At 48.6% G+C, this 114008-nt stretch overlaps 4 protein-coding genes across 7 annotated transcripts; 1 reads left to right on the forward strand and 3 right to left on the reverse strand.

The window, feature by feature from the left end:
• Positions 1-6987: 6987 nt before the first annotated feature.
• PROX2 (prospero homeobox 2) lies at positions 6988-26330 on the reverse strand. Its single transcript, XM_026008607.2, is given in 5 exon segments — positions 6988-7641; positions 9084-9278; positions 10555-10683; positions 14565-16082; positions 26207-26330. Coding segments are annotated over 4 exon segments (1830 nt in total). The 5' UTR covers positions 15885-16082; positions 26207-26330; the 3' UTR covers positions 6988-7455.
• Positions 26331-32985: 6655 nt separating this feature from the next.
• On the forward strand, positions 32986-54753 carry DLST (dihydrolipoamide S-succinyltransferase). Its single transcript, XM_026008608.2, has 15 exons — positions 32986-33241; positions 33770-33803; positions 36414-36462; positions 40007-40062; positions 40197-40271; positions 40501-40556; positions 41044-41155; positions 43964-44119; positions 44601-44677; positions 45553-45650; positions 49129-49259; positions 50764-50837; positions 51330-51413; positions 51809-51976; positions 53277-54753. Exons 1-15 carry the CDS (start codon positions 33179-33181, stop codon positions 53409-53411), a joined length of 1368 nt encoding a protein of 455 aa, XP_025864393.1. The 5' UTR covers positions 32986-33178; the 3' UTR covers positions 53412-54753.
• A 1269-nt stretch (positions 54754-56022) lies between these two features.
• On the reverse strand, positions 56023-71731 carry RPS6KL1 (ribosomal protein S6 kinase like 1). Its single transcript, XM_072762045.1, has 11 exons — positions 71605-71731; positions 69862-70149; positions 68473-68597; positions 67518-67610; positions 61794-61841; positions 61293-61425; positions 59882-60490; positions 59362-59451; positions 59102-59184; positions 57748-57843; positions 56023-57440 (listed from the first exon to the last, which is right to left on the reverse strand). Exons 2-11 carry the CDS (start codon positions 70124-70126, stop codon positions 57345-57347), a joined length of 1638 nt encoding a protein of 545 aa, XP_072618146.1. The 5' UTR covers positions 70127-70149; positions 71605-71731; the 3' UTR covers positions 56023-57344.
• A 16288-nt stretch (positions 71732-88019) lies between these two features.
• On the reverse strand, positions 88020-100936 carry PGF (placental growth factor). 4 transcript variants are annotated; one of them, XM_026008611.2, is made up of 7 exons: positions 100472-100936; positions 99220-99262; positions 94552-94748; positions 93727-93803; positions 91583-91612; positions 91414-91476; positions 88020-88768 (listed from the first exon to the last, which is right to left on the reverse strand). In XM_026008611.2, the coding sequence occupies exons 1-7, from the start codon at positions 100544-100546 to the stop codon at positions 88741-88743; spliced, it is 513 nt and encodes a 170-aa protein (XP_025864396.1). In that variant the 5' UTR covers positions 100547-100936; the 3' UTR covers positions 88020-88740. The 4 variants fall into 4 exon arrangements, with proteins under 4 accessions (XP_025864396.1, XP_072618149.1, XP_025864397.1 ...); XM_072762048.1 differs by lacking the exon at positions 100472-100936 and adding an exon at positions 100275-100462; XM_026008612.2 differs by lacking the exon at positions 100472-100936 and adding an exon at positions 99703-99857.
• Between the last annotated feature and the right edge of the window lie 13072 nt (positions 100937-114008).

The following is a 114008-nucleotide window of genomic DNA, read 5'->3' on the forward strand; positions in this document are numbered from 1 at the left end:
TTATCTGTGTACACAGAACAAAACCAAGTAAACCGTAGCAAAATGAAAAATTGATATTTAATTAAGAAGCTAAAATATACCTTATTAAATTAGCCTGCTTTGGTATTTAAAATAATTAGTTATTTGTGGTTTTAAATGTCCTTATAAAAGCACTCTTATTTATGGTGGTGTGGACTTTTATTTGCTTCTTACTTAAGGGACATTAGTCCTTAAGTAGACCTCTACCAAAGATTCTGATTCTACATGGTGTGTGTGTGGCAGGGGGGAGGGGGGGTTAACTTTGTATTTTGAAATAATTATAGATCCATAGAAAGTGCAAAAAATGTGCAGAGAAATCATCATGCATCCTTCACCAAGTCCACCCATATGGTAACATTTTATATGAATCAGAGATGTCTCAAAACCAAGAAATTGACATTGGAATACTCCACAGAGCTTATTCAGATTTTTAATTTTAAAAGCAGTGTGTGTGTGTGTGTGTGTGTGTGTGTGTGTGTGTGTGTGTGGTTCTGTGCAATGCTATCATGTGTAACTTCATGTAACACCTCTGTATTCCAGATACTGTGCTCCACATGGGACTTGAAGAACCGTTAAGGGGTATGGAATGAGTTGTTTTGCTTGTGGTCCCATCACCAGCTTGAGTTCAGGACTTTGTATTTTGGGGGACTGCTGCTTTGTGGGGATAGGTAGCTTAGCTTTTGCAACAGAAAGTGACTTTTCTTCTTTTATTTGATCATCATTAAAGGTGTTTTTATCAAGGACTATGTTTTGAGGAGGTAAATCATGGTCACTTTATATGAAGGAAGTGAAATGATAAATTTATACCCCAAAATGTAAAAATCTGTTATTGGTCTTTCTTTTGGGGGCAGATCCAACAATTCTGGCACAACAGCAATAGACTACTAGAAAGTTCCTTCTCTGCCAAGTTTTAGAACATTGGAGACTTGCTCAATAAATGATGCATCTTTGTGGTTCCTGAAACAGAAGACTGCCCCTCACCCAGAGAAATGCCCTGATGTGTTTGAAGTGACTAGATATAATTTTGTAATAAAGAAATGGAAGCAGTCACTTAGTAAAATCTTCTAAGCATTGTCAACATAATTAAACTCTGCCTCACATATGTTTTTTAGGTAATTGCTGTCTCCAGAGCTTAAGGATACATAATCCTATCTACCATTTACAGGGCATAAGGATCTTAATTGCCTTTGCACCTAATATATCAAAAGGTGTTTAGGAATATAAACTCAGTGCCATTAAACCTTTTGTTCCTAGTATTTGCTGATAAATCTACAATCTAACAAAACTGCTTATATGTGTGTTGTTCTAATACCGGCACCCTAGTCTTTCTTGGAAACTCTTATTTCTGATTCTATTTTTAGCAAGAATCCTATAGGAGAGAAGAGTTCTGGGGCTGGTTGGTTGGTTGGTTGGTTGGAAAATTCTGGTTGGCCCAGTAAGCTCAGCTGTGACGAAGTAATGGGATATGTGATGAGAAATGAGTGTCAAAACATCAAGATAGTAATCTTGGGCAAAAGCATCTTTGGGGTATTTATAAAGAATACATGCCACCAGGTGTAATTATGGAGGTTTTATTTTTTTAGGGATTTAATATAGTAAGAACTCAGCAAAGCATCAAGTTGATAATCTCACTGCCTCATAACACTGGGTTTGAAAAAGTCCATTTATTTTGGAACAGAGTAGCCAAAAAACCTTAAAGTCTTAAATATTCTGAAAAAGATAATCAACCCACATTCATGAAAAAAGCAGAAGAGGAAGATTATCAACATTAATGACTATAAAATGAAGAGAACCAGATAAGGGGCCAGTTTATCTGCAATAAAAAAGCAAGCTTAAAAAAAATAAAAATAAAAAAAGCAAGCTTATCTATGTGGAAATGTGATCTTGAACATACATTTTATTTTATTTTATTTTATTTTATTTTAGATTTATTTATTTATTCACTCATTCAGAGAGAGAGAGAGAGAGAGGCAGAGACACAGGCAGAGGGAGAAGCAGGCTCCATGCAGGAAGCCTGACATGGGACTCAATCCCAGGTCTCCAGGATCACACCCCGGGCTGCAGGCGGCGCTAAACCGCTGTGCCACCGGGGCTGCCCTTGAACATATATTTTAAATGTTAGAAAAGCATGGTTGTGTCAGTGTATTTCCCCCTATACATGCACCCAATCTTTTAGGGAGTAGAACAGCTGCAAAGATGTTTTGAACGACTGTACAGGAGTTAAGAAAAGATCCAAGCCAAACAGTCTCTTCGGTGGACACTGATACAGCCCCCAAAAAACAGTTGTTGTCAAGTTAAGGGATGCGTGGGTGGCTCAGTGATTGAGTGTCTGCCTTCAGCTCAGGGCCTGATCCTCATTCTAGGGATGGAGTCTTGCATCAGGCTTCCTGCAGGAAGCCTGCTTCTCCCTCTGCCTATGTCTCTGCCTCTCTCTCTCTCTGTCATGATAAATAAATCTTTAAAAAAATATGTGGCATGTTGAATAATTTTAGAAATACTACATTTAGTCACTAAGTTTAAAGTTAAGAGTGTCAGACTATGTATTGGCCTGTAAACGACAAGCCTTTAGTAACCAACTGGCAAATAGCAATAGTAGTTATGTCATGTGCCAAATAGACAGGTCAACATAGGATTGTTATGGAGAGTAAATGAGGGAATGCATATAGACTTTATAGCACAAGGTTTTTTTTTAGCTGGATTTTCTTTCCCTCTCAGAAAATATTAACATCTCGGTTTAAAGTTAAGTTTTATGATGTCACCACAGCTCTTAGTGCACTTTACTGCACGGTTATAGTAAAAATATTCAGAATATGTCTTGGGCCTATAACGTCACACATCAGAGCTGTTTTTTTAAGGTTTGCATTATTTTTTTAAAGATTTTATTTATTAAAAAAAAAACAAAAAGATTTTATTTATTTATTCATAAAAGACACATAGAGAGGCAGAGACATTGGCAGAGGGAGAAGCAGGCTCCTCACAGGGAGCTTGATTCGGGACTCGATCCTGGGACTCCAGTATCACGCCTTGGGCCCAAGGCAGGCACTAAACCACTGAGCCACCCAGGGATCCCCAGGGCCATTCTTAAGCTAAGAAATATTTTTCCACTGTAAAGCAATCCAAATTCCTGGCTTTGCTAACAGTTCAGGACTGCTAAGTAATAATATAGCGAAGATCATACTGGGCAGTTGGAATGGGCTGAGAATTTCACATGTATTATTTTACCTAAACATTCAAACATTACTGTGAGGTAGATACTATTTTGTTATCTCCATTTTGCAGATGGGAAAGCTGAGGCCAAGAGAGTAACTTGCAGAGATCCATAGCCAGTAAGTGCTTGAGCCCAGATGAAACAAGCTTCTGGGGCTCTTGCACTTAACTGCAGTACTCTTCCTAAGAAAGGTACTGGGTGAGAGGAAGGGCGGCAGATCAGATGCTGAGGATAAAGTGGGGAAAATGTTAAGGTAGAGACAGCATTCTTGCTCAAAGCTAAATGTCCAGGCCAGAAGTGGTTATCAAGGAATAGGAGCTTGAGCCACATAAGTCAGTAAATGAAGAGGAGGGTGGTTCAAAGAGAAGACTATGACCTGATATATATTTGAGGGGTGATTGGAGAATTTGGAAATAGCAAAACAAGTCTATGTGCATGAAGGGGTGAGATTTGAGAAACCAAACCCAGAAGACTGTTGGTGAAGGAGGAAGCCAATTCCTCAGAGTGGGTAGATGTGTGAACTGGTGAGGCTCAGGATGGATGTTCTTACTGTTTTCATTGTGTTTACCTCTCAACGTCATTCCCTTCTTCCTCTGGAGGCTAACATCTGGGGTTTGTTTTAGCATTCAACTCCTGCATACTTTAGATTTGTGTAGTCTGAAAGAATTTTTTCTTGTCAATAGGAATTGTGTCCCCCTGAAAAATACTCTTCATGAATTATCTTTTTCCACAGGTGAGCACTTAATACATATATTTAAATTGTAGGTACCATGATCTACCTCAGAGATACAGCATGTATTATCAATACTCAAATAGGTCATCAGAGCTCATTCTTTACAGTGTGTTATATATACCTAAATCTGACCAAGAATATTTTTATACTTTCATAAGAAGTATTATATTTGCTATATTTTCACAAGTTTATGTTCTCTTCCAAAGTATCAAGCCCTGAAGCAATTGTTAAGAATTGTAGAGCACTCCTCAAATTCAAATGTGCATATTTTAATCATCAGCCTGACAGAACTGTAACTTATTTTAGCCAACATGTTCTTTAGTGATGTCACAGCCATCACTCTTTCATTATTGGTTTTTTTTCTCAGTCCTGAGAAAATTATCTTGCCTTATGTGAATCTATGCAAATGCCTAATGGAGTTTGTATAAAAACTCCAAACATCAAAAGGTTTTTAAATTTTCTATTTTGTTTTGAAAGCACATATAATGAAACTTTTGACCTACTTTACAGAGTCAAAACTATAAAGAAAAAGAGCTAGAGTCAAAGATTTTGAAAATCTAGAATATATAGGATTTTATCCAGGAAACTGGTTACCATAATTTAAGGTAATTTTAAAAGGATTTTTAAAAGAAATATTTTCTAAAAGTACATGTAAAGTTATGCTGTAGAAGTCTTGTCTTAAATTATTTTTTTCTGTATTCTGTATTTTGTTACTAAAAACGAAGACAGGCTATTTTTTAAAGTGGACCCGTGAACCTCCCGAAAGTGAGGTGCAGAACCTTATTCGAGAGCTTTGTTCCCTCTGCCCTGTAGGCTTAGCCCTTTCTTGGATGGGAAGGAAACAGTTCAGGCATCATCCATCTCCCCAGGAGGTGTGCAAACCTGGTTTGGAGCTATGTGTACTATGTGAAGCCATGTTTGAAATAGGGTTTCTAGTGAACCTTTTCCTGCATGCAATGCCAACTAACTGCCTGCTTTTAATTGGGCATTAACTCCCTAATAGATAGTGCCATCATCATTAACCAGGGTCCAGGTCCTACTCTCTACCATTGAAGAATTAGACAATTATGCAGTGTTTGACCAGACTTTGAAAATGCCTGATTTGGAACAGAATAGTGCCCACAAATACCTTAATGGAAAGAATGGCCAGCCCTCTGGCAATGTTATGACAGCTAAAAGAACTTAATAACCAGCTCAAAGTGTGTTCCCAACAGAGAAAGAGATATACTTGGTAGAAACAAAAATATAAAAGATGAGAATTCTATTGGCAGAGCATGTATATTTATACATTCTTCTGTGTTTAGGTCAGTGGTTGGAGAACACTTCCTGGAAGGACCGGGGTACACAAATGTTTTCAATTTGAGCTTGTACATTTCATCTAATTGGTCCCTGGGACAAGGTTCACTGCCCTGGAGGTGACTTGGCTTCATCTTTCAAACACACGCTAATGAATTTCAGGTCTGGGACAGAAAATGGCTGCTCCGTATCAGACAATCATGTGAACTTGGAATTGTTTCCCATGAATGTCTTCAAGGACTATGTAATACCACTCTGGATAGTGGGTTTTTCTGCCATCTCCAACCACAGATAACTTCCCTTGCTCAAGATACTCCGTGCTTGCCTACTTTTAAAACTTAGATTTGGCAGATTGCTTCATTTTTGAAGGGAACATTGTGGGAGAAAATATGGCAAAGATCATCTAAGTGGAGCCCGATGTATTAAAGGACATTTAGAAATAATCTTAAAGCAACCTGAAAAGATTGGTTTGGGCTGAATACATCTGCTTTGGTTTTCCTCTGAGCTGTTAGAAGTAAGAGAATATTCAAAAGGAAGACATTTTGCATATCTTTTTATATTGATACATCTACAGGGATTTTATCTCCTCTGATCCAGCTCACCCAAAAAGTCAAGGAAGTGGGGTAGTTGAATATAGAAACGTGTTTTGTGTAGATGGAGAAGTAGGCTAATGAAGTCACAGACATCCTTTCATCAGAATGACTGGCCCAAAATAAAATAAAATAAAATAAAATAAAATAAAATAAAATAAAATAAAATAAAATAAAATAAAAAGAATGACTGGCCCTGAGCTCTGTGTGGCCCCCACCCCAATCCAGCCTGCACACCTTTGCAGTGCTTATTATAGAGACTTGGCTCTGACTAGTGTAGAAGACAAATGCAGTTAGTTACTCAGCTTTGCGCATGTCTTGCCTATATGCTCAGAGTGAGTCACAATTTGTGTTGGGCCAATAGGTGAAAAAAATGTTGATTTCATGAATTTCTGTAATTTCCTTATAGAGTGGGAGAATTTCTGTTTCTGCATGTGCTGCTGTATTTCTCCCAGTTATGCCGTTCATCATCTGTGAGACTGTGCACAGGCTGTGCATGTCTCCTGTCTGGACCTCAGTTCCCTCCTTCCTCTCTTAAGCAAGGTGTGCCAGGTGATCTCCTAAGGCCCCTTCCAGCTTCCAAGTCTGAAGTTCAGTTTCTTCTGTACATAAGAGGTCAGGGCATCAGTTGCATTAGCCATCTAGAGCCTTACTTGGGTTTTCTCATTGATAAACTCCCAGCAGATGAGTGAATGAACAGCAACACTCAAGTTCAGCAGAGAATTTGCCTTGGGCATGCTGGAATGATCAGTGAAAATCCTGGGTGATGAAGCATTCCTGAGGTTCGGGCAGGGCTTGTCAATTGACAGTGCCCCATCAGTGCTGGATGCTTCCTGGGCATGGTGGCCTGTTTTGAGATCACAAAAAAGCAGCATGAGGTAGTCCTGCATAGAGTCTGGCATCAGAAGGGCTTGGGTACCTCCATACCCCTGGCCATCCCCACTGACCCAAATACCCTAGCCTTATTACCTTGGCAAGTTACTTCACAGCTCTAACAACTTGGGTTTGGTTATTTTTCAAATGAAGATAATATCTATTTTTCTGAGTGAAAAGCATAAAGATAATGTGTTTGAAAGTGTCTAGCAAAGAGGTGGACCTCCATAAATAGGTAACTAAACCCAGAAATGTGTAAAAATAAAACACAAAAGATAATTTTATCTGAAAGCCAAGGGGGGCAGAAAACTAACATTTGTGTAGTGAGTAACATTTCATAGAGGGCTTTAAGACAGAACATCTTTTAATCATCCCAACCTGGTTTTACAGATGCAGAGATCCTGGCAAAGTTCTCAGGGTCACAACACCTGGAAAACAGTGGAGTCAAGATTTAAGTTCTGATTACAAACTGTTGTGCCCTTTTCACAATATGCTACAAACTGTTGCGCCCTTTTCACAATATGCTACAAACATACCATTGCATTTGGTTGATATATTTTATAGTTAAGATTATGCCTGTAATGATTCTGAAAAAGGAAATAAAGGACCAGAAATGGTAATGGTACCTATGTGGGGGGTTTCTCCTTATGCCCTTTTTATATGCCTACAGCTATACTGACTGCCATTTAAGACAAACCCAGGAAACCCTGGCCAGTTGCTCCTCACTTTATGGGGTCTTAGTTCTGAAACAGCTCCTGAGGATAGTTGGAAGATTTGAATAGCTCTGGGATGTCACTGTCCAGTTTCGAAATAATTTTATAAATGGGTTTCTTCCAGGAAGGATCTGAGTCTTTCCCCGCGGAGACAGCCCTGAAGAACTCCTGTAACGTCAAGCTGGCAATTTCCAAGAAGCAATCTGGTACCTGCATTCCCAGAGAGACCCACAAGAAAGAAAAGACATGAGGCTATGGAGCCCTAATGCTGTGCAGACCTCAATGCTGCCTGTTCCTTGGGTGACGGGCTGAGAAGAGCATCTCTACTCTCCTGGCCCTCGATTTCTGCAGCCCTAAGAATTTCCCCTGCTCTCTCATCAAGTACAAACCTTAAAATGATGGTCCCTGTGAGACAGCCCTGGGAAAAAAAGCATATCAGGGGCACTCTACTTTGTAGGAAAAGCTGCTTCTACTAATGGTGATGTTTTTAGTAAGTGGGAAGCTCTGACTCTGACTGAAATTAAATTTGTGGTTCAAAGGAGGTTTTTAGTATTCTTTTCCTTAGTGCCTGATGTTGAAAGGCATGCCCTCAAATTTACAACTGTTGTATCTTTTGGAGTTGGATCCAAAAGACTTGGAATCATTCCTGCTTCCAAAGCCAAGTATGAGGTTGAGGGGACTCAATAATATGTTCCAGGACCTCACACAGACTGGCACCATAAATGATGGGGGAGTCCCACAGGTCCTCTAAATCCAGCCTGGCCCAGGGCTGGCCAGGACTGCATGCCAAATGACCACCCCATGTGGAAACATAGGCAGCACTGCTCCCCCTCCACACCCCCTGACCCCAGAAGCCTCAGAAAGGAGGCTTAAGTTTCCAAACATATCATGACTGAACATCTGGTAGATGCCAATAGTTCTTCCCTTTTTGGAGGTATCAGAATCAAGTGAGAAGGGCAAGGAGAGGGGAGTGTAGTCAGTGACCTACAGAGCAGGATGACAGTCCAGCAGAGCTGTCAGCTGCACACAAGGAAATGCGTGCCTAGATTAGGAGTTGTCATGGATAACATTTAGGCCATGTGCTCCCCCTTTACTGATGCTTTACCTCTAAGGTGCCACCAGTGTGCCTTCATAGAGATTCCCAAAGGACCAAGAAGCTTGAGTCCTGTTTATTCAGTATTTACAGAAAGAAAGGATTTGAGGTGACTTGCCATGAAAGGCCCACAAATAAAACTGTTCAAATGAGAAAAAAGGAACCAAATGATGAAATGAACAGAAATTGTAAAGAAAATGGAGGCCAAGTCTAGGTGCTACCATCATTTAGTGGTGTGCCTCCTGGATAGAAGGGGGGAAAGGTCAACAAGCTCTGGAACTTTTCAGTACAGAGTATTAAATCTAAAATGGCACAACACCTGGTCAACTTCTGCTTTAGTTTCAGAATGAAGACTGGCTCTATATTCACCTTGTGACATCCAACTGTTGCCTAAGAGAAGATGTTGAGTCTTATCTTTGTGGGCAATACAGACATTGGCCCCAAGCTGCCTTGGCTCTCACTGACTTAAGGACAGACACAGAAGGGGATCTTTTCTAAAACTCAATCACAAAGGGAAGGCAATCATCAGACCTCATGGGACCCAAGTATATGGTCTTACCTCAAAGTCATTTCCCTTGTTATAGTGCATATTGAGAGTTCGATAAAGTTCTGAGTTGCGGAGTACCACCAGCATTTTGGGATTTGTGACACCATCTGAAATCGCTTGCCGGGCAAATTTCTCCATTTGGATGTAATAAAACTCACGGAAGTTGCTGAACCATTTGATCATCTGGGAGGTTATGCAGCGGTTGAACTGTACAAACAATAGGCTCCATCAGGTCAGATGTTTACCATGAGGTGCTCAGCTTCCAGTTCAGCATAGGGCTTAATAAGGAGGGCTTCAACCACCATTAAAAAGGGCTTTCGTTTTTTAGAGAGGAAGGGTGGGGGGGCAGAGAGAATCTTGAGCAGTCCCCAACCCAGGGGTTGATCTCACAACCCTGAGATCATGACCTGAGCTGAAATCAAGAGTTGGATGGTTAACTAACTGAGCCACCCAGGCACTCCAAAAAGGGCTTTATTTTAAAAAGAAGCCACAGCTGTTTTCCTAGCCTATTCACTTATACACAGAAAAATCTCAATTAGCTACAATGTCTATTAGAAAATATTGTTTTCGTTATACTATATGTTGGCAAATTAAATTTTAATTTTAAAAAAGAAGGAAAAAAATGTTTTTGATATACTGGATTTATGACTTAAAAAAATTTTTTTTAAATTTTTTTACCCATGAAAAGCTTTCCATGGTGTCTAGTATAACATTGGGAGGACCTGGGGTCAAGGCCAGATGTTTCTGCTGTGCATGGCAGCCCCAGAGCCTTCTGTCGGGTCAAGTGCAAAAAGAAGGGATAAAGGTGTAGACTGGAGAGCAGTTCGTAGCAACCATACAGTTGCAGAATGAATTGAAATTAGAGCTTGATGCAGGAGCCACTTGAGCAACTGAATATGAGGGAAAGATCTGAAAAAAATGCAAAGATGTAGATACAAAATATTAGCAGCCCAATCCCAACACCCAGGGTAGAGGAGGCCCTCAGAAGCTTTTCAGGAACAGGCAAAGTCTGGTTCCAACCACCAGAGGTTGATTCTCCTGTCACACTCGATCTCTCTGCGCCTTCAATCAGGTTTGAAAGGTAGCACTTTGAATAGAAACAAGACAGGGAAAAAAAAAAAAAAAGAAAGAAACAAGACAGCGTACAACCCTTTATATATTCTTTCTTTTTCATGGTCTCCACAGTAGAGACAAAACAATAGGCTGAGATGCCATTTACTAAGGTTTCCCTCTCCCTGCCACCTTCCCTCACCCCCCTCTACCCATTTGTTTCTGGGAATATCTACAGCTCAAAAGTTTAAAATTCAGATACCTAATCTTTGTGGCCCGAAGTTATTCATGCAGAGTCTCAACCCAGAACTGGAAATCCTACTGATGCCATCAGCAACATGAAGGGGACCTGAAGTGCTTGCCTACCACTGGCCAGAACCCAGTGCCTCTTGGGAGTTTTGCAGAGGCTTTCAGAGGTGATAAATGACTCTACCTGGACATCAGGGAAGTAAGTCTTCAGGACGTTGGAGCTGGGGTAGCGTGTGAAGAAAAACATCAGTTTGGCCTTCTTCAAGTGACCGGGATTTAGGCCCTCCTGGATTTATCTCAGCGTCAAGGAAAACTAACACCAGTTTGTCAGATAATTTTATCAATTTATCCAAATAATGAATTGTCCTGCTCCTTATGGTTTCTATTTTATTTCATTTTATTTTTTTCTGGTTGAATGGTGTATTAGTTCCATTTTTTTTTGTCTCTATGAAGTCAGTCTGATCAGATACACTTTTTCTTAGGGTGCCTGGCTGGCTCAGTCGGTAGAGCACATGATTCTTGATCCTGGGGTCTTGAGTTCAAGACCCCCCCCCCCCCCACTGGGCTTGAGCTTACTGAAAAAAACTAAAAAAAAAAAAAAAAAAAAGCTTTTTCCAGATGTTGAATACCATATATGTACGGTAGATTTGCAGAATTTAAAAAACATTTTGATGTGTAAAAGTTCTGTGGCACATAGGATCTCAGCTTGTCGTACTTTGTATGTACTTTGTGTGTGTGTGCTTTCAGAATAGAATGGGAAGAGATGGCAAGTCTGTGCCAGATCTCAAAACCCCACATAGAGATTTCCTTCCCTTTCTCTGCCTCAGTTTCCCTGTCTGTAAAATGAGGTGAACTGACTGGTCCCTGTTCTACTCTCACAGCTCCCTTTGCAGTGTTCAAGCCAACAAACGCCTAACCAGCCTGAGTACCAGATCCCAGTTTGCTTCGGCTCAGGAAGCTTGAATTTCTTGGCTGTGCATGCTCCCAGTATGGCTGGCAGAGCTCTCCCTCACCCCTTCCCTGTGAAATATTTCCTTGCTGAATCAGGCCTTCCTTACCCTGGGCTGTTGAGGCTTTTTGTACAAATCTCTGTTGTAGCAGTGACCTTCTTGGAAGTTTTATCACACGTTGTTGTGTCCCCATTTAGAATGTGAGCTCCTTGAGGGCAAGGACCTTATCTTTTCATCTTTGTATTCCACATGCCTAGCCCAGTGCTAGGAATGTAGTAGGTGCTCAATAAATGATTGTTGGCTGAAGGAACGAGTGAGTGATTGGATGATCAACCTTAATCTATACCAAAATATGGAAATTATGTTCCAACCCCATACCTCACCCTGAGAACAGATCACTTGTCTGCTAACAAGAGCAGGGGGCTGTGGTGTGACTGTCTTGCACCAGCATGGGAAGGAAATAAAGATTCCCACATAAGAACACATAGCATTCCCAGGGAGAGTCCTGGGGCTGGGTGCAAAGCGTGACACAGAGTAAGCTTGGAGTTCAGGTCAGAGAGCTATACCTTTAGGACAGTTAAGACTTCCCATAGGACATACCAGTTTAGCCAAAGGAGACCAAACCAACTGATCACAGTTACCACTGGCCATGGCACCCAGGATGCTGCCCTTGCCTCATTTGACCTACTACTTATCCTTCTCGAAGGTTCACAAATGCTGGGGAAAGAAGGCTGGACTTAGGAGTCCAAAGACCCAGTTTCAGATACTGATTTTGCCACCAATTTTATGCAAGCCACTTACCTTCTCTGGGCCTCATTTCTTTTTTTTGGGGGGGGGGGTCCTCATTTCTAAAACCTAAGCATGGTAGTTAAAGCTTGTGCTTGGCAGTCAGATCCTGGGTTTGAATCCTGTCTCTTCCGTGTGTCTGTCTCATGACTTTAGGCAGATTAGTTTTCTTCTCTGTCCCTGCCTCTCAGACACCTGATCTAGGGTGGATGCTTGAGGATGAAGAAGTTACACAGGCCCACAGCCCCTTATCTGAAACTCTGGGCCAAATGGGGTTCAGATTTCAGAATTTGTTATTTTATTATGGTCACATGGTGCATGTGCCATATGTTAGTTAATGGCCAGAGCAGGGGCTGTGGCAGCAGTCCATAAACCAACACATTCCTATTTCCACAGCAAAGTGGATGGCTATTTACACTAAGTGAATAGTCTATAAAGAGCCTCCAATCAGTGCAGGTCAGGTTTTGGCACCAAAAATGTTTCCATCAACCTTAGAGGGAAGAAATGACAGGGATTTTCAGAGCTCTTGAGTTCCAGAATTGTGGCTAAGTGGCGGTGGACACGTACATGGGAACGGCTGCTGGCACTGCCTGCCGCAGGGAAGGTGCGCAGCAGATGCTGCCCCCTAGTGGCTGTCTCGTCACTCCTGCTCTGCCTGTTGCAGAAGTTTGTGATAGTTTTTTTACACTTCAAAGTAGCTTGCTCTCTGTAGCTTCCCTGGGCCAGGAACACATCTCTAACGGAGGGTAGGCAACAGGAACGAGGGAATGGTCGGGAACCAGGATGCTGCCCAGGGGCCTCAAATCACTCCTGGCAGCCAGGCCCTGTGCATGGGCTCCCAAAGCTCTCGGAATTCCAGTCCTTATTTTCCGGAGCAGGGCTAGGCACCTTGGGTAGGTGCCCAAGAAATATCAGCATGCCCCTCCCAAGGGAAGTATAGCAGAGAACTTTTGGGGACTGAGTCCTTTAGGTTTTTTCCACCATGGTCCAACTTTAACCACTAGCCTCTTACCGAAGGCCCAGACAGGCAGCCTTTGTCTTACAAGGCGATGTCCTAACAATCTATCTCTACACCTCCAAGATTTCCTACTGCCCGAGAAGCAGTAGTGGCCTGTGAGGTGTTCTCAGTGTTGGTTTCATGGTTGCTCGTGGCCTGCCTGCCTGCCTGCCTGGACAGCTCTCCGCAGTGCCTGAGCTTTAAGGGTGTTTCCAACACCTATGACCAGAAGAGGGCGCTCATGGCATTTAGGACACCAGAGCCCACACCGGTGTGGCCAGTTAAGTGGGTCCCACCCCACGTTTCTGCCGCTAAATACAGCTTCCCAGGAGAAGGACATGACTGTTCACACCTGGATATGCAGCTCCACAGACGCATCAACCTCTGGAGACTCAAGTCTAGGCTTCCCATGAAAACCAGCAGTGGAGCTCCACCCTCTTAAAAAACAACATCCAAACTAATGTGGTCGGGAACTTTAGCCCTACCAGGATGGTTGTTGGAAGAGGATCTTTGGTCATGTGAGTTTGAGGTTGCAGACCTCCTCTTAGAGCTTCACATACAACCGGCATGTTAAAGGTTCTGAGAAGTCCCGCAAACTACCCAGTGGCCGAAATAACCAGTATTTAAACAACCAGTAGAAATCATCTAGTAGTTACCCAAGCTGTTTTTTTTTTCCCTAATTTACCAACTATTAATATCCTGAGGGAGGATTACTCTGGGCAACACTATTTGGAAGAGCGGAGTCTGCCTATGGGTTACAATAAGATTCAGATCCCTACAGACCTGGCCCATGGGGCACCCCCTCCCTCCAAAGGCCTAGCCCCCAACCTCTGGTCATCCTCTCAGCTGCCACTTAGAAGCTGTTCCTTAAACTAAAGGCCTCTTATCCCTTCCAGCTGCCTCTTGGGTCCAGTCCCTCAGGAAAGCATCCCCTTTTCCATCTTCCTCAGAAATGTCTTGTCCTTCATAGCTTCCCTGCATTACCTGGACAATGCATGCTTTTTTGCCTGTGGAGCCAAGAGATTGGGGAAGCCATACTTCAGATGAGGTCCTTCCTCGGACCCTCTCTGCCTAGGTGTACAGGTCACTGACAACCAAATAATGGGGGTTTTCTTCCCATAGGGCATTTGTCATATTTTGGAAGCCCATTTGAGTTTAAAAGCAAACAAAACTCTTTCAGACCCAAAGGAAAGAGTCAGTAGTGGTGGAATCCAGTGTGTCATTGAAGAAGGTAAATGAACCTCCCCAGCAGCCTCAAATCCCAGAATGTGGCCACCACCTTCTCAGAACCTAGTAACTACAAACCACAGGGAAGGAGAGCCTGGAAGCAACATTAAGGCCATCAGGAGAGCAAAGCCATGTCATGCCATGGGGTTATCTGTCCCCAACTGTGCTCATCTTCCAGACTTCCCGTTTCTCTGGGCCGTGGCACCAAGCACTTCAGTTACTAGTAAAGGATACATGGACTGAAGGTAAAGGCAGCACATCCGGGGCAGCTTGCAGGCCACCCTGTTCCAGCTTCACTGAGGGAAGGAGGGCCAGTCTTTCCAAAGGTGGGGAAGCGAAGGGCAAGGGGTACTGCTGCTGCCTCAGAACCGATGGCCGCAGTCTGGCTGCTCCCCAAGGTCGCAGGGCGGACTCTGAGGAGGGATGGCTTTGGAAAGATGAGTCCTGGGGCAGACTGCTGCTCCAGTGACTGCTGGGTCCACACCCCAGTAGCTGGCGGAGAATCTGATTTTCCTGGACTTGGGAAGGTGTGGTCAAAGGGCAGTTTGCTGGGGGACCCTGACAGGGTCTGGAGATCATCCTCAGGGAGACAGGGTACCTAGGAGGATCCAAGGACTTGGCCAGGGATAAGTTTCTCAGTGGGACCCCGGTCAGTGGCTGGGCCCTCCTGGGCAAGGTGGCCAAAGGAAAGAGATCTTTACAGGCACTTCTCTCAGGAGGGGAGGGCTCGCTTCTCCCCTCTGACACAAGCCCCTGGAAGCTTCTGCCCAGCTGAGTCAGGTGGCCTGGGGGATCCAACAGTACCTTTTGTAATACTGAGTCCACAGCTTGGGACACTGCCTCGGTCAACTCTTTCCTCAGAATCTCCAGCAAAGCCCGTGCTCCACACGGAAGGAACCTGGGCTCCTCAGACTCGTATTCCACATCGGATGCCCTGTGTTTTTCCTCTCCAGAGAGGTCCCCACGGGAGCCCTGGTAGTGGTCACTGCCCACCACCCAGGGCCTAGATCCATAGCCCTTCCTCTGCTTCACACTCAGAGGGCCCTTGTCTGTCTCGGAGCCTCCTGGGTCCTGAGCCGCATCCCTGGGCTCAGCAGCCTGCAGGATGTGCTTCTGTAAATGTCTTAGCTGTTGCTTCAGCTGATGGAGCTGTTCTCTCACCCGAGGGCCCCCTTTCCTGCTGTCATGGTTCCCAGCAGGGCCTGGCTTCAGGGGGCCTTGCTGCACGGGAAGGCTCTGCTTCCTCTTCCGCTCCCGCGCCCTCTCTGGGCAACATGTGGCCTCCCTGGCTCGGGCACCGTCTGGCAGCAGAGCGTTGGGAGAGAGGCACATGCCTTGGACGATGGTCTCTACTCTGGCCCTCTTTGCCTGGATATTCTCATCCCAGAACCAGTCAGGGTCGGCAAAGCTAGAGCTGGGGACTGGGCTCCAGGCAAAGGGGGAGCCTCCGGCCTTCTCTCGGGGGACTGGGCTTCTCTCGCCTTCCATACAGGGCTGTGCCAGGTGGGAGCAAGCCCGGGACAGAGGAGGAAGCAAGCCAGAGTTTGGATCCATCCCCTGGCTCCACGGGCACCTGCTCAGAGGGTTGGTTGCAGCTCCGCAAGGGAATCCCTTCTCCTAAGGTCCTCAGGTGGAGGGGTACCCAGAGTGAGCCAGGGGTTCCTCCTCTGCACTCAGAAGGATGAGAAGCAGCCGTCAAGGATTCAAACTCTGTGGTGCCAGGGCTTATAAACCTGAGCAGACTCTGCAGAACTAAGAGACAGGAAGAAAACAATAGCGTATGTGACTTTGAGCTGTGCAAACAAATAACCTAGAGATGTTATTAAAATGCAGATTTGGATTCAGCAGGTCTGGGGTGGGACAGAGATTCTGTATCTCTAACCAGCTCCCAGGCGATGCTGTGCTTGCTGGTTGGGATCCTACTTTAAGAAGATTCCTAAGAGAGATCCTTCAGAGAGAAATTCTCTAGCTAGGGCATGACAATAGAATAATAATAATGAATGTAATAGCAGTAGCTAACTGCACAACTGGCATCATGCCAAGAGCTTTACATCCATTACCCAATATAATTCTCATAACAACTCCCTGAGAATGTTGTCATTCTCATTTAAGAGATAAGGAAACAAAACAAGGTTTAACTGATTCAGAGTATTTTCTTAGCATCTACCACCACAGAATCCACACCCCCAACCCCGGCCCTCACCAGCCCCCCCACCCCAGGCACTTGTTAAAAATAACAAATTCAGTAGCCCCAACCAGTCCTGCAAAATCAGAACCCCTTCATACTGGGGCCGGGAACCTGAATTTGAAAACAGCAAACCAGAGTTTGAGAACCAGCTGTTTGACCACTACACTGTCCTGCTCCTGGAAGAATCTGATTACACATTCATTGTTCACATTCAATAACTATTTAGTAAGCACCTCCAAAAAAAAAAAAAAAAAGCACCTCCGAGGCATCGGGCCTTTGTCTGAGCACCTGGAGAGACAGTGGTGAACAAGACCAGCTGAGTCCTGCTCTCATGGAGCTGGCTGTCTACTGGGGGAAGAGAGAATGAACAAATCTATTTTCAGGTCGTAATACCTGCTATGAATGAAAAGTGCAAAAAGGGACTGGAAATCAGGCTGAGGGTGTGGGAAGAAGGAGGAAGCTATTTCAGGAAAGCTTGCCTAAAGCTATTTTTCCCCCACAAAATACCACCATACTTTAACCAAGAGGCTTCAGATCACACGTGTAAGGCACTTGGAGTTCACAAAACGTTTGTACATGCCACCTCCTTGCACCTCTCACCAAGCTGGAGAATCAGTATGATGCTCCCATTTTACAGATGAGGAAAACCGAGGCTCAGTGAGGCTGAGAGTGGCCCCCAGTTACTAAGATACTACGACTCCAAATCCTTTGACACAACCACACTTTAGCTGCCTCCCTGGAGAAAGAAAGACCTGTATAAGAGATTGATTTCAGGGTGCTTGGGTGGCACGGTCGGTTAATTGTCTGCCTCTTGGTTTTAGCTCAGATCCTGATCTAAGGGTTGTGAGATTGAGCCCCAAGTTGAGTTCTACTTGAGATTCTGTATGGAGTTCTGCTTGAGATTTTCTCTCCCTCCATCCTCTCTCTCTCTCTCTCTAAAATGAATATAGATCTTAAAAAAAAAAAGAAAAAGAGACTGACTTCTCTGTCAGATGGATGCTTCCTTTCCTACAAGAGGTAAATTAACTTCTTTCCTCTACAAGTTTCCACTCTCCTTTGCTTCTCTTGCACAAATGCTGGCAGGAGAGAGTCCGCTTGCTCTCTTCCTACTTCCCATCTAAAGCTTACTTGGAGTTCTCTACCTCCAGCAGAGCTTAGCTTTTCAGCAGCCACTGGGTTCTTGTATGGACGTGGCCACTGCCTCCACCTGGAGCTTCCGGACAACCAGCAGAGACACCCAACACAAGCTCCCGGTGAGCAATGTGCCCCCCAAGTGCCAGGGCAGAGGCAGGGAAGTGGCGGCAGCTGGAGAGCCATCACACAGAAAATGAAAGCGATGTTCATGGGTCAGAATAATTAGAAGGTTTTTGCTTTGAGTCAGACATTTGTTAATTACTAAGATAAAATAGATGCTTTGCCAAATTAACATACACTTGAAAACTTATCACCAAACTTATCCCAACAGTTTGGATGCTTTACCACCTCTTGAAGAGAGACATGTTTCTTAACTTCCTGTGATCATTTGACAATGATTATATTTTATTTGTATAATATGAAAAAGTTATCTTTACATCAACTCTTACCATCTGCTAGGCATATCTGGGTCATTCATTAAGCATGCATTGGCTGGGTTCTAACTAATAACAATCACTGAACTAGCGGAATTGATATTTTAACAATGAGAGACTCACAATAATATAAACTCTACATATTTTCAGTTAGGTACTTTCCAAAATGAAGAGGGGATTGGTTATGCTTATTTTAACTGCTGAGTGAACATCTGCTTAAATTCAACACTTTTATTTTTTATTTGTTTATTTTTTTAAAGATTTTATTTATTTATTCATGAGAGGCACACAGAGAGAGACAGAGAGAGAGAGGCAGAGACACAGGCAGAGGAAGGAGCATGACGTGGGACTCAATCCCGGGTTTCTAGGGTCATGCCTTGGGCCGAAGGTGGCTCTAAACTGCTGAGCCACCCGAGCTGCCCAAATTCAACACTTTTAAACCTAAACTCTATAGCTGCCTCTCTGCCTCATGGCTCATGCTGCCTCATGCCTCTACCTATCTTGTTTAAGCTGGAAGCTGGGGAGTCTCTTTGACTCCTCCCCGACTCCTCATCCTCAACACTGATTTGGTTACCACGTCTGGTAATTTATGGCAAAAAATTGCTCTGGACTGCATTCCACCATCCCTTTCCCATTACACTTTCTCGATTCGGCATCTCAACTTTTTATCCAGATAATTCCAGTACTTCATGACTGGTTCTCCTGTCCTTTAGCATCTCCTCACTCTGGTCCTTTTACATTCATTCATTCATTCATTCATTCACTCAACAACATGCATCAAGTGCTCACAACAGACAAAATCCTTTGCCCATGTGGAGCTAACATTCATGCAAAGGGAGCCAGATGTCATAACACAGTAGGTAAGTATGGAAGGTCATTGTATAGGGTCATGTTGGCCACGGTGAAGACCTTGGCCTTTACTTGGAGATAAATGAGGATCCACCAGAGGTTAGAAGTAATATGACCAGACTCAGTTTTTCGAAAGGATCATTCTTTACTAGATGGAAAATAGACTGGGGATGGGGAACAAGTATCGAAACAGCCTTAGGAGGCTCTAGGCATCTAGGCAGTGACCTAGAGGGTAATAATGTAGATGAGGTGTCTGGGACCAGGATGGTAGCAATGCAAGTGGTAGTTACATCAGTCAGATCCTGGATACATTTTGAATGTGGAGCTCATTCAATTTGCTAACAGATTGGATATGGAGCACAAAGAGAAATAAAGTATCACTGATGATGACTCGAAAGTGTCTGGCCTGAGCTGAGCGACTGGAAGGACGAAATTGCACAAGCTGAGTCAGAAGGATTATAGGGGAGTGGGTTTGGGGAGGAATATCAAGAGCTCAGTTTTTCATGTGTTGAAGTTGAGATAAGTATGAGACATCTAAATGAAGATGTTGAGAAAGCAGTTGGATAAATAAGCCTAGGACTTAGTGAAAAAATCTGGGCTAAAAGTATAAAGTTGGTGGTTGTCACTATATAGATGGATGAGCTCACCAAGGAATGAATGTACACAGAGAGGAGGAAGTATAAAGTATAAAAGTATAAAGTATAAAAGTATAAAGTTGGTGGTTGTCACTATATAGATGGATGAGCTCACCAAGGAATGAATGTACACAGAGAGGAGGAAGGGGCTAAGGTCCGAGTCCTGGGACGTAGCAACAAGAAGAGGCTGGAGTAAGAGGGGAATCAGTCAAGGATGAGAAGTGATCAGCAAGGTGGGAAGAAACCTAAGGGAGTATAGTTCCTGAGAGCCAAGTGAAGACAGTGTTTCTAGAAGCAGGGAGATGTCCAGTCACATAAGGATTGTTAGTAACATAGAGGTGTTCCAGAGCTTGATCAGGGAAGTTTTGGTGGAGTGCAGGGAGAAAAAGCCTGGTTGGAGTGGATTTAAGGCAAAGGACAAGAGCAGGAATTGGTGTAACTATGAGAACCCCTTCAAGGAGTTTTGCAAGAGGAGAAATGGGGACAAGTGGCTAGAAGGAGAAATGGGGTCAAGGAGGGTATCTCAAGATAGAAGAAATAACAGCATGGACAGCCCGGGTGGCTTAGTGGGTTAGCGCTGTCATCAGCCCAGGGCCTGATCCTGGAGACCCAGGATGGAGTCCCACGTCGGGCTCCCTGCATGGAACCTGCTTCTCCCTCTGCCTGTGTCTCTGCCTCCCTCTCCCGCTCTGTGTCTCTCATGAATAAATAAATAAAATCTTAAAAAAAAAAAAAGAGGGGATCCCTGGGTGGCTCAGCGGTTTAACGCCTGCCTTTGGCCCAGGGCGCGATCCTGGAGTCCCGGGATCGAGTCCCACGTCAGGCTCCCAGCATGGAGCCTGCTTCTCCCTCCTCCTGTGTCTCTGCCTCTCTATCTCTCTCTCTATGTCTATCATAAATAAATAAATAAACCTATCTTAAAAAAAGAAGAAAAAAAAAAGAAAAAAGAAGAAGAAGAAGAAGAAATAACAGCATATTTGTGGGCAAATGGTGATGTTGTAGAAAGATAGTTTGCTAAAGAAAAAAAAAAGGATAGTTTGCTAATGTAGGCCAGAGGGGGAGAATTTCTGGAGCCTGTCCTGTCCTTGGGTAGGAAGGTGGGGGTGAAATGTCATACATGGGGAGAGATGGACTTTAGAGAGAAGAACCCTTGGTTCGTCCATGATAGAGGGGGGAAGGCAGTGTATTTGGACAGGAGCTACCAAGCGGTAGCTGCAGTGATGGAAGCTGGTAGAAATTCCCTTCTTATTGTCTCCATTTTGTCAGCCACACTGGCATCAGCATTAATTTTCTAAAACACAGGCCTGCTTATGCCCTTGCACGGAATGAGTCTTTGCTAGCTCCCTGTTAAATATAAGGTACAGATGTCTCAGCTCCTCTGGAGCCACTGTCCTCAAAACTTGCCTCATTTTAAGGTTGCCACTGAGCTGTCCTGGGCTCTGTTCCCTGAGCACGTCAGACTCCTTCAGGACTCTGGGTCTTTGCACTTGCCATTCCGTCTGCCTGCAAGGCCCTGCTCTGACTTTTCACCTGACAAACCCCTACTCCTTTTCCAAAATCCTACTGAAATGTCACCTCCTCTCCAAAGTGATCACTGTCTCTTCTTTAGACTGTGAGTTAAAAAAAAAAAAGACTGTGAGTTCTCTTTGTGTCCCCAAGTAGCGCCTGATTGCCAATTGTCACCAAATAGATGTTTGCTGACTCCGTTGCATAAAGTGTTTTGTATGCACTTCACAGAGACTGATTTTCATCTCTTCATCAGAGGTACATTACTTCAGATCTTTCTAGCATCTAAGTGGAACAAAATCAATATAGAGTCAGATAGACACCTAGGGCATGGAACCACCGACTTTGCCAAACCTCCCTTGCAGGTTTTGTTTTTTGAGGTTCCATGCAGTCTGTGTGCTCCAGAAGACAGAACTCCCAGGGGAAGAGACGGAGCTCAGTGTGCCTAACGAAGCAACAATCAGCGGGAATGTCCTGAGGCCAGAAATGAGAAATCCAGCCAGACTCCACTGTGGTTGGATGCCCAGAGACGTTTACGCCCATCTCTGTAGGACAATCACGGAAAGTCTGCATCTGGCAGCTAAGAAACAGGAAACCTCTGAGCTGGGCCAGCAGGCCACCTAGAGCCGGTTAGCTGGGTGTGGCACAGAGCAGCAATGCTTTCTGTTTAAAAATTAACTGGCAGCTTGCATTCACGTTGACAGAATAGCAATTGGCATGACCCTTTAAAAATAGCTTTACTGCTTTTCTTAGATGATGAAAGCCCTAGAAGGTCATTTTACTTCCCAAATAGAGAGTCATATTGAGAGGAAAAGAAAGACACCTATAATGCTGCCTTCTAGGGAAAAAAATCACAATTAACATTTTGGTGTTTGCCATTTTTTTTCCATACTTTTTTCTCTGTGTACAGATAAACTTACATGATTTCTCCTAATTATATAAAAATTTAAAAATTGAATTATAAATAAAGCTAAAGTCCTCTAGCTTCCTTTTCTTTCTTTCTTTCTTTCTTTCTTTCTTTTTTTTTTTTTTTTTTTTTTTGGTCTTTCATGTCAGTAATTACCAATCTACAACATTGTAAAAGCTGATGATATTCCGTTGTACGTATAAGTCATAATTTATTTAATAAAGTCCCTTTTGATTAGAAAGGCAGGGGTTTTTTTCTTATGTTGTCACTAGTATAGCAATACTAACAATAGAGCTTGGAGGTAGAGAGCATGGACCAGAGAGTCAGAATGTTTCGATTTAAGTCCCTAGAGCCAAAAATCAATCAGTCAACCAACCAACCAATCAATCAATCAATCAATCCCTAGAGCCACTTACTAGCTTTGTGACCTCTCTGTATCTCAGCTTTCTCATCAATTACATGGAAAAAGCCAAAACACCTACTGTTACCATAGGGTTGTTTTAAGGATCCAGTTTTTAGAATGGTTCCTGGCATCTAGTAAATTACTGATAAGTGTTAGCTAGTGTTCTTATGAATAATATTGGGATGAAAAGTATTGTCTATATCTCCGGGAACTTACACTATTCTTTGCTTGGAATATATTTCTAGAAGTGGAAATTCTGGGTCAAAGACTAGGCATGTGTGATACTTTTATACTTATTGCTCAACTGCCCTCCAGAATTGTACCAACTGATCGGTGGTAGAGATGAGGGACTGAAAGAGAACTTTCCATGGTTACTCTGTATATTTCTATATTAACTGAATTTTTATAAGGATATATACAAACATTGCATTGTTTGTATATATTTTTTAAATAGCCAATTTTCCTTCTTACCAACATATCAATAAAACAACATGTGTCCCCACAGCCCCTCATCCTCATCAACACTGGGCATCGCCTGTCCTTTAAATCTTTGCTAACATGCTGGGTGAAAATATCACCTTACCCTTTGTGTCTCTGATCCTCAGCAAACTGGCTCCTTTTTCTCATATTTGGGGAGAAAATATTTATGGACTATATATTACAAAACTTAAACATGTTTATACTATTTGAGTCAACGATTCTAGGTCTAAGAAGTAAAATCAAGAAAATGATGCCATACCCACAGATTTATGTCAAAAATGATTATCCCACAATTAAAGAGTAGGCATGGGTTAGATATAAATATGGTATTATCAATGTGATGCATACTATGTAACCATTTTTTAAAAATCACGTTTAGGAAGAGTTTATTATTATTTTATAATAAGTAGGGAAAGAGAAGATCGCTTATTAAAACTACAAAGGAAAAAATAAATAAAAAATAAAAATACAAAGGAGAAAAGATGAAAAAGAAATACATTAAAATGTCAGCAATGTTGTTTACAGGTGATAGAACCATGGATAGTTCTTTCTATTTCTTCTTTTTGCTTTTCTGTATTTTCCATATTTTCAATGTGCACATTTTCACATTGTAATTTTAAAAAAGCAAACAGTGCCCTTGATAATAAAAAAATTCACATTTGTGGGGAAGGCTATGCATGTATGGGGACAGGGGAATCTATGGGAAATCTCTCTACCTTCTGCTCCGTTTGGCTGTGAACCTAAAACTGTTCTAAAAATTAAAGTCTACTAAACAAACAAACAGACAAACAAAGCTTGAATTCTCTCATTGACTCTTTCCTAGATATACATTTCTGGGCACCAGAATAAAAAGCTCCACTAGTGAAGCAAATTTAGCTACAAACATGAGCACAGAACACAGGGCTCATGAGATAAGTGCAAAGTTATGTAGGATTTTACAGATAGAAAGTGTAAAATGAGAATAAGGTGGAATTTCAAGGGAATAATAGGCCTAAGAAAGAAACTGTGTGCCTGAAGTGTTAGAGGCCGTGGGCATGAGCTGAAAAGACAGCCAAGGTCCATGGAATTTTCAACTGCACAGATCACCTCCTAGCAGAGGAGCCCTTCTCCCTGTGAGTCTATGCCCTTGCAAAAAATCTTCCTTGATATGTGTCCAAGGGGACAAAGGGAAAGGAAAGCTCATGGGGTTGGTTGAGGTGAGACCAGCAGCTCACAGGCTGTGTCTCCCCTTCTGTGCGGTGCCCACGTTTAGGGAACAGCAAACACCCCTGATACACTCCAGCAGGGCCACCAGAGAATGAATCAGTGAAGCAAGGTGGGCTGTGGGGCATCACGTGAAGCCCCAGAGATACATTCTTATTGCTGCCATTGATGCTGGATCCAGATTTAGGCAGGACGGTTGGATTCAGTGGGACCAGTCTTGCACCTGCCACCCACAATACGGTTGGACAAATAGGGAGGAAGATGCCTTAGCTGAAATAGCCTCTCACAAGCAGATGTCACAAGATCTAAGGGTCCACCACAGAGAACCCTTGTTAGTGATCACACGTCATGTACAAATACAGTATTCTTGAGCAGCCTCACATCTAGGTACTTACAAGGCTTAACAAACTTTAGCTGCCAATGTAAACCTGTTCAGGGTGGCACATCTCAAGGTCATATGGCATGTTTATACTACTTACTAAGATGTTTTCGTATACAGCCTCATCTCTTGCATTCTCTGGGGGCCCCCCTGCATCATCCCTATGTGGCTATAGGTTGGGGATGGATGACCCCAGCCATCTCTGGCCCAACTCTGGGTAACTCTCCCTGCATTGGCTGGTGGTGGAAATGGGTAGAGGAAGTCAGTTTGACAGCCTAGTCCATAGATAAATACAACCAAGTCAGAAGCCCTGCTGGTCTGCATCATTGGTGTCTGTGAGGGTGATCTCCTGGGTGTTGGACCTGGGTCAGAGCTCTTCTGTGATCTTACGTAAGTTAATTTTGCCTCTTTCCCTTCTCAGATTCTTCATCTACAGGAGGGGATTGGGTTGGTAACAGTGCTATTTCCCAGGGTTGTAGTGTCTGTTCTCTCCAGCACCAACAATAGGCACTCCTTAATTGGCAATTTCCTTTTCCTCCAGGGTGGGCCTGGGAGGCCCCACAGCCCTGGAACTTTATTTAGCTCTGGAGGGGATTTGGGGATCATCTGGTACTGTGCATAGTTTCCAGATTTTTAGATTTCAACCATTAATAAAATGAAAAAAACAAAAAATTGGACCAGCCTGAGTGGTCTTGACATTTTATTTGTAGATAAGAGCCCCCCAAAAATAAATCTGCAAAAGACTACAATCTGCTATCATTTTTATCTCATAAAAGAATCTTAACTACCCAGATTTTTAAAAAGAAAAAAAAAAAAGAGAGGGAAGGAGGAAGGGCATAATATTCAAATTTATTTAGATTTGTAAAAAAACCTCTTTACATTGTCTTTTCTGAAAACCAATGAAAACATCACAGACCAGTGTTAGGGAACCTTGGATCTTCATGCCCTGCCCTTGCTGTATGGATGAGACAACCAAAGCCTGGTGACATACCCAAGGTCACAAAGTGGCTGCAGTTTATCGTTGCTATCTAGCAAAACTCTTGCGGATGTGAGATCCTTTCATGTGGTCAAGACCGGGACCCTGGGCTGGGAGTTAGGAGGTCTGGGCTATTCTACAGCCATTTGCCCTCAAGCCAGTTTCTTCTGCTCTTCTAAAATGGGGATGAAATCGTCCCCTCACTCAAGACTGGTGTGAGAGAAAAAAAAAAAAAAAGACTGGTGTGAGAACCTGATGAAAGAAGAGTTTTAAAAGTGCTCTGGAGGGGGTCCTGGGTGGTTCAGGGGTTGAGTGTCTACCTTCTGCTCAGCTCTTGATCCTGGGGTCCTGGGATGGAGTCCCACATCGGGCTCCCCACAGGGAGCCTGTTTCTCCCTCTGCCTGTGTCTCTGCCTCTCTCTCTGTGTCTCTCATGAATTAATTAATAAAATCTTCAAAAAAAAAGTTTAACAAAAAAATATTAAAAAGTGCTCTGGAAAAAAAAAAAAGTGCTCTGGAGATGTGTATCAGGGTATTACAGACTGAAGCACTAGGAGCGAAAAGTCCTGCTGTCTGTGATTTGCTCGAAAATATTTCAGCCAACAAAACCAGATGAAGCAAATATGGCACCATATTAACCCTGATTAAATCTAGGTGGTGGGGATGGCTATACTGGGCTCTCCACTTTTCTGCATACTTGAAAATTTTTATAATAACTATTCCATCATTTAAAAAGAAAAAAGTGTTCTGGCAAGGTAAATGGAAGAGATGATGTTACTCACAGATAAGATGCCCTCAGGGAGATCCAAGTGGTGGGCTCTGCAGCCAGGTGGGGCCTACTACCCCAGAAGATGGAGCAGCCTACTCTTCACCAGCCTTGGGCAAGAAGAACCATGGTGAGGAAGTGATTTTGGCTTCCTCCTCAGGCAGGCCTGGTGCCTGTGGCTGAGCGAGGGAAGCCTCCTGCCCGCCCCTTCTCAGTGCAAGGCACCGTCTGACAGAACCAGCCCTGAGGCAGCACGGAGGACAGTGGGGGCTGCCTAGCGCAGCCAACCGGTGTGGGGGGCTTATGAATATGCAGATAGAGGCCAGAGCTGGTTGGCTACCCCCCCTGCCATCTCCCACCCCCGCCCCAACTCAGATGCCCAGAAAAGCCAGCTGAGAGAAGACCTTCCAGAAATGCCATCTCTTCTTGCTTAAAAACCCATGAAGTCCCTTAAAAATGTGGGGGACTGAATTACCCGGCTTCTCCCAGTACACTGGCCTCCGGGGGAGCTCCTGACCTCTGCTTCCAAATTCCCCAGTGAGGCTGCTCCAAACTGAACATCTTTCTCCCTGTGCCTCAAGCATCTGAGGATACTAAAACCAGCTCAACACCAAAATATGGGATATCAGCTGTGCAGGAAGGAGTGGCCGCATGGCTTTTCCTTCCAGCAGAGGTCTAAACACTGTTGGGGAGGCTGTTTGCTGGGCCTAAAGCCTCTGTGTCTGGCAGAGCTGGGGAGAACTCACTGGCCAAATCCACCTAACCTCAAACATCACTTGAATTTTGCCATCTTCTCCTCCTTCAGTTTGGGAAGTGGAGTGTATGTTGTGTTATCCAGCAATGAAAATCAGTGAACTACAGCTCAACTCAACATGGGTAAATCCTCAAAACATAATGCTAACTGAAAGAAGTCACAGAATGATAGAGGCACTGGGATTCCATTTATATTACATTTAAAAATAGGCCCAACAATGTCTAGATTTTCATTGAGTATATTCATTCATCCATTATCTTTAATTACAACTGAATGGAGAGATGGGTAGATAAATGGAACCTAGGTATCATGAGTAATATACAAAGTGAATATAGGATATAGTCTCTATATCCAGAGATGGAAACAGGAGTCCAGAGGGAAACAGGCTGTCATCCAGCCATTGATCATTACCTGATCAATAATATTCAAAAAATATAAACAATGATATGAGCGTATAGTTCAGACCATACACATATGAATACTGGGGGATTTCAGGTAAAAGAATGTTGTGTGTATTACCTAAGGTGAGCTGCCCACTCTGTTGTGTTTTTCATTAACTAAGCCATTTATCCTTTCTAGAAACAAAATTTTTTCTTGCATAATTTGAGAGTAAATACATCTTTTCTTCACTTTAAAAAATAGGCCAAACAAGTCTATAGTTTAGACACACATGTGTAGAAGCTGTAGTGAAAGGGAGGGACTGGGTAATATATAGTTGAACCCAGCAGTGGTTAACTCTGGGAGTACCTGCAAGAAGGGCCACATAGGGCTTTTCCATTCTAAGCTGGATGGTGGATATGAGTATTCCTTTTACTGTTTTTCTTTAAATCATACACATATATTTATATACCCTTTAGAATATATATATACATATATATATATATATTTAAAGATTTTATTTATTTACTTGAGAGAGAGCAAGAGAAAGAGCACAGAGGGAGAGGGAGAAGCAGATTCCCCCCTGAGCGGGGAGCCCAACCCAGGGGCTCCATCCCAGGACCCTGAGGTCATGACCTAAGCCAGAGGCAGATGCTTAATGGACTGAGCCACCCAGGCACCCTTGAGTATATATTTTATAACAAAAAAAATTTTTTAATTCCTTTTTGATGAGGCACCGGAGTGGCTCAGTCTGTTAAGTATCTGCCTTCAGCTTGGGTCATGATCCTGGGGGCCCCATGTCTGGGTCCCTACTCAGCAGAGAGTCTGCTTCTTCCTCCACCCCTCCCCCCCACTTGTGCACTCTCTTTCAAATAAATAAAGAAGTAAAAAAAATTTTAATAAAATCTTTAAAATAAAATTCCCTTTTGAAGTTAAAAATAAGACATATGATACCATAATCACACTACTGGGTATTTATCCAAAGAATACAAAAACACGAATTCAAAAAAAATACATGCGCCCTATGTTCATTGCAGCATTATTTACAGTGGCCAAATTATGGAAGCAGCCCAAGTGTCACTGATAGATGAATGAATAAAGAAGATGTCGGATATGGATGCCTGGGTGGCTCAGTGGTTGAGCGTCTGTCTTTGGCTCAGGGCGTGATCCTGGGTCCTGGGATCGAGTCCCATACTGGGCTCCCTGCGAGGAGCCTGCTTCTCCTTCTGCCTGTGTCTCTGCCTCTCTGTGTGTGTGTCTTGTGAATAAATAAATAAAAATCTTTAAAAAAAAAGATATCGTATAGATAGATATAGCTACACACACTGGAATATTACTCAGCCATAAAAAAGATTGAAATAAAAAAAAAAAAGATTGAAATCTTGCCATTTGCAACAATATGGGTGGAGCTAGAGAATATAATGCTAAGTAAAATAAGCCAAAGAAAGATAAATACTATATGATTTCACTCATATGTGGAATGGAAGAAATAAAACAAAGGGTGGAAAGTGACAAATCAAAAAACAGACTCTTAGCTATAGAGAACACATGTGGTTACCTGAGGGGAAGTGGGGGCCTGGGTGAAATAAGGTGAAGGAGATACTTATCTTGATGAGCCCTGAGTAATATATGGAATTGTTGAATCACTGTATTGTACCTGAAACTAATATAACACTGAAATGTTAGCTATATTGGAATTGAATTTTTAAAATGTGAAATAAATAAATTCCCTTTAGAGCCATAAACACAAATTTACGAACTGTTATTCATAACCTCTGTCCTAATAGATGACACTGTGTCCTAGAAGGCTCTAAATACAGAAGAGGGTAAGAGAGAGCTCATTGGGTTGCACCTTGGACTCCATGGAAACTCATTAGGAGTCTCAAGGAAGTCAATTTCAACCTTTATCCTCTGAAAGAGACTTTGCATGCTACTGTGCATGTATGTGTATCTAAAATCATAATATCTAAGATTAATTTGGTTAATATAAGATCATGGAAACTCCAGAAGGAATGCTTTGCCACGTGATCCAGGCCTGAGCTTCTAAACTTTAGATAAGAATCTCTAAAATTAAGGCATCTGGGGGGTTCAGTCTGTGTCTCCAGCTCAGGTGCTGATCCCTGGTCCTGGGATCAAGCCCTGACATCAGGTTCCCTGCAGGGAGCCTGCTTCTCCCTCTCCCTCTGCCACTTCCCCCACTCATGCTCTCTCTCACTCGCTCTCGCTCTCAAATATATAAAATCTTTTTTAAAAAAGAATCTCTAAAATTAATTTCTTAAAGCAGAAAAAATTAAGTGGCTGTGTAAGAAATATTAACAGTAAGCCTTTCAAGGGATTCCTATTTGGGGGCTCGTTAGCTGCATCTAGCAGCCTTGTAAGTACAATGGTCTTTAGTCATCCCACTTGTATTTATTGAGTACTTATGGAGTACCAGGCACTGTGTTCTGTGCAGGTGTTCAGGGAAATAGAGTAATCATCTCTTTCCTCCTGCTCTGCCCAGGAGAGAAGACAGACAAGCAAAAAGGACATTAAAATGCAAAGAAGATGGGATCCCTGGGTGGCGCAGCTGTTTAGCGCCTGCCTTTAGCCCAGGGCGCGATCCTGGAGACCCGGGATCGAATCCCACGTCGGGCTCCCGGTGCATGGATCCTGCTTCTCCCTCTGCCTCATTCTCTCTCTCTCTATCATAAATAAATAAAAAAATTAAAAAAAAAATAAAATGCAAAGAAGAGATACAGGTGCAATGCTTTGGAAGCACAGAAAAGGTCTTTGTTAACTCTGACAGAGGGCCTTAGGAAGGGGTTCAAAAGAGACTTGGAGAATGATTAGGAGTCCCTAGGCAACTAGGAGGTGGGATGGGCCCACCAAAGATGGGAAGGAGTGAAATAGCCCTCAGGGGCCACTGCCAATAGTGTGGTAGGACTAAAACTCAGCACCTGTGAAAATCAAGGGGTGGATCACAACAGAGCCCAAGGCCACGTTATCAGGTGCCTGTTCACATTGAGGAGTTTGGACTTCATCCTACTGATAGGAAGAAGCAATTGAAAAACTTTAAGCATGAGAGTGACAGGATTAGATCTGTGTTTCAATTCTTTTTTTTTTTTTAAGATTTTATTTATTTATTCATGAGAGACACACACACACACACAGAGAGAGAGAGAGAGAGAGAGAGAGAGAGGCAGAGACACAAGCAGAGGGAGAAGCAGGCTCCATGCAGGGAGCCCGACGTGGGACTCGATCTCGGGTCTCCAGGATCAGGCCCTGGGCTGAAGGTGGCACCAAACCGCTGAGTCACCAGGGCTGCCCTAGATCTGTGTTTCAAAGGATCTTTGACACAGATATGGAGGATGGTTGGAGACAGTGATCCTGGAGGCCCAGGTTTCTTTAGAACTATTTTAAAATAGTCCAGGTGATGGAACTAGATGGTATCATGCTAAGTGAAATACGTCAATCAGAGAAAGACAGTTATCATATGATCTCACTCACATGTGGAATTTAAGAAACAAAACAGGGGGAAAGAGGAAAAAAATAAAACAAAACAGGGGAAAAGGGGAAAAAAATAAAACGGGAAAAGAGGAAAAAAATAAAACGAGATGAAATTAGGGGAGGGAGACAACCATAGAGACTCTTAATCATAGGAAACAAGCTGAGGATTGCTGGAGGGTCAGGGGGTGAGGAGATGGGGTAACTGGGTGATGGGCATTAAGGCATGCTAAGTGAAATACGTCAATCAGAGAAAGACAATTATCATATGATCTCACTCACATGTGGAATTTAAGAAACGGGAAAAGAGGAAAAAAATAAAACAAAACAGGAGAAAAGAGGAAAAAAATAAAACAAGATGAAATTAGGGGAGGGAGACAACTATAAGAGACTCTTAATCATAGGAAACAAACTGAGGGTTGCTGGAGGGTGGGGGGTGAGGAGATGGGGTAACTGGGTGATGGGCATTAAGGCATGCTAAGTGAAATACGTCAATCAGAGAAAGAGAGTTATCATATGATCTCACTCACGTGTGGAATTTAAGAAACAAAACAGGGGAAAAGAGGAAAAAAATAAAACAAAACAGGGGAAAAGAGGAAAAAAATAAAACAAGATGAAATTAGGGGAGGGAGACAACCATAAGAGACTCTTAATCATAGGAAACAAACTGAGGGTTGCTGGAGGGTCAGGGGGTGAGGAGATGGGGTAACTGGGTGATGGGCATTAAGGAGGGCACATGATGTAATGAGCACTGGGTGCTATATAAGATTGATGAATCACTGACCTCTACCTCTGAAACCAATAATACGCTATATGTTAATTAACTGAATTTAAATAAAATTTTAAAAGTAGTCCAGGTGAAGGATGCTAAGTATATGATGGGGGCAGCAGCTGGGCAAGAAAGTTTTCTCCATTTCTAGTTAGGGCTTCTGCCCCTCCCTCCAGAATTCCAGTGGAAGTGCTTTCAGAGTTTGGATGAGTGAAGGCACCATAAAGGTGCCTGAGGACCAGGCAAGATGATGATGACTCAGCTGAAGAAAACAATATGAGCAGGCACCAGTGGCTCATTCATTCATTCATTCATTCATTCATTCATTCATTCATTCTCAATTCCACCAAAGTTTATAGAAAGCCTTTTCTATTAGGAAGGTGAGCTATAGGGACAGCTGGCTCAGTTGGTAGTGTTTGCAACTCTCAATCTTGGGGTTGTGAGTTCCAGTCCCACCTTGGGCATAGTGATTACTTAAAATCTTAAGGGACGCCTTGGTGGCTCAGCGGTTGAGCGTCTGTCTTTGGGCTTCAGGGCGTGATCCTGGGATGGAATCCCACATCAGGCTCCCTGCATGGAGCCTGCTTCTCCTTCCGCCTGTGTGTGTGTGTCTCATGAATAAATAAAATCTTTAAAAAATAATAATAAAATCTTAAAGAAAAGGAAGGTGAGCTATAAAGGTGAATGTTCAGGGTCCTGGCCTTTTAAGGGGAGGGAAAACTAAAAGCGGGGAGTGGAAGCTATGTGTTTGCACTTGGAAGGCAGAATGGTTGTTACACACCTACCTGCCTATGCCAGTTTCTGTTCCAAATGCTGTGAATATAGCAGTGAACAAGACAGACAAGGTCCCTAATTTAGTGGTTTATATTCTAGGGATATAGGGTGACTAATAAACCACCTCCAAAATGCACAGGATGTATGGGGAACATTTAGCTTGGCTGGACCGAGTGTGAGTAGGACTAGAGAAGATCAGAAGCAAGGCTGCTTGGTGATCCTCTGGTAGAAGGGCAATGGGAACCCTTCAGAGGTTCCTTTGGGCTGTTTCTTTGTTCTGGGGTTAGGGAGGCAGGGAAGTGACTCTTGCTTTTTAATTATATTTAAGGAACCTGAGGCTCAGGGAAGCAACGTCACTAGCCCAAGGCCACCCAAGTACAAGATCGGGCAGGCGTGTCTGGCAAGGCCCGGGGTTCAAAACCCCTGCCCGCTTCCCGCGCTTTTCCGGCCCTGCAGAGGTAGAAAGGCGCGGGGTCCCGGGGTCCTCGGAGAGACTGGCGCCAAGCTCAGAGCCGACTCCGCGGAGAGGCCCGGGAGGGCGGCCTGGTCTCCGGGGGGTCTCTGGCACCCCCGGGAGGAGCGGCCCAGGCCGCCAGGCAGCGCAGCGGACTCCGAGAGGGCGCCGCGGCGCAGGGCTCCCGGGCGTAGACCCGCGAGCGGAGGCTGGGGCCGCGTGGTGCTGCCCCTCGCCCCCCCCCCCACGCCCGCCCGCCAGTGGTTCGCTCCGAACACCCCTCCCCGCGCGGCGGGTACCGCGGCCCGCCCCGCTTCCGGTCGCTGCCGGGCCTTATATCCGGTGTCCGCCCGCCCTCGGCTCCGCCGCCGCCGCGATGCTGTCCCGGACCCGCTGCGTGTCCCGGGCGTTCAGCCGTTCGCTCTCTGCCTTCCAGAAGGTACGGCCCGGCCGGGCCGGGGCACCGGCGGGTGAGAACCCCGCCGGCGGGCAGCGGGGCGGCCTGGGGAGCAGGGGCGCGGCGCGCCGGTCGAGCCGGCACCAAGGGCACCGGGACGCGGAGGCCGCGCGCTGGGCGGCCCCGGGGGCGCCTTCCCGAGGCAGCCGGCGCCCCGTCCCCTGCGGCGCCCACCGTCCGCGCCGGGGCGGAGGAGCAGCCCAGAGCCGCGCCCGTCCGGACGCGGGACTCGGAGTTGGGAGGAGGCGCGGCGGAGCCCCGGGGCTGCATCCAGGGCCCGCCCTCTCCCTCCGGTAGTCAGCGGGTGCCAGCGCTGTGGGAAGTTGGGAGAGCTCGGCGGGTTCGGGGTGCCGGCTGGGAAGGAGCGCCCCCCGGCCGTCGCGCTTGCCCCCTGGAGGCACGGGGTTCACCTGTCACTGGCACCTGGACAGCTTCGAGGCTGTACTTAGAAAGCGGTTTCTTCCCTCCTCTCATCATGGGTGACGTCGATAATGTCTTCTTTCTCAACAGGGGAACTGCCCTCTAGGGAGACGTTCCCTGCCTGGTAAGTTGTGCCCTTGCCTGCCGTCACCTGCCATGCTCCCCTGGGCAGAGCGGTGCGTGAGGAAGCCGCGGTGCCGAGGTTTCAACACACGCCGTGGACTGAAACAAAGTGCTATTTAATAACAGCCATTTATTCGTTTGGCCACGGAGTCCACTGAATTTCTACTGCCTGTCAGGCACTGTGCTAGGCACTCCCCGGGGATGCAGCAGTTACCAGTTCTTCCCTTCCTGGAGCTTTACGGTCTAGGGGGGAAAAAAACACAAAGTATAAATGGCTAAGCAAGTGAGGGATCATTAATTTTGGTTAAGTGCTGAGGTGGAAACAGATGAAGGTTGGGGGAAAGGGCCCTCTTTAGTAGGAGCAGTTAAAGCTGCAGCCCCCCGGGGGGATGTGACATTGGGCGAGTTCAGTGTAGAGCAGGAAAGGGGAATAGCACGGACAGAGTCCCTGCAGAAGGGAAGAGCTTGGCGATGTTTTGGAACTGGAAAAAAAAAAAGTGACCTAACCAGAGAATTTTGGTTAAAGGAAGAAATGGCACGCGACAGAAGATGGTGTAGAGGCAAGTGGAAGGAATTTAGATTTCATCCCAATAATTTTTTTAAACATCCGGCATAAATATTTGTTGGATGAGTTGAGTTTTTTTGTGTGCCAAGCATGGTTCTGGGTGCTTTTTGTGCATTTTGCAATTAATCATCAAGAGACAATAAGGGGGGTATTCTGTTTTACGAACACATGATCCAAGGGTAAGTAACTGCCTTGGCCAAGGTCATTCAGCCACCTATTGATTGGTCAAGCCATGTCTACCTGACTCCTCAGCCTAAACTCTTAACCCACCGTGATGTCGTTTACTCGTGCTCAGCGGATCGTTTGAGTTCTTAGTACGTGCCAGGCCCTGCGCTGGGTGACAGGGGTACAGATGGTCTCTACCCTCACGGATCTTATGGGTTAGCTGGAGAGACAGCAAATACACATTTATGCACACAGAAGGACACATTTACCTTGTGAGGATTATAAGCAAGAAGTGCAGGGTGTAATGAAAGGGTGGGATATAGCCCAGCTTGGGAAGGGTGGAGAGTGTGGTGAGAATATCAGTGAGAGACTTCCCTGAAAAAGTGACATTTAAGTCAAGTCTCTAAGAATATGTCGCAGTCGGCGAAGAGAACAGTATTCCAAGCAAAGGGAATTGCTTGTACAAAGGTTGTCAGGCAGGAAGGAAAAGAAATGGAAAGGAAGCCTGTCTGGCTAGAAAGATAGGGAGGGCTGGACAGTACAGGAATGGGTAAAGTTTTTGGACTTTATTCTGAGAGTCATGAGATCATAGGCACCTAGCAGGGTGTAGGCTCATAGTGGACTCTCAATAATAAATATTCTTTTAAACTAGGAATCCTAAAAGTAAACGATTTCTCCACTTATAGACTGGCAGGACAAAGGAAAGAACCTTGTACTTGGGGTTTGCATTGGGGCTCAGGACTTCACCTTGGGCTAGTCCCTGAGACCTCCAGAAGCCCTGCTTATATATAAAGTGGGAATAATAGCAGATGGTCGTTCTACTTTAGGGAGTTGTGAGACATGAAAATCAAAATGAGGTCATTATGTGAAAGTTTTTTATAAACCCAAAAGCAAAAAAAAAAAAAAAAAAAAAAACCCAAAAGCACTATATAAATGAGACTTGCTGCAGGATGAACTCTAATTTGGACTCAGGGTTCCACAACTCAGTATGGGCTGCTGGCAGTTCTAGCTCAAAGATACATTATACTTGGGATTTCTACTGCAGAGGCATTGACAGCTGGACACGGACGTGATTTACTTGACTCCGAAACACTGGAGATTTTGGGGAGGAGGGAGCACAAGGGAGAGCTCTTTCTCCTCTGGTGCTTCCTGAACCCATGGTTTAAAAAGAGTTGTTAATAGATCTGAAAAAAATAAGACCTCTGGAAAAATATGTCCATGGGAGGCGACAGCTGTTAGTAGCTGTAATTAGTTGTCAGTTGGGGAAATGCAGTTTTCTGTGATAAGGACATTTGGGGGGCTGAAAGAGTCTCCCACCTTGCTGAGTTTGACCAGAGGGGAAGACCTCAGAGAGATCATGGGAAGGAGGTAAACTGAAAGATTTGCTCTTGGTAGCCCAGTCTTTGCTACTAAGGTAAGACTTCCAGCTCAGTGCATTTTAGGTAACCAGGGAAACAGACCCAGACCAAACATGCCCACTGCTTCTCACATTAGGCTCTGTGGAGTCACAGGATAAGCCATCATGGGTCTTTCTGAAGCTTCAATTATATTTGAACACTTGAGGGAGTAGGGAGGTTTTATTATGAAAACATATAGGGATAATGACAGTTTATGAATTTTAAGGTAAATAAGATTATAAAAGTACTTCAGGCCTTGCCCTTAGCATTCTCCCCTTTCTTCAAACACAAACCCACTCTCCCCGCCCCACATACTTGTTGCTCTGGCCATTGAGAAGCAGGACTCTGCATGATAAAGATTATATTGTTGCCTACATTTGATCTTGCTCTTTGTCAGAGTTAGGGGGTGAACAGACTTCTTTTCCAATTCCAGCAGGTATCCTGTATAAGAGTTATTGGTTAAGAGTTGTTTCGTTTCTTACAGGGGTCTCCGTATGTCAGGGACCAGGTTACCCTGACAGCAGGAAGATTGTGTAAGTATTTCTGGGGAGCACAGATGTGTGGCCATGGGGTATTTAAGACACCGGTTCTAAATTTGACCATCTGCTTTCTTCACTGGCTTCCAGGCCTAGATAATCAAGGTGCTTATTTGAGTCTTTAGATCTGACCTTGATGTTGGTTTATGATGTGTGATGCACCTTAAGCTTCAGCCCCATGTCAGGTGCTGGCCCTGGAGTGTGCTTGTCCTCAGATGTTTAGATTGTAATGAAAGTGAGGTTGGAACCCTCTCTTTATGGGAAAATATAGAAGGTTACTCATAAGTATTTTGGTTGATGGGCAGCCCTGGTGGCTCAGCGGTTTAGCGCCGTCTTCAGCCCAGGGTGTGATCCTGGGGACCCGGAATTGAGTCCCATGTCAGGCGTCAGGCTCCCTGCGTGGAGCCTGCTTCTCCCTCTGCCTGTGTCTCTGCCCGCCCCCATGAATAAATAAATAATAAAATCTTAAAAAAAAAAAAAAAAAAGTATTCTGGCTGGATACAAGTGCAGCCAAAAGAAGTTAACATTTATTGTGGAGATTTATTTATTTTTTTTAAAGATTTTATTTATTTATTCATGAGAGACAACGAGAGAGAGAGAGAGAGAGAGAGGCAGAGACACAGGCAGAGGGAGAAGCAGGCTCCATGAAGGGAGCCTGACGTAGGACCGGGTCTCCAGGATCAGGCCCTAGGCCAAAGGCGGTGCTAAACCACTGAGCCACCCAGGCTGCTGTATTGTGGAGATTTAGAGCATTCTCTTGGTAGCATAGTTATTTCAGAAATAGTGAAAGCAAAAGATGAGTCAGTTGAGTCCTGGGACTTCGACTACTTCAGAATGCTACTATTGCGTAAGACAGTTTGGAGAAAGGCCACTCGTGTGTTCCAGATTAATTTCTGCTTATGAGTATTGCTTAATGCCGCTTTGCATTCCAAGTATTTTCAGAGTAGTGGTAAGAGGATGCTCTCTAGTTATCTGTTAAACCACTGTCCAGCTATGTTTTGGCTAGGGAGCCTCTTCAAAATGAAGGGTCACCAATTAGTTCCTTCATTGTGCATCACAATGGGATTTTTTTCAATTGAGAAAATGATGTACTTAGTACTAGAAGTATGAATTTCTATGTTATATTTGGAGGGCAGTTAGCATTCATGAAGTCTTTGAACTGTGATTTTATTTATTCATGAGGGAGAGAGAGAAGCAGGCTCCTCACAGGGGGCTGATACGGGACTCATTCCCAGGACCAGGATCACACCTGGGGCCGAAGGCAGACTTTCAACCGCTGAGTCACTCGGGCATCCCTGAACTGTGTATGTTTTTTGATGAGACAATTCCATTTCTAATAATCTATGCTGAAGAATTCCTGGTATACCCAGATTTCTCTCAAAATGGCCAAACAACAGGGAATTGGTTAAGATGTGTCCTGTTAACATGTTCATGCTATGATAAGTGGGGAAAACACAGGTTATAAAAGGATTCTGTTTTTTACTGTACAGAATATTTTTTTGCTATTTCCAAATATTATACAGTGGACATCTAATACTTTTGTAAATTAGAAGTTAGACTGATTCAAAACGTGCTACTCATCTACAAGTTTTTTTTTTTAAAGATTTTTTTTAAGATTTTATTTATTTATTCATAATAGAGAGAGGCAGAGACACAGGCAGAGGGAGAAGCAGGCTCCATGCCGGGAGCCCGACGTGGGACTTGATCCCGGGACTCCAGGATCACACCCTGGGCCAAAGGCAGGCGCTAAACCGCTGAGCCACCCAGGGATCCCTAAAGATTTTATTTATGAGAGGGAATGTGGGTGTTTGTGCAAGAGGCAGAGGGGCAGAGGCAGAAGCAGAAGCAGACTCCTGCTGAGCAGGGAGGCCCTGCGGCTGGCTTGATCCCAGGACCCAGAGATCATGACCTGAGCTGAAGGCAGATTCTTAACTGTGTAACCGACTCAACCACCCTGGCGTGCCCACCCCCACCCCACCTGCAATTTAAATGGAAAGTGGAACAACCACAAATTTTGAGGCAATAAATAGAAAAAGTATTTAAAAGTAAATTGTTAAAAATTTTATCAGAGAGCGAGCAAGTGAGAGGGAGAGGCAGATTCCCTGCTGAGCACAGAGCCTGACATGGGGCTGACGATATGGGGCTGACTCAGGGCCTGATCCCAGGACCCTGAGATCATGACCTGAGTCAAAGTCAGACACTTAACTGACTGACCCACCCAGGAGCCCCAGTAAATTATTTTTTAAAAAACACTTTAAGGAGTGAGATCACCCTAATCTAATTATTTTTGTGTTGTCTTTTGTCTGTTTTCTGTGAATAAAGTACTCACTTTATTTTAAAAAACCTTTTATCATTAAAACATTTCAGTTTTTTGTGATTCAACAGTAAAAAGACTTTACCCTTGTCCTACAGTGCCCCCAAGTTCCGCTCCAGGTTCTCGAGTGTCCCACAAGGCAGTCTCTGGGGATTACAAACTACCATGAGTTCTTGTCCATGAACACTTAACACGTGGTTATAAACTTTATGCAGTCACTTTGTTCGTTTTTTTTTTAATGTACATTTCCCCCTTGATTTTAAATAAATCTTATAGTTATTTTGACATTACAAAAGTGAAAATATCAAATGGCAACTTAAATCTGTTTTACTTCTGTATTATAAAGGTGCTTGTTGTAGAATATTGAGAATGCTGAAGTGTAGAAAGTGAAAGTCCCCATCGGTCCAGATCACTCTCCCAAAATGTGTATGTATATAATAGATAACCATAGGTACTGTATATATCTGCATCCCCCACTCTCCAGAGTTAACCACCATTAATGGTTTGCATGTACAACGTAGTATCCTTCTCTAGTTTACATTATTTGAAGTTAGTGTCGTATCAGAAAATCCCTTGGTCTCTTGAATGAGTCCAGAATGAACCAATGTGCTGCCTGTTGGCAAGAGAACTGACTAGGAGAGATCATAGGAGTGTTTTGGTGGTTCTGCTCCCTCCCCACCCCTGGCCTATAATACCTTGTTTTAATTGAGTTAATTGTCTCATCTTGCTGCCTTATCTCAGTCTGTAATCCCACAGACAGAAATTTCATTGTTTGTGGCACAATGGCAGGTACTCTGAGGGCACACAATTTATTGTACTTAGATTTGGTCAAGAAAAAAAACCTAATGGGGAAGCTAATTCCTTTTGGTGGGTGTGCAAAGGACCAAGATGCTTATCTTTTTCTTCATTAAACCCAGTGAAAAATCTCTATTTTGTGCGAGCTGGCATTTCACTGCAACAGAGGGTTATGGACTCACCCAAGGAGTTTACTACCTTGGGTACCCAAGTCATCCAGGATCTGCTGTAGACCTGCTGAGTCAGAATCCCTGGGGGGGTTGGGGCCTGGACATGTAGGCTTTGAAAAAGGTTCCCTAGATGACACTCACAGGCACCCCCGGCTGAGAATCACTGATTTTTAAGGGAAAGTGGTCCATGGTCCCTTGTCTAGACTACAATGTGAGAGGTTCACCTGCTAAAGGAGTTTACTTTTTTATGTTTTTTCTGTAGTATTAACAACAGTAGTGTCTTCAGTGTTCGCTTCTTCAGAACTACAGCTGTGTGCAGTAAGTACCTGCCTTCAGTTCCCTGCCTTCTTGGGAATGGCATTTTAATGGGAAGAGCAACAATGAACAGAGTTTAATTAAAAAGGAGAAATACGGACTACATTTAAATTTTTTTTTTCCTCTTCTTTTCCTAGAGGATGATGTGATTACAGTCAAAACACCAGCATTTGCAGAATCTGTCACAGAGGGAGATGTCAGGTGGGAGAAAGGTAAGATTTTAGGCTCTACTCCTTCTTAAGTTTAAATATTTAATAAAATTGTCATTGCCGACTCCCCCCAACCCCCACCCCAGTAATTGGGTTCCTCCCTTTTCTTTACATGCAATGTAATTTTTCCTGACACTATAGGAAAGGGGGCTTGTAACACACCTATCAAAAGGGATTTTGTGGCTACTGGAGACGTCCCCCCTTAACAGGTAGCCTTTGACTATCTTTTCAGCTGTTGGAGATACTGTTGCAGAAGATGAAGTAGTTTGTGAGATTGAAACTGACAAGGTAGGCTTGTCCTATGTTAGTGTAATTTTTCATGGTTTCCTCTTGGTTTAACCTAATTTTTTTTAAATGGACTTGTGAACTGTTTAAAGATAATTTTTAACTTGCTCTAACCTCAATTGTAAAAGTGTTGGAATAGCTTATTAAAAAAGAAAAACTTAAAAGTTTTAATTTTGGATTGTTCTCAGTATATGTATTATGTACTTTAGCAGAGTTAGTTTTGTAGCATGTGTGTATGCACAGTGCATGAACTGTTTTAGTTTGTTTTGTGTATCACTTGGAAACACATTAACTGAACATTGTTTCTGAAAAACGACAAAGGGTGAATCTTCACAATAGCATTAACTTTTCATTACTCTGAAAGTGTGGCTTTGGTGTTTCTATAAGCAGAGTCTAATATCTGTGTTGTGACTCATATTTGAGATTCTAGACAATTTTCTAATACTGAGTAAAAATTTGGACTCTTTTACAATCTGTCCTTGTTTTCTAGACATCTGTGCAGGTTCCATCACCAGCAAATGGCGTGATTGAAGCTCTTTTGGTACCTGATGGGGGAAAAGTAGAAGGAGGCACTCCTCTTTTCACACTCAGGAAAACTGGCGGTAAAGAAGTTCTCCTGGTTGTCAAGGTCTCCAGTGTTCCCCCCTTGGAATTGGGGCTGAGCATAATGTACTAATACCTTGATACCTCAGAGGTTATTTGGTATTCCAGCTCCTGTTAGTTGAGAGATTAAGACAGGTGATATTTACAGAGGGTAGTTTAAATGCCAAGTTCTAGAAGAAAAGGGTATTTAAAAAGAAAAAAAAAAAAACGTATAATTTTCTTTCCATGTATGTTTCTTATGCTAGACCTTTGTTTCTTATTTTTTTTAAAGATTTTATTTATTCAAGAGAGAGACAGAGAGGCAGAGACATAGAGGGGGAAGCAGGCTTCTCGCAGAGTGCCCAGTGCATGACTTGATCCCTGGACCCCTGGGATCATGCCCTGAGCCGAAGGCAGCTGATCAGTCTGAGCCACCCAGGTGTCCCATGCTAGCCCTTTTTTAAAGATATAATAGAATGAAGAAGAGTCTAAGATAGTGATTTTTTTTTTTCCCTCCCCGTCCCTGGCATCAGAATCCCATCGGGGTTTAAAAACAGACAAATGCAGGGAACCTGGGTGGCTCAGTTGGTTAAGTGACCAACTCTTGATTTCCACTTAGGTCATGATCTCAGGGTCCTGAGATTGAGCTTTACCCTGGGTGTGGAGCCTCCTTAAGATAGTGTGTCTGTGTGTGTCTCAAAAGAAGAAAAAAAAGGCAGCCCGGGTGGCTCAGCGGTGGTCTTTTTTTTTTAATTTATTTTTTATTCTTTTATTTTATTTTATTTTATTTTATTTTATTTTATTTTATTTTATTTTATTTTTTTATTTTATTTTATTTTATTTTATTTTATTTTATTTATTTTATTTATTTTATTTATTTTATTTTATTTTATTTTATTTTTTTATTTTATTTTATTTTATTTTATTTATTTTATTTTATTTATTTTTTTATTTTATTTTATTTTATTTTATTTTATTTTATTTTATTTTATTTATTTTATTTTATTTTATTTATTTTTATTTTTTATTTTTTTTTATTATTTTTTGGCTCAGCGGTTTAGCGTCGCCTTCAGTCCAGGGCGTGATCCTGGAGACCCAGGATGAGTCCCCACGTCGGGCCTCGTGCATGGAGCCTGCTCCTCCCTCTGCCTGCATCTCTGCCTCTCACTCTGTGTCTCTCATGAACAAATAAATAAAATCTTAAAAAACAAAAAAATTTATGGGGTACCTTGGCTCAGCTGAGGGTCTGCCTTTGGCTCAGGTCATAATCATAGGGTCCTGGAATTAGCCCTTTGTCTAATGTTGAGTGGGGAGCCTGCTTCTCTGTCTCCTCCCTTTGCCTGCTGCTCCCCCTGCTTGTGTGTGCACTCCCTGTCAAATAAATAAATCTTAAAATATATGTAGAACACAAATGCCTAGACCCCATGGTCCAGGGATACATTAAATCTGAGGTTTTCAGATCCTGGTTATCCTAGTTTGTTTTGTTTTAATGCTCTCCAACTGATTTTGATACACAGCAAGGGCTTAGAACCACTATTCTAAAGTAAGAGGCAATATTTCATGGTGTCTATTCTGGAGAAGTCAGCATGGTTTTTTCACATCTATTCTCTCCTAACATTTTTAGGGAATGTTGTTCTTTCTCTAGGGAAGAAGTGAGAAATAGGAAATGAATTTGTATGGCACTTTACAGTTAATATGAGAGATTAGATAAGAAAATATTGGGATCCCTGGGTGGCGCAGCGGTTTGGCACCTGCCTTTGGCCCAGGGCACGATCCTGGAGACCCGGGATCGAATCCCACGTCGGGCTCCTGGAGCATGGAGCCTGCTTCTCCCTCTGCCTGTCTCTGCCTCTCTCTCTCTGTGTGTGTGACTATCATAAATAAATTTAAAAAAAATAGATAAAATATTTTTCTGATTCTTAGTTAAATTCTGTAACTACTAAAGTCTGTTTCTTTTTCATTATCCTAAAATAGTTAAGGAGATAGTAGATTGCATCATTGAGATTGATCAGAGTAAGACCAGAAGCCCAGAATGAAAATAATGTGCAGTAGAAGGGAATAAGATCAATTCTTCCATCTTCTGATCATTCCTTAAAAAGAATATTTTTTTCTTTTTCTTTTTTTTTTTTTTTAAGATTTATTTATTTATTCATGAGAGACACAGACTGAGAGAGGCACAGGCAGAAGGAAAAGCAGGCTTCTTGCCTGAGCTGAAGGCAGGCGCCCCCAAAAAGAATATTTTTCTGATTTAAATTTGAAACCAGATATGTACAGATGGATAAAATCAAAATGATTATCTAATTTAAAGTTGTGGTTTATGAGCATTATGCTAGATGAAATGCTTTGAACTATGAGATTTTGATTATTTAAACTTTTATTTTTTTAATAGTTAAGAGAATTCTTCCATATGTGATCTTAAAATAGAAGATGAGGCTGTCAGTACTCCTATTACTAGAAATGTGTTACTTCTATGTATGTGTATCAACATCCTCCATTGGGTTTCTTTTACTTGGTAGTTTACATTGCCATGGGCTTAGTAGGTGCTTTGAAAGTACTTTTTAAATTTGATCATCAGTCTGTATTTGTGAAATCAGGAAGGCAACTGAATTAAGTCAGCTCTGTAATGTAGGACATATAGGAGCCTTCCGTTCTGGGGAACGGAAGGATGGTGCCTTATATCAATGTGTGCATATCATAGTGCCTTGTATATACCCGGTTAGCATTTGTCAAGGGATTGGAGATGGAGCTTTTCTGCTAAACCTTGCTTAGCATCTGACTTGGTTGCTTTTCATTCCAGACAGTGCCAATGGCCTCTGTTTTTCTTGCAGCTGCTCCTGCTAAGGCCAAGCCTGCTGAAGCTCCTGCTGCTGCAGTCCCAAAAGCAGAGCCTGCAGCATCGGCAGTTCCTCCTCCCCCTGCAGCATCCATACCCACTCAGATGCCACCAATGCCCTCGCCCTCACAACCTCTTGCTAGCAAACCAGGTGAGCCTCCACCTCCCATGTGTCTCTGTGTGGGAGAAGAACATTTCATCAATGCCACATTCCTTCACAGGGCAGACTCTGAGACTAATCGTGGCTCTGAACAGACTTCATTGGCTGCTTTGTGGAAGGGAGGGACTTTGTATGAGAAAACCTGGGTTTTGGAGCCCAGCTTTCTGTTTACAGCTATGTGACTTTAGGCTAGCTCTTAACTTCTTTGAGCAGAGCATGTGTTTGTAAAGTGGGAATGATACTAGTATGCCTCAGAATGTCTTAAGAATTAAGTGACAGTACAGTATGAAAGCACTGGCACTTAGTAAATGTTTCTCTGATTTTCTTTTTTTTCTTTTTTCTTTTTCTTTTTTTTTTTTTTTTTTGGTGCAAAAGTGTGGTTTTATTAAAGCATGGGGACAAGACCCATGGACCGAAAGAGCTGCTGCCTCTCTGATTTTTTGATGCAGCTCTACCTTCTCTTCGTTTTCAGTGTCTGCGGTGAAACCCGCTGCTGCCCCTCCAGTAGCTGAGCCAGGAGCTGGCAAGGGTCTGCGTTCAGAACATCGGGTAAGCCTCTAGGGACCACTTCCAGGAAGAGACAGAGGGAACAGTGTTGAGATTGGTGGAGTGTGGGCATTGTGGTGCCTACCTTTGACTTGTTGGCAGTTCATGGAAACTGAGTTTAGGAAGTGCCTTGTTCATAGTTACATACTTGACATATGATAGGACTAGAACATCAAGTCTTCTGAGCACTCGTCCAGAGTGTGTGTGTGTGTGTGTGTGTGTGTGTCCCCGTGTTGTGCTACCACTGAACTGCCTTTGGGTGGGTAAAATATTTGCAGGGGATGGGAGCTTAGTTATATGCTCCCTCCCTCCCACAGTAACACATTGCAGAGAGATGGTTTAGTGAGCCCTGTTCCTGTTCTTCCGGGACACTTAGCTGAGGGCTACATGGTAGCAGCAGCTGGCAGGAGCCGATGTAAAACCTCAAGGAAGTATGGTCAAGAGTGTGGGTTCCTCTGCCTGAGAGTACCTCCTAAAAATACTATAGCCTCAAAAGTTTGTTACTTGTTTCCATTCCACAAGTAGCTATTCTCACGTAAGTCTTTATCACTAGAAATCTGTAGTGATTCTTGGGCTGACTAGCCGTACACCACACTCTTCCTTTTCATAAATTGATTCTGATTTTTAAAGTCACACCATTTCCTGAACTTCCACTCTTGGTCAAACTCAGTCGCATCTAAGTGGGTAGTTTTTGTCTGGCTACCTCCTTGCTCAGAGGAGCAAGGCCACCACACGGGAAAAAGAGAGCCTGGAGCTCCTGTTGTACTTAGGTATCATAGTCTGGCCATCTGGTCCTTGTAAGCTGAGTGCCCCCTTAGAATGAGTGGTGGGGGCTTGGTCCAGAGAACCTAGACTATAAATCCTTGTCCTGTTTTCAGGAGAAAATGAACAGGATGCGGCAGCGCATCGCCCAGCGTCTGAAGGAGGCCCAGAACACGTGTGCGATGCTGACTACTTTCAATGAGATCGACATGAGGTGAGAAACTCTTACTCCCTGTGCCCTTTTTCTTGGAGAACACTTCAACTTTCCCCAGCACTACCTAATTTTGATTCCAAAACAGCAAGAAGAGGTACTTTGCACTGCTCGTTGACTGAAAGAGTGACCCACTGGTCTCATTCTCTAATTGCCTACCTCTGTAACTTAAAAAACTTAGCCTTTTATACCTGAATCTTGTGATGTCTAATAAATGAGGCTGGTAACGGTGTTAAACTCTGATGACTAGTGTCCAGTTGCCAAGTAGAGAGCAGCTAGGCCTGCCCTTGGGTTGGAGAACCAGTTGATTGCATGCTCAGCCAGAGACCAGTACCCTGCTGCTTTCTCACAGCAACTGCTCCTGATTCACATTCCTAAGTTTCTCAGATTTGAGTGGTGGAAAGGTGCAGGCTTGTCATAGCTTTCACCTTTCCCAGCTGTGATAATGCAATGGAAAGCAAGTTGTGTTTTTCAGTAAAAACCTCAAAATGTATAACCAAAGGGGCAAATTTAGTATACCCATTTCTTTGGTGAGCTGTTGACTTGCCCATTTTCTTCAAGGTTTTTCGTTTTTTAGGATTTTATTTATTCATGAGAGATAGAGTCAGACATGGGCATAGGGAGAAACAGACTCCTTGTGGGAAGCCCGATGCAGGACTCGATCCCAGGATCATTTGCCAAAGGCAAATGCTCAACCACTGAGCCACCCAGCTGCCCCTTCTTCAAAGTTTTGATGTGTACAAGTGTCAGCACTGCAGGGAACAGAACATAGTTAAATTTTGCAGTGTTTGAGCACTTAGTGGACCTTAAGGCCTATTATAGGATAAGATGCTATACTGTATTTGAGGGGCATACAAAGATAAGTGAAAAGAGCACTACCCTTCTAGAGCTCACCATCTGATTTGGATAAACACAAAGCAAGAGGCACTTGGGTGGTTCATTTGGTTGAATGACTCTTGATTTTTGGCTCAGGTCAGGATCTCAGGCTCAGTGGGGAATCAGTTTGGGATTCTTTCTCTCCCTCTCCTGCCCCTTGTGCCTCTCCCTACCCCCTGAGCACTCTTTCTCTCCAAAATAAATCTTAAACCACACATACCCAAAGTTAAATCTAGAAAAAGTATCAGAAGGGTACAGAGTATGAATTGGAGAGAATGAGATCATTTGTTTTTGAGATGGAGGGTAGAGGTGGGGAGAGGAAGGTCTCACAGTGCTTCCTGGAGGAAAGATTTTTAATAGGCCTTAAGGTCCACTAGCATTTTGACACGGGTAGCGTTGTGGGGAAGGGTCATTCCAGACAAAATAAATAATAGGAACCTGACACAGGAAAGTACAGGACACATTTGAGAATTATCTGCTGTGAGGAATATGTAGGAAAGAATAGGAAGAAAGTTGGATCCATACTTCAGAATCTTTTGAATGCCAGATATAAGAGTTTATATTTAATTCAGGAGGTAAATCATGAAGTCTTCAGGTCATCCCTTTGCTGCTTTTTCTTGTTTAGTCTGCTAACCTACTTTTCATTAGGGATATTTGTTTTCTTTTGGAAGGGATCTGAAAAGCATAGAGAAGCGAGTGGTTTATGGACAGTATGCTGTGGTATTGTTCACAGAGTTGGGCTCTGTGGCCGGTTTCACTAGATGTCATCCACGCTCTTGTGAAGCTTCTTTAAAAGACTGGATGTCATTCAAGCCAAAGATTTCTCTCCTTCCTATTTGTAGGACATAGGGAAGGACCTTGACTAATGAATCACAAAGGCTGCAGCTTATGTTTCAGTGCATTAGGGCCAAATTGTACACAAATTGAATTGAACTTTGAAATTCTACCTCATTCCTTAAGACAAAACACGTAAATATTTGTGGCCTTGGGAGATGCAGTTGGCCCAGCAGGTTTGATTGGAAGGTAAATGCAGCAGCTGGCTCTTGTTTCAGCAGCTAATCGAGGTGTCACTTAATGATGGCCTGGGGTCTCAATGCAGTCGGTAATGTGGTTTAGATTGAGTGCCCTTGGGTCTTGTGCTGATCAGCTCCCCATCAGGGGCCTTTCTGAGACCTTCTCCTCTGCCCTGTTGTCCCAGGCCCTGCCTCCAACGGCAGAGCTCTGAAATAGAAACTACTTAATGACCAGACAATAGCATTTGGGCAGGTTTGAGAGCAGAGATGTTTATCACATCTCTTTCCCTCTTCTGCAGCTCTTGTGTCTTGGGAACCAGTAATGTCTTTAGGGTGGTAATCCTAGCACTAAATAAGGTTAGACTCAGGAAAACAAACATTTAAACCTCATCAGCACCACCCCCCCCCCCTTAGGAAAACTTCCTTTTTCAAAGGCAAACCGTCTGAAGGGGGAGTTAAAGTTAGACCATCTTCTCTTTCATGCTAATGACGAATTAGGCCATTATGGGGAGAAAGGGAAACTGAGCATTTGGGTCTGAGATAAATTCAATTTCCATCACAGAACTGTATTCCGATAAATACTGAGGTTTCTGTGGCAAAATAATGGGAAAGCCATTTCCCACTAACTGCAGTATGTATGTGGCACATCTGTGGAAAACCAATCCTAAATGACCAAAGGCTGTGTATATTGCAAAGGCTTCCTAGAAGCTCCAGTTGCTTGTATTTTAAAAGCTTAGGTCCACACATGTCTACCTTTCTAAATACAAAGGAAACCACATCCATTAAACTGATAGGAAGGGCAAGAGCGGTGTTTTTATTATCTTGATAATAATATCAAAATAAATATCTTGGCCCTTACATGTGGTGAGTGTTAGCACCTGTTTGAAGGAACAAGTATATGGAACTAACTTTGGGGAGATTAGAAAGGAGTCTGTTGACTTTCCCATGAGCCTAACAGAACACTAGTCTATATGCCTGACCATATATAGTCATGGATGCTTTTGCTCACATGGAGCCCAAACACCTGTGGGTTTTTGGTTTTTTTTTTTAAGGTTTTTTTGTTTTCAGTAAGTAGGAGATAGGAAGAATGTCACAAGGAAGTCATAATCAGGTATGGTAGGCTTTTTGGACCTAATTCTAACAAATAATAAGAGCATTGTTTATCTTGTAGACTTTGTTTATGCTTAAAGCATTTTTTTTTTTTTTTTTAGAAGAGAGAGCTCATGATTTTAGGGTAGCTAGAAATCACTCTCATCCAGGCAAGGATATTGGTGTGCTTTGTGATCTCTTATTCATATTATTTGTCACTGAATTCTGTGACTTGTGAAATAAGGAGTCTTGTAAGGGGCTCAGCCTACCTTAAAGACTAATTGGACCCAATTCTTTTTGATTCCAGGTTTTGTAAAGAAGCGAGGTTATTGTATTGACCTCTGCTGGACTATTTCAAAACTTGAACTTAGGTAGATGGTCCAGAGTAAGGGAGCATTTGGGCCTCAGATATGCTTACCCAGTGTGTACACGGAGTTAGAAACAGGTATGAGAGTCAGAATAAAGGCTTTGTGGTCACTTTGTTTTGTAATATGTTTTTACAGTAACATCCAGGAGATGAGGGCTCGGCACAAAGATGCTTTTCTGAAGAAACATAACCTCAAACTAGGTTTCATGTCAGCATTCGTGAAAGCCTCAGCCTTTGCCTTGCAGGAGCAGCCTGTTGTAAATGCAGGTGAGTTTGTGGTGGCTGGACTTGAAGCAGTCCTGGGAGGTGTGTGCAGAAACACAGACTTGCTCCCACACACAGAAAGCTGTGGTCAACACACCGAAACTTTTCTTTCATACCTGTGAAAACATGAGTGTCTTTACCCAGATATTTATTGATTCACCTTCCTGAAATGATATCATGATGATTTTCTACCCACTAGCTGGGCAGAATGGTTTTTCTTCCTAATTCATAGCTTGACAGCTGCTCTGCCAGCAAACATTTCTGAGCCGAGCTCTCAGGGCTTCTCATGTCAGGGTGGAAGCTCATGTTCTATCTTGCTCCTGCCTTCCTATGGGCCCCAGGATCTTGGGGCCTGATTCCCCCACTTGGCATATGCTCCAGGGTGACCTTTGATTTCTGGTCGATGGACCGCAGTGGAAGGCCTTGGGCTTGGCCCCTTTTTCATGGACTTGGTGCTCATTTTCCTTCCTTTCTGCTCACCTACGTCATTGAAATGTTGACCTAACAAGCAGTTCTCTTTCCTATTGAGACACTTCTCTGTTCTCTGGAAGGTTAGAGGACAGTACACTTTTGCAATCCTCAGCAGTGCCAGCGTCCCTAAAGATCTAGGAACAGAAGCCCTAGTCCTTTTTGTGTGTGTTGTGCTCTAGGTAGGTAGAGGGCTGTCTTTGTTTTGCCCAAGTATGCACCTCCTCGTTTTTCTGTTCTTTTCATGCTTCCTGATTGGCTCTCTATTCCTTTCTTCTGCCCGCCTGTACATGTAGGCATTTCCGAGTTCTTTTGGCCTCTTTCTCACTTTACGTGCTTTTCCTTGGTGGCTGACCTAACAACACAACATAGACTTTCTGTGGAAAAGATTCTCAAGCCTGTATTTTCTCATGAGCACTAGACCTACATTTTCAGCTGCTGGTTTGCTGTCTTACACTACCCTGCTTCCTTCGGAGTCTCCTAGAAGGGGCTTCCTTCACCTCTTGACAGTAGGCAGTGGAGTGGATGGCACTCCCACCCCTCCCTTTGCTAATTTGTCTTTTGGAGAGCACTATTTTTTTTGTTTTAAGATTTTATTTATCCATTTGAGAGAGAGCATGAGCTGGGAGAAAGGCAGAGGGAGAGGCTCCCAGCCAAGCAGGAAGCACAATGATGGGGCTCAATCCCAGGACACTGGGATTGTGACCTGAGCTGAAGGCGGATACTCAACTGACTGAGCCACCCAGAGGCCCCTTGGGAGCACTTTTTAAATCTAGCCATTCTCTGTTAAGGGAGGGTTTGGGCAGAGTTAGAGAACTTCTTGCATACCTGTTCTGTGTGAACTAGTGTACTGAGCCCTTCTGAGGGCTGCTTAAAAATGGGTGCTCCTATGCTTGGGCTAAGGGCACTTAGGAGTTGTAACAACTGGTTGGTCAGCCCACACTGTACCAAGCATGTGGATTTTCACTCTGTTAATGCAAGTATTTCCACATTAGCCTAGGCTTAGGGAGCTGTATGTAACCTATATTTTCTTTTACAGTGATTGATGACGCAACCAAAGAGGTGGTGTATAGGGATTATATTGACATCAGTGTCGCGGTGGCCACCCCACGGGTATGTTAGGGAAAGAGGTGGGGAGCTCTGATCTTAAACTGACTTTGTATGAAAAAGCAGACCCTTGGGGGAGAGAACATTTCTGTAATTCTGTCTTTTCAGAAGGGAGTCAGTAAAAGAGTAACCTTTTGACCACACCACATTCTTTTATTTTTTATTTTTTAAAGATTTTTATTTATTTATGAAAGACAGAGGCAGAGACACAGGCAGAGGGAGAAGCAGGCTCCATGCCGGCAGCCTGATACGGGACTCGATTCTGGGTCTCCAGGTTCTCGCCCTGGTCCCAAAGGCAGGCGCTAAACCGCTGAGCCACCCAGGGATCCCCCTACCACATTCTTTTAATGTCAAGCCTAAGTATTTTAAACTCTGAATCATATTGAATAATTAAGATACTCGATGGGGAGGGGAGAACCTATACTTGAAACAAGGGAGTTATAGTTATAAAGGGTACTATTAATTTGCAACTGAAAACCGCTTTTCACCGTCAATCAGGGTCTGGTGGTTCCCGTCATCAGGAACGTGGAAGCTATGAATTACGCAGATATCGAGCGAACCATCAGTGAACTGGGAGAGAAGGTAAAGTGGAAAAGCAGCATGTGTGTCAGCTGCTGGGTCAGAGAGGAGGAGTCCGGGAAGGCCAGGCTCCCCAGTGGGCAGTTGTCAGGGAATGGGAGCTGCACTCTGCTGGCTAAGGTGTGCAGAGCCGGAGACTGGCAGTCACACCCAGGAGCCAGAGGCTAGCTCTCTGGCAGAGCTTAGCGTGTTTCTGTCATGGAAGACATCGGGAGGCCTGTTGGGGAAACCAAAGGTCCTTAAGGCATCGTGCCTATCCTCTGTGGAGCCCTGGCTACAAGCATTTCAACTGAACAGTAGCTAGAAGTTGAACTGTCAGTCTCCGAAGTCTTCTGGGCTCTTTAGGTGGAGAAAGCTGGGTTGCATTTACGTTTCAGTTATTAAATCTCCATTCTTAGGCCCGAAAGAATGAACTTGCTATTGAAGATATGGATGGTGGTACCTTCACCATTAGCAACGGAGGTGTTTTTGGCTCCCTCTTTGGAACACCCATCATCAACCCCCCTCAGTCGGCCATCCTGGGCATGCACGGCATCTTTGATAGGCCAGTGGCTGTGGGAGGCAAGGTAGGAACTATCACTGCTAATGTCCTAGCAGCTAGATAAGAGAAAGCTATTAATCATGCCTGAAAGTATAGCAAATCTGTCCTGAGCTCCATCTCTTAGTTTCTTTTCTTTTTCTTTTAAGATTTTATTTATTTATTCATGAGACACACACAGAGGCAGAGACACAGGCGGAGAGAAAAGCAGGCTCCCCTCAGGGAGCCTGATGCGGGACATGATCCCTGAACCCCAGGATCACGCCCTGAGGTGAAAGTAAAGTTCAACCGCTGAGCCATCCAGGTGTCCCATCTCTTAGTTCCTTAATAGCTAAGGCATTGATCCTCAAATGGTGTGTGTCAGCATCATTTGGGAACTTGTTAGAAATGCAGAATTCTTTGACCCCTTCTCAGACCTGATGGAGCAGAAACTGCAGATGATTGATACAAATTAAAGTGTGAAGACCATGGAATTGAGGTGGCTTGCTCCTTAATCTGGAGTGGTCCTCGAGCTCCATTCTCTAGGTGTTGTTGGTAGTGGGGACACAGTTGGAAACGTCCTTGCCCCTGGGAAATAGAGGACAGCAATGAAGAACTTTACGAGCACCCAGGTTGTATGAAGGTTTAGTGGTTTCCTGGGAATTTAGGGAATGAAGTTAAAGGGTCCTGAGCTGGCTTTAGAAGATAAGCTGGTAGAAAATATTTCTGGGACTCCTGTTTAGAACCTTTTTGTGTCACTAACTCTTTGGTGAATCCAAAAATCCTAGGTCTTCTTCCTTGAAAATACTCACATACCCAACTTCGCATACAATTTCAGAGAACTTTGAGGATCTTTAGTTACTTTTTAAAATTCTGACCCTAAAGAAGAAACTTCCAGTTGCCAGAATTGAAGGGAAAAGTTTTCCTTTAGACAACAGATAAATGAAAGAGCAGAGACTTTTTTTTTTTTCCTCAAAGTTTGAGAGAGGAGGACATGTGTGTGGTGGGAGGGGAGCTCCTCAGGTTCCCCGCTGAGCATAGACCCTGAGGTCATGATCTGAGCCAAAATCAGGAGTTGGGTCCTCAACCCAACTGAGCCAACCAGCCGGCCCAAGAATGTTTTTAAAAGGCACAAGAGGAAACTATTTTCTTGGTTAAGCTTTCTTGAACGGGAAAACTTTGCACTAAGGGTAAGCCTTGGTCTTTGAAAATATAAGTATCCAGAAGCAACATCAATAGGAAAAAGCTCTGGAACTGGAAACTTCTCTATGGGCTATGCTTTCCCATCTCCCCATTTTCAGTGGGCTTCCTCTGCTGCAGATAAATCTGTCAACCTGTCCTGTCTGTAGGTGGAGGTGCGGCCCATGATGTACGTGGCATTGACCTATGATCATCGGCTGATCGACGGGAGAGAGGCAGTAACTTTTCTCCGCAAAATCAAGGCGGCGGTAGAGGATCCCAGAGTCCTACTACTGGACATCTAGGAGGAAGCCACACCCCCTACACACCAACCATGCAGGAACTGAAAACCAGTCTTCTCCCTGTCCCCTCATGGGTCCCAGGCTACCCTGGTGCCAGGCACATGTTGTTGGCCTCAAGCAAGGAAACCAGGGCACTGTGTAACCAGCACCCACAGGTCTTTTCGTGGTATTCTGCTGCCCTCCCCCTCTCTCCACCTTTCTCTTACACTCAAATATCTTGAGGCTTGAGGGAAAGAGAGCCATAGTGGATGCTCATCACTATTCCTCCCCTTCTCCCAGTAGTCTTTTGCAAAGGTGATGTTGCTTCTCCCCTGTGCCAGTGTACTATATATAGGGAAACCACTGGGGACCATGTGATCAAGTTTGTATCTTTTGAAAGTCTGTTCTCCAGAGCCGCCTCGGAGGATGTGGTGTCTCCCAAGCTCACGGCAGCCTCTGGCCTGGCTGTGCACATTCTCACTTGGTTCCACCTAGGTAGAGGTATTGACCACAGGCCCAGAGGTGCTGCTTGCTGCTTAAAGGACACATTCATTTTCCGCTGCCATGGACTTTAGGATGTCTCTTCTACCTCGTCCAGGAAGCACAGGCCAGGGGCTCAGGGAAGGGGGGAGTAGGTCCCTGTTAAAGGGGGTGGTACAGAGTCCCCCCCCAGAGGTAGTATGGTGTAGACAGGACAGGAACAGAGCCCATCCTCCATCAGAGCTCTATTTGGCGCAATAACAGCTGTGATCGTGCTGACCTTTCTGGGCTGCTTGGAACCATTCTAGCACATGGCAGTGGGACAGGGTGTGGTGCCAAGATCGAGAGCCTGGTGAGGTTGGGGTGAGGAGGCTTCCTGTGGACTGGCTTGGATTGATTTGAGCTTTTAAAGGCCCTGGGTGGAAGCACTCGGACTGAAGTGGCAGCTGTGTCTCTGCATCATGGCCCTTGGGGAGTGGGGCCTAAGTGCTTCATCTGCAGAACCCGGGGTCTCCGGGAGGGTGGACCGTGGTTGAAACCAGCCCCAAGATGCTAACACACCTCTGAGGTGATACTGTCCCTTGGGTCTGGGTACAATCATTGGAATTGCCTGGAGCAAGTTTAAATACTTGTCACGAAAGCTTCTGAGCTTCATCACTTTGTATCCAGCTGCATCCAGGCCTGAGGTGGTGGCCACTTGACACCAGGAGCCACTTAGTGCCCCTTTGGATCTTGAGCAAGGAAGCAAGGCTTGGGGGAGGAGGGGGTTGGGAGCTGATACTGAGTGCCTGCAGCATCTACTCTGTCTTCACTATTCAGAACTTGTAACTAAAATATTTAAAGAAACTGATTTTAAATGCAAATTAAAGGGCAAATGTTCTCAAAAGGTTTCTGCTTCCACGCTCCTTTTAGTTCCCACTGTACCCATCCTTGCTGCTGGGTCCATCCCAAGCCTTGGAAGCCACAGTGTGTCCTGGTGGCTATCCTGTGAGATCCCAGACTTCTGAGGCTCCCCCTGTGTTAACTTGACAGCAGGTGGAACCCTAGCTGTGCGCTGCCAGGAATGTGCCTGGCTTCCTTCGGCTGGGCCCCTCCAGCCTGACAGGCCACACCCTTGAAGAGACTTGGTGATTTCACAAAGGTTACCAACATCTGGCATTTTTGTGGGGGCTTGCAGCATCTCTGGGATGGATTAAGGATGTGGGTGCAACTCCTACTGTCCCATTTTGGACTGGGTTGCCACATGTATACCAGGGTGCTGGGGCTCGGTAAACACAGACTGGGGCAGAACACCACCAGGGAGCAAGTGGCCGGGTGGGGAGCTAACCTAGACCTAGGTCCCTGGCCTAGGGTGTCTGAGCTTGAAAACAGCCTGTTCTTTGCACACAGTTCCCCACCTGCTGGTCCTGTGGTGATGTCACTTCTAGGCGAAGGTCTGTCACAGGAACAGATGGCTCCAGAGGGTAGAACTAGAGTTCATAGGTGGGGGAAATGGGTTCAATTAAGGCCAAATTATAGAATTAACCTGTCCTGGGCTTGGTGCTAGAAGTTCTAGTAAACCTACAAAGGAGCTGTTAGCCCCATTATGTCAAAACAAGGTAGACTATAGGCCCCATAAGGGTGGGGACAACAGTTTTCAGAACTCAGAGCCCAGCAAAGCCGCAAGTGTGCAGATACTGCACGGATGAGGCCCAGAAGTTCCAGAAGCAAGTCACACTTCATGTGGCAGTGGTTGGAAGTAGTCCAGGCTGACTGTGTAGCCAAAGGAACAGACTTGCAGACAGGCTCCACTAGGCTCTGACCAGGTCCTATATGGTAGTGTCTTTAATGGGAGCCACCACCCATCTCTGGGGTCACTGAGGATTACTAGTGTCCTGTCTCCCCCACCCCCTTCTCCCAGGTACCTGACCCTCTTTTAAGACTTCTTTTGCTACTTGTATTTCCCACAGATCTCAGTGCCCCCTACATGCCATCGCTTCCTCAGTTCAAAGCTTCTCTGCAGGGCACAGGCTGGCAGGCCCTTCACCAGCCCCATCTCCTACCTTCTGGTGGACTCCGAGCTCTCTCTCTACTGTCCTGGAGCTTCTCTGGGGGAGCCCTCCGCTCTCCCTTTTGGCAGGGCTGCTCGTTGCATTCAGGAGGCCAGGACACCATAGGCAGCAGCAGACTTTATTGGGGGGCAAGGGGGTGGGGGGCGGTATGGACAAGCCCCAGGGAAAATGCACACAGGCTGTGCTTCCCGGGTGCCTTCTGTAGGAGCGCTCCCTACCCCTAGACTTAGCCTTGGGCCTTCACAGCCCGACTGGAGCTGTCAGAGGCGCCACCTGGTGGTGGTGGGGACACTGGAACCAGGGAGTTGGGGGCAGAGGTCTGGTGGAAATGTGTCCTAGGGGCCACACCCCAGTGACAGGGTGAGCACCAAGAGGAATAAGAGGCCCCCAAACCTGGGGAGGGGACTGTCTTTGGGGTATCTACTTACCCCAGCTTTTCAGGGACCAGAAATATTTTGCTTCTGGCTAAAAGCTTAGGCAATCATTCCATGTGTTTTGTGAAGTCACAGTGGACGGTGAGCTGAGGTGGACCCTCACGACGAAAATGCAAAATGGTAAACAGGACAAACGCCCGAGAAGAGAGAAGGGAGTCCTAATGGGCATGAAGTGTGGTAGTGGCTTCAGCCTGGAGGCTGCAGCACTGTGGTCCCCACTCAGGCCCACGGGCAGGGCCCCCTCTCCACACTGGTGGGCTAGCTGGGGAAGGGAGCTCTTTATTCAGTTTTCAAAAGGACTCAGTGGCAGAGCCATGCTTCCCCCCCCCCCCCCCCTTTTCCTCTCCTGCCTGCCTTTGGTTCTTCAAAGTCTGAACTCACAAGGGGGCATGGAGGGAGGGGAGTGGCTCATCCCGTCCCCCAGCTCACCTCATGCCCGTGACATTCCTGCTTCTCCAGCCTCCCCACCCCCCACAGGAGTAGCCTGGGAGCCAGAGAGGCCCGCTCGTTGCCCGGCTAGGATAAGCAGGTGGGGTAGCCCTGGTTGGGGCCCACTGAGCCAGTGGACCAGTATCCTGAGATGAGTCTCCAGAGAGCTGTCCAAGCGGGCGCGTGGCAGCTAGTGAGTCAGGAAACCTTGCAGCCCACCGAGCAGGCGGTCGGGAGCTCGGAGCCAGTGCTGTGGAAGGCACCCTTCAGCACGGCAGGTCTGCAGCCAAGGTAGAGGGAGCTGCCCGGCGGGTGAGCTCCCGGTCCCTCCCCTTCAGCAATGACCAGAGAGGGTCTGCAGAGCCGGCTGGGGAACGCCCAGGCCCTTCTGGGCAGTGGCGAGGGGAACGATGGTGCCCAGGAATGGCGCTGAGCAGGAAGGGCAGCTGCCCTGGCTTCTTAGTCTGAGGGTCACTGATTAGAGGGCCAGCTCTGGGTGGCAGGCAGAGGGGAAAGGAGATCCAGACCAGTCCAGCAGCTTCCACGACCCACTCTGCCCTCTCTTACCCCACCAGTTTGCTCCACTGGGTAGTGCTGAAAAAGGGGTGGGCCTTGAGCTTGTTGACACCCAGGCGCCGGGCAGGATCAAACTGCAGCAGCTGTGGAAAAAGCCCAGAGGGCTTAGCAGGCCTTCCCAGCCCCTTCGCAGAGGTATGGGCTGCCTGGGGGATGGTGGGGGTCCCCAGTCACCACTCCCAGCCGTCTGGCCCCCGGAACCCCCAGTGGTACCCTGGGGAACTTGTGTTGTTTGGCCACCAGCATATACAGATCTGTTGTCCCCATCATCCTCCTGCACCCGGCATCAGACATCCAGCATGTGGGGCTGCAGTTCACACCAGGGCTGTGCCCTCCCAGCACCCACCCTCGGGCCAAGAAGCCACCTCCCCAAGGCCAGCTGTAGCTCACCTCAGTCAGCAGAGAGGCCGCTGGGTGACTGAGCCACTCGGGCAGCTGGAGCTGGGTATGGGGCTGGATTCCCGAGGGGTGGCTCTGCGACAGTGCCTGGGAAGACACGGAGGGGGCAACTCCGGGAATGTGTACGCCCCAGTGGCAGCCAAGATTTGCTTCCCCCCGCGTCCCCTCCGATGGGGATGATGGTTGCCTTTTGCTTTGGAGCTACTGCACACCAGGCAGTGGGAGATGCCCGACATCTCTGATCCATAAATTCCACAACAGCCATCAGAGTAAGTCCTAGTATCCTTAATTTAAAGGTAAGAAGCAGGCTCGGGGAGGTAGAGAGATTTATGTGGAGTTCAGGGTTTGAACCCAGGTCCCCCTGGCTCCTAGCTTGCCAGAAGCATCGATTTTGGGTTGCATTTGGGGCACTCTACCAGGAACAGCACTGGCCCTTGTCTCCTTACAGAAAGAAGATGTGCACAGCAGGCCACAGTATGCCACCATCAGGGCCACGGCAAGACCTCCCTGCGTCCCAGGACGGTGCAGCCCTGGGGTGCAGAGAGGCCTTTTGGGGGTCAGAGCCCCAAGAGGCAACCAGGAGGAAGGCCAGGAGCCCTGGGCTAGAGAAGCGGTGGGAGGTGGTAAGAACCCCCTCTTGGGGGCTGTTTACAGCCAGGAGCATCAGAGGCCCCAGCTATGGGACAATGACAAGAGGGCGCCTGGACAGATGGCAGGCCACACTTCAGTCATTTCCTGCCCAACTGTGGTCTGGCCTTTCCCTCCCTGCCCCAGGTGTGGTGCTGAGCTCATGGAGGGCACAGAGGGCGGAGGCCGCCGCCCCCAGCAGGACTGCCTGCAGGGGCAGCTTTGAGCCCTCGGCTGAGCCGGGCTGGACAGGGCAGCTGCCAGCCGGGATGGAGGCCCTCTGCTGTCCTTCAGCCAAAATCTGGAGGTTACAGCTCAGATGTGTGTGGGTGGGGGAACGAGCAGTGGGAAGAGCTTGGGGGATGATGATTCAGGAGCCTTCCTGGGAAGAAGAGTTGTGTCAAATTCCATCCTTCCTCCAGCCCTGCACCCATGTGTTCTCTTCCAGAAACCTTCCCTGACTATCCCAACTCAACTCTCATTTACCCAAGCCGACAGAGTCACTTGTTACAGCCACTAGTGTGGCAGGGGTGCTCCGTGTATCCGTGACCTGGGTGAGAGTGGCCTCCCAGGGGCTGTTGGGGGGTGGGGACAGCCAGGTCTTGGAGTCTTGGAGAACCAGGTAGCCTCAGCCCCCACACTGGCTGGTTGGACTAAGCCGAGCCCATCCTGCACTCAGTGACACCCACAGAGCTCCACACCCGGCCCAGCTACTCACAGTTCCAGTCAGCATTTCATACAGCAGAGACCCAAAGCTCCACCAGTCACAGGCCTCCGTCAGCTCAGAGATCCCCCCCACCTCTGTGGGAATAAGAACACACACGTCCCAGCCTCACCCAGGAGGGCTGGTCTCCACTCTACTCGTCCTACCCAGACGTGGCCCCTTCCCTCTGTCACCCTCAGTGCCCCCCAGCTCAACCCACAGAGGCACCCAAGATCTAGACACCCCCCCCCCCGCCATCCCTGCTCCCTTCTTGCCTGGAGCGCTGTAGAGATTGTCCAAAGCTTCTCTGCAGCAGTGAGGCTCCACCTCTGACCACTGGCCAAAATACGTGAGCCGGATGTGACCTTCTCATCCAGTGCGCGCAGGGAGGAATAAAGGTGAACAAAAATCGTGGTCCGTCATCACTGAGCAGGTGACATGGGGAGGGGACTCCAGAGCCTCCCCCAAGTCACAGAGCAGGAGCCAGCGGCCACACTGGGCACAGCCACCCTCGGGCCTGGTCCCCTGAGGCCCAGAGACAACCAGGTATTCCTGGGAGCTGCCGCCCTGGACTTGGGGTGAGGAGGGGAGGGCTGGTTTTCCAGGCTCGACCTTGGCCAACCAGACTGTGCAGAGTCCTGCATGAAAAGGCTGGGGGGAGGCAGAGGGAGCAGATAGCTTCAGAGGTCCCCTTGACCTTCGGGCCCTCTCATGCTGGGTTGGAGGCTTTGGGGGCCCCGTGTGAGAGGTGGGGTGAGGGCGGCCTAATCCCTGCGCCCCGGCCTAGGCACCTACCTGCCTGGTCCAAAAGCAGGTTCCGGGGATTGAGGTCTCGGCACAGCACCCCCTGTTCGTGCAGCGCTTCCAGGGCCACCAGTGTCTCGGCCGCCCACTGCTTCACCTGCTCTTCCTTCACACACCAGGCACCCCTGCCGCACCCTGGGCTGGCACGATCTGCTAAGGGGCGGCTCTGGCTTCGGCCTCGGCCACAGGCCCCCAGCACCCGGACAGCCCCCTGATGAACCCAAGGGAGCCCCCAAGAGGGCCTCATGTCCGAGCTCTGGCCAGGTCCTCGCCCAGTTTGGAGGTGCAGGCGGCCACCTGGGGCCTTCAGAAGGTCCGAGGGGCAGGAGGTATGGGTCCTGGCCGAGGGGTCACCTTTGGTGTCTCTCCATGGAGCGATGGATGGGGCCTCCCTGGCTGGGGAAAGACTCCGAGAAGTCCGTGGAGGCTCCAGAAGGATCCTGTCCTGCAGGTGGGTGGGGCCCAGGGGGAGCAGCACTGGGGTCTGGAGGCCGAGGGGTGAGTTGAGTGAAGACTTCGTCCTTTCTGGGCTGGAGCCAGACCTGAGCCCAGGCTGTTGGGGGTGTTTCTGGGAGAGCAGGTGGGACCAGAGAGTGCCTCCTGGGCCATGCAGGGGGGGCAGGGGAGAGGAAGAGCATGGACACCAGGTCCCCAACTCCTGCCTCCCCTCATGTCCTCACCTGTGCCCCCTCCCTCCTCAGCCTGGAATGCCCTCTGCTGTCCCTCTGACTCATCCAGAGGGGACCCTGCCTCACAAGCTGGCACAAAATAGGGGCTTAACCCCTAGGTACCAACTACCAAGGTAGTTGTAAATTATCACTCCTGTCCTTGGTTTGGGTGGTAGGTTCCCCAGTGCTCAATATATTACACTTTCTACTTTTTTTTTTTTTTTTTTTTTTTTTTTAGGGAGAATAGTATAATAAAACTTAAGTAAAAAAAAATAAAAGAAGGCCAGGCAGGGACCTGCAATGACCATATGTCATGATCCATGTGTCCTTCATTAAAAAAAAAAATCGCTATAATAGGGTGATCGATAAATATCTGTGCCGTGACCCCATTGCTGTCCTCATGGCTTCAGGCGCCACTATCCCACTTGGCCACTCCAAAGAATGGGCACAGACTAGAAAAGTGAAGAGCCGAGACTGGAGGAAATGGTGACAAAGGGTACATCTGCACCAACTCCCTCACTGCCCAGGACGTGAGCCTCCCCCTCAAGGTGTCCCCTGCCCCCTGCCAGCACCTCACGGAGGCCACAGCCTGATCCTGCCATCCGCCCCCAGTGCGCCTGGGTCCCCTGGCTGGGGCTGCACATCTGGTGCAAGTTACCCCCTCCTCGTGCTTAGCATTTTAAGGAGATGAAAGAGGACACGCCTGAGGAGCCAGGGCCCCGAGGTCCCCTCACCTTGCACGTGCTCCAGCTGCAGGAAGATAGAATCCTCACTCACGAAGTACCGAAGCAGCTTGGTCATGTAGGGGACGCCATGCGGGATGATGGTCAGCCGCTCCCGGTTTGCCACATGACACCTGGACAGGCTCTGGGGGCAGGGCAGGCAGGTCAGCTGGGGCCAGACCAGAGAGAGGGTGCCCTGCCAGGGGGTGTCCTAGCCTGCTCTTGGCACAAAGAGATGACAAGGGGTAGATGCTATCCCTGAGGAGCAACCACCTCCCCCCCCAATTCCCGACCTGGCCCTCACCCTCACTTCCACCATGGAATCCAGGCCCCCCACCCTCTGAAATAAGGGTGAGACAGGACAGGCATTTGTCTGGGAGGCAGGGGACATGCTCAGGGGCAGACCAAGCAGCTTCTAGATTTGGAGGGAGCGTGGGGTAGGAGGTTCCCCACAGGGGAGGTTTCCAAGTTCCAGGGGGAATACAGAGTGGCAGGGGACTAGGTGGCACCTGCCTTCACCACGAAGGTCCCTCCAGTTGCTGGGTCCTGGACCAGCTGCACCTGCCAAGATCCAGGAGGCACCAGTCAAGGCACGTGCTAGTTTCTGGGGCTCCATGACCTGAGCCCCAGCCCCCCAGGCCCCCCCACCGAGGCCAACTCACTCCAGGGCAGGCTGTAGTGGTACAGACCGTGCCCCTGGCCCCCACCAAGCCAGCATCGATCCTGTCCTGCTCATCCACCTTTGTCAGACCAGCAGGATTAGCGCAGGTGCCAACCCTCAGGTCAGCCTGGGAGCCTGAATCTGTCCCCAGTCTCTCTGGGCTCTCCCTTAGGGAGCCTTGGCACAGTGTCCCGTTTCCTGTCTCCCCACTTGGCTATAAGCAACATGAGGGCAGGGAGCCCCATGTTCCCAGAGTCCCGCACAGTGAGGGATGCTGTAGGTGCCTCATACATGCACGGCGAGTGGTCCTCGCACCTGCAGGCTTGCGGGTGTCACGGCTGGGCGGGACCTTGGAGCCAGTCACCTCTTCTGATCACTTATTTTACAGATGAAGGAGCTGAGGCTCTGAGAGTGCGGCCCAAGGTCACCCACGGGCAGAGCCTTACCCGGGAACACATGGGCTTGGCATGCTCCTTCGGGTTGCTTCCCCTGCCTGCCCACCCCCCTCTCTGGAGGCTGTCTTGGGAGAGCAGCCCTCTTCTCCTGTGGCTTCTGGTTTGAGGCAGCACCCTGGCAACCCCTGGGTCAGGGCCTTGTTTGAAGTTGAGTCCCTGACTCATCTCTGTGACGGGCAGGGGTGGGCCCCAGCCACAGGAGAGTGCAGGGGCAGCTGGGGCAGGAACGCAGGAGGTTTGGCCAGATGAGGGGCAGATGGGGGCAAGCCCACCACCACCCTGCTGTTGTGACTCCTCGGCTGCCCGCCTGCCCTGCAGACACTTCCCCACCCTGAGGTGAGGTCAGGCCACCAGGCCATCACAAAGGCTGCATCCAAGGATTGGGGTGGCAAAGGGGCAATGAGTTTAAATCCTGGGCAAGTGAATGTTCTCATCTACCAAACAGGAATTACAAATTACATTACTGACTTGTTGAGGCCATAAATAGAAAGGCCCTAGGGAGACCTGGGTGGCTCGGCAGTTGAGTGTCGGCTCAGGGTGTGATCCAGGGGTCCTGGGATCGAGTCCCATATCGGGCTCTGCACAGGGAGCCTGCTTCTCCCTCTGCCTATGACTCTGCCTCTCTCTGTGTCTCTCATGAATAAAATCTTTAAAACAAAACAAAATAAAAACCAGAAAAGCCCTTTGCTTCTATAAAGGCCAGGAGAATGCTAGTTTTCCCACCTGCCACATCACACCGCCTCTCTTGTTCAACTGCAAAATGGGGTCACATCATAGCTCCTGTGGGTCAGGAGGAGGACCCCATCACAGCAGCCACGTAAGACACCCTCAGTAACCTGTTCTGACTGTTCCTGACACTGTCATTGGGGGACCTCATGCTGGCTACAAAGCTCTTCTTCTGTGCTAGGCACTTTAGAGGGATTGTCTCACTGTAGCCCCCACAGCCCTACCACGTGAGCATTATTAGTGACCCATTTTAGTGATGAGGAAGTTGAGATTCAGAGATGTGATGTTACCAATAGTCCCGCTGCTAAATGGTGGTGGGACCAGGATTTGAATCCAGGCAGGGCTGATCCCCAAGCCCTGGAGACCTAACTGCAAGGGGGGCACAGCCCAGTGACTGGGGACACTGCCCTCCACCCTGGACCTCAGTGCCCCCATCACCAGTGCCCTTCCTGAGGCAGCAGAGATGCATGCCTTCCGACCGCCAGAGGTCTCTCCTCCAACAGCCAGGGATGGATCCCAGCCTGGCCCCAGCTCCTTGACCAAATTTGCGCAATGTCTGAAAAACCAAGGAAGAAAACTCTGGGGTCATTTAAGAGAATCAAGTTTCCCACAAGTACTGACACCCTGGATAAGTCCCGACTGTCGCTTGCCAAGTGGGATTCCCTACCACCTTGTCCTGGCAAAGGTCCGCTCATACAGAGTCCAAAAAGCCAGCAGTGACGGCTGGGGAGAGCCAGATATAAAACTTGATCAGTATTCTGGAATGAGTGTGTTTAAATATATATGTATATTTAATACACGCATGCACACACACATCCCTATCTGGAAAGAATTAAACCAGTACATTAATAGCCATTATCTTGGAGCTAGGTAGGATGGTGGGGAATATATAGATGTTGTTTCAACTCCTTTCTCTTTCCGATCTCAAAAGCAGAGGGAGCATTTTCCCCCTTAAAGCAAGCAAATAAAAAAACCCCCTTCCTCTTTTGCTCAGTTTAACTGGGGACAGAGCACTAGCTAGTCACTTGACCTTATGAACCTCCGTTCCATTCTCTGTAAGACAATTTTTTTTTAAAGATTTTATTTATTCCTGAGAGATACAGAGAGAGAGAGAGAGAAGCAGAGACACAGGCAGAGGGAGAAGCAGGCTCCATGCAGGGAGCCCGACGTGGGACTCGATCTCAGGTCTCCAGGATCACGCCCTGGGCCGAAGGCACACGCTAAACCGCTGAGCCACCCAGGGATCCCTAAGATAATTATTAATACGCAGCACTGTCCAGGGCCCCTGGGGGGCAAAGTCAGTTGAGTGTCCGACTCTTGGTTTTGGCTCAAGTCACAATCTCGGGGTCATGAGACAGAGCCCCCAGAACTGGGCTTTGTGCTCAGTGCGGAGTCCACTTGGGTTTCTCTCTCTTTCTCTCTCCCTCTGTTCCTTGCCCCCACCCCTGCAAGCAAGCTCTCTCTCTCTCAAATAAATATTTTAAAAAATAAAATGCAGTACCGTCCAATAGAACATGAAAAAAAGATAGCTACACTGTCCAATACAGAAGCCATTAACCATATGAAAAGTTATCAAGCCCTTGAAATGTGGTTGGTGTGAATGAGAAGCAGAATATTTCATTTTAACTAATTTGAACTTCTATAGTCTTCTGTGGCCCCTTCCTGGATGGGGCTGTGCAGGATAGTGCTTTTTCCCCCAGGGCCACCTAGAGGGTTTAATGCAACAGTTTTGCAAATGAGAATGTGCCTTACTAATGTCAGGTGAGTGTTGCCATTTGGAGGGTGGAAGGTAGTTCTGGGCGCCCCCTTTGCATCTTTTTATAAAGGGAACTTTTTTTTTTTTTTTAAGATACCCACTGAGTTCTTGAGACACGGAACAATGAAAGCTTTGGTGAGACACATTAACCCTTCCTTTAAGTAATGCCCAAAGTATCAAAATCCCAGGAGGACTCTCTCATGGAGCAAACAAATCCAAAAGTTCCAAACAGATTCCCAAACCCCACACCCCACAGGGCCCCCTGTGAACCAAGGGGGCAGGGCAGGGGCAGGAGCAAACCAGAGGACTGGTGTCCCATGGAAACGGACAGCACCCCCACTCCCCTACTCCTGGCTGCTACTGGAGATCATGTGAGCCAGCATTTCCAGATCTCCCAATCTTACAGGAGAAGCAGGAAATCTGGATTTCTATACGAAACCTGCCAATTTTTAAATGTTGGTAAGTAATGATCATTTTAAAAAACACCCCTGGGGTGAGCCAAATAAACAAGAAGTAACTTGGATGGCCTTCATTTTCTTCCCCATCCCTGGCTCCTACATGAGGCTCAGCAAACACGTGGTGTTATCTCTCAGGCCCTCCCATGCTCCCTGAGAACAAACCCTGGGTATTGTAGCCAGAGGCCTATCTAGTCCCTGACCCGACCCACAGTTCCCCGTAGCCCCCTATCCCTTGCCAGTACCTCTTTAGCCCCTAGGAACCCCCGTCCCAGACCAACTAACCTGACGACTGGGCATCTCTGGGGGGCGCTCCTGGCTTCCTGAGCAGGCCCTCTGCCCCTCCATGGCCCCTGGGCAGCTGGCCCTCCTGCCAGGATGTGCCCGGCCACGGCTGTAGGACTGACCGCACCCACAGCACATCCAGGCCTGGCTGAGGGGACCTGGCCCAGTGGCCCTACCATCTCTCCTTATTTGTGGAAGATGGTGTCCCGACTTGGAAATGACACAAGAAAAGGAAGCTAGATCTCAGGGGGGGCGAGCGATGGGGGAGGTAAGCTCGGTGCCCAAGAAAGGGTAAAAAATGCAAAGAAAGACAATTTCAAGACAGAACGGTTGGGCTTGGCCTTAATGTATGCTTTCCACGTGCACAGGCCTCAGAATACTAGATTCTGAAAATCCTTTGCATATGCGTGTCCTGGGGTCAAATTCAGGAAATTCTACTAGAGACCTCCTTCTCGGAAGGAAACTCATGGTATACGTTTGCATCCTGAGAGCTCTGCAAACTGGGATAATTAAAAAGGCAACGTCGTGTCACTTTAACCCACGCTTGTTTGACCTGGAGCCCTTCTCTCCATAACACCTACAGCGCAGCGGGGTCCCTGGTGACGAGAAGGCGGTGGCGGTCACCTCCCGGCCTGGCAGTGGGAGCCGCTGTGCTGGGCTGCGGCCACGCAGACTAGTGTAGTTGGAGGGAAGGCAGATGGAAGCTGGCCGGGCCTTGGCTGACAGACTGGGGCCTGTTCCAGGGACCCGGGGAAGCAGCTGGAGCGCGGCTGGGGGACGGGAAGCCCACACGCCTCCCTCCGGCTTGCTCTTGTCACTAGCATTTAGAGCCATCAAACACGTATCAAATGTTTCAGCGTGTGCCAGGCCTTTCCCAAAAATTATTTCACTTTAGTTCCCACATGCCCCCTTTGGGGGCGGGAGGGTGGATTCTTATCCCACTTACAGCTGAGGAAAACCAACGGGGAGGTGATGGGGTTGCTGTGGCCACACCGTGCACCGAGCAGCCATCCTCTGTGGGCTCCCAGGCTCTGCAAAATCCCCCGATGAGTGTTTAAATTACAGATGCCTGGGCTTGACCCTGGAAATTCTGACTCAACAGGCCTGGGGTGGGGCCCAGGCATCTCTTTATAGGAAGCCCCCCAGGTGATTCTGATGAACAGCGGGCCTGAGAAAGAACGACTTTAGCAACTACCCAGGTGCTGCCTGGGTTGGGGCAGAGGGCGACCGAAGGCTACAGGCTCAGGTCTCATTTGACCCAAGTGTCTATCCATCTGACTCCCCCTAATGAGTGTGCCCCGTACAGACTGCAATGTCGGCTCCCATCTTCCTGCCTGCCCCAAATTAAGGGAAAGGGCCTCAGATGGGGTCAGGATGGGGAGGGGAGCAGGAGGAAAGGGGCAGAGCTGCCGAGGCCCCTGTGGGAGCAGGACAGGCTTCTGGAGAGGGGTGTACATTTCCACCACAGGAACTCCTCAGCAATGCTTGGTGGGGAGAGGGTGGCTGCAGCCCTGGGGTGCACAGGGAGTGTGTGGGCAAAAGGGGGGAGTGCAGGGCGCTGTGTGCCTGGCAGGGTGCCCCGGGCACTGCTTCTCCTATGGCTTCTGTCTTGAATCTCTGAGGAAGGGCCTTTCTGTCTGGGCTGCGGGCTGTGGACAAGGGACCATCTGCCTCTTCAGTTCCCCTCTTTCCTCTCTAGGACCTGACCGATGTGTGCTGGCGGGGGGGGGGGGGGGGGCGGGGAGAGTGGGGAACCACTGGACACAGCTGCTCTCCCTGCCTTGGACCCACTGACCCCTTTCCAGCCCCTTCTGCAGAAGCCGGGGGAGCTGCTCTCTCTCCCCACCCACCACCACCATTTGCATGCACCATGTCCTTCGGCACCAAAACGTCACTCACCTTCTCGATGACCCCAACCACCCTGCAGCCCCTCAGCTGCTCCAGAGCAGAGCTCAGTGTGCGAATGGGCCGGAGCCGCAGGCTGCTGAAACCCTGCAGAGGTGGGAGACAGGTCATACAGACTCAGGATGCAGCCCTCCTCCAGCTGCCAGGACAGCAGGGGCACAATGGGCAGAACTGGGTTACACAGAGCTCCCTCCTGCCCCCAGGGAATAGAGAAGTTGGCCCTGACTGGCAGGGACCCACACAGCCCTCTCCACCTCCGCGCCCCCCTCCAGCCAACCCTCCTCCAAGGCCCAGGGAGTCCTCAAGCCTCAGAAGCCCTGTCTTGAAAGCCCCACCCATGGGAGGCAGGCGCTCCTGGGGCTGGGGAGATAACCCAGGAACTTGTGGGTTTCAGGGAACACACCTCACAGACTGAGGCACGTGGCCCAGGCACCTGCTTTGGGGAAAGGCAGCCTAATAAGATGCAGAAGAGAAAATACATTGACAACACTGCTGTGCGTTTATCGAAGAAAATCCGAGAAGTGGATCCACACAGTTCAAACCCGACTTCTTCACGGGTCAGCTGTACTCACTGGGACCCATTCAAACTTCTACAGATGTGGGAAACTTTGAGTGTGTGCACATCAGGCTTGTGCATGAGCTGCGCATGGGAGTCTGGAGGTGTGTGTGTGTGTGTGTGTGTGTGTGTGTGTGTTTACCCTGCGCGGCGGTGTGAGACAGGCCTGGAGATGATTCACTAAGTGTTTGAAGATGAAAGGACGAGGATGGTGTGGGAGACAGAGGACACCAGCAAGGGAACGGCAGGGGGGTAGTCCTGCCCCTGGCATGCACCGCGTACCAGTGCCTGCTCTGCAGCCTGGGACAGGAGGTGACAGTCCTCTGGCCTGCAGTGGGGGGCCCCCAGCTATCTCCCCCAGAGCCCGCAGGCCTTCAGGCAGGGCCTCCTCACCGTGCCAGGGCTGGCTCCATCGCCCAGGGTCCTCTGCAGGTGGCAAGTGAAGATCTCCTCCGCCCGCCGCAGGTACTTGGTGATTTTCAGCTTCACGGCCTCACATCGCTCCTTGTTGGGGTCAACTGTGGGGCAAGGGTGTCACCAGGACCCACCCTGGCCCCGGAGGGCTGGGGTTCTGGCTCCCTCTGCCCCGCACAGGAGAGCAGTGCCTACTTCTCAGGCTGGTCTGCAGGCGGTGCCCCCACACCCGTTCCCTGGCCCTCCTCTGGGTGGGAGACTGGCAGGTGGGGGCGGAGAAAGGAGATGGAGGGAGAGGCTGGGAACCGCAGTCAGCCCTCAGCCTCCTGCACTTCATGGTTGGCACCTGCCACCCCACTGGCTGCCATCGCACCCTGAGAAGGAGCAGTGTAGGGATTTCCATGTCTGTTTTCAGAGAAGGAGACAGAAGCTCCCAGAGAACACCCCCCTAACCATCTCTGATACCCGGTGTGAAAAGACCAGAGTGGGGACCCAGACTGGAAGAGGAACGGATTCACCAAGTGGTCAGAAGTCCAGGTGTCAGGGGTCTCTTTGGCAAGGGGGTGGGAAGCTTGAGGCAGGGCCCGACTCCGACCCCCAGCCTGACCACCCTCAGGGATCCTTCCCCTGGAGAGGAAATGCCTCCCTTTGCCCTGAACACGCTGCTGGCAAGCTTGCTCTCTGGAACACCACCTGGCCCTTCGGGGGACAACACGCCTACTGTTGTTCTTCAGGGCTCAGATTAAAGTTCTAACTTCTAGAAAATACCCTATATTGGCCCAACCTGGCCTCAACTTCTCTCTTTTCTCCCCTCATTTCCTCCTCAGTGCTCTTCCCACCCGAGATGGTAATTAAGGTAATTACCCATCAGTCAACTCATCAGTCTCCCCCACTGTAAGGCAGGGCCCAAGTGGGCAGGAGCCCAGTGTCTAGGGACAGGCAAGTGTGCTGAGTCAGGGGCCAGCCTCTAGAGCTCCAACCGTTGAAACCTCAGATCTGCCCTGATAGCTATGGATCCTTAAGCAAGTGATTTAGCTGCCTGGTACCTCGGTTTTTGCATCTGGCAAATAGGAATAAAAATAGTTCCTACATGTTACATCATCAACATCTGCAAAATCCCCCGATTATATAGTAATTCCCATTACTGTGAGGCTCCCATGAGTTAATACAGGTAAAGCCCTTAGACCAGTGTCTGGCATATAGGAACTGCTCAATACATGCCAGCAATTATCACCGCCCTTCACAGAGGCACTGCGGGGCCAGCCCAGAGCCCTGTTCACTCAGCGCAGATGGACAGAGAATGTGATGGGGGGAGCCCCAAGTCCCCCTTCCCCACCGGCTCCCCTCTCTGCCCAGCCGGACCCTCACCGTGCACGCCTCGCAGCAGGACGTCCACGCCATTCTGGTAGTGGTTGAAGGCTGCCTCGTAGTCCTCACTGACATCACGCTCCAGGGCCAGCCGGATCTGTGTGGCTGCATCCACCAGGTAGTCACGCTTGGTCATGTCAGAGGCCCCGGGAGCCACCAGATTGCGAATCTGCTCCAGGTACACACGGGCCTGGGACCGGGCTCGGGAGCAAGGCTCAGGCTCCAGGCCAGGGCCAGGAGGGCACTCGCAGGCCACCAGGCTCATGGCTGCTGCGCTGCAGTGGGGACCTGAAACAAACAGACACCTTAGGGAGGCCCCGGCTGGGAACAACACCCCGTCCACACCCTGGTTTCCTGAAAAGTGGGAGACTAACACTCTCCTCCAAGGCCTGGAGGGATCAGAGCTAATGTGGGTAACATCCCTCTACCCGGCCAGACCTTTTCTAAAGGGTGATAATAGAATAACAACATACTTGGGGCTCTTTCATTTCAAATTCAGATCAACAGGTATTTCTTTTTTTTTTTTTTAAGATTTATTTATCTATTCATTCAGAGAGAGCTAAGAGAGAGGCAGAGACAGAGGCAGAGGGAGAAGGAGAAGCAGGCTCCCTGCAGGAAGCCCGATGTGGGACTCGATCACATCACACCCCGGGCTGCAGGCGGCGCTAAACCGCTGCGCCACCGGGGCTGCCCAACAGGTATTTCTTGAGCACTGGAGACAGTGGAGGATATCTGTGATCCAGAACTGCCCTCACAGCATCTCACAGACAAACTGGTATCTAGCACATGGTAAACATCTGTTGGCCACACGTGGAGGCTGTTCCTCACACTGTTCCCTCCATCCTGCCTGTGTTCCTGGTCATAATCCTCACACAGAAATCTCCTTTATCCTTCAGGGTTCAGCTCAATGGCACCTCCCTGAACAGGAGAGATTGTCCCTGCTTTATCTTCTTTGGTGCCAAGGTCAACAAGTGAGGACCCCCACCCCCACCCCGCCCCAACAGAAGCCTGGCAGAGAATTAGGCACAAGGCCTGGCCTTAAACCTGTGGGCAAATGAAATGTCAAAGTGACAGATTCTGGATGGAGGCTGAGGAAGGAGGGCAGGGCCAGGGCCCCAGGGAGGCCACATGGCCTCCAAGGACCTGACAGCAGCTCCTCCCTGAGCAGTGGGTGACACAAGTGGCCAAAAGGATAAGAAGGAAAGGGCCCTGAGAGAGGCCGGCAGAGCCGCTTCTGCTCCCCCACCCCCACCCCGCAGCCTCAGGGGCACCTGTGCTCTCAGGCCCCAGGGAGAAGGGCAGGGCCTGAACTTCCAAGACGAGGCCACCTCTGCCTCTGCGGAGAGACAGACCGGATAGGACAGGATGGGGAGAGGGGCGAGGAGGAAAACCCACATCCCCCAGCCCGCGGAGAGCTCAACCCGGGGCCGGGATGCTGGGTGGAGGGAAGCCGCACCCTCCCTGCTCCCCCCACCCGGGACAAGCAGCTCGGAGGCCTGTGATGGGGGTGGGGGGTGCCGAGGCCCGGGGCTGGGCCGCTCGAGTCAGGGCCCCGGGCCACCCCCCGGGCTGGGTCCCGCGGGGCAGGGAAGCGGGGCGCCCAGCCCGCGAGCCCCGGCACAAGGTGCGCCACCCGCGCGGTGGGGAGGGGGGCGGGGGCGGGGGGAGCGTGCTGGGGGCGAGGAGGGGACGCCCGCGCCCGCAGGACCGAGGCGCGGAGGAGGAGCCGGGCCCAGCGCGTACCTGCCCGAGCCGGGAGCCCGGTCCGCGCGGCCACACCTGCCGCAGCCCTCGGCGCCGCCGGACCCCGCGCCCCGCCGCGCGGCCGCGCCTCCAGCCAGGTGCAGGGCTCGCCGGCGCGCCCCGCCCATTGGCTGCGGATGAGCTCATCCTCTAGCGTTAGAATAAACCGCCAATCAGCTCCCGGCTCCGTTTCTGCCGGCCCTTAAAGCCCCAGCTCCCCGGGAAGGGGTGGGGGTGTCCAGCATCACCCAGGGGTGCGCGAGAGCCCGCCCCGGAAATAAGCCAGCCGCGGTCGCAGGGATGCTCAGTCCGTCGAGCTGGGACCCTTGGTTTCAGCTCAGGTCATGATCTCGGGGTCCTGAGATCGAGTTCTGGGAGGGCTCCGCGCTCAGCGAGGAGTCTCCTTGGGACTCTCTCTCTCCCCCGCCCCCCTGCCCCTCCCCCTGCTCGCCCTGGGGCTCTCTCTCCAAATAAATTAGTTAATTTTTTTAAAAAAAGGAAATTTAGGCTGACTAGAAAGCGTGCATGCTACCGTTGGGACTTTTCTCATTTGTTATTTCACTCATTCATTCATTCATTCATTCATTCAACTATGTAATACTTCTGTATTGAGACGGTGCTACGCAGGAGTGAGATGCTAAGGCCCAGCGCTGGAACAGTCTCTGCTCACGTCTTTCAGGGGGTTTACCTTCTAGGGAGGGCTATAGGGATTAAAGAACTAAAGAACACAGTTGATATTTCGTTCCAGGTGTGGTCAGAGCTGTGTGAAAGGAGCACCACAGGGCCTATGAGACTTATAAGGAGGGGAATGACCTGGGCCGGGGGTCAGAAGGCTTTCTGGAGGAAGTGATATCTGAACTGGACATGCAGACCTCACCTGCACCCCAGTGCTGCACTTATACTGACTTTAGCGCACTTGCTCTCCCCTAGATACCTTATCACACGGTTCTCCTTTCCTGAATCCCAATGTCTCCTCTGTCCTCACTCCCAGTCAGACAGGTTCTTCCTCCTTTCCTTGAAAACACTGGAGCTCTCTTCTATTTGCTATCTGCCCACCAGCCAGATCTTCACCCACATACTGCCTCCCCACCTCTTCCCACAGATGACCTGTCTGTGCCCCACTGAAGGCCAGCTTCCACTTGGGATCAGCCCCACCCATCACCTACTCCAGGACACGGCACCAGCAAGCTTCCCCTCTCTCTCCTTAATTAATCATTAAGGAGAGAGCATCATTAATTTTTGGCTTCCACTAGGTCATTCTCATCTGATACAAGCATAACACTGATTCTCCCATTTTAAAAGCAAAACAAGGGATGCCTGGGTGGCTCAGTGGTTGAGCGTCTGCCTTTGGTTCAGGGCATGATCCCAGAGTCCCAGGATCAAGTCCCACATCAGGCTCCCTGCATGGAGCCTGCTTCTCCTTCTGCCTAGGTCTCTGCCTCTCTCTCTCTATCTCTCATGAATAAATTAATAAAATCTTTAAAAAAAAATAAAAGCAAAAGAAGAAAACTAAACAAAATAAAACCACTCTTGGCCTCACTCCTCACTCCTCACTCCTCCCTCTATCTAGGTTTGCAGCAAAGCTCCTTGAAAGAGAGGTCTATACTCACGGTTTCCAGCTTCTCTTCTCCTACTCTTTCTTGAACCTGCTGTGATGACACTTCAACATTGCTCTGAAATTGCTCTTGGCTGGGGTGGTGGGGTGGCTCAGTTGGTTAAGTGGTCAACTCTTGATTTCGGCTCAGGCCATGATCTCAGGGTGGTGAAATGGAGCTTGGTGTGGGTCTCTGAATGTAGCTCTGCACTGGGTGTGGAGTCTGCTTAAGTCTCTCCCTCTGCCCCTCCCCTGCCAAACCCTGGCCACTTACTTGCTCTCTCTCAAAAAAGGGGGGGAGCGGTTCCTGGGTGGCTCAGTCAGTGCATCCAACTTGGTTTCAGCTCAGGTCATGATCTCAGGGTGGTGGGATCCAGTCCCACATTTGGCTCCACTCTCAGCAGGGAGTCTGCTTGAGATTGTCTCTCTCCCTCTGTCCCTCCCCACTCACATGCTGCTCATTGTCTCTGTCTCAAATAAAATCTTTTTAAAAATGAAATTGCAGGCAGCCCCGGTGGCCCAGTGGTTTAGCGCCGCCTTCAGCCCAGGCGTGATCCTGGAGACACGGGGTCAAGTCCCATATCGGGCTCCCTGCATGGAGGCTGCTTCTCCCTCTGCCTCTCTCTCTGTGCCTCTCATGAATAAATAAATAAAATCTTTAAAAAAATAAAAATGAAATTGCTCTTCTTAAATTGAATATAATTCACATACCATTCAAGTTTAATAGTCTAATAAAACATCTCAAATTAAACAAATCCAGAACTGCAGTCTTAAAATACAGCCTACAGGGGAGCCCGGGTGGCTCAGCGGTTTATCGCCGCCTTCAGCCCAGAGCACGATCCTGGAGACCCAGGATTGAGTCCCATGTCAGGCTCCCTGCATGGAGCCTGCTTCTCCCTCTGCCTGTGTCTCTGCCTCTGTGTGTGTGTGTGTGTGTGTGTCTCTCATGAATAAATAAATGGAATCTTTAAAAAAAAATATAGCCTACAGAATTGGAGAAAACATTTGCAAATCATTTATCTGATAAGTGTCTAGCTCTAAGATATATCAAGAACTCTTACTATGCAACAATAAAATGACAAATAATCCAATATAAAATGGGCAAAGAATTTGAGTAAATACTTCTTCAGAGAATATATACAAATGGCCAATAAGCACTTGAGAAGATATTCAATATCATTAGTCATTAGGGGAATACGACTTGAAAACACAATGAGATACCATTTCACACCCACTAGGATGGCTCTGATAAAAAAAAAAAGATGGATGATAACAAGTGTCGACAAGAATCTGGGGAAGTTGGAACTATCATACATCACTGGTCAGAGTGTAAAATGGTGCTACTGCTTTGGAAAGCAATTTGAAAGTTCTTCCAAAAGACTTAGCGTATGATGGGGCAATCCACTCATAGGTCTATCTATACTCAAGAAAATTAAACACATGTGTCCACACAAAAACTTACACATGAATGTTTATAGTGGCTTATTCATAATACTCAAAAAGTGGAAATAATCCAAACATCCATCAACTGATGAATAGATAAATAAAATATGGCATATCCACGGAATGGAATATTATTCAGCCATAAAAAATAAGGAAGTAGGGGCAGCCCCCATGGTGCAGCGGTTTAGTGCTGCCTGCAGCCCAGGGTGTGATCCTGGAGATCCTGGATCGAGTTCCACGTCGGGCTCTCTGTATGATGCCTGCTTCTCCCTCTGCCTGTGTCTCTGCCTCTCTCTCTCTCTCTCTCTCTCTATGAATAAATAAATAAAATCTTTAAAAAAAAGTAATGAAGTACTGACTTGTGGTTGAACCTTGAAAACATTATCCTAAGTAAAAGAAAGCAGACACAAAAGACCACAGATTGTATGAGTCCATTTATATAAAATTTCCAGACCAGGCAAATCCATAGGGATGGAAAATAGATTTCAGGGAGGGGGTAATGGGGAGTGGCTAAAGAATAGATTTCTTTTGGGGATCAACAAATGTTCTGGAATTAGTGTGATGGTCGTACCACTTGTAAATATATTAAGAACCACCAAATTCACATTTTGAAGAGGTGAGCAGTATGTGAATTACATCTCAATTTAAAAATGATCATAATGAAAAGGAAAAAAAACTGGACCTCCTTATCCTCCCCAACCTGAGATGTCTATCTAAACCATCTTCCAGCTCCATCCTTCCAATTGCTCAGGCCAAAATTTTTGGAGCCACCTTGGCTTCTATTTTCTCACACTCTACATCCAATCCATGAGAATATCATACTGGTTTTTCCTACAAAATATATCCAGACTCTGAGCACTTCTCACCCCCGCCACTTCTCACCTCCCCCTCCAGTGGTATGATTTTTATAGGGCCATCTTCATCTCATACTCTCATACCTGATTTACTGTTGAGGATTCCTCCTGGCTTTCTGTTTCTACCTTTGCCACCCTCCAGGCACTTCTCAACACTGTCAGTGGATCCTTTCAAAGCCCACGTCAGATCCTGTCCCTCTTCTGCTCCAAAGTCTGCAAGAGCTTCCATCCTTCTCCTGAGAAAAACTCAGTCTCTACTATGACCCCCAAGGCTCCCATGGTCACCCTTCTCCATTATTTCTCCAGCTTCATCTCCTAGCTTCACTCAATCAACACCAGTCACTCTAGCTTCCTCACTGCTTCTGGAATGCACCCAGCGCTCCCATGCCAGAGCTTTTGCCTTGCAGTTACCCTCTGCCTGGAATAGTCTGCCTTTGGACATCTGCCTGGTAAACCCTAGCCTTGCTTCAACTCATTGCCCTGCTGTCACTTTCTTGAGAGACCTACTGACTACACCCTCCCAACACCCCCTCTCCCTTACCCTACTCTACTTCTTTTCCATTATTCTCAACCCATTAGCATGCAATATCACTTACTTACTTATTTTTATATGTTTCTTTTCTTTCCTTGCCCCAGGCAAGATCCACATGGGCAAGGGCCTTTATCTGCTTTGTTCACTGACTTATCCCAAATGGCTACAACTGCATCTGGTACCCAGTATTGCTCAGTAAATACTTGCTGATTGAATGAATGAGCCCCAAAGGATGAGAAAGAATTAACCAGGAAAAGTGTTTGAAGAGGGCAATGGAGGAGAATTTCTGGGCAGAGAAACGGCATGCATAAATGTCTTAACAAATTCACAGAGAAAAATAACATTTGCACATCAAACAGATGGCATGGCATAAAATCATTTGAAAAAATTTAATTCTCATTCATGATAAGAACAAACTCTTTACTTAACAAACTCTAAACAAACTTATGAACCTCCTTCTTAACTTGATAAAGGCTTATCTACCAGAAACTTAGAGCAAACACCATATGTAATGGTAGGGCATTAGAAGCTTTCCCAGGGTCCAGCTGTCCTTCAGGCATATGGTAGGATCACACTTCTCTGCCCCTTTGGAAGGGGCTTGGCCATAAGACTTGCTTTGAAATGTTAATGGACAGAACAAGAGTTACTTCAGGGGGGAAGCTTCAAAAGCCAGTGTATAATTCACTCCGCCCCTTCCCTCCTACCACGGGGAACATAAAAGCGCGTTCATGGAGGCACATGGCCTCCCTCAGCCTGATTCTCTGAGAAACAACAAGGAACTCCTCCTGCCCCGTGACTTGCATTGGACAAGAGGTGGGAGAAATGAATTTGAACGAGAAACCAAATTATTGTGTAGAGCCACAAGATCTGGAACTGTTTGTTATTGCATCATACCCTGACCCATCTGGAATGATACACCCAATGCAGTCAGAAATGAACCAATGCCTCTACTCTTAAAAAATATATTGGATGTTACAACTTATGGGATAAGAAATAAAAAAACAAACAAGAAGTTTAAAGATTGGGAGGGAAGAGGCCAAATCTCCATTACTTTTGATAATGTGATTATCTACCTGGAAAACCTAGAGCAACAATTGATGAGTTCAGCAAAGTGGCTGGATGCCAGATCAATATTTACAAATCAAGATCTTTCCCATTTGTCAGCAATAACAATTTGAGAATATAATAATTTTTAAATCCCTTTCATCATCGTAATAAAAACTGTGAAATACTTACAAATAAACTAATTAGAAATATAAGACCTTCATGGAGAAAACAATAAAATTGTATTGAAAGACACAAAAGGACCCAAATAAAAGTGTTGTGTTTTGTAATAGGATGACTACCATTGTAAAGATTTTGATTCTCCCCCCACCATTAATTTAAAATTCCAATGCAATTCCAGTCAAAATTTCAAAAGGACTCTTCACAGAATTTGAGAGGATGCTTCTAAAATTCCTATGTCTATTCATTCACTTCACAAAAACTTACGGAGGGCCTGCTATGGGTGTGACTCTGTTCTAGGTACTGAAGATATAGTAGTGAATGAAACAAATAAAAAAACCCTTCTTGGAGCTCTCATTCTTAAGGGAGAAAACCAATAATAAGGACCCTGGGGTGGCTCAGTGGTTGAGCATCTCCCTTTGACTCAGGGCCTGATTCCAGGGCCTGGGGATCGAGTCTTGCATTGAGCTCCCTCCGAGGAACCTGCTTCTCCCTCTGCCTATGTCTCTACCTCTTTCTCTGTGTCTCTCATAAATAAATTTAAAAATCTTTTTAAAAAATCATAAACACATAGATCTCATGGTGATTATAGACAGTATACATAAATGTGCAACAATAGCCCCTTGAAAAAGAACAAATGGGTTAGGAGCTCGCCTTACCAGATCAAAAGATGTATCATAAAGCTGCAATTTTATTTATTTATTTATTTGTTTGTTAGTTTGTTTGTTTTGTTTTGTTTTGTTTAAAGCTGCAATTTTAAAAACAGGTTATGGGTATGCATTAATAGAGGATAAGAATAGAATAGACCCCAAAATCAAACTCATGCATCTTGAAAGATTTGACTTAGGATAAAAAAGCAATTTCAAACCAGTGAGACAGGATGAATTCTTCATAAGAAGTATTGGCACAATTAAATCAACTTGTGGAAAAAAAATTAATCCCTACTCATAAATAAAAATAAATCCAAGTTTAAAATTCTAGATGAAAAAGAACCAGAACAATCTCAAATTATTAAAAGAAAATATCAAAGAATGTCAGTACAATCTTTGGGTAGAAAGTACCTTTTAAATATTCCTAGTGAAGATATGTAATTATACATTTTGAATGTTGGTTTTTCAGAACCATTTGAAGTAGAAATACACGTAATCTATGACCTATCAGTTCCACTTCTAGATATTTAATCCAGGAAAACACTTGCCCACATACATAAGGATGTATATGGATATTCATGGCAGCATTGTCAGCCATATCAAAAAATTGGGAAAACATTTCAAATTCAGTATATTATAGAATATCAGTATAAAAATAAATTAATAAAATGTGGCATTTCATGTACTAAATTATTATTATTCAGCATTTCCTAAAGATTTATTTATTCATTTTTAGAGAGAGGGAGTATGTATGAGTGGGGGCAGGAGTAGAGGGAGAGGAAGAGAATCTCAAGCAGACTCCTCACTGAACATGGAGTCCAATACCGGGCTCAATCTCACAACCCTGATACTATGACCTGAACTGAAATCAAGAGTTGGATGCTTAACTGATTGAGCCACCCAAGATATCCCTATTATTCAGCATTTTAGAAGAATGAATCAGAACTAAATCTGTGTATGAACATGCAAGTTCTCAAAACATATTGTTGAGTAAAAACAGTTCCCAAATGTTACCTACAGTGTGATAGCTTTTATATTTTTATTCATTAAATACACACACAAAACAATACTATATATTATTGACATATTATACTGTATTAGGATTCTTCAGAGAAACAGAACCAGTAGGATAGATATGTAGGTAGGTAGGTAGGTAGGTAGATTTATTATTATAAGAAATTGATTTATGCAATTATGGAGGCTGAGAAGACGCACAATCTGCCATCTGCAAGCTAGCAACCTAGAAAAGTCTGAACTAAAGGCCAGAGAACCAAGAGATCTGATAGTATAAGTTCCACTCCAAGTCTAAAGCTTGAGAACTGACGGTATAAGTCCAAGGCCAAGGGCAGAAGGTCAAGGTCTCAGCTCAGTCAAGGCAGAGAATGAATTCTCCTTTCCTCCATCCATTTGCTCACCCACCTGGGGGAAAGTCATCTGCTTTATTCAAATGCTAATCTCATCTACAAAGACTTTCACTGACGTTCTTCCTTCCTTTTTTTTTTTTTTTTTAAAGATTTATCTATTTATTTACTTCAGAGAGACAGCAGAAAGGAGGGGCAGGGGGAGAGGGAGAGAGAGTCTCAAGCAGGCTCCTCACTGAGAGCAGATCCCCATGTGGGGCTCAATCCCACAATCCTGGGATCACGACCTGCACAGAAACCAAGAGTTGGATGCCCAACCAACTGTGTCACCCAGATACCCTGATGTTATTTCTCCAGAAATAATGTTTAACCAAATATCTGGGCACCCCCATGACCCACTGAAGTCGACAGATACAATTAACGATCCCAAATAGTAATGGCTGACCTCTATTCGGTGCTTACTACGAGCTCATCCTAATCTTAACCTAACATAGCACATCTTACATAAATCTTAAAACAACACTATTAAAAAACTGAAACAAAACCAAAACCCAGGGATGCCTGGGTGGCTCAGTGGTCAAGCGTCTACCTTCGGCTCAGGGTGTGATCCCAGAGTCCCAGGATCGAGTCCCACATCAGGCTCTTTGTGTGGAGCCTGCTTCTCCCTCTGCCTATGTCTCTGCCAGAAATCCATCTCTCTGTCATAAATAAATAAACAAACAAATAAATAAAATCTTTAAAAAACAAAAACAAAAAACCCCCCAAAACCCTATTAGTTACTATTAATCCTTACTTTACAGATGATAAAACTGAGGCAGTTTTAGTTAAGTAATTCAATAAGCAGTTAAGTAATTTGCTTATGCTCACACAGTTAGGAAGTAGGAGCACTAGAAAGCGAATCTTGGCAGTTTGGCTCCAGAGCCCGAGCCCTGGTCCCCTGTGCTGATCACACCAAGCTCCCAACAGTGCTGTTATGTTACCCAGGGCATGGAAGTAAGGGACTGATGCAGGCAGGGAGCAGGTGGGCGTTACAATACCCGTGATGTTCGGTTTTTAAGAAACAAAGGCATTTGGTATATTATTTGTGAGGTGAAGATTAATATTCTAAAATGATATATTAAATATGGACATGAAATTATAGAATTTCTTTTCAGAATATAGTGATTAGTTCTCCAAGGAAGTAGATCATGCTCCACAAACCTCTGATGGCGGTGTAGACCTGGTTTGATGGGTAGGTGTGTTTGGGAGACTTTCCTGAGGAAGTGCCTTTGAGCTGAGCTCTGGCTGATGCATGTTTATTAGTCAGCAAGCTGGGTGTGGGAAGGAGAGGAAGGGATTTCCTGGCAGAGGAAACAGCATGAGCAAAGGCCCTGAGGGGGGCATCGCAAATTCCAGGAACTAAAAAAAGACAAGTGTGTTGGATCTTAGAGACAGGTCTCAAATGGGATGAAGCTAGCAGTGAGCAGAGCTCCGATCTCATGGAGGCTTCCAGGCTGAGGGAAGGGACTGGGAGTTTAAAAACAGGGTGTGCTGTTGAGTAAGATACAAACTGGAAATGCTGACTGGCACCTTGGAAATCCCTGGAGTCACTTTCTCAGGCTGAGCTGTGAGAGTGAGCGGACATGCCAAGATAGAGACGGAAAGTGTAGACCACTATCAAAACATAGGGATCGGAAGCATGAGACCAGCACAGGGAGGCACCTGGGAGGAAAGTGTGCAATTGCAAGATGGGGTTGATTTTTTTTGCTGCTGTTTTTATTTTTATGATGAGAATGACTTCTACACACAAAGACAAGCCCCCAAGCATGTTCACCATAGCACTGTTTATTATGACAGCAACTCAAAAGAGGACCTAAATATTCAGCAATAGATCAATCAAACTATGGGATATCCAAATGATGCAATACAATGCAGCCCTTAAAAAATCGTATTGTTGGGACACCTGGGTGGCCTAGTTGTTGAGCATCTGCCTTTGACTCAGGGCTTGATCCTGGGGTCCTGGGATTGAGTCCCACATCAGGCTCCTCAACAGGGAGCCTGCTTCTCCCTCTGCCTATGTCTCTGCCTCTCTCTCTATGTCTCTCACGAACAAATAAAGTCTTAATAAAAAGCATATTGTTGAAGAATATCTAACATCATAGGGGAAATGTCTATGATATATTAAGTTTAAAAAGAAAGTTATAAAATAATGAGTATGTTACAATCTCATTTTAAAAATTTATTTATTTGAAAGAGTGAGTGAAAGAGAAAGCGAATGAGAGAGAGAAAGAAGGAGCAGGGGGAGAGGGAGAGGGAGAAGTAGGCTTCCCACTGAGCAGGGAGCCCAATAAGAGGCTCTATCCCAGGACCCTGGGATCATGACCTGAGGCAAAGGAGGGCGCTTAACTGACTGAGCCCTTCACACTCCCCACGATCTCATTTTGATATGTCACAAAGTAAGTATATGTAGCAGGATCATTCCTTTTTCACTTCCTTTCTCTCTGCCTTCATGTCTGATTAGTAGAAAAAAACGGGTCTTCTGACATCATGCAACATAATGCAAATTATGCCGAGGGAAGTGATCCCCTTCATCAAAAGAGAGGTTTTCTTTGTCTTGTGGCTGCTCCATGTGGGCCCAGAATGGAGCTGGGATATTGGGGGGAGGGCAGAGGGATAAGAAGGAAGGGGCTTCTGGCCCCAGTTTAGACTAACTTTATATCAATGCTGAAAGAAACATGTATTGCTCATTCTCTGGATTTTGGAAGAATTTCATTTCATTGAACTTTTTCATTTCCATCTGTGAGAGATCACAAGAAAGACTTTGGCGGGGTTGGGTGGGGGTCATGGTGGAAGGGAGATGTAACCACTCAGTATCTGAAACAGGAGGCTGAGCTTGCTGCACCCAGGAAGCAAGGGAGAGCTGTACTTGCAAGGCACAGTGTCCGAGCAAGGCAGAGGGTTAACTTCAAGCAGGTTTCCAGAAGCATGGAGTTCAGGGGTGGGTCAGCTTTCAGAGTGTACAGGCATTGGTTGACCTTTGGCCCTAGAAGCATGGACCGACGGAGTGAGGTGTTGCCGACTGGTTATTTTCACCGTGTGCTCTTACGGGCTAAGCACGCGGCTTTAGGAACACGGTTACTGAAACAAGTGGTCGAATAAACCGGGTTTATAACTGGTTCTAAGAGTTGCTTGTTACAGCCACAGAACAATTTGTCTTTTCCTGAGAGGACGGGAACGTTTTATTGTCAGGGGACAGGACAGGGACGGGTGGAGGCGCTGGGGGGTGTCTACACACACGGAAAGATACAGGGTCTCCACGAAACAGTCGAGTAGAGCCTTCGTTGCTGGGGCTCATCTTGATGGGCTCGGACTGGTTTCTGGAGGATCCCAAAGGCACCCAGAGTCCCCTGGATCTGGGCTTGGGACCTGGCTGTGAGAGAAGAGTCCCCCGGCCCCCCGCCCCCGGCCCCCGGCTGCTGAGCAGACCTGGGAGGCCAGCTCCAGGATGTGCCCCTGCTTCAGCCTGGGCCCTTCCTCCTGGGTGACGCTCCGAGGCCCCAGCAGGCCGGCCCGGGGCCTCGCCCTGGCTCCTCGAGCGGATCAGAGCCCGGAGCCTCAGCTTCTGCCTTTCCGGCCTGCGGGCAGCCGTGGCCAGCTGTCAGCCCCGGCCCTCCCGGCCCTCCCGGCCCTGGGATCCCTGGGCAGCTTTCTCACCCTCTCAGTACTGCCTTCCAGCTCGTCTGGCGAGTGAGAAGACTCCACGGGCTTCAGGAGAGGACTGTGGCAGAGACGGCTTTGAGAGGGATAAAGAGCTCAGGGAGGAGAGGCTATCACCATTACAGTCTAAACCTCAGAGCCCGCCGGGCGGCAGGCGGTCACATGTCTGTAAACAAGCAGCGCCGCCGAGCGAGGAGGCTGAGGAGGCTCCGCCATGGTGCTGCCCGCATGGGTGGCCCGGCGGCTGCCTGGCGGCGGGTGGGGCGGCGGTGCAGAGGAGACCCAGAAGGGGAAGACTTGCCACCCGGGGGCTGGGCAGTCCCGCTGCCACGGGGCTGACTCTCCAGAGTGCCCCGGTGAGAGGCCGGTGGGGGGCAGGCCCCTGTCCCCCCTGTCCCCATCCCCCCCAACACCCTCTCTGCGGGAGGACCAGGACGGGAGGAGGCCCAACTCTGTGGGGAAGCCCTCAGCCCCTCCCCGCCCGGCCCCCACCCGCCTGCCTGGTGGTCTCCGTGCTAACAAAGTTACCTCAGGAACTACAAACACGCCATCTTTTTGGCCTGGAGCCCCACGGCCTCTGAGGTGGGGCCCAAAGACCTCGGGCCACCGAGGCCCGCCACCGGGGCCAGCCCTCATCTGCCTCAGTCGCAGCCAACGTCAGGGGGAGGGGGAGCGCTCCAGGCTTCCCTCAGGAAAGGGAAGGGTCAGCCTTCTCTGGGAAAACAGCTGCCGGGCTCTGGTGCTGACAGGCGGCCATCTTTCCCCACCAAGGCTCTGTCCTGTCACTGCCCTGTCTGGAGCCTGGATTTCCCACCAGAGTCTGTGGAGGGGCCCATCCCGTCGACCCGGCCGACCCACCTCGCAGATGTCTGGCCCGCTTCTCAGGCTTGGAGTACACACACTTCTCCTCCCCTTTTCCTCTCCCCTGATAAATTTTTAAAATTCTGGCTCACTTAACTTTCACGGCTTTGGACAAGCCTGGGCCTCAGCTTCTTCATTTGTAAAAAGAGGAGGTGGAAATAGGTTATTTGTAAATTTTCTTTCTGCCTTGAATTGCAAAATCGTGTCACTCTCCTGCTTGAAACAGATCAGTGCTTCCCACTGCCTAGCGAGGCCCTGACTCCCTAGGACAGCATCCAGGGCCCGGCTACCTTCTGGCCTTGTCCATCACGCCTCTGCTTCACACACTTTCAGCATCAGCCACAATGAACCGCTTGAAAATCCCAAAGCACCATGGGTTCTCCACCTCTGGGTTCTTTGTGAATGGGTTGCCTCCCACTAGACAGGTCATGTGGGGGTTTTGGGAGTTTTAAAAAAGATTTTTATTTATTTATTCATGAGAGAGAGAGAGAGAGAGAGAGAGAGGCAGAGGAGAAGCAGGCTGCTCAAGGGAGCCCGATGTGGGACTGGATCCTAGGGCTCCAGGATCACGCCCTGAGCTGAAGGCAGATGCTCAACCACTGAGCCACCCAAGCATCCCCACAGAGTCACGGGTTAATGGCTCATCTCCCCACATTCAATCTTGCCTTTCCTCAAGTCATAGCTCCTGCCACCAACTTGGCAAAGCCCACCCTGGTTTTCCCCGTGTGCCACTTATCCCCGATATCTCAGATTTCTTTAGTAGCATTTTATCTGTATTTGCTTAAGCTACATGACTTTCTTTCCTTCTATTATATTCACCTGCACATACCTGATTCCTTTGACCAATTTTTAAGATCAGAAACAGGGTCTTACCTCTCTCTGTGTAACCCAGGTCATCCAGTATTCCACTGGGTTTGGTCCCTGCCTGGTGTCTCTCTGAGTGAGCATCTCTCAAAGAACATGAGGAACACTCCCCCAAACCCTTCCTTCACTTCCCAAGTTACCAGAAGCTGTCAAGAGCTCTGCAACAAAACCCCAGGCTCTTTCTCTAGATCTAGCCCTTCCATTAATTCTCTTAGTTCTAAGGTCGATTAACTTAGCCTCTCCAGCTAAGACCTCTCTCCTTAACCTCCTGTCTCGCAGAAGGGGATTTTTCTTTATTAAGCCAGAAGCTGGGAAGACTTTCATGTGGAAATCTAGTTTTCCCCTCACACATGTATCTACTACAAAAGGCCTGCTCCTAGTTGCCTCAAAGAATGCTCATGAATGAAGGTATGATCAGCACAACCAGCTCCCATGTATAATTAAGACCAAACTCTACTTCTCTGCTTCCCAGTATTTCCTGGAACAAGCCTGTAACCGGTTGCCTGGGTTTGCCAGAGCCTTCTAAGAGGGCTACTTGTACCTCTAGTCTGGTGTCCCTAGAGTCCCTTCTCCACACGGAAGGCAGAGGGATCTTACCAAAACATACCTAATATCACTTCACTCCCCTGCACTCCCAGTGGTTTCCCTCCATATTATAACAGTATTCCAGCTCCTCACCCCGTCTTATAAAGCCCTTCATGACCCCATGACCTGGCCCTGTCTACCTCTGACATCCTATCTCGTTGTGCCCTTCTTCCATTGCTCATCACACTCCCACCGGCCTGGAATTCCTTCCAAGCCTTTGCACCTCTGTGTCCTCTGGTTGAGTACTCTTACTCGTGATCCTCGCATGACCAACCGCCCTCTGCCCTTCGATCTTCACCATAAATGTCACCTTCACAGCGGCCCTCCATGGCCTCCTGGTCTAGAGTACCTTCCCCTAAACACAACCTCATCATCTTTTCTTATTTTTTTCATATTCGATTCAGCTCCTATTGCTGCATGACAAGCTGGCCCCAACAACTTATTATTAATGTATCTCATAGTTCTGTGGGCCAGGAAATCAAACAGGGCACAGTGGGTACAGTTCATCTCTGTTCCCTGGGGCCTCAGCTGAGGTGACTCTAATGGCTGGGAGCTAGAACAGCCCGAGGTTGGCTGAGCTCACTCCTCTTGCTTACAAGCGCGCTCTCTCTCTCCATCTTTATTGGGCTGCTTGGGCTTCCTTCCAGCATGGCAGCCTCACAATAACTGGACTCCTTACATGGCAGCCCAGTCTTCCAAGAGACCAGCACAGAAGCTGCCAGGCCACTCAGAAGGAACCATTTGGGTCTCTTCCACCTAAGGGAGAAGACCCAAGTCAACTCAGATTCAAAGGAAGGGAACATAGACCTCATCTCTCTTTCTTTTTATTTAAAAGACTTTATTTATTTATTCATGAGAGACACACAGAGAGAGAGAGAGGCAGAGACACAGGCAGAGGGAGAAGCAGGCTCCATGCAGGGAGCCTGATGCGGGACTTGATCGTGGGACTCCAGGATCACACCCTGGGCCGAAGGCGGTGCTAAATTGCTGAGCCACCCAGGCTGCCGGAGACCTCATCTCTTGAGGAGGGCGATGTCAAAGAATTCAAGGCCATCTCGAATATGCCAGAACCGCATGTTGGCAAGAAGACATTTTCTTAGTAATTTCTTTGTCTATACATGTAACTTGCTTATTGAGCAAACAGTGAGTATAAAACAAGCTAGTTTTTTTCTTTCTCATCATTGTGTCTAGATGAACTCTGTTGATTGTTCCTTTCCTGTCTCTCTCTTTTTGTTTTTAAAAGATTTTATTTATTTATTTATGAGAGACACACAGAGAGGGGCAGAGACACAGGGAGAGGGAAGAGCAGACTTCCTGTGGAGAGCCTAAAGTGGGACTCAATCCCAGGACCCCAGGGTCATGACCTGAGCCGATGCAGATGCGTAACTGACTGGGAGCCACCCAGGCATCTCTCTCTCTCTTTTAAAGATTCTGTTTGTTTATTTACTTATTAAAGATTTTATTTACTTGAGAGAGAGAGAGTGAGAAGGAGAGAGAGCATGAGCAGGGGGAGGTAGAGGGAGAAGCAGACTCCCCACAGAGCAGGGAGCCCGATGCAGCACTCCATCCCAGGACCCCGGGATCATGACCTGAGCTTAACTGACTGAGCCACCCAGGCGCCCCCTTTTCCTGTCTCTTAATAGCATTTTGGGAAGATCATCTAATGTTCCTGTCACTTTAACTTATGATAGGTCCAGCCCGACCTGGGCTGCTCTGTCCCATTTAAGGCCAACCCCTCTCCTCCCCCAGGCAGGGCCTGGATTGGGCCCAAGGGAGCAGGGAAGGCACAGTCTCTCTGTGTACCCTGCCTTGCCCTCTCTACAACTCCCTTCTGTGCTTTCACACAGGGTCAGGAAGGAGTGACTGGGGACAAGGACTACTTAGCTGCAGCCATGTCTTCTCTGGCTGTGAACGCAGCTGGCATGTTGGGCATGTGGAGGCCAACTCTCTTGTGGACACCCTGCAGGGCACCCCACAGCACTGTTCCCTGATGTGCTCCCCTTCCAGCTCTGTATCTCACAGCCCCCACCCAGCAATTGCCCCCACTCTCCACCTGCAGCCCACTGCCTGTGGGGTCTCCTCACCTGCACGTTTTCCTCTCAGGAGAACAGGAGGGCAGCTCAGGGCCACTCACCTTCCAGCATGTCCCCTGGGAAAGTCCTGCTGGATGCCCCTCCCTCTGGCCTGTCATGCTTCAGTTCTCCATTCACGCCAGCCACCATCCAGCTGGCACACGGGCTAACTGCACAGTGAGGCCAGCCCCAGGGAGAGGATGGGAAGGGGCCAAGCCACCCGGGCCTCTGCTAACCTCGCCTCCCCACCTCTCCCTTCCCTCTCCCTGGTCTCTGCTTCTGAAGACTGAGGAAGGGGGTGCTGGGTGGTGTCTGGGGTTGGCAAACACCAGCTGTCTCACAATGGATCCTGTGGGCACATGTGTCCAGCCCCCAATTGTTTCTCTCTGTTTGAGAGTGTGAGACACTCAACACCCTTTTCCTGAGTCCTGAGTGCAGTCATCAATCTGAGCAACAGAAAAGTCCACCCGCTATCCCACAACATATGGTCAGAGTCTGTCTCTCTACTCAAGTATAAGATATGTGAGAGCAGGTCCTTGCATGTTTTATTCCTCATGGAATCCTTGGCGCCTGGGACAGAGTCCTGTGGGAGCGAACCCATCACCCCTTCCTCTGTCCTGCTTCCACCTCCCACTGTGGCTGCCCACTGCTCCGCAGACACACTCCCCTAGAAAAGCTGTTTCCAGACTAGAATACTTTATTCAAGAGAATCTGGCTTGGCAGTCAGAAAGCCGCTTAGGGGCGGCTGGAGGCACATCCCGGCTGGGGCTCCCTCTTCGCCTGTGTCCCTGAGAGGGGCAGGTGGTGATGCCTTGACCATAAAGCACAATGTTCCAGCATGAGCAGCGGCGGCAAGATGTGAGGAGAGCCCGAGGGGACCAGGAGTGGCCGAGACCCCCAGGCAGCCACCAGTCTCCAGAGCCCCACTTTCGGATCTCCAGGGCGCCGGGCTGCTGCCAGGTGGAGGAAGCAGCAGGACTCCTCTGTCTGCTGCCTGCTTTCCCACCCAGCCTGCGCCCGTCCACCCCCACGCTGTTGGCCCGGAGCCCCGAAAACCAGGGCTGCTGGTCCACGGGGAGCCCAAGGCTCAGGCACAGGCGGCCGCTCCCGGGAAGCCCGCTGGGGCCTGGCTTGCCCCTCTCAAAGCCACAGGTCTTGCTTCTCCGGCTGATGCACACGTGGGTCTGCGGCTGCCTCCTTTCTTTCTCTCACGTTCTGTTTAAGGCACTGAATTCCTGAGGGTCCTGTCCCTCCCTGCCCCTCACCTTGGAGGGAGCAAGTCATTCAGCAGGGATACAATTGGCTAATAAATAGAGGGCAGGTGTCAGCAGGGAGGTAACTGAGTGTGGCCGTAATAAATACAGGAGCCGGGGCGAGGCGTCTCTCCTCTGAGGGGCCGGTTACCTCTGGGGAACCGTATGGCCGCACCTGCCAGAGACCAAACACAGAAAGGGGGTGTCAGCACCCCGTGAGGGTGGGGTCCCTCCTACGGGAGAGGGGCCCAACCTGGAGGGAAAGCTTGGACAGGGAGCACAGGGAGACTGTGGCATTCCTGAGTCTCTGCTTGCACCCAGGCCGAGGAGCTAGGCGTTCCCCTCCACCAAGCGCTTACCCGGGTGCCCAGCCCTGTGCTAAGCACTTTTTCAGGCCCTTTGACAACAGTTCTATGAGGAAGACCCTTTTATCACTTCCCTTTCGAAGACAAAAACAAAAAGCCCCAAAACAACCTAAGGCTCAGAGATGGTAAGAAACTTGCCCGAGGACACACAGATCCTGTTAGGGAGCCAACTCTGAACCCAGTCTGGCTCCACGCAATGCCGCCTCTGGTTACTCTGGGACGGCAGTCTCCTCCTGGGGGTAGAGGCAACCCTAGATGTGCATGGAGATTGTCCAAGGGGTATGTGAGCACTGAAGGCATTAAGAGAATCCGTTTTCAGCCTCCACATATCCTCTGCCTGAAAACTGTCTGTGTGAGAAAGTACCTGAGGTCTGCTTTCCCACCACCCTGCCCACAACTGCCCTGTTCCCTTTGGGAAGGAAAGAAGCATCTTGTCCCTTCCTAATCCAGGTCAGCACTTAGCCCCAGGGTGAGACTCCAGGGGTGGGGACAGTGAACAAAAGGACAACTTGAGATATTGCTCTAAGTGTTGAGAAAGGAGATAGGACCCACTACTCAGCTGCAGCTATGGCTTTTGCAAGTCAAGTGGTTTCCCAGTCTTTGCTTTCAACCAAACCAAAGAACAACTGAACTGAATTGTCAGCTAATATGTCAAGAGGAGTGATTTTTGTAAGCAGATCACCTTGGGGCTTTTGGCAAAGAATTTGGAAGGAGTTCAACTGACTGTGTGACATCTCATCCCATTTGCTTATTTATGGGAGCACGGTTGCTCAACCTTTCCATCTATTAAAAAATGAGAATGGAATTAATGCTGAATCCTGTCTCAGGCTGGCAGGAGGGAACATTCATTAATGGATTCATTAACTAATTAAAAAGAGGTAGCCACCTCCATCTTATTGAGATGCACTTCTGGTAAGATTGATTATACTTTTATGTTTTGCATTTATTAAAACATGATGTATTTGTGCTGTTTTGATCAATTGGTACTACTAATAATTATTGTGATAATTTATTCCAGGGGAGAACTTAATTTATTGTTTTCTGTTCACGGGAAAATTGAAAATAATTCAAATTTATATACCATTGTCATGACAGATAAATATGACAAGGTGATACATCATGGACTTTTGAACATTTGGCCATATTAAGTTAGGCTGAAACTCTGTGGGGGAAGTAGAAGGGAAATACAAGGTCAAGGGGAAAAGAAGCAAGGTAAATATGCAACCACTAGAGCAGAGCATTCACACTGCTTTTTAAAAGTGAATGATGGTGAGTATTGGAATGGCTTATCCTGTAGGGTAACCTGAAGGACACATAAAGACCCTACTAAAATATTAACATTTATAACATACCAGAAATGATACCCTTTGCAATGATTTATAATTTTGATGAAAAAGTTCAATGTCAACTTAAAAATAAGAACAGGAGCATGGGAGTTTTTCAAATTCTTTCACAAGATTCCCAAATGAGAGGTCTTGGGGACCACTGTCCTGGCAGATGGAGCAACGAGACACTTTTTATCTGAGGCCGCCTGGCAGGGGTTGGGGGAGCCCCACATAGGCTCCTCCTTCAAGTCCATGTCTGGGGCCAAGGGAGAGATGAGGGCCACTCACATTCGGGGTGCCAACATACCCGGAATCCCTGCCTTCATGGAATGCGGTGGAAGTCTCTGTTCATGGAGGGGAGGGCTCATGGGGTGGGACATGGGTAGGAGACGATCTCCTGGAGTCTGGCAGTGGCAAGAGATGGGCTCTACAGGAGAGCCCTCGTGCGACTGAATTTCTGTGCATGTGAAACAGCTTCACTATTTACTCTTACAGATTTGGGTTTTCCCCTCTCTCACCCTCTCCCAGCCACACGCGGGCGGGAGCTCCAACCTGCAGGTGTGAAGCCAAGATGGGTAGGTGACATTGAGATGCAGAGAGGAAGCTAGTGGACCCTCAAGGTCCCCTGCGTTGGGGGGAGGGTAGCAAAAATGCCAGCCTAGGAGCCAGTGGGGGGTGGGCCTGTACCTCCCCAGGGCCACCAGGAAGTAGCCCTGGATACGTTTTCAGCTGTTGGACTTTGCATCACTAGAACGTAAGCCCTGTAAGAGCAAGAATGGTGTTGGTTTGTTCACTGAGATACCTGGCACACAGTAAGTGCTTGGCAGGTGTCTGGACAATGGCTCAATGCTCTCCTCCTTCTACACATAGAGGGAAACGAGGCTCAGAGAGGTGACATGACTTTCTCAAGGCCATGCAGGGACTCAGGTCTCAGCTCACTTAAGAACCAAGGTCCCCTGATGCTTCCTGGGCCCTAGATTCTCTAGGAGACGCTTGCTCCCTATTCTGCCCCAAGACTGCCTTGGGCCTGGTTTCTCCCCTTCCCGACCACTGATCCCTGCTGGCAGGGCAGGGGCTCCCCTCTGGCCCAGGCTCCTTGCCATCCCTGGTCCCCCGCTCCGCACACTCACAGGTGGCAGTCTGTGGGTCTCTGCTTCTCTCTCTTCCTCTTCCCCCTGCCCTTGGGTCTCCTCCTGCAATAAGCCAAAAGCGTCAAGACAAAGTGGCTGGGGGGGCCCCATGCTAGGACAAGGGCTGGCAGGCCCGAAAATAGCCCGGAGCCCCAGCCAGGCTACTTACCTTTCTAGCTTCATATCCTCCAACGGAGGCCTGGGAAAACAGAGAGACCAGGGGAGAGTCAGGAAACCAGCCTGTGGGGCTCCCCACCACCCCCACATCTCTTAGACCTCCAGAGCCCTGGTCCTGCAGTTAGTGCTGACACCACCAGGGGGCAGGGTGGAGCCAGGGAGGGAGGAATGGCCTGGGCTTCAGCTTCCACTGTAGGCTCTTGTGACCCCACCAAGAGAGAGAAGAATCTCCTCTAGGGGCCCCTTTCCACACCCTGATGCACCGCCTAGCCTCTTGGCATCAAGTCTGTGGACTTGTGAGTTTGTTCTCTGCTGACTTTCTCTGTTCACTTCCTTCCCTTGTACCTGCCCTTCCTCTCAGAGTGCATTCTGGGAGTTTCTGCGAGGACAGTGAGCGAAAGGCAAGGCCCTGGACCGGGGGATGGTTGCCCCCAGCGAAGGCTGCCCATCAGGGCACTACTATCACCCCCACCCTGGGGACTTTTGCAGCTGCAGGCAATAGTAGGGAGAGTCCGTGAGGGGGCGGAGGGAAGGGAGGTGAGCACAAGCCCCAGTCACCAGGCATATCCTGGCTCAGCCTCCAGGGCTGTGGCGGGTGGCCCAGAAGTGAGAAGAAAGGTGTCCCTGTTGCCCAGCCCGCTGAAAGGGGACAGGGCCTCAGTCTCCCCTGGGAACAGGGGTGGGGGCATGGGCAGTGTGGTAAGAGTCAGCTTTGGCACCAGGGAATATGCTGCCCCAGGCTGGCTATCTCCCCTGGGAGCCAGCGCCGGGCACTGCTTGGGCCTCTTGGACTGCCTGGTCATGTCTCTGCCATCTCGGGCCAGGAAGAGACACTCTTGGAACCTCAGTCTCTCCAGTCTGCCTGCCCCAAAAGAGTGGCTGTGAGGGGCAAAGGTGACATAGAAGGTGAGAGGCCAGCATGTGGCCCTGTGCCCAGGAGGGCTCACCCCTGACCTGTTGTTGCAGGTCAGGCTGAGCCCTGGCCGGGACGGAAGGGAGGAAATGGATCAAAGCAGGGCCTCCAACAGAGGTACAGGGAAGAGGGCCTAGAGCCTGGGCTCACATCCAAAAGGGGTGTCCAGGGCCCCAGACAGGAGGGGCCCCAGACAGGTGTCCAGGGCAAGCCCAAGACAATACTGGGGCTCCTGAAGAATGTGCTTACAGCCAGGAGAGGTAGCTTTAGGGGCTACCTGATGATCCATCAGGCTGGGGTTCACTCACTAGCTGTGGCAAACGATGTAACTGTAAAAGCCTCAGTATCTTCATCTGTAAGATGGGGACAATAGTACCTACCTCCTAGGGTTGTTATGAGAGGAGGGACCCTGCCTGTCTTGCTCACCACTGTATCCCAAGCGTCTAGGATGGTGCCTGGCATACAGTAGGCAATCAATAGATGTTTGCTGAATAAATGGGAAAACATTCCAGGGCCTAGTGTGGGGCTAGGCACAGGAGAGGTGCACACAATACATGGTGGTCCTCTCCCTGTCTTCTGGCCCCAGGACAGGACTCAGGACCGGCTGCCTCCATCCACAGCCCAGTGGTCTCAGGAGAGGACCAGGTTCCAGCCCATCCCTCTCCTCCCTGAGCCTGGCTAAAGTGCCAAGCCTGCTGCCCCTGGTAACTAAGTTCAGGGTGCCCCGGGCGAAGGCAGCAAGTGTCTCTGCCAGGTAGAGGCGTGACTTTAAAGAAAGCCCACCGACTCCTTCCTTCTGCCTCTTTTCTCCTGCCAGACCTCATCCCTCTCCATGCCCCTCAGTTTGGTGTCCCCTTCTCTGAGGAACCAGCTTGGCCCAGAACAAAGTCCAGGTGAGCAATGCCCCCTCCCGCCCCGCCCCCATCCACACCAGTTCTGGGGCTGCGGCAGCTCCCTCCCAACTCGGAAAGGGGGAGAGTGTGCCCCCAGCCCCAGCAAGGTTAGGAAGGAATCCAGGCTTCCTCTGCCCCTCTGGCTTCTTGGGCAGCTGATGGGACCACCTGGCCAAACCGGCCTGTGTGGGGGATAAAAGGCTGCTGCCACGGTCCCCGGCTTCCTTGGTCTCCCTCAGCCAGGAATAGAGTGTTGGAGGGACAGGCAGCCAGTGGGCTGAGGCTGCCAGGGACGAAGGGCCCCTCCCTGCCCCTCCCTGGGGAACCTACCTGCACTGACAGCGGATGTGCTGAGAGAAGGTCAGCTCCACGTAGGAGGGCCGGCCCGTAGAATGGATCATCAGGAGCTTCGGGGAGAGAAGGGTTGGATGCCTGGATTGGTGGACGGCCATGGGTTTCCAGTATTCTCTCCACCCTCTCCTTTCGGGGAGGACCAGACTCCTTGTCTCCCACCAGCCTTTGGATGACGTTCTCTCATTCTGCTCTGAGTGGGGGGCAAACAGCCCTGGCGCCTGTGTGTCCCTCCTCACCCAGAGCCGCCAGCACAGCAATAGCGTAGGAGGGGGGGCCCTGCTCTGGAGTCAGAGAGACCTCTGTGCGATCTTGGTTCCTCTACCCGCTGAGCAAGTGAAATGACACCTCTGAACCTCAGGTTCTTCCTCTGTGCCTTGTGGGACTGAATGTTGGGGTAAGAGAAGTAACATTTATAAGGTGCTTCTCACAGAGCTAGGCCTTCCTGGCAAGTGCTCAGTAAACCACTGTGTGTGTGTGTGTGTGTGTGTGTGTGTGTGTGTACATGAGTGCAGAGCTCAGGGCGCCAAGTGCTCCTGGTATACACAGGAGCTTCTTGAATCTGGACAGATTTCTTTTCCAAGCTCAGCCAGAAATCCCTGGGTCTTGGGGGTAGGACCAAGCTAGAGCCCAAGAAAGCTCCTAAGGGAGGAAGGTGGTAATGGAGGAAGGGAGTGGGTGCCAAGCTGGCCCAGGGATGTGGGGAGGGGGTTTGTGCAGGGGGAGCACCGCACCAAGGCGGGGAGAGCCCGGGCCTGGGAGTTAGCTGGAGTCCCGTGACCCCCTTCCCTCCTGTGCACCCACCTGCATGGTGACATTGACCGTCTCCACTGGCGTACAGTGCAGGTTTTCGTCTCCACAGCAGCCACTACAGCGCAGCAGGGAGACGCAGGATGGGTTGAACATGTACTCCACCTCATCCGGGTACTCCGACAAGACGTCCACCAGCTTCTCCAGTGCCCGGCAGTAGCTGCGTCCCCACACTTGCTGGAAGGGCACCACTACGAGGGGATGCAGATAGCTGGGTCAGGCCAGGAGAAGGCTGCTCCTCTAAGCCCCAGTCCCTGCTCCCCAGGGCCTGTGGGCCCTTCCAGCTTCAGCACCCCCGCTCCCTCCTCTGGGAAGCTCCTAGCCAGTGAGCTCCCCATGCTCTGAACTCCTGACATGATGCCTCCCCATGCTGGCCCCACCGCTCATCTGCCACACAGAGATCCTGGTGGAATGGGGTTTCTGTGTCCAGGCTCTCCGCAGATGCCCACATCCCGCCTTGGTGCCGGTGGAGCTCTGAGGAGAGCATCTTGGCAGCTCCTCAGGCCCTCTAGGTCTTTCTCAGGCCTGATCAAGTGCTTCCTCAATCGTGGGGAATTTGCAAAAAACAGTCAGTTCTGCACGATTGACTTGCAGAGTCCCACAGGGAGGGTTAGCTTCCCCCGAGTCCTTATTTCCTGCCCCGCTCCGGGCTAGCTCCTCTACCTGGCAGCCAAGGCCGTGGCCAGCGATGTACTCCAAACTCACTCCCCCTATCAGTAGGACGGGCCCTCACAGCAGGCCCGGCGGCATGGCCGCAACTCCCACCTTTGGGATCTGCTCCTTGTCCCCTTCCTGTTTCTAACCAAATAAAGCCCACCACCCCACCTCCTCTCTGAGGCCCTCTCTGACTTCTCCAGTATGAACAAATGTTCCTCCTTCAAGCAGAATTTGGACTCTAGGGCTTGCCCTATCTTGGCCACTAGTGGCTCTTATCTCCTTTACAACCAAGTCGAGGCTATGTGAGGACAGAGACCCAAGAACCTGGTAAACACAGGCAAAGTAATTCCTGACTGATTTAGATGCTAGCTCACTGAGGATTATCAGGGACATCCCTGAGCCCCTCCAGGTCCTGGTGTGGTCATGACTAGGATCTTGTGCGGATTGATCCAGAATCTCTCAAAAGATGCTGTTCCTTCAGGAGAAGGCCTGGGTCCTGGTCCCCAACAGAGGCTCATAGGAAGTGAGTAGTTAGAACTAGGCAACCTGGGCTTCTGGTCCTGGCCCCATCCTGGCTGTGTGACCTTGGGGAGGTCACTTAACCTTTTTGGGTATATCAGTTTCCTCAGCCGAGGGAAAACAAGAAGGCTGGGAATAGATGGTTGCTAAGGTCTCTCTGGGCTCTGACAGACGGTCTGAGATTCTGTGCATGCAACCCAGCCCAGCCTTGAGACCGTGGGCAGAGAAACATCTCCAACTCTGGGTCATCCTGCCCTACACCTGATGGTTGTCCTCAGCTGGTGGGGGAGGACAGGCAGGCCAGCTGGACCCTGCAGCGTCTGCCCCACAGCAGTGGCCTCTCCTGGCAGCCCCTCAATTCTTCCCATGGTCTTTCCTAGGAGGCAGAAGGGGCCAAAGTCCATTCCACTGAGCCTGCAAGGCCTAGTCTCAGGGTAATCTCAGAGGAAAAATAAACTTCAGCCCTAGCAGAGGCCCTTGGGAAAGGCCTGCAAGCTGGTGGAAAATACCCAAGAGGCAGTATGTCCATGTGGAGTTGGCCAAGGCAGCCACAGAGGCAATAAACTGCTTATCTGAGTGTCTGCTGCTCCATCCACCCTGTCTACTTTGGGGGTTCTAGGGACTGGGCCTGGGGACAGGTGGGGGATCGGATGCCTCCCCTGATCCTATCTCTCCAGGTCACGGGGATACCCTCCCCAGACCCAAGTGGGACACAAGACCCTCTCCCTGTAAGCAGCCACAGAGCCCCGGGGAAGTGAGCCTGTGCAGTGCAAGGTCAGGGGAGCATCTCCCTATTTTAACTCCATGAGCACATGTTTAGTCTAAAATCCACGAACACTACGTAACTCTGAATGTTTAATCTCTGCCACGGACAACATAAATAACAGCAGAGGAACAGCCAGCTGCCAAAGTGCCATAGAAAGCTCGGTCTCGGGATCCCTGGGTGGCTCAGCAGTTTAGCGCCTGCCTTCGGCCCAGGGCATGATCCTGGAGTCCCGGGATCGAGTACCGCATGGGGCCTGCTTCTCCCTCTGCCTGTGTTCTCTGCCTCTCTTTCTCTCTGTGTTTGTCTTTCATGAATAAATAAATAAAATCTTTAAAAAAAAGAAAGCTCAGTCTCCTGCTCTGGGACCAGCCATTGGAGGGTCAGCAGCAGAGAAGGGGCTCCTCACCCCTGCCCCTTCCCCACAAGACACCCCCCCCTCCCCCGCCCCACGACCCAGCTGGGCTGGCAGGCTGCAGCCAGTTAAGCAGAGCTGCCTGGGTCTGGTGGCAGAAAAGATCTCCCTTCCTCATCCCACACCACGCCATGCAGAAGGTGTCAACGGGACCCAGGCTCCAGGGCCCTGAAATCTGTCACTTTCTGGGCCATGTGGCCAGATCATGTGGAGAGAAGGGGTAGAGGGCTAAGAAGGAGGTAGGCTGAGCCCAGCTGACCTGGTGGCTACCAGGAAAGAGGGCATTTGATCCCTGGAGGCCACTTTCTGGGCATGTGGGAAAAACAGAGGAAGCTATGTGAGGGGGCAGCATGAGGGGCTGGTTCCCAGAGTGTGGGGGCTGCTCCCAGATGGGGGCCAAGCCCCTCAGACTGAACTCTGCTCGGCTGCTCCTGAGAGCACTTCCTCTGGCCCCGGACCTGCTCCAGAGGTAAGAGGAACTGGAGACCGTGGCTCTGTCGGGCACCTGGCCAGGGCTGGACAGTCCCATGGGGCTGCCGCCGGCGCCTCAAGGCGGCTCTCAGCAAATCTCTTGCCAGCCCCAGGGGCAAGCCTCCCATTGGGCTCCAGCTGCCTACTCCCCGGGATGGAGGCAACCGAGGAAGGGAAGCGTTTAATCCTGAGAGCAAGCTCCTAGGGAGGGGCCACAGGGCTGGGCAGGGCCCCTGGGCACCAGCCTGAATTCGACAGGTGTCCCCTCCATGGCACTGGCAGAGCACACAGCCAGCCTGCCAAAGGGACATCCTGCTCATGCCTGCTCAGCCATGAGCCGCGGGGAGGCCTGGTGCTATGCACACCGACTTTGCCACGTATACTGAGGAACGTGAGAGGCTTTACCAGACTCCCAAGGGCCTCTCTGAGCCTCAGGTTCTTCTGTAAAATGTGGAGAATAATAAGTAATAGTAAAGATCAATGTCCATGGTTGCAAAGTAAAGACCGTGTTGTCTCTTGTCTGGTGTTAGCAAGAGGGGGCGTCATTTTCAGATTGTGGTGACTGCGGTCCAACACTCAAGGTACTTCTCTTGGCCATGATACAGGGTCTCTGACTGATTGGGATGACAGGTGAGCTGCCCTCATGAACTGACACTTCTAAGCCTCCTCACCCCTGTCCCTGGGAGATATATACTTGTCTGCTCCCCCATGGAGTCACAGAATCCCACAATCTTAGAAAAAGAACCTTGGATAGCATGTAATCTAATGTTCCCATTTTACAGATGAGGAAAGGGAGGCTAGGACTTCTTTGGTAACTGTTGCCTGAAATACACTAAAAACCGTCAAAGAGGCTATGGGGTGGAGATGGCTGATGGGGCCCTCCCCAAATCCCAAGAGCATAATATTGTGCTGGTCCCAGGGGGCAGAGCGTGGAGAGGGAGGGAGTGTCAGTGAAGTTAAGGGCTGCTACCTTCCTCACCTCCTCAGTGCCCGAGGGACCTAGGACTAGTTGCCCAAGGGGCCCAGAAGCATGGCCTGGCCCAGTTGATGCTGGCCACCAGACAGGCAGGGCAGCAGAGGGAGGGTATTTTCAGCTTTCGGAGACTATCACGAGTGTGCGTGTGCACGTCCCTACACGCTCCCTCCTCCATGGCGCCATAGGAAGCCTCAGTAATGGCGTGTGGCTTTGCTGCACGTCCCAGAGAGTCAGGGAGGGAGGAGCGAGGCATGGGGGCTGGCATGGGACTCCTGCCTTCTGCACGTATGTCTCTTTGGCAAATGACACACCCTTTGAAGATTCCCTCTTGATGCAACCCAGGGTGGGGAGTGGAGGGGACAGGGAGGGCACGACTCATGTTCTGTCTGTTTGTAATCAATGGAAAGGCCTGGTCAGATCTCTGCAGCTTTGTCAAGGCTGGGCTTCTGGAAGGTGTCCTCACCCCTCCCTAATCCTCTTGACTGCTTGCCACTGCAACTAGCTCCCGGACCCCTCTCACTGCCTGCATTGCCCTCCAAGACCCCATCTGCCTCCCGACATCATATTGGGAAGGGGCTCCATGCCCACGGGACAGACCCTGGGTATACTGGCCCCAGCCTTACTCTCTGTGCACTGGGATACCCTGGCCCAGGAATACACTTCATTAGGCCTCTAGGTCCCAAAAGAAGGATCTTTCAGGCCCTGCCAACTTTGTCAGCCAGGATGTCAGCCAGTTTGCAGGCTCCTGAACTCCATTATCAGCCTGTACCCATCCTTTATGCCAATCCTTTCTTATCCTCTGCAGAGGACTGGGAGGAGCAGGTTTGGGGAGCTTGTACATCCACAGCCCAGCGTGCTTACCTTCCACCTCTGATGAGCCATTCCCAGCAGACAAGGCCCATTGCTGCAGACAGAAAGGGACAAAGATGAGGGGGTCCACTTTGGGCCTCTGAGCTCTGTGGCCAAGTTGCCAAGAGCATAGAGGTCCCTCTGAGCTCCTTGCCACTGGTGCACACACTCTGCCCTGTCTCAGAGCTAACTCTTTCCGGATGCAACTAAAACCTCACTAGACCCTGGATGGATCCCACCCTTCTCCCTGGCCTCAGTTTCCTCATTTGGAAAGGGTGGGAAGCTAGAGGATTTTGGAGACCCTTTGCCTTCCGTGTCTCAAAGATTTTGCAGACCTTAGGGGTCTCCCTTCTCCCCAGCCCCAGGCCAGGCCTGCTGGGCCCTGTGCAGCACGCATTGGCTAGATGCCAGAGCCCGGGGGAGGTGATCAGCTGGTGGGAGCTGAGGGGCTGGAGCGGGTGGCGCCATGAGCTGGTGCTGCCGGTAAGGCTATACCTCAGGCCAGCCCTGCAGCAGACCAGCAGTGGCAGGTATGGGGCTCATCTGTCGCTACAGGGCTGCCCAGCCCACCCGCTCCTCCGCTGGAGCTGGAGACTCCTAGAGCAGCAGGACAGTGCAGAGGGAAGGGATCTCATTGGCTTTGTCAGGATTTCACTGCCCAAGCTGGCTCCCAGCCAGACTCACCCGGCTCCTGGGAAAAGGGCCCTGCTCTCTTCCCCAGGCCCTGCACTCAGGAACTCCAACTGCCCACCCAAGAAAGAGGGCATAGCAGGACCTCTTGTCTTGCCCCCAGCCCACCCAGGAGCCCTGGGCTCACCCAGAGGCCTGGTGCAGGAGGGCCCAGCCTCCCCACCAATGGCCTCTTCAGCTGGCTTCCCTTCCACCAGGCCAGGTCAGAGGTCCTGGGGGCGCCTGCCTGGTCATGGGGCCTCGACCCTGACCACAGGGCCAGGGGCCCGCCTGGGATTAGTGGAGAGATGCTTTTAGCAAAGCCACCAGGGCTCCAGGGGCCAGACAGGAAACCTCCCTCCCTTCCCTGTGGCTTCCCTGCCCCCGCCAAGACAGACCCTGGAGCTGGAGTCTGAGACAGCCGGGCCTGAGGTCTCCTCCCAGAAGACGTGGTCCAGCCTGGCTCCTGGGAAGTGTGTGGACATCCATGGAGGTGCCGCTCCCCCAAGTGGGTCTGTGATTTCAGAACCCCTGCCTCGAGCGCTGGGGGCTGGAAAGATCAGGGGGGCCAGGCTGGGGTTGGGATAGGTCTTACCTGGGGGGGCATAGCAGGCAGTGCCAGCCCAGCCAGGAGCTGCAGGAAGCAAGTGAACAGCCTCATGGCAGGCATCTTCTCAGACGTCCCAAGCCAGGAGGTTCCAAGGGAAAACCACCATGCTCGGCCCCCTGGGGGAGCCCCTGGCACAGGAGGAGAGGACCTCACTGCTGCCTCGAGGTCCCCGCAGGTGGCCGGAGCATCCTCTGGAAGCCCCGGGAGCCTGGGGCCCGCAGGTAGGGCTGGGGCCGGGGCACCTGATGCGGAGCGCCCGGCAGGGCGGGGCGGTGCGGGGCAGGCGGGTCCCCGGGTGGAGCCCGTCGGGCGCCCGGCGCGACCCCGGGGCCTCTCCCGCTGGCCAGGGGAGCTGCAGCCTCCCCCTCCGACAGCAGCTCCCTTCTGGGACGCGGCCCGTTGGCGACCGGGTTTCAAGGGCCGTGAGTGGGGCGGGGCCGCGGGCCAGCCCCGCCCACCGCCGACGAGGCCTGGGAGCGGCCGCCGGGGCGGCTGCGGCGGCGGCGGCGGCGGCGGCGCGGACCGAGCGCGCGGAAGGGGCGCCCCCCCCCCCCCGCCCTCGCCGCCGCCGCCCCCGCCCCGCCCCCGGCCGCCGCCCGCCCGCGCCGTGCCCGGTGTCCCGCGGGGCGCCCGTGGCCCCGCGGCCGCGCTCCCGCCCCTCCAGGCCCGCGCGGGGCGGCAGCCAGGTGGGGGAGCCCAGCGACTGCGGCGGGCCCCGGGCCGAGCGGCCCCGCGGGGACGCGGCTCCAGCTCCCGCGCGGGCGGAGGTCGGCCTGGCCCTTGGCGGTGCCACCTGTGCCGCGCCCCCGTCCGGTAGATGAAGAAGCCGAGGTTCCCAGAGTGCCCCTGCCTGTTTAGGTCGTACACACACTTGCACTCTTGAAACGTGCGCGCGTGCGTGCCCGTGTGGGTTTGAGGAAACCGGCAGAGACAAAAGTGGACTCCAGAGCCGCCTCTCCACCCCGGGCACCCCACCTCCGGCCGGGCACTCAGCAGGGCACCCGGCGGTGGGCACGGGCTGAGGGTCCAGCACGACTGCCTTCCCCTTCCGTGGCAAGCAGTTTTCTCAGGCCGTCACACGTGGTTGGGAGAGGGGCCTAGTGCAGCATTTCCTCCCGGTCCCAGGAAAAGGAGGAAATGGTCCAAATCGGCAGGGGTCTGTTTGTCGGTGTGGGTGTGTGACCGTGGAGGTCCACGTGTGCTGGGAGTCTATGTGGTCTGAGTGTGTGTTTCATATATGTACAAGTGCGGCTTTGTGTGGGTCTGGTGTCTCAGTATCTCTGTGCTTGTGTGATTATGTGTGTGTGTGTGTGTGTGTCCGCTGTGTCTCCAGGTGTGTTTGCAAGTGTGTCTGTGCATTTGTGTGGGATCGTGAGTTTGTTTGCCTGCCTGCATCCTTGTGTGTGTGTCTCTCTGTGTGGGTGAATATCTGGACCGGCTTCCGTGTGAGACTGTACATCTTATTTGTGTGTGCCCTCTTGTGGTCCCTGAGCATTTGTCACCCCCACCACCCTTCATGCACAGCCCACTGGCTCCAAGAACCTGACAGGAGTCATAGATTGGCCTGGGCCTGGGGCGCTGTGGGAGAGGGGGAGGCCTGGGAGGCAGCCCCTACCGCTCACATTCCAGCCAGGAGCGGAGGGGCCAGGGTAGCCCCAGCTCTCACCCCAGTGACCTCTGTGTCCATTGCCTGCCTGCCCACCCACGCAGGCCTGCCAGAGATGCTGCCTCCCTGCCTGGCCAAGCCTGGAGGTCCAAGAGCCAGGGGCCAGTCATCAGCCAGCTACGCAAGGGCTGCAAAGAACCTTCCAACAAGCTCCAACATGCTAGGGCTTGTGGAGCAGAAAGATTCCTTCCTGGGCCCAGGGTCATGGTGGAGGATTGTCCCGGCAGTGCTGTGTACGTGTGTGAGGATGAGTAGATGCGTGTTTGTGCGTATCTGGATCATGTATGTTTGCCCATTACGTCTGTGTATGTGTAGTACATGTGCTTATGTGTGTCCTTATTTTGGATTTAGATTTTTGTATGTGGGCACATGTGTGCACTGTGCTGGAGTGTGTGTATTTAAATATCTGTATTGTATCTGCTTGTCTATAACTGAAGGTTTTGAGCACATATGCATCGGGTAAATTTTCCTGTAACTGTGTACGTAGAGGGGCGCGTGTTTTGTTTATGTGCGTGTGTTTGTATTCATTCATCCTTTCATCTGATGCAAACTACTTCAGCCCCACAGTGCTGTAGGCACTGCCCCAGGTGCTGTGGATACGGTGCAGAGGTTCTCTCAAAATTTCATGGGGTACTGGTTCAGGCGGCTGGATCATCTCCTTTCTTTCTACACTCTTGAGTGAGCTCAATACCTGGACAATGTCTGTGGTTCCCACAAATGGGCCTGTTCTGTCACTAAACTGGGGACCATATGCTTCTAAACCTGGCTTCTTGGGTCATGAGATGAATTAGCTAGGGTAGGCGGTGGTGGGGGAGGGGACCAATGAGACCCAACATTTCCATGGGTTAGATAGAAGCCTACTCTTGCTCACACCCAGTCCAGGGCAGGTGTGCTGGTGGCTCTGCTCCCCTGAACTGCAGTCCTTACCAGCCATATAGCCTAAAGTAAATTCCTCTACTTCTCAGGGCCCCCACTTCCTCCATTCCAAAGTGGGAATAATAACACTCCTCTCACCAACAGCCTGACTTCTGATTCAACTTTTGATTCTTATTAGAGATACAAAAATATTCAAGTTACAGAGCAGGGTCCTTGCCATCATGGACATGAGACAGATAGAAAATAAAGAATTTTATGCTTCTGCTAATTTCAAGGAGCAAAACAATGGAAGGATTTGCATGTGTGTTGCCTCCACCTCCCATGCCCTGTATATTCTCACCATCACCATCCAGGTCATCAGGTCCCAGCTGTCATCAAGGCCTTCTGAGTAGATCCACCGGAGAGTCAATGCTTGAAACTCCACATTGAACTGTTTATCATCATAATCATTTGTTGGCATTGCAGGGAGAGAAATGATGCATAGTGAGCCCTGTGCCTGGCACATGAATCACCTCAACTTGGCTGAATTCCACCACAACCCTGGGAGGTAGTTTTAATTATTTTCATTTTGAAGATGGGAAGATGAAGGTGCAGAGAGTCTAAGTCATTTGCCCATAGTCATTTAGCTACTAAGGAAGCAACCAGATGAGGGTCAGCCTGGGTCTTTCTCCAAGCTCTTTTGAGCTGGGCATATGCTCTCTCTGCCAATCAGATTGCAAATATCTTGAAGGTAGAATCCCTGTCTTGAACCTTTTCTGAGTCTTCCCCTTGCTAGAGCAAAGTGGGTGCTTGACAGACTCTGAAAGGTTGATGTGTGGGAGGGAGAAGCTGTCATCCCAGGCCAGGAACTGACCCTGTCACAGGGAGTCGGGCAAATATAAACACAAGGGTCTAGGCCATGGAAACACTTTGGGCCATGACAGTAGTCACCCTGAGCAGCCATGGGTTCTAGTTCTGCGTGCCAGGCTACCAGACCAGCCCCTTCCTCCCAAGGCTGGCCCAAGACACAGGGCTTCCCACACCTTGCTTTAGTCATGGTTTTAGCCTTCATCTGCCTCAATCCACCCCAATTTCTAGCCTTTCAGTTTCCTGACCTATTTTTCCATTTTGGCCTAGCCTTTTCATTGTTTTGACCCTCTGAACTATTTCCTAATTACGACCTTTTCCTATTCGTATAATGGCAATTCAGCATCTGCCTCTGGAGCAGTGTGTCAGGTGGTAGTGGGTAAGCACATTCCCTCTGACCCCGTCCCTGAGCCCCAGACCTGGGTATGACCAGAGGTGAGTGAGAAGGAGAGTATCCAAGGACTAGAATCTCTCCTTTCCTGGCCGGCAGGGACAGCAGCAGCAGCAGGCAGCTGGGGCCGAGGGCCTTCCTACTTTATAGGTTGGACAAGCTGTAGCCACCAGCTAGTCAAGATCACCAGCCAGAAGCTGCTTGGTTGGCTTCCTCTGCCTTCTCCTCCTCCTCTTGGGCTGGGATTTCCTGTGGGCCCACCCAGGCCTTAACTCTGAGGCCCTTTCCTTCTTTCCATGTACTTCTTCCAGGCAGGCTGTGATGGCCTCACTGGCCACCACTACTGGGTGGGACACCCCTCTCCCAGGTTCCCCCAGCACCTTGAATTGCCTCTCCATCATAGCACCTAGCTCTCAGTCTCATCACTGCCCAGCTACTTGCCTCTTTCCTCAGACTGTAAGTCTGAGAGGGTAGACAGTACCTTGTCCAGTGTCTGGTACACAATAAGGGCTTAATGTGTGTTGAGTTGGATCAATCCTCCAAGCACTCTCTCCTCCCTCCATAGGAAAAATGTCCCAAGTCTTCCCATTCCTTACCCAATTGTCCTTCAGTCATCAGAGGTAGCCCTCCTGGACCCCATGCTCAAGACAACTTGGGTGGGCCTCTTTGGTAGGGGTGAGTGTGGGAGGACAACCTCCCATTACTATGTAATCAGGCCCTGGGTTGGTCACCACAGCCTTGCTGGCCCCCAGGGGACAAGGCTCATGCTTCTGGCCGGAGACCAGAACCTAGTGGGGGGCCTGGGGTGGGGTCAGGTTGGAAAGGAGACAAAAGTAGAGCCCATGGGTGACCAAGTGGTTCCCAGGGGTGGGAAACAAGATGGCACCCGCCACGAGGACTGCGAACAAGGGAAGCCAGGCAAGGTGCCCGCAGCCTTGTCCCCGGCCTTCAGGGCGACGCGTCGTCACCAAAGGATCGGAAACCTGTACTTTGGGAACTTGGCAGCCAAGGCTGGGTTTTTCGTGTTTTCTGTAATTATTTCCCTTTTGTTCTCCCTTAGTATTTAGTAAAGCCCTTTGTGAAAATGCCAGCTGGTCTCAGCTGTGCTAAGAGGATGACAAAGGGGTCCTCTGTGCGTGCTTGGCCCTCCACTTTAATGGAGGGACCTCGCTTAATGGTGACAGCAGAGTCAAGGACCACCAAGGGCAAAGGGAGGCTCTGGGGCCACAGCCAGCACCTCGTGTTCAGCAGCCTCTCTGACTCTGAGGCTTCTTTTGGGTCCCAGACTGGCCTTTATTGAAACCAGAGGGGCTAGAGGGCTGGCCAGCCATGGCTGCTTTGAAGGAGGGCATTTGTTCAGATCCTGATGGTGTCCAAAGCTCTCGAGAAATCCAGAGGCCAGGCACCTGCTGTGCTCCAGCTACCCAACAAGGCGGGGCGGGGGGGGGGGGGGGCGGCAATCCCTCCCCAGCTGGGGCCACTTGACAAGCTGATGTCGAGGAATCAGGCTCATGAGCGGTGCCAGAGCTGCCTCCCTTTCCTGCCTTCCCAGCTCAGGAGCCCTGCTAAGTCTTGGTCCCCTGCCTGCACGCGGCCCACCAGGATGGACGCTCAGCTGGTCCCTTCCCAACTGCGGGGACCCTCCACGTCCTTATCTCCTGTGACTATGCCCTGCTTTCCCTCCCACCCTTCCTCTCTTCCCCATTTCGTCTCTCAGCTGCCCTGGTGAGAGGGGCCTGGGAGACCTTCCTCCTCAGGAACAATCGCCCCTTTCTCTCTGTTGTGTAAGTGATACACGAGGAAAGGAAGCTATTTGTAACTAATCGGCTGTGATGTGGAACGGAGTTCAGGGAGCCGACGGCCCCGGGGCTGTCCCGCCTCTGCGACAGCTGGGTGGTTGGGGATGGCAGGTCACCCTTCTCCTCCCCCACCCCGCCGGGGAGGCCTGGGGGTGACGGCGGGTGGGAACACTGCCTGCGCAACAGGCTCTGCGTGTGACACACTGAATACATGGGAATCTCGCAATCACCTTGAAGGGAAGTATTGTTTTTCCCACGTTTCAGATGAGGAAGCACAGGCTCAGAGAGGTGAATTCCCTCTGCTAGTGAGCAGGAGGAGGGAGAAGGATGGACAAGGACCAGCTGAGGCTATACAGGGAGGCAAAAGTTGCGCAGGGATTAAGAATCTGCTTCTTACTAGCTGTAGCTAGTCTTTTCAGCATTCCAACCCCAACTCAGAGCTGATTGTGTAATTTAAATGAGAAAGTGGAAGTCGGTCACGTAGCAGTGCCCAGTACCACTGTACGTGCTTAATAACTTCAGCTACTATGATAGTTTCCTGCAGAAAGTGGAAAGAGGCCAGGTTACCCCTACCAAGTTGCAAGGAGACCTGGCTGCGATCACCATGGATAGCAGAAAAGCCATCCTGCAGGAGACAAGGCTTCTAGGTTATTCTTCTGCCATCTGAGGGGTGGAGCTAACCTCAGGGAACCTCTTCCCGATAGATTGGGAATCCAGGGAGGAGATGGGAGAGAAGAGGGCCTCCATAACCACTGGGCCCCTTCTCTGTGTCACTCATATAAGGAGACAGAGATGCTACTCATTCAGAGATAATCATAGATAATTATGAGTTAGCATCTGAAAAACCAGAATCAAGGTGCAAAGTGCTCTGGGAGCATATAGAGTGGGGAACCTGATATTGGCATGTGTGATGTGTGTGTGGATGGAGGTGGAGAATCAAAATAGATATCGGATCTCCCTGGCCTGGGAATCCTGACCATCCTTTCCCCCAGAGAAGGCACTCACCCCAGAGGCTGGAAGATTCTATGAAACGGGAAGGGAAATGAGTACTAGAACCAGGGCCTGGGGCTTCTTGGGGAAGGTCTTCAAGCTCGAGCCATGTCTCCAAGGTTGGGCAGTGTGACAAAAATCTTCTGCAGGAACTCCCTCAAAGGGAAAAAGGAAAAAAAAAAAAACCAACAAACCATATTGCCTGCTTCCTAGGTAGTCACTGAGGGACTGCTCTGAGCACTTGTGGGGAGGTCGAGGAAGACAGCAACCAGAAGACCCATCCCACCCCTCAACCTCACAGCGCTGTGTCCAGAGTCTAGCGAGACAGGCAGTCTGGCCTGAAAAATTGGCAGTGGGGCAAAGACCTGAAGTCTTTGCTTGGTGCTCACTCTGATGCAGAGAACCCTGGGGGTGGAGAGAGGGTTTCTGTTTCTCTCAGGAATAACGCTGTCTCTGTTGTGGGTCGAAAGGCTAGGGGAGACAGTACAGACTAAACATCTCATAATTGGAACAGTGTGGACATGGGTGAGGATCCCTCTGAAGGCTTATATCTGTTCCATTTTAATGTCATCTCTGAGAGTGTTAGCCACTGGTCAAGTTGTCATGCTGTATACCTCAGAGGGAGGGGGGCCATCCGGTGAATCAGCAGGACTCGAGCTAATGATGGAGGAGAGAAAGAGCTGCATCCTCTGTGGGTTCTGTATGCATTCAGCCCTACTCAGTGCCAGCCCCTGGGCTCAGTACTAGGGACACCAAGTCAGTGGCCTTTGAGAGCCTTCAGGAAAGGCTTAATGTTGGCTTAAACAAAGTCTGTGCAAACAAAACCCTACAAGGCTTCTGCCATAGACTCATGGTCATGGGCAGGTGAGTGGCTCTAAATCTTAAGATGGTCTATCCTCTGGAGGACTTTCAGGCACATGAAAGAGAATGAAAGAGGTCTACAGAGGGGCAAGAAACACTTCACATAGAGAAGGTAATGCTTATGCAGTGTCTTATAGGATGAATGGAATTTTATCAGGAATCAAAGGGCCAAAGGAGCATTGGAGCTTGGTGAGGTATGAATTTTTGAAGGACATCAAGGAATCTGGTGGGGCTGGACTGTGTGCAGGGGAGGGGAGGGACTGTATCTGGAGCTGAGCAAGATGTTGAAGGGAAGGCTGAGGTCAGATTGTGAAGTGCTTTGAAGGCAGTGTTGAGAGTTCATAGTTTATTCTGAGAGCTCTAGGGAGCTATTGCAAATTATTGAGCAGGAGAGTGAAATAGCCAGATGTGTATTTTGTAGAAACAACTCAGGGCAGGTAAAGGGTTTGGCATAGAGGCAGGAAGACCGGATCTGCAGTTGTCATGGAACTGAGAGTGGCCTGAATCAGTGGCTGTGGGAGGAGATGGGGTGGGCAAATGGTACCCAGATAGAAGTTCATTTTCCAGCTTTCTTTATTTATTTTTTAAAGATTTTATTTATTTATTCATTAGAGAGAGAGAGAGAGAGAGAAGCAGAGACACAGGCAGAGGGAGAAGCAGGCTCCATGCAGGGAGCCCGATGTGGGACTCGATCCTGGGTGTTCAGGATCAGGCCCTGGGCTGAAGGCAGGCGCTAAACCGCTGAGCGACCTGGGCTGCCCCTCCAGCCTTCTTTAGAGCTCATGATGGCCCAATGACTAAGTTCTGGCCAATTTTTGCCCATCAGGGATTCTTAGGGCTCTGGGAATAAGTGGAAGCATTGCGTTTGACCTCTGGGAAGTTTCTTTAAACAGAGAAGCATTTCTGTCTGTCAAGTTTTTGTCTGGAACTCAAATATGATAGTAGGAGCTTGTGCAGTCATCTTGAACCAGGAAGATGAGTTGGAAGGACTTTAGATCCCTAAAAATGTTCAGAGTCACCATACTAGCCCAAGGCAAATAAATTTCTATCTTATTCAAATCACAGTTATTTCAGAGTTTTCTGTTAACATATGTGCTGTTCCTCGTTTTGCCTTATGAAGGTGAAAAAATGAGTTCCGCAGTTCTACGTGAGTTTTATAGAGAAAAGGCTGCATTCTTCCACGGCTTATCCTGGGGAATGAATCATATCACTGTTTCCTGGGGAGAATCAGGGTTCTCCCATTCCCCCACAGTTCAAAGCAGGAATGGGGAGGCCACTGTCAAGGATACAGATGTTGCGGCCCAGCTGAGCTGGACCTGCCTCCCCAGCCACATCCCTCCCTTCCCAGCGCTCATCTTTCCCCAGAAAGCACAGGAAGGAAACTGTGTTGGGGGCAAGGGGTACAGAGGGGAGCCAGATTAGTTCCTCTTATGGTTGGATTCCCAGGGGTGGAGGAGACAGAAAGTCTAGCAGAGCCTTCAGCAGACAGACAGTGGATCTCCAGCTGGCCCTTTGGGCCCCAGGCTCTTCTCTGAGTCAAAGAACACTTGGCTACTTCTCCAAAGATCTGCTCCCAGCTCCCCTCATCTTGGAGAAGAACAGGGGCCTTGAGACTAGCCCTGGAGGCACAACGGGGCAGCACTGGCTCCTGCCTTGGGTAAAATAGGAGAGAGGGAGCGGCGAGGGGGGGGGGGCGGGCGCGGGCAGCAGTTAGGCTGGAAGAGACATCTGCAGCTGCATTCTCTGATTTTCCAGTTCTAGCTTTAGGTCAGGAAAGCTCTGGGGAGTCCATTTCTCCCCAACACTAATCAAATGCTCCAGATGACCTCAAATACCTTGAATCACTTCCCTATCTTTCTGCCAGGAACCTGTGGGAGTTCCCGGGGAACCCGCACTTACTGAGCACTTACTATGTGGCAGGTCTCACGTGCCCAAGTCTGACCTCATCCCATCCTCACAATAGCTTTGAGAGCTGGCATCGGCCCCATGTGAGCAGATGAGAATGATAAGCCACAAACAGATTACGTAACTTGTCTCAGGTCACCCAGCCAGTGAGTGGCTGAGCTGGACCGTGAACACTATTCACGTGACTCCAAAGACCAGGCCTGTGCTGGATGGTGCTGCGGTGTTCCAGGGGGCTGGGGTAAGGGGTGGGGGCTTCCTCTGCCTAAGGTCATAGAGGGCAGTTTCTAGGTCACCCCAAACCTAGATCAGATTGTGAAGGAGGGCACAGTCCTGGGCATCCCGCCTTTCCAGCATCCCTGCATTTTACCCCATCTCACCATCCACTCATTTCCTCCTGCCTTGTCTTCAACCAGGTTTCCAGAAACACTGGATTTGTAATTTGACCAATAATAATAATAATCCCCCCAAATAATAATAATAATAAGAATCCCTTATAGAAGAAGGCATCTGGGTGGCTCAGTTGGTATGTTTTCTGCTCAGGTCATGATCTCAGGTGCTTGGGGAGACCCGGTAGGGCTCCCTGCTCAGTGGGGAGTCTGCTTTTCCTTCTCTTTCTGCCCCTTCCCTTGACTTGGGCTCTTTCTCTCTCAAATAAATAAATAAAGTTTTTTTTTTAAAAGATTTTTATTTATTCATTCATGAGAGACATACAGAGAAAGAGGCAGACACAAGCAGAGGGAGAAGCAGGCTCCATGCAGGGAGCCTGATGTGGGACTCGATCCCAGGACCCCTGAGCCAAAGGTAGATGCTCAACTGCTGAGCCACCCAGGTGTCCCTTAAATAAAATCTTAAAAAAAAAAATCCCTTATAGAGGTTTGATGATTTCAAACCCCTTACATATACTTAGTGTGCTGACAATACCTCTGTGAGGCAGTCCAGTGAGGAAATGGAAGTGAGTTGTCTGGGGCCACACAGCTGGCGATGGACCTACACCAAACTCCGTTTCTCAGCCCCGATCCCTCACCTCAGGCTCGTCAGCACTTTTTGAATGACACCTACACTGTCCCAGGCCCGGTGCTGGCTACTGGGGCCTAAGACATACTCTTGGCCACTGAGACACTCAAAACAAGCCGTCCTAGGAAGAAAAAGCTAAGGTATCATCCTGAAGACCCACAGCTGAGATAAGCAGCTGTGGGGGATGGTGTCTTCAGAAGAGTCCATTAGAGGGACCATTGTTCCCTCTCTCCAGGAACCATAAATCTTCCATAACATTATGCCATATTTATGATGCTTACCATATCCAAATACCACCTACACTACTATTTATTTATTTGCATATATTGATTCATTTTAACTTGAAAAAACTAATTTTAAAGAAAGCTTGATACCACTATCTTAGAAAGGTAACTGTAAAAAGCAACTAAATTATAGGTGGATGTTACTGGTGAAGACTCTGGGCCTGAGGCCTGCTTTCTTTTTGTTAAAAGGAAACACAGCAAGCGTTTGTAAGGTATTAGAGACACATTGGTCCCTAACTGGGGCTTTCTCCCTGACTCATTAGAAGGATAGAAAGAAGACCAGAAGGGGAACAATTCTCTTACTCCATAATTTCAATGTTATTAAAGACTAGCCAAAATTATCTCAAACATGCCCCAAATCATCTCATATGTCCATACTTTAAGAACCATTGGCATAGGAAAACAAACATTCTACTGCCAGTGGTCAGGCAGGTATGATGTCTGGGAATTGGACCCCATAGAGCAATAGGGAGAGGTCATGTTATCTTCTCTCTATAATAAAGAACAAAAAGGGATCCCTGGGTGGCTCAGCAGTTTAGTGCCTACCTTCAGCCCAGGGCATGGTCCTGGAGTCCCAGGATCAAGTCCCACATCGGGCTCCCTGCATGGAGCCTGCTTCTGTCTCTGCCTTTGTCTCTATGTTTATCATAAATAAATAAATCTTTTAAAGATAAATAAATAGGGGATCCCTGGGTGGCTCAGTGGTTTAGCGCCTGCCTTTGGCCCAGGGCGCAATTCTGGAGTCCCGGGATCGAGTCCCACATCGGGCTCCCGGCACGGAGCCTGCTTCTCCCTCTGCCTGTGTCTCTGCCTCTCTCTCTCTATCATAAATAAATAAATAAATCTAAAAATAAATAAATAAATAAATAATAAAAAAGAACAAAAGGATAGCTGGGCTTCTTAGCTTTTGTATATCCTTTTATAGCCTGCAAAGAGAGGGGCACCTGGGTGGCTCAGTCAGTTAAGCTTCTGCCTTCAGCTTGGGTCACGATCCCATGGTCCTGGGATTGAGTCCTATGTCAGGCTCTCTGCTCACTGGAGAGCCTGCTTCTCCCTCTCCCTCTGCCTGCCACTCCTCCTGCTTAATCTTAATGCTCTCTATCTCTCTCTGTCAAATAAATAAAATCTTAAAAAAAAAAAAAAAAGCTGCAAAGAATCTTTTTTTTTTTTTTTAAGTATTTGAAGCTCACACCTTGGGAAGCCCACAAGATCCCCACATAACTTTCCTCTCTATTAGGGCTGGAGAAAGCTCAGTAGAGGTCACAGGGCCTCCCCAAGGTCATCTAGCAGGTTACTCTGCAAAATACTGAGCAAATCCTTAATGGTCCTCTCTAGAGTACCCCCATCCTCAGGTAGGTGAATGCAGCAACCACTTGGTGCAGAAAACCTGTTCCCCACTGAAGAAAACCCAGACCCTTGGGGGTTGGTCCTGGAAGAAGAGCTTCTGGAGGAGCCATCTTGGGAGTCTGATTTTGGCCCTTGAAACTGGGTTCACCTTCCCCTAGGGGTGTCTCTCTTCCTGACTCCCACTGCCCCCACCCTACTTGTTCCAGTGGGTACTCAGAGAAGGAAGGACAAGGGGACACAAACACTGAGGGAATAGGGATGGGTCACTGTGAGACCCTGAGGTGTCTGTGTTCCAGTGTCCAAGTCCTGGTGGCTATTGTTCCTGGCCTGTGCCTGCCTCCATGTGTATGGCTCATCTGCTAGCCCTCTACCTGGGGTCCCCCTAATTTTGTCCCCTCTTCATGGTCCAGGTCCAAAGAATCCCACTCCCAGGCTGCCTGGCCAGGCCTTTCTAGTTCAGGGATGGTTCTTGCACCAAGAGATACACTTTTCATCACTGGTGTCAGCAATGCTTTCCCTTCCAGGGAGATCTACCTCTCATATTCAGGGTATGGCCTAGCAGTATATACACAGTCACTTTGTTTTAATTAAACAATATAAATTTATTGTAGAAAATATGAATTAGCATAAAGAATAAAATAAAAATCGCCCAATCTGATCAGCCAGAGAAATCCCCTATTAACATTTTGTTGTATATCCAAGTTTTTTTTATGCACATGTATCTTTTCTTATTATAAAAAATGGCATCTTACTGTTTTGTAGTATGCTTTTCTCCATTTTTATCATATTTTGGTAATACCTTTTCATATTAGTAATGAAAATTCTATAGGACCAGCAGCATTGGCACTGCCTGGGAGCTTGCTAGAAATGCAGGATTTTAGGTATTAGACCTGTAGAATAAAAATCTTCATTTTAACAAGATCTCCAGGTGTATCTTAAAGTTTGAGAGTGCTATTTGGTGTATTTTTTTTTAAGATTTATTTATTTTAGAGAGAAAATACGTGAGCAGGAGGAAGGGCAAAGGGAGAGAGAGACTCTCAAGCAGACACGCTGCCCAGTATGGAGCCCAACGTGATGCTCAATCCCAGGACCCTGAGATCATGACCTGAGCCGGAACCGAGAGTTGCCTGCTGGCATCATTTTTAATGATCGTACTCCCAAGGGATACTTGCAACTATGTGGCTAAATTTTTCTTTTCCAACCTACCTATAACTGGGCATTTAGGTTATATCTAATGTTTTCTCTGTTATTAACAACACTATAATAAGCATTTTTATACATACTTGTTGTTCATGTCCCTTAAATTCCTAGGAGTAGAATTTCTGGGTCAAGGACTTTTTAAAAAAATTTTTATTTATTCATGAAAGACACACAGAGAGAGGGAGAGACATAGGCAGAGGGAGAAGCAGGCTCCTTGCAGGGAGCCCAATGCAGGACTTGATCCCAGGACCCCAGGATCACGACCTGAGCTGAAGGTAGATGCTCAACACTGAGCCACCCAGGTGCCCTCTCAAGGATTTTTGATGCTATTATCAAGTTGTCT

This window comes from Vulpes vulpes, chromosome 6 (assembly GCF_048418805.1).
Source record: "Vulpes vulpes isolate BD-2025 chromosome 6, VulVul3, whole genome shotgun sequence".
NCBI lineage: Eukaryota > Metazoa > Chordata > Mammalia > Carnivora > Canidae > Vulpes > Vulpes vulpes.

Bases quoted from the DNA above. Each gene is read 5' to 3' on its own strand.
- PGF (XM_072762048.1), bottom strand. From the start codon at position 100,361: ATGTCCACACACTTCCCAGGAGCCAGGCTGGACCACGTCTTCTGGGAG. The intron at 99,263-100,274 runs GTCTGTCTTGGC...TTCTGTCTGCAG, and splicing joins TCTCAGACTCCAGCTCCAGG to CAATGGGCCTTGTCTGCTGG. The intron at 88,769-91,413 runs GTGAGTGTGCGG...GGTCTCTGGCAG, and splicing joins AGACCCACAGACTGCCACCT to GTGCGGCCATACGGTTCCCC.
- DLST (XM_026008608.2), top strand. From the start codon at position 33,179: ATGCTGTCCCGGACCCGCTGCGTGTCCCGGGCGTTCAGCCGTTCGCTC. The intron at 40,063-40,196 runs GTAAGTACCTGC...TTCTTTTCCTAG, and splicing joins CAGAACTACAGCTGTGTGCA to AGGATGATGTGATTACAGTC. The intron at 41,156-43,963 runs GTAAAGAAGTTC...TTTTTCTTGCAG, and splicing joins CACACTCAGGAAAACTGGCG to CTGCTCCTGCTAAGGCCAAG.
- RPS6KL1 (XM_072762045.1), bottom strand. From the start codon at position 70,126: ATGAGCCTGGTGGCCTGCGAGTGCCCTCCTGGCCCTGGCCTGGAGCCT. The intron at 67,611-68,472 runs GTGAGGAGGCCC...CCACCTCTGCAG, and splicing joins ATGGAGCCAGCCCTGGCACG to GGTTTCAGCAGCCTGCGGCT. The intron at 60,491-61,292 runs GTGAGGGGACCT...TGCATGGCCCAG, and splicing joins GCAGCTGGAGCACGTGCAAG to GAGGCACTCTCTGGTCCCAC.